Consider the following 113,413-nt stretch of genomic DNA (forward strand, 5'->3'; position numbering starts at 1 on the left):
GGTTCAAGAGCTGGCTCCATGCCCACGTCACCCAGCCTCCACGGCGCGACATCCCCTTCACTGAACCCGACCCTCTCCGCATCCCAGCAGGCTATGGAACGTGCTAAGGAGCAGAGAGTGACTCTCGTTCACGAGTTGGCTGTGAAAGATCGGTCGACTGAATACTTGAAGAAGAAGTGGGAAGGCAAGGAGCATGAATTTCGACCGACCCTAGAAAAAATTGCCGAACACAACGCCGACTCAGATACCTGGACCATGGGCAAGACGTACTGGAAAGAGCTTGATGTGTGGAATTACGACTATTCCTCCCAGGACGAGAGACAAACTGTCATTGACAATACGATCCGACAATACGACAAGCAGAGGCTTTCGGCTTCCGAGGCTGTGTGGCAGAAGCTGCTTCCAAAGGAGGAACGCGGAAAGGGCATATGCTTGAGCCGGCTCCAGGCCAACTTGGCAAAAGGCCCTCCCCCTCCTCCTGCACCTAAGATCAAAGTTCAGAAAGCAGAGGACGGTTCTACATCTGGTGATGGTCTGGAAAGCGATAAGAAGGCCGGCGGAGAGAAGATGTCGCGATCCGCATCCAATCCTCTCCCTGCCAAAGCCAAGAAGCTGAGCAATCAAGACGCACAGGCTAAACGGCTGCTTGGCCCTTCCAAGGCTGGCGTTTCCAAGCCCAAGGCGAAGCCCGCGGCCCCAAAGGCGTCCCCAACCAAGAGCAGAGGGGCTGGTTCCAAGAACAACGACAAACGTATCCTGTCACAGGAGATCATTGTCAACTCAGATACCTCTGGCGATGAAGCACCAGCGCCTCCTCCCGCTTTCAAACCGAAACCCAAACCTGCCGCTTCTTCCAAGGTCAAGGATACCGTCATCGTTGCTGGCCGCCCACCAATCAAAGCCCCAACCCGACCAGCACCTCCCAAGAGACCTCGCGAAGACGACGACTCTAGCTCTAGCTCTGGCACACCGCTATCGAAGCGCATCAAGCAACGGCAATCGTTGCCGGCGGCCCGGCTGAAACACCGCCCTTCGGATGCCAGCGTCAACTCACGTGGCACTGCTGCTTCGTCATCCTTTAAGAGCAAGAATACCTCGCCGACCAAGTCATCTCCCCTGGCTTCCTCGCCGCCCACGAATGCTTCTGACCTCGAGAACGATGCGCCGCCACCACCACCACCACCCAAGATGAGGCGAAAGGAAATGGAATCCAAGCCACTGGCAGCGAAGCGACGAGCGGCAGAGAGCGTCTCAATGGAAATTGTCCGCAAGGCCAACACATTCAAAGCCTACTACCAGCAATATGAAGCATTGCATTACGAGATTTCAGCACTGGACAACCCCCCTCACGAGAAGCTGGCCGATTTGCTGGATATGAGGGGTCGACTCGAGAGCATGAAGAAAGAAATCTACAGAGAGTGTTCGCCAGCAAGAGACTAGGCGGCGCAAGCGCACTCGATATCAACAGTTCTACAACAATCCAATACAGAAAGGGGCGGCGGTTAATGATTTACAAGTTGAAATGATGATTCGATTATAGCAACAAAAAGGGATTGGCTACTTTTTCTTTTTCTTTCCACACTGCGTTCTTTTTTTTTTTTTTTAAACCCAAGGAGTTCCGGCTTTTTTCCACCTCTTTCGCATTTACACGAGGAATTTTGGGCAACGGATTTTGCATCTGACAGCGACGCCCATAGGATAGGCACGCTCTGGCGCAGGATATGGCTGATACCATTCGAATTTAGAATCTCGAGCAGAAGAGACCAGCAGAAGAAACATCTGTCTGAAGTTCTTGAGTTGATTTGATATTTGGTTTTGAAACGAACGCAGGGCCCTGCTACAATGAGTACAAAATTAGTGATTTAGTGAATTAGGAGGTAGCTTATATTAGGCTTCTAGTATTAAGAAGTAGACTCAAATAAAAAGTTTTGAACAAAAAAAAAAACAGACAACAATGTGCTGATGCATCGAAAGCAAGAGAATACTAGTCTGGCAATAGAGCGACGAAGCTGTGCCTGATGTCACCTTGTTGCACTGAGCTGCGTAGAAGGATCAGCGGCAGCATGAAGATCTTTGGTGATCACCCATACCTTGCCTAGATGCCGTATTCTAGCAAATGCTACTGCAGTGTTACCGGTTCTACGGAGCCGTGGGCCCGAAATGCTACGGGGCAAGGCTAGCATCTCGCAGCTGAAGTTGAAACAACCACGGGATCTAGCCCAGTGATCACTCTTGGCCTATGACATGTTTTATTTTCTTATTCTGTTTCATGCTCAGGGGCTTCGTTTTATTTTGGCGTTTTACGGCAATTGGCTCCCGCGTTACCGTGTTAAATGTCCTTTTATTTCTCGCAATAAGCCGCGGTAAATGAGCTGGGGCGGCGAGCTATTTGGGCTTAGCCAGTCATGTACGTACAGTAATCCGCGCTCCTCTCCCGCGTTTTGCCTTCCAAGGTTGCTTCCCTACCTACGCTTTCGCTGACTTTGTAGCCAATTTCTCTCTCTATTCGCTTTGGGGAGGGGTCCCCACGTGGGGTGTGGCAGGGACCCAATTTTAGAAACTTTTTTCCGTATCGGAGTCACCTATCATAAAATCTATACCGCCTTTTTTTTTTCTGCCGCTTGTCTTAGTCAGGGGTCCCAGCTCTTTTTTCGTGTGAGCGGTGACATGCTGGGGTTATTTAGACTTCCTCAATAAAGAACCTTGTATCGCTGTTCTGTATAATTCCCTGGATTTTTTCAAAAGACTGTATTTCATCATGATAGCCAACTAGATCCTCACTCTCTGTTGAGAGGGCATTTTCTTTTTCTTTTTCTTGTTTCTTCCTTTTCACATTGACCCGGCGATTTAACGGCGTTTGTACTAAAACTTTTTGCTGCATTTATGACGTTTGGGGAGTTTGGCGGATTTTCGGATACAAGGTTTGCGAACATGGCTCTCGCACCGGAGGATTTCCCGCAGATGTGGCAGCGGCCAAGCTATGAAGAGCTCACTGGCATTCTGGAGAGCCTAGAGCTGAGCCCTCCCGTTTGGAACCATAGACAGCAGCGGTCAGACATTGTTGCGCAGCAAGAATCGCTCGCCACTCAGCGCAAGGCAGAAGTGACTCGCTACCTTTCATCCATCATAAAGAGCCCTCTGGCTTGGATCGACGATTATGACAAGCAAGAGGCCTTGTGGGAGCTGGCGAGTAAACGCATGTCTGAGCGATGTGGCCGCACTGCCATGGGCGAAGTGACGAGACGGTGGCCGTTTGAAGGCGATGGCGCCGCGTGCGAGCCGTTCGAGCTGATCATCAAAGAGCCTGCTCTGACGGGGGACTCGCTTGGATTCAAGACCTGGGGCTCATCGTACGTGCTGTCACGCTTTTTGCCTCGACTTGCTGCGACTTCGCTGTTCAAGATCTTTGACGAGACGCTTGGCCAGCCTCCTCCTACGGTTTTGGAGCTCGGATCAGGAACCGGGTTGCTGGGTGTAGCGGCAGCGGCTTTTTGGCAGACGCATGTGATTCTGAGTGATTTGCCGAACATCGTGCCTAATCTCAAGGATAACATGGAGAAGAACAAAGATCTGGTGGAGTCTCGAGGAGGGTCAATGTCTGTCGGTCCACTTACATGGGGTGGAGAAGAAGACGAGATTGACCAGGAACTCTTTGGCGAATGCTTCCAGTTCAAGGTAAGTTGTTTGATCACCCACCGCATACTGGCGGTTTGTAAATATTATTCCCAACGCTGACTGGTGAAATAACACAGGTCGTTCTCGTTGCTGATCCTTTGTATGATGACGACCACCCTGCGCTTCTCGCTTCGGCAATCTGCCAGAATCTTACTCTTGGCTCCGAATCCAGGGCAGTGGTCATGGTGCCTATGCGAGACGATACAACGCGTGGGCTGTTGGAGTCCTTCAAGCAGGCCATGTTGGATCTCGAGACGCCGCTGTTTCTCGAGGAAGAGAAGAAGTTGGATGGTGAAGATGACTGGGGCGAGGATGAGGACGAGGGCCAGGTTGAATGCTGGCTGGGTGTCTTTTCTCGTGGCGGATCTCCTTTGACGGCGTAGTAAAATAGGATGAAGAATTTCAAAGCTTCTAGAGGATGCACGTGTGATATATGGACGAATTTGGGAGAAGTACTGGACTATGATAGACTAGACTAAACGCAGAGATGGGGTATAGAAAATAGATCTCGATATAGACCCGCATATATAGCGTTTCCGCAGAATCTTGACCACTTATATGTTGAATTTCAGCATCAAGACAAACGCAGGCCCAGAACAAAGGAAATAGGATAGTAGTAATAAATCTGCACCAGCTCTATAAAGGCAGAGATATCAGAATCAATTATCTCACGTCTTCTCTTCTTTATGCAGCACTTCCACGTGCAGCCAATCTTGGGTCCTGCAAAATGGCACGATGATTCACTACACTTGATGAACAAAAAGTATGATATTTTGCCCAAGAGCTCTTCCAAAAACGGCTTATCACTGGCAACCTATTGTTCCCCAGGCTATACTCCAGCACAATAGATAAGCTAAATCAAGTGCGTGCATGGGCGGTCTGTATCTGATTCAGAAACGCCAGGGCCTCTCCTGAACATAGTGTGAAGAGAGAGGATATGTTCGCCATTCTCTTGTGTTTCTTCTGCCTTCGATTTTCTTCTCTCTTTTACCATCTGTATGCTTCTTCTACGACTGCAGCTTTCCTATCAAACTTGTTCTGCATTCCTCTCCATTGCGTGTTCTTCACAAACAACCTACGCTATTCTTTTCTCCTATACGCAAACAGACAAATTCACTTGCGGTAGGAAAGAAACAAAAAGAAAACCCCACCCTCTACTTGCAGGTACTTTGAGCCACGCGTGTGTGGAAAAGCCCGTGACCGGGTGCCGGAAGATTTGCTGAGTCCCTACCCGTCCGCACTGGCACAAGCTTCTTCCCCCCTAAACTTTACCCTCTACCCTTTACGCTCTACCCTCTACCAACTAATTTTCCTCTTTTACTCTTCTTGTTTCTTCGATTTTCCCCTACACGCAATATCGGCTTGACTTTATCTTCTTTTACCTTTGATTTTTGCTCTCGTTTTGTCTTTTCCTTGGTCGTCTACATATCGGATATTTCTCCTCCTTGCCCTTTATTTTTTTTTTCCTGTGTGACAAAGGAAACCCACTGCAGGTATTGGTTGGGGCCGCTATCGCTTCCTATCTCCAGCTTGTACCCGAAAGGAAGCGTTTGATTCAAGCAAATGAGCACACATCGAGGAATCTAGTTGATATTTACTCCTCTGTTTCCGTTTGAGGAACACACGCAGGCTCTGTAGAAGGCGTCGAATGGACGAGGCGTTGCTACCCATTGCGGTTCACAGCACAGCGTCGGCACTAGGCAGAAAGGTAACTTGCACTGGAGCCTCTGTAAAGGAAACCTGATTTCCGAATTCACTGTGATGGTCTTGTTTACGAGTAGCAAAAATCAAACAGGGGACCAAGCGGACGCGTCATAGAAATCAAAGATACCTCTTCATCATGGTCGGCTCAGCGCAGTACCAGGACAACGAGATTGAATGGGTTCTCTCCGCTGTTGTCAAAAAGAAGAAGCAGTTGTATATTCAGACTCAGTTCAGAGAGAAGTTTGGACGCGCTTTGAACCACAACCAGATTCGTTACATCAAGAACAAGTATGGCAAAGACCCCAGGTTCAAGTATGTTTACCCTCCTTTCTCGATCCTCAACTCTTAACTACTTCGATGACCCCTGTTACTCTCTATGTTGACAGTTAGGAGAGAAAGAAACTATAATTCATCAAGTGACGACAGAGTTTGCGCAGGCAATACTAATATGCTATCGTTTCTATAGTAGCCCGCTAGTGAACATTCATGCTCCTCCGAGAGTAACAACTCCTGAGCCAGAGGGCTCGAGTGAGCATGAAGACGTAAATACGCAGAATAATAATGATGCTGCCTTCGAAAATCAAAACCAAGCTGGGCCTTCCATGGCCACAGGAGAGGCGCAAAACGGACTAGGGAATGATGGTACGAAAGCAACACAGCCGAAACGTAAGAGAAGCCGGCATGAGCAAGGGGATGCTCTTGAAAGGTAAGCCGTTTACAAATAGTCCATATATTACAGTTTGAAGCATAGTTTATAACATTGATTTGATCGTGTTCAAGATTGACAACGCAGACCAACAAATCTCAACGATTGAATTTGAATTTCAGTCCTCAACAAGGTGCTATCCTTCGAACCTATCAGGCAGAGACATTTTCGCAACCGCAAAATACGCTCGGTGCTCGATTACCTGTTTCCAACTCCCATACGCACCCGCCATCAATGCCACAAGCCTCCCTGGGAAACAGCGGCCATGCTCCCCGATACGCAGGAATGATTCAAGGCTTCCAGCATCCACATATCTTTCCGTTCCTGCACAGCACAAACACCAATGTTACTTGGGCTCCATCCATGTTCATGACCAGTCATAGTTGGGAAGTGGCTGGGAATATTCCAGTATTCACAAGTACCAGCGGTAGCGGGGATGCTTCAGCCTTGCTGCAAGCATCCCCATCTCCGAGGATGAAACAACGCCACTCGATGGGATACACGACGTTTCAGTCGCCAACTGCAGACCAGTACCAGCTTCGACAGCCCTCTTCTCAGCTGGGCGACCAACAAGTCTCGCAGTTTTCGCCCGCTACACCCAACCTCAGTTCACCTCCACATGCAGCATATCAAGAACAGCATCAACAACTGTTGCAACAAGAGCAGCAGCTCTATTCTCATACTGATGACACCATCCCAACTTTGCCTGGTTCCGAAATATCAAACTCGGAGAACGCAGCATATGTACAAAATCTGTCAGGGGTAGCTCCTCAACTAATCCCCAGCTTTCAGGAGGTTCCTATTGAGTCGACATGTCCCCGACATGGTACAAAGCTCTCGAATCCAAGTGGGATCGGGGGTGGCATAAACTGGGCTCGCACTACTACTCCCCTCAACTCCTCTCCCCAAGATCTCTCCCTATTCAACTTCACAACACCTCCCATGAGCTCTCCATTCGAAATTGTTAGACAAAGGGGCCTTACGGCTGCCACTTCGCAAGCTATCGGCCAAACACTCCACTACAATGCCAACATGTTCAATTCGAGCCTGTCTACTCAGGGACAGCATTATCACTCGCCGCCGCAGTCTGGTCAACAGCATCTCAACTTTGATGGTAGCACGTTTGAACTCCTTAGCATGGCCCAGACCCCTATTCCAAACACCACAACCGCTATGCCTTATGCGCAATTATCATACCCAATGAATAATTCGACCATGGAGTTTTCGCCCTCGATGGTGCAAGCTGGAAACCGGCCTCATTTATGCCAGTGTCGATCAACCCCTGGATCACATGTTTGTTCTGTGCACGGCACAGTTCATGATCTGTCTGGCACGATTGATCCAAGACTGCTGGCTACGAACTCGGCTTCCCCCAACCCTCGCACATCCGGGTCATCACCCTTCGGTGAAACTAAGCATGAACAGGGAACGCCCACAAAGAGTTCATCATCTTAAGACTGTTTGATATATGCCATTTCAAGGGAGGCTATTATTGTTTACACTTTTTCTATTTCTGGTAACGGTGCAAATCGGCTGTATAAATAATGTTGGAGTACAAAAAGTTTGGGATTTAAAAACCAAGACATTTCGCATAAAGAAGCGAATAGGAGCTCTATTTGAACAAAAGCATCAAGAATGGGTATATCCGAAGAAAAGGTCCTAGAAAGGTACTATGGAGGATAATCCAGTATACAAGCACGTTCGGCGAACGGGGTTTATTTGCTTGTTCTTTATTTCGGCTTTTTTTTCCTAAGTAGTATTGCAAAACTAATCTGAAGTCTCAACTCACAATAACCTCCCCAAGTTAATAACTATAAAGGTGACCTATACAGCTAGTGATTGAAAATCTGTGAATTGCTAACTCACAATGCCTTCCACTTAAAAGGTGCTTCCCAAAACTAGTATATGAAAATCTGAAATGCTAAATGACAATTACCCCCCCAAAGTGAAATAAAAAAAGCAAAAGTTCCTCCCAAAACAAGCTTCTAAACTCCTTTTTGCCTTGCGGCAACGTATCGAAATCAAACTCATTATCCAAGAAGCGAATGATTATACAGCTCTACCTCTCCCTTTCCCTTGTTGTGTTGTTTCTTTTTTTTTTTTTTTTTTTGCTAAATCACTGCTTCCTGCCAGATACATAATAAACTTTAACAGACTGACTATTCCTCCTTTGCATCACCTCCCCTAGCCCAGCGCCGTGATCAACTCCATAAAGTGTAGTGCAAAGGGGTATCTAGAGCGTATGGAAACAGGAATAAAGATGGTCGCTAAAACTCGTGTCACATTGTCCCAATTTCCTTCTCTTTTTCTCTCTTCTACTCTCTTCTCTATTCGCCTTTTATCATTCATGGTAACTCTTCTCCAGGTAAACGTATAGAAAGACCATATGCAAGGGTCTCATGTTTTCTTCTTCTTTTTTTTTTTTAAATCGCAATGCTGGTGTGTCGTCGAGCTTCAACTTCCTCAACAGGGAAATTGAACACAAATCTAAACAGCTCTTTGAGATAGGCATAGCGAGGTGAGTTGTTGCCCAACGTTTGGACGCTCTTAGCCATATCTACGGCTGAGACGCGCTTGCCCCGCGAGGGCATTGAATGATTGCGAGGAATAAATGCGTCCATGAGGACAGAGTTCTTGAACTGTTGAAGGAGCGCAGTATCTCTTGGTAGAGGGCCGAAGGAATCTGCTGGTAGGGTTTGTACAAAGCTTTGTAGTAGCGCAGGCGCTGTCTTTGGATCGGCAATGGTTTCACGGTCGAATCCAAGATTCATCGCGGCTCGGAGAACTAGAATCTTGGCCCGTGTAACGTTGGGGTCTTCAGCTGCATTGGTCGTGGTCGCGGTGCTCGAGGTCCTATTGCTGCTGTGGGAGAAGCTTGATAGATTTGATGCACTGCTGGACCACCTTCCACCGCGGCCATTATCACTGGAAGGGCCAAGTACTAGAAGATTGGGCATTTGGGGGGAGCGGCTTTCTGGAGAGATCGGGGTGTCTTCGAATTCTGTGACTGGGGTTTCAGGGACTGGCGGGGGTTTCCGCGGCCGCTCTTCTTGATGGACGCTCTTAATGCTTACTTGCTTTGAGTGACGCGACGAGCGATTCGACTGACGGCTTTCACGTCCGGTTTGGTCCGAAGGCTGAGAGAAGAAGCTTGCATGAGAGGGCCGAGGGGTATTTCTATCCGTGGTCACCTTTGTCCAGCTGTCTTTGAATAGGTCGCCCAAGCCCCAGCATGCTTGAACCGTAGAAAGGAGTAGTTCGCTGTCCGGAGGCCTACCCTCTAGTCTATTCTGACGTAGACTGAATAGCATTTCTGCAAGCGTCCAGCAAGCCCCGAGGAGTTGATCAGTTTTGCCAACAAGGTCAACTCGTTGCTTCATTAGACGATGGCATAGTGTGATGTAAAAATCGAGAGTGCGTTCTCTGAATTCCTCTGGTAGGGTTCGGTTGTCTTGAGCACTATATAAACTGTCGCGGGGTATTAGATTATGCAGGGAAAAGAAGTAAGAAGTCAGGGGGGTAAGCACTTACTGGTTATTCAACTCGAAACTAACCCTCAGGACAGAGTCTGCCAACTCGTCCTTTTTCTCACGAACGTCGAACAAGGCCTGGCAGAAATCACGGCACAGGTCTAAATTGAACTTGACGCTTAGATATGCCGGGTCTTCATCCTGGTTGTCGTAGAGCTTATGGCAGAGCTTCCAACAGGCTCTCCACGCTCTTTCGACGGCGTCAGGAGTTCCCGAATCTCTGAAAGCTCTCGGTCTATGCATTGAACTTAGATTGGCTAGAGTATTGCACAAAGTCCAAGACTCATGAAGGAGGGTTCGCAGGTCGCCAATCTCATCAGCCACCTGGGGTACATGGGGAAAGGGCTCTTCATCGTCATCATCGCCCTCGGCCTCCGTCTGTTCATCGATTTCTGTAGCTAGTTAGCAATGGTGTGGCGGCGTAGAAGAATATGTGAGGCACCAACTTTCAAGGCTGCTGGTACTGCTAGAGCGCAGCCGGCTACCATCAACAAGCATATCTTGCAAGTCTTGTGCCCTTGGAGTGGCGCTATCTAGACTATATCGCACTGGCTTGACATCGGTGGAGATAGGAGGCCGAGTAGGATGGCTAGGTGGCTTTATTACGAGAATTTCGTCAGCTTCTGCAATTTATTTTTTGTGTATTGTTGATAGAGGTTGCACTAACGCTATTGAAGGTAGACGAAGGTTGGCTGGCGCCATCTCCTTTGGGTGATGATCTTTCAGTTGAGGTAATTGACTTGGCAGAAGGCTCGCTGGATGCCTATGTATACATTTAGCCATGTTGTATATCCGGTAAGTTTTCTACGCGTAATGCTTACCCAACTAGCAAAGCTTTCCGGAGCATGGATGACCGAGACAGCTTCTTCAGGGTTGCCTTGGCGAACAATATCCGGTAGATTGGTTGTTAGCATAAACACCTATACTAGTATTAGCAATTTGACGTCCAACATGGCATCCAGGGCACTTACATCTGAATGCTGACGATAGTGATCTCCCCTCGCTACATGGTCTAGCTCGACATCGTCGGCAACGTCATCTTCAATCTCTGTAGTCTCAGTGCCGTTGGACGTTACAGGAGATGGTCCGACAATGTCACTGGGGCTCAATACGTGCATCGATTGGGACGATAAGCGATGGTGAATAGAGTCAGGCCGAAGAGAGGAAGAGTCAGTGGCGGGCGGGGGAGAAGACCTAGAATGAAGATGTTAGCGATGGTAACAGAACAATAGGTGAAAAAGCGTCTCGAGCATACATAATTCTGTATGGGGATCTGACTCCATCGGACTCGGACGTCGCAGACATGTTGTCGTGGTGGCTGAATTTGAACTGTAAGCTCCCGGCGGATGATCGCAGCGGCGCTTCGAGGGCCATGATAGTCGATCAATGCAGCGCACGAGAGAAGAATAGCGCCCAAAGACTGCAACGTCGAGCTGTCTTATACAGACACTTTCTTCTCGTCTCCTTCTGAAAACAATGATCTGCGCAGAAGCTAGGAAGCCCAGGAAGCCCTGCTTCCAAGCTGACAGCGCAGACGGCCTCTAATTACCCCACGAAAAAAGCCTTGGGTCGCAGCCGCAGTCGTGGCGATGTGAGGCGCTCGAGATGCGGCGGGAATGGTGTTTCGAAGAGCTAGCAGAGGCGGTCGCAATCGCGGGCCTCGATTGACGGTCGTGCTTCCAGAATAGAAGCAAAGCTGCACTTCGAAACGTCCCAGTCGTAGATCAGGCAAGGCAGTCCAGGCACGCTGGACGGCGGGCTGGCTGGTTTAAGAGACGCCGCGGCCAGGCAGAGGGGCCAGGGGTCAGCACACCCCTGCTCAAAACATGCAGCGACGCCGGGCTGCACAGACACCAGCTAGTCCTCGTTACGGGCCTCTTTGATGGAGGAATGGCGTTTGTTGCGAGTATGGAGTCGCAGCCAGCAGAAGTAGACTCCGCGCTCTGGAGCTCGCGCTTAATGGGCGGCTTAATGGGCGCCGCTTGCCGGATACCGCTACTGCAGGTAGGCTGGGCGAAGCGGAGAAGAGAACAGCAGAGAGCTCGGCAAATCGACGTCTCTGATATCAAGTCGAAGCTTTGTGGGTGGGTGAGCGATGTAAAGGACTTCGTCAGCAGACAGCTGTGAAGGAGGGAGGCCAGAAGACAAGAGAGGCCCAAGCTAGGCCGGTCACAATAGAGGAAAGCAATCAAAGTGTCCACAATGCGGCGAATGGCGAATCGCACTGAGAGCCTTGGATGGAAGAGCGATGGATCGGTAAGACGGCCTCAAAGCTTAGCCCTGGTGTGAGAGGAAAGACGAGCTGGAGGATGGATGAGCTTGGCCAGCGGGTGGTCGAGGCACAGAGCCTTGAGTGCTATTGCCGGAGCTGCTACGGCGCCTATAGCTATGGGCCACAGCTTGCATGCAGGATCCATCCGCCAGCTAATGTACGTGTAGCTCGAGCCCGCGGTTAAAGAAGAACGCCTACTACACTTGTACATATCCAGGCCTCTTGTGGGTAAGAACAGACGCAAGCCGCCAGCCCGTCGCTTAATATGCCGTGCTCTTGATCCTGCTAGTACGCTGATACTTGTCAACTGATAATTGACGGCTAGGCATCATGAATCCCTGGCAAATGCGCCTTCGTGGGGGAATCAGCTCACAGAGCGCGCTCCCAGCCGAGAGTGGAGGGCTGGCAACGATGCCCGTCGCTCAAAGAAGAAATGACAAGCCAGCCGTCTCGCGAATAGCCGCGGCTTGCGCAAAGCGTGCAGACGGGTCAGCTACGCGATAGAAGGCTGTCGAGACGGCAAAGCGTTGCTTGGGTGAGTGGCGACAATTATACGAGCATTGCAGACGTTGCGCAAAGACAGAATCTACCTTTATATCTCATACCTCTTGCAAGATATCACAGAATACGCAGTGATGGGTTTCTGTTGCTGTTTTTCCTCAACTGTTCATGCTGCTACCACCAGCACGCACACAAAAGAGGACCTAATGCCCACAAACAAGATAATCACTCTTCTCTCGCTTCCTCGTTGTCTGTTGGACACTGCAACCTTGAAAGCCTTGCCTGACAATGCGACGCGACCGGGGCGGGGGAACTGCTGCGCTGCATCTAGTTCTTGAAGAGGACCTTCAGAAAACAGCAACTGGCCACTCACAGACACGATCGGTCACAGAGTGGATGCAGCATGCATAGAGTCGACAGGCGTCGGCGCTTAATTCAGGTGGATGACATGCTAGTCACGATTTGTCGACGAACCAAGACCCCTGGTCGAGCGTGCATGGAGAATATGCGAGGTCGAGCGAGAAGAAAAAATAAGAGAGCACCCAAAAATCTGAGAGCTGATGGCTTTGGAGGATTCTCTTCGAAGTCACCCATATGTGCAAGCCGAAACAATTGCTTGAGGACTTCACGACCATCAACGCGGAAATGTGCTGCTCCTACTTGGAGGCAAGGCTGGGCTGCTGACTCGCGATTGATTGATTGACTGACCACCCAGTCCAACGACTGCGTGCTGCTTGCTATTTACGGAACTGCCCTCCGTGTCCATAATATGAATATGCTGTTGGTCGCAGCAACTGCTTCCAACATGCTGCCACGTCTAACCCAGCAAGCTCCATCTCCGAGCACCAGCCCAACCTCGGCGAAGCTGCGCGACCCAGAGGTGAAGACTCCAGCCCTCCCACCACCATCGTTTCTTGTCACAGCGCCAATCTGCTCGGTTCATGGTCCGCGATGCCCCTCGACCCCTGTGCTCAGTCCGCAGGCAGAGTTTCTCAACCCGCTGATTGGCAGCGCTCGACCCGACGATCTGGTCCCGGCGCTACTGCTGCTACAAAGCTGGTTAGGCTCGGCCAAAGGCCCACCAGCTCTTTCAAACCACCCGCCAGTGGGTCGCCGATTTTCTGCTTCCCCGAGCCTGAGCGGAGTCACCAGATGCTTGTTTAGATGCCAGTCTATGTATGGTGTGAGAACATGCAGATAAGGCACATGGAGAGCTTCCGGCCGGGCGTAGAGCAGCGCTCGAGGCCAGGCAGAAAGGGAAATAAGTCGGGCATGGAAGTTGTCACAGGCTGCTAAGCTTTATAGGCTCTTCGCGTCGCATCCACAGCTTGCGTACTGGGCTTGGCGTGGGATTCTGCTGAACTGGCACTGCATGTGGCATCTTCTGTGTTCTACTGTGATGCACATCGTGATGGCCTATTGCGGTAAGTGGTCGAAGTCAACTCATATATCATATACTTGTGCTATATGCGTGGGAATGGTCCACTCTCGCGCCGCAGTTGCCCTGAGTCTGAAACCTCACAGCTTCGTGCAGGTTTACTCCCACTGGCAAATTACTTTGCACAGCGAAATGCCATGGTAGGTCTTGGCGATACTGTGGTTACTTGTTATCTCAAAGTGCATTCCCGTGGATACCTATATAAACGCTTTTCCCACGGTAACCGCAGCATAAACCAGCCTCGTTTTATTAGCTACTTGATAACATGAAACGCATTTACACGAATCAACATGAAGCAGGCTGCATGGAAGCATGACCGCTTCGAACCAACACACCAATAGAGATGGAGTGAGCTAGCACTAGTGAATGCCAGCTGTCGTACTAAAGGATGGAGGTTTGCACCCAACAGCTGAAAAGACGTCTATGCAATGCACTCGATGGGTGCATGCATAGCGGCATGCCCAAGGATTTAGTCTTCAACCTACCGGCAAGTAGTTGAGGCTCTTGGGAAAACAATACAGCTAAAGGCCTCCTTAGCTCGTGACAATAACCACCTAAAAGATATCCGCCCAATCCTTCGCGTTGGTATCCTTGTACTCAATACTCACCCTACTACGTACTGCATTGATGGATTGCAGTTGATGCGTAACTTGCTGTCTTGCCTTATGACGCTGGAGTCAGGATGGGCTCTCTGATTCGATAGCTCTGATTCATCTACGCTGAACTATGGATATATGCTGCAGATTGATGGGACTAGACGACTGGGAGCTAGCCAATGCGCATTTTAGGAATCACTACTCTGTGGCGTACGCACATGACGACAGGAAGCGGTGAATAGCTAGGTTTGCAACTATCCCCTTGGATCTTGCGATTCCAAATACCATGTATGGGGTATTGGACAGGGCCCTTGCCTCAGAGAATAGTAGAATAATAGTTCTTCTACAAAATCCAATCCCCAGCTAGATCTGAGCCTTGGCGGAATATCCAGAACCCTCACATACCGTCTCACGATTCATCTTTGCCCCGTCTTGGAGAGAAGATATCAACAGTGTATGCCATGGTTGCTGTCAGGTGCTGCAATATTGCGAGTAACATAGACTTCTTCGTTCGATTATTACGGCGTGTTTACGGCCTCGCCGCCATCGTTGCAATCTGATTTTTATTCGTCCTTGCGCCAAGCCAGAAAATACGTATTAACAAGATCCAAAAACGCCAAACTGTGCATCACATCTTTCTATTTGCTCAAAACTTTATGCCGACTCGTTCAATCTCTGCTTCTTTTCGTTGCGTCCATCGGGGGTGTACCTAAGAGATTGATTAGCAATCAGGGGGTCATCTTCGAATCTCGATTGTAGTGCCGTACTTTAGAAGCTTTTCGATAAGGTCGACGTGTGTCATGATCATACGTCGGCAGCAGTAGCGCTTCAGGCCTAACTCGTCCATGGCATCACTTTCTTCAAGTCAGTCCTGAGGCGTTTCTCAAGAGTTTAACGGATTTCCTACCCATCGGTCTTGCGCGGGTCTGCGATCAGCTGGAGATAGCGCTCCCAAAGGTCGCCAGTGACCTATTGTAGTCAGTAACCGTCGTCCTTGTTACTTTAAAAAGGTATTTCGGCGCCTACCTTTCCACAGGAGAAGCAGCGGATGGGAATAATCATTTTGGCGATGTGATGATGAGTATAGCTTTGCAGTAGAGAATCTGGTAGCGGGAAGAGTTGCTTGAAGCGACGCGGTAGCTGAAAATATTATTGCCGCCGACGTTCTGCCGTGCGGTGCTTATCTTATCGCTGATAGCTGGAAAAAGTTCACGGCGGCACCAAAATTTCTGCGGCGCATTGCTTCTAGTACTTTGAACCAGTAACTTGCTGCTATAGCCTGCCAATTGACTTCCAAATTTCTTCAATTTGGCAATTTTTGAACTCTTGTCAAAATGGCGGGCAGCAAGATCTCCAAGCCCAAGGACGATCCGACCAAAAAGAGAAAGAGAGACCTGAACGAAACCGACGCGCGATCAAAGAGATCAAGACAGCCGCAAGCAGATTCTACGACCAACGGAGACGTTGAATCTGAAAAACATCAGAATGGGGAGGATATTGTTAGCCGGTCTCACGACGGAGAAACTGGCTGGCGGCTCTCTAAGCCCATGGGTGGTAGAATGCTTGACATTGATCCGATCCTAACTCAGGATGACCAGTAAGAAGCCAGTTCAGTTCTTAGTTTCTACGGGCCATTCTGACGTCCTTCAGATACCTAATTTTGACCTACAACACCTCCGTTCAAGTATACACAGCTAGCGACTCGCTTCTCCTGAGACGAATTCCGATAGGCGCTGTCGATTCCTCCGCGCAAACAGACAACTCTCCTGCAAGCATTGTTGCGACTCGGCTGTCTCTCCAGAACCCTGAATACCTCTGGGTAGCTTGCTCAGATGGTCACATTTACTATGTGAAATGGAAAGAGACAAACGAGTCGCATCAGTCTTTCCAGACTGTAACGGGAACTGCCAAAGCCATCACCGTGACAACAACAAATGGTGCGGGCGCAAAGGCTGATATCGTCGTGGTGGCGGAATCGAATAGCGCAAATCGGATGGAATTGACTGCATACGGAGGCGATATTCTGTCTTCCCCTCTATCAAAGAACATATTGTCCGTCAAGAAGCCAGGCAATGGACTGCACCTGATTGAGTCCAGCCAAGACGGCCTGGTTTTGGTTGGCGCCTTCAACGATACTCTATTCCTTGGGGTGGCATCACAGGAGCAGCCCGCTAGCTTCGAACAACTTCAGTACGACTTCTTTTCTTTCGACGTCCCCGATCTCATCACCACCCTCGACTTTAGAGTGTACTCAGCCTCAGCCCTCTCTGGCAACAAGAGCAAAGGACAGCGGGATTCAGACAGAGTGGTGGATGTTATTGTCGGTGGAGCACGAGGAGCCATCTATCTGTACCACGATGCCTTGTCTAGGAGTCAAGCCCTTGGTAAATCCAACTCAGCTAAAGATGGAATTCAAGCGCAAAAGTTTCACTGGCACCGAAAGGCAGTCCATGCCGTCAAATGGTCTCGAGATGGTATGTTTTATAGATGTATCATTTATCTAATGCGATTTTCTAACATCTGGCATAGGTAACTATATGATCTCGGGAGGCTCTGAAAATGTCCTTGTTATGTGGCAGATGGATACCAGCAGAAGAAATCACCTCCCCCATTTATCTGGCAGCATAGAGAACATTGTTGTATCTTCCAGCGGGTCATCCTATGTCGTACACTTGGACGATAACTCAACAATGGTTCTATCAACTGCTGAACTGAAGCCGACGACATATGTATCTGGAATCCAGTCCGCCGCTGTTGAGGCTACGACGCCCAAAGACTTGCTCGTACAGCGTGTCTGGTCAGTAGCGAACCAAGTACGACGGCCTATACCTGCTGCAATCAAGGCAACCGAGCCCTCCAAATTCCACGTTTGCGTTGGCAATGGCCGTCAGGCTACAATGACGGGAGAATTCTCAGCGCCGCTGTTGCAGACTTTTGATCTTGAAACCTTTATGAGTGTTTCTAAGCAGGCATTGGCCCGCACGCAGCCCACCGATGTGAACCTGACAAACAAGGGTTACGCCATTGAAGAACCAGTCGTCACACATATCGCCTTTTCTGCGGACGGAAAATGGTTGGCTAGTGTTGACGATTGGGTTCCTTCAAGCAGGGATGCTGGAACTGTCAGTGGCGACGCGGGAGACCAATTCCTCAAAGAGAGACACGAATCATATCTCAAGTTCTGGCAAGTTAATGACGAGGACAGCTCGATTGCTCTTGTATCGAGAGTTAATGCGCCACACGCAACAAGCCACCCAGAGACGGTTCTCGACCTTGCGTCAAACAATGCCTCAGCGTGCTTTGCCACCATTGCCGGAGATGGTATTGTTCGCCTATGGCGGCCAAAGGCCCGCCCGCAACAAGGGCGAAGATCAGAAGGCTCTACAGAATTCACCTGGGTTTGCTCCCAAGTGGTTCCTATTGGAGATGGACTTGGTCGCAATGCCATTGCCGATATCCCTAATGACGCCTCGGTTGCCAAGGCTCAAGGCCGCCTTGCTTTCTCAGAAGACGGTTCCACGCTGTTCGCAGCATTCGGCGCACTTGACACGGGAGCCGTGTATGTGATCAACGCATCCTCTGGCGAAGTCGTCAAGGTTCTGGAAGGACTTTGGAAGAGGCAGTTGCATTCCCTGCGAGTTCTATCACAGTATCTAATCGTGCTTTCCGCGGAGCTGCATGTCTACGACGTTGTGGGCGATGACTTACGGTATGGAATCGTCATGCCCAAGGGCTCCAGATCTGATGAGCTGTTACAGCTGGCCGTTGACTCAGTGTCCGGTAACTTTGCCGTCACTCTCCCTGTCGGCGAAACTTCTAGCATAGGAGTCTTCCACCCCAGCAACCCAGAGCCGCTCATTGTTCGAAACACTCCTCACCGGGTAGTTAGCCTCGTTTCAGTGCCCGGCACCAGCGGATTCGTCGCTCTAGACGACGTGGCTCAAGTCTGGACCATCACCGAGGGTTCCAACGCCTCGACTATTCTCGCCGCTCAGCCACTTCAAGATTTGCGACTCGACGGTGTTTCTGAAGAAGCTGAAAATGGCAAGCTCGATATCATTCTTGGCGGAGATGCTGAGAGCGACGATGAGATGGAAGAGGCTCAGAACGCAGACGAGGATGTGGAGATGGACGATGACGATGTCCAAGCCGACATTATCCCGCAGCAATATCTGGCAGACATTTTCGATGCTGCGCCAGCCTTTGCGGGAGCTTCTATTGAAGACATGTTTTACAAGGTGACTAGCCTTCTCGCTACTAAGCCGCTGTCAGCTGGTACTGTATGAATTTGAAGATAATGCTCTGTCATTTTTGGGAGAATTAATGCTACAGATGGACTGGAATATATAAAAGAGAAAGATGTGTGTTTTTGGTGTAGCCAAAAGAAGGCTAGCAGGCCATTTGGAACGATGAAGCTGAGATATCATCAGATATCACGATGCAGGAACAAACCCGCTATTACATGTACATAAACCCTATTCCGGGTGTCGGCGAAAAGGATGTGGTATTCCGATTTATGCAAAACTGCTTTTGTTTTTGTTTAGTCACCTACAAATTATTGATATACAGCATGAGGAGTATTACAGTATGTAATAGATTCGTTTTATCGAAGACGAGGTTCACATCTTTTTGCCTCTTTTGCAATCGTTTACCGGGATCGGCCGGCACTACGGTGCGGGGGAGTGGAGAGATGGGGAGATATGGCTTCCAAGGGCGTATGGCGCCATTGGCACCACCATTGACGTCGCTATAAAGGCTGGATATTTGAACCTGTAAGCTCGAATAAACCATAGCAGGTCCCCCTGGAAGCAGGCAGGTTGGAGTCTAAGTATTTAAGCTTGTGTGTGTGTGGCACTACTGCTTCAAGGATCCGTCAGCTCTCTTATACAAATCGAACTCAGCCTCGTCATCAACCACGGAGCGTCATGTCGTTCACATCCATCCCCGTTCTCGACCTGGACTTGTCCAGGAATCCGGCCACCAAGCCGGAGTTCCTCGACCAGCTTCGCAATGCGCTCATGGAGGTGGGCTTCTTATATCTCAAGAATGTAGGCATTTCAGATGAGCTATGGGACGAAGTCATCAAGGAGGGTAAAAGCTTCTTTGACATTCCCCGAGAAGAAAAGTATGATTGAAGCATCCTCAGATATAAATTCCTATACATACATACATATGTATAATCCTTACTAAATCTTTCGCTTCACATGACTTCTCTTTGCTAACGCAAATATAGGCTCAAGATTGAAATGAAGAATGCGCCATCCTTTCTAGGCTACTCCCAGCTCTCTGCAGAAATCACCGCCGGGGCCATTGACAACAGAGAGCAGATTGATCTCTCAACCGAGCACGTCCTCCCAGGCCCAGACGCGCCGTCATACTTCAACCTCCTCGGCCCCAACCAGTGGCCTTCCGAGGAGAGCGCGCCCAAGTTCCGCAGCACCTACACCGAGTATATGCGCCAGATGGGCGAAATCACAATGTACTTCACCTCGCTGATCGCCGAGGCCATCAAGCTGCCGCGGGACGCCTTTGAGAAGTACGTCGAAGACGATCCGCAGCACAAGCTCAAGATCATCAAGTACCCGGACCTGGCAGAGCTGGGGCTGCCCGCGGGCGTGCAGGGCCAGGGCGTAGGCCCTCACAAAGACAGCATGCTGACAAGCTACTTGCTCCAAGCGACGAACCACCGCGGTCTGCAGGTCCAGAACGTCCAGGGCGAATGGATTGACGCCGCGCCTATCGACAAGACGCTCGTCGTGGCCATTGGCCAGGGCATGGAGGCGCTGACTCAGGGCGTCTGCGTGTCGACGACCCATCGCGTGCTATCGCCCGAGTCCGGCACCGGCGCGCGCTTCAGCATCCCGTTCTTCCAGGGCGTCAAGCTGGACGCCACCTTTGAGGAGCTCGAGCAGGTCGGCGTCGGCAGGGTGCCTGAGGACATTCGGCGGCAGAGGCAGGCGATTGTGGAGAAGAACGGCGGGCGCGTTGATGATGTTGAGTTTACGTTTCGCAGCGGCGCCGTGGCGAGCACACTTGGCGAGGCGACGCTGCGGAACAGGGTCAAGAGCCACCCAGATGTGGGGGAGCGGTGGTATCCGGAGATTTTGAAGTCGATTCGCGAGGAGCAGGCGGTGGCAGCGCAGAGGCAGAAGGAGGCGCTTCGTGATGCGCCGAGGCTGGGGGCTAGTAATGCGGCCGCTGCGGTTGAGGCGCATTAGATGGTTGGTAGATGGATTGAGTCATCTTGGTAGAGCAAGCTTGTCCAACCAAAGGTCGATTTTCATGGAAAGAAAGTAAATGTAAAAAATAAATAAAATAAAGCGCCCTAGACAAGCAGTGTATGGCTTGTAAAAAGGAGATTGGCTATTTGACTCCCCTACTGGTATAATCGCCTATCACAATACGAAATGTCACTGGATAGCAGCCCTTGGTGAACCATACGGGCCTTTGGGGTCCATGTCGGACAATGTTTGCTCTTCATCAAGTACACTCTATCCCGTTTGTTCACTTTGCTTCTATTGTCTCACCATGGCTGTGGCGGTGATTATCGACAGGCCCACCACTTTTGGCATGTCTCTCCTCCACACCGTGAGCATCCACCGAGGGAGAGAAGCGCGATGCGTGCGGGAAACGTTTGGACAATTGCCATCATAATGCACAGATTGCCGACCCAACACTGTGCATATACAAAATATCAAGTACGGCAGTGAGGCAGCCGGGCAGATCAAACTGGCCCAGGCGGGAGGGATGTGCAATCAAGGAGTTCCGTTTCGTCTCGGTGAAACACGCTCGCAACACAATCTGCCGCAGAATGCCAAGGCACAGCCACGCCGTTACGTGCATCGTTCATGAATGCTATTTATGTAACTCCGTTCATTTATTTGATTAGATAAAGCAGTGAAATGATGATGGGCATTTTAATAAATACAAGGGCCATCTGCTAGTTCCAAGACATTTTTTTTTTTGGTCCTACCGTAGCAACAAATGCCGGGCATTTCTTGTTCACTGCTGTATTCCCTTCTTTCCTTCTCCCTTTTTTGAGGTTTGCTCTTTCTGCTTGATAGCCTGGTGCTTGACCGCTCTGTTGACCTCATCGTTTATCCTACTTTATTTTAACTTCTTTTTCCTCTACTCTTTTTTCCTCTTTCTCTTACACTTACTGCTTCCATCAGTTTGGCCCCCACAACAACAACTCTTCTGATTCAAACGATACCATCTGTCAAGATGCCTAGTATTGGGTTCATGGCGCTGAAGGCGCGAGACGACGATGTGCCTTTTGGCTTCGTGAGGGAGGATAACGAGATTATTCCGTGGCGATACAGCAAAGTAAGCAGTCCAGCTTCCCATAGACTGGACAAGCCATTAACAAACGCAACAGCAAGCATTCATCGTGAAGTGGTCCATCATGGGGGGCGTCATAGGCTTGATCTTGTTATTCCTCTTGACAAGCTGGCTCCATCTGCGATCAAGAGCCAAAAAGGGTCTGCCACCGCTGAGATATCACAGAGTGAGTTTTGCATCGCCGTGTGCCATCGCCTGCACACATATACTAATGGATCTTGAATAGTTCTTGGTCAGAACTCCCAGACAGCCAGCTACAGGTCAACAGACAAACGGATGGGTACCGCAGACGAACAATCCAATGGGTGGCTACTACATGGGCACCACGGCCCCCCCACCGGTATACGACCCAGCTAAATTTCCTATGTATTCGGGCCATACAGACGTAGAAAAGGTCGACTACGCTCGAGAACCTACCAGACGACCGGCCGAAGCAAACCCTGCGCCAGACTATTATGACATTCCCCTGGGACCGCCTCCTGCTGCTGCGACGAGATGAATGCGGTGGCGAAATCAAAGAATACTTGGTTTCATGGAAGAGAACGCCCACGGTATCACTGTTGAAGATGGCATGTTACTCGCGAGGCGTTTGTAATGGGAAATGAGTTATATTTGCTTGAGACCATGCTCAAAGTATAGGTGGTAGACAATTTAATGTACAGGACGATAACTGCAGTGTCGGTCTTGATGCATGAGCACCTAGAAAGAGTAAGTTGGCAGTGACGGAACGATAAGCAAAGCAGATAATCCTATAAAAGAGCAGTAGAAAAAAGAACAAAAAAAAGAAATAAAAGGACACCAAAACTCCCAAACTCTATGTATACTCCGGGTATATTGCACGTAGCGCTGTCCTGTACTTTTAGCTGTAAAACGGTCACTTGAACACATCAATCAATATCCATGCCATCGCACATGTCGTTAATAGGGAAAACATTGGTCGGCGCAGGGCCGACGTGCGGCATCGTCTCAGTGGTGGTCTCTGATGCCATGCTGTTGATATGCGTCTCGTTGGGATCTGGGTTCTTTTGTCTTTCTCTTGCTCGCTGGCGGGCTTCGATGATGGCCCTCCGCACGCCGTCTTGCGATTCCGGTACGGATATGGACTTGGGGTCGCTATAGAGGACCAGCTGCATGCCGGCCAGCTCGCCCTCGTCGTTTGCAAGAATCTGCTTCGGAATACGGCTCTCTTGGAGGTGCTTCTGGATATCCGGCAAGAAGATTAGCTTGCCCTCGTCGTTGTCGCTGTCGGAGGAGAGCTCGTCGTCCAGGTTGTAGATGTACACCTTGTGCTTGGAGTCGTCCAATTGCATCGCCTCATCGTCGCTCTGTGGTTTTGGTGCCGCTGATCGCCTTATCGATGAAGATGCAGCTGCATTGCCGTTGGCAGTTGGTGTCTCGACGGGGACGTAGAGCTTGGAGCCGCCTTGTTCTGCGAGGTCGGGACGTGCGGTTAGCTAATCATGCCTCGGCGGTTGATGTGTGGTGGGTGACATGCGCGCTGAATTGATTGATTGCACCGCATTGAATGACGGGGTCGGACATGAGAAGCAAAGAAAAAAAGAAATGGAAAACAGCAATTAACAAGTCAGTAAATCGCACTCACCAATGTTCAGCAGGCTGAGTCGCTTGGAGAGCCGCTCGTTGTCCTGCGACTCGGCCTTCCTCTTGCGCCGCGGGTGCTGCCTCGCTTGGTCGAAACCCTCCATAAGAATGCCTGGCGCGGGCGAAGACGGGCTCTGCGTCCCCAGCATGTTCTTCTTCCGCTTTCTGCTTCTGCCGTTTGCTTCTGCTCCCGCCTTTTTGCTGAGAGACTCGCGTCGCCGGCTTCGCCTTCGGAATCACCAGCCCCCTGCCGGATCGGGAAATTGAGTCGAGTTGAGTTGAGAATTGCGAGAAACAGGTGATGCAGCTTTGTCTGTTAGCTGTTGCTTGCCGCTGATGTGGTCGCTGGCCAGGCCGCAGTCACAGTGCACCAGCTGCTGCGCGGCGGCCAGAAGCGGGCGACGGCCCTCGCTTTTTGTAGGCTTGAGTCCCTCTTGTAGAAGTTTCTACAAACCCCACCCGCCACGGCTGCAGCCCCTCCGCCGATTGCCCGCCGAAGCATCGCTGCACTCGCATTCGACCCTGCATCGACCTCGCCTTTCCGCATCGCCACCGAGTTCGAATCACAACACGCTTTTTCTGCTGCAGCGCAGGCTACTCCAGACATTCGCAAGCATGACGGGCAACTGGCCCGAGGCGCAGGTGCGCAAGACCTTCTTTGACTTCTTTGAGCAGAGGGGTCACACGCTGGGTAAGTCGAGTGGGAAAAGAAAATAACTTTTTCTTGTTTGCATCGCCAACTTCCCCTCCAAGTGGCGGGGTCGTGTAGATGATTGCCGAGTCTTTTGCGGAGTCGCGCAGCACCAGACATGACATCTTCTGTTGCTGTCTGCAATGCTCAATGGATTGTGCAGCTACAATGCTGTATTCCGATTTATTCTTCTTCTTCATGTTCCTTTCCTCTTATGCAGCTACTCGCGTTCTGACTCTTTCCAAGTGCCCTCTGGTTCCGTCGTCCCTCACAATGACCCGACCCTGCTCTTCACCAATGCGGGCATGAACCAGTTCAAGCCCATCTTCTTGGGCACCGTCAACAAGTCCGACCCCATGTCCAGCCTGAAGCGCGCCGTCGACACCCAAAAGGTCATCCGCGCCGGTGGCAAGCACAACGATCTCGACGATGTCGGCAAGGACAGCTACCACCACACCTTTTTCGAGATGCTGGGCAACTGGTCATTCGGCGACTACTTCAAGAAGGATGCCATCGAGATGGCCTGGGAGCTGCTGACCAAGGTGTATGGCCTGGATCCTTCACGACTCTATGTTACATACTTTGAGGGCAACTCCGCCCTCGGCCTCGAACCCGACCTCGAAGCCAAAGAGTTGTGGCAGAAGACTGGCGTGCCCGAGGATCACATTATTCCCGGAAACATGAAGGATAACTTTTGGGAGATGGGTGACCAGGGTCCTTGCGGTCCTTGCAGTGAGGTTCATTACGACAAGATCGGAGGACGCAACGCCGCCAGCCTTGTCAACATGGATGACCCCATGGTTGTCGAGATCTGGAACCTCGTTTTCATGCAATTCGACCGACAAAAGGATGGAAGCCTGAAGCCTCTCCCCGCGAAGCACATTGATACCGGTATGGGCTTTGAGCGTCTGGTGTCTGCGCTCCAGGACACCGCCTCCAACTATGCCACTGATGTTTTCACCCCTCTATTCAAGAAGATCGAGGAAGTCACTGGCGCGAGACCATATACCGACAAGTACGGCGCAGATGATACCGATGGCATTGATACTGCTTACCGAGTTGTCGCCGATCATATCCGAACCATGTCATTTGCCATTACTGATGGCGCCGTGCCTAACAACGACGGCCGTGGCTATGTCATTCGACGAATTCTCCGCCGTGGAGTTCGATATGCTCGCAAGTACCTCAATGCAGAGATTGGCTCATTCTTCTCTAAAATCCTTCCTGCTTTGATTGCGCAGATGGGCGAGCAATTCCCCGATCTTGCCAAGAAGCAGCTGGATATCCAGGAGATCCTCGATGAGGAAGAAGAGGCCTTTTCTCGAACCCTGGATCGTGGCGAGGCCCAATTCGAGAGATATGCCGCCAAGGCCGCTAAAGATAACGTCAAGAAGCTGGAGGGAGATGTTGTGTGGAGACTCTACGATACATTTGGTTTCCCTGTCGACTTGACCAAATTGATGGCTGAAGAGCGAGGCTTGGATATTGATGAGGCTGAAGTTGCGGTTGCCCGTGAAAAGGCCAGGGAGGCTAGCAAGGCTGTCAAGGACTCAGTACAGACATTTGCAAAGCTTGACGTCCACCAGATTGCCGAGCTCGACACACAGCTCAAGGTCCCACGAACAAACGACGACGCAAAGTACCTCAAGGGCGACAGCAAGAGCAAAGTGCAGTACATCTTCGACGGAAAGACTTTCACCAAGTCGACCAAGGATATTGCTCCCAACACCGCCATTGGTGTTTTGCTGGACAAGACCAACTTTTACGCCGAGTCTGGTGGTCAGATTGCTGATACTGGCCGCATTGTCATTGACGATGTTGTCGAGTTCAAGGTCATGGACGTGCAAGACTTTGGTGGCTACGTTCTCCACAGCGGTTACATTGAATACGGAGAGCTCAACTCTGACGACGAGGTCATTTGCGAATATGATGAGCTCCGCCGTTCTCCCATCCGTAACAACCACTCTGGCACACACATTCTCAACCACTCCCTGCGGGAAGTGCTCGGCGAGGATGTCAACCAAAAGGGCTCACTGGTCGACAATGACAAGCTGCGTTTCGATTTCTCACACAAGACCCAGGTTAAGCTTGACGAGTTAAGAAAGATTGAAGAGCTTTCAAATAAGGACATTCGTGCCAACCATAAGATCTACGCCAAGGAGGTGGAGCTGGACCTTGCGCTCAAGATTGAGGGTCTTCGTGCCGTCTTTGGCGAGACCTATCCTAACCCCGTGCGAGTGGTGTCAATCGGCATGGACGTTGACACCATGATTGCCGACCCCAAAAAGGCTGATTGGCGACAGTACAGCGTTGAGCTTTGCGGTGGAACCCACGTAGAGCAGACCGGTTTACTCAAGGATCTCATCATCGTTGAGGAAAGCGGTATTGCCAAGGGTATCCGTCGTATTATCGCTTACACCGGTGAGGCTGCTCACAAGGTCCAGCGCGAAGCCAAGCTGTTCGAGCAGAAGCTGCTAGATCTCGATAACCTTCCCTTTGGCCCTGAGAAGGAGGCTGCAGTCAAGACCGTCTCACAGGAGCTCAGCCAGTTGGTCATCTCAACGCTGACCAAGGACGAGTTCAACCAGCGTTTCCAGAAGATTGCCAACGCCGTTGTTGCCGAGCAGAAGAAGAAGCAAAAGGCGGAATCCAAGACTGCTATTGACACTGTTACCAAGCACTTTGAGGCGAACAAGGAGAGCCAGTGGTTCGTTGGCCGACTGCCCATCAGCGCCAACGCCAAGGCCGTGGGCGAGGTCATCAAGCACTACCAGTCCAAGGACAAGGCAAAGTCTGTTTATCTATTTGTCGGTAGTCAGGAGGAAGGCGCTGTTGCGCACGGAGTTTATGTTGGAACAGTAAGCACCCTGCCCTTTGATCATATCAAATCAAAGAACCCTTTCCACTAACATGTCATGATTCTAGCACTTGGCTTCACAGGGAGTTACTGCTGAGAAGTGGGCTGCCTCTGTATCCGACGTCATCGGTGGCCGCTCCGGTGGTAAGGAGCCGTCTCGCCAAGGCCAGGGAACTCAGCCGGAGAAGATTGAGGACGCTGTTGAGACTGCACGAAAATGGCTTGACGAGAAGTTGAAGCTTTAAATAGGAGGAGTTTGTGTATTATAGTAGCTGGACGGTGTTTGGCCAAATTGAAGGGGTTCATATGCATGGATGAAAACGGAACTGCGATAAATAGGTAGCCATACGAAACAAAAACTCTTAAAAAATAAAGAAATATATAGATACTCTAAACTTCACCAGGGGGACATGTAGAGAGATTATATATACAAAAGCAAAGGTCATACGATACTTCATTGCTCATCATTGTATTTATACAATTCGTGGTAAGGGGGGTCTAAAGTTAGATACATATATACATATTTATACAGTAACCATGACACTGGCATTTCTATAATGTGACAGGAGAGGATTCTCCCCGCTTCGCGTCTCCGTATCCTCAACATAGGCCCATCGACGCATAAAGTCCCCATGGGTCATGACGCGGGTGAGCTTCCCGGTGATGGCGCGGTAAATGGCTTCAGTGATGTTGAAGTCTGTGGGGAAGAGAATATCAAAGTAGCCTTGGTGGACCTGCATTGTATAACATTGTTTAGTTCTGAATTTTCTTTCTTGAAAAAGGGCATTCGCAACTTACAAGGGGAGTCGTGACGGGCACCATCTTTCGCTGGAACCGAGTCTGCACGACGGGGGCATTGAGACCCTTGATGGCTTGAGGGAGAGAGTCGAAATCAGAGGTGATGAGGCGGTGGGCGGGAAAGTACTTTTCCAGGACGTCGAAGAATTGCATCAGTCTTGTGGGGATGAACTCGGCCTGGGACAGGTTGGCGGCAAAGGGCAACTTGTTGGACATGTACCGAAGAACAGGGTTGGAAGGGTACGGCTTGGGATAGTTGCCCCCCGTGGCGGCATGGCGGACGCGGAAGAATCTTGCGGCGAGAGGGTCTAGCTCATGGACGTAGAATTCGTAAAAGTCGCCGTCGCCGTCAATGAGCACGTGGCCCTGGAGAGGCTCCTCGGTGGTGACGTCGTAGCGGATGCCGTCGTGGGAGAAGTTGTCAAAGACCTCCATGGCGAGGAAGAAGCACGGTGAGGGGACGTACTGGTCCCATTCGAAGATGGACTTGTTGATGATTTCGACCTTGTCTGCGTGGCCGCGCGATTCTGCGGTGGAGAGGAGGTGGCGGTTCTGGAGGGCCGCGAGCGAAGAGGAGATTTCGATGATGTTGAATTTGGTGCGGGCGTAGACTTGCGGGTCGGCGGCGCGGATGTAGTCGAGGATGTTGAGCATGAGGGTGCCCCGTCCGGCGCCCATTTCGAAGATGAGCAGGTCGTCGTAGGGATACGTCGTGAGGCGGTAGTTGGAGACGAGGTAGCGGGCAATGGCCTCGCCGTAGAAAGGTCGGAAGAGCTCTGTCGGGGTGTGCCAGAGCTGTCGCGTCGCGCTTTCGCCTTCTTTCTCGTCGAGGAGGTCTTCGAATTCGGTGTATCGCCTGCCGAGGTCGGCTTGGAACTCGAGCTCGTCGCGCATGGAATTGAAGTCGAAGGGCTCGCCTGGGCTGAAGATGACGGCTTCTTTGGAGAAGTAGCCGTATGAGGGGTTGTAGAGACTATCTGTGAGATTCCAACGTCAGTCCAATTACACGCCGTCTATAATCACCGAACCACATACCGTCTATGAAGTCCCGAAGTAGCATCTTTACTTTCCGAGGCCGCTCACTTCTCATCTTCAGCTCCGGCAGCGAGATGTAAGGATACTCTGCAAACTCCTCTCTGCGGTCCTCCGGCAAGATGTGCGTCCGTTGCTGCCAGCGACTCTCGTTTGTCTTCATGCCCCGATCTATCGAGGCCTTGTTCACGAGCCCGCGAACTGGCTGTCTGTGAGGCCTGCTGGCGAGGCCATTGCGCAAACCTTGACATCCGCGCGGACGATGTCGAAACAATTGGCGAAAGAGGTGAGCTACAATGGGGGAGTCCATGATATGCTACCCTCTCTCTGTTTGCAGCTGTGGTTTTGAATGGATCACGACAACCTCATAAAAAAGATCGAATGTTTTCTCTTAGCTATCAATTGGGGTAGATCCCGCAGCTATGGCCCGGAAAGTGGTTTGTTCCGGGAAGTAGGGCTGCCCCGCGAACTGGTTCCTGGGTACGTACCCGTTTTGGCGCTGATTTTCCGCAGGGATCTAGATGACATCAGAAGAGTTTTGAATTTGAAAGTTTCCCATCTCGCGTGATTCATGCTCTACTTCTGACAAGCTCAACAAACTTTTCAGAAATGAGGGCTTCATTGTTATGATTATGGTGAGATGTACTCGGCATAAGAAAGCAGCATGTCATTGAGCGACCATCCCAAAGCATATGGCACGGCAGCCATTGCCGTTGCCTTCACGGCCGGCATTGTCGCTACCCTGGGCTTCAAAGAGCTGTATCCCGAGCTGGAGTCTCGATATCAGCATAAAACATTCCACCGTAGGCGCAGCAATGTGCGGTCAACGGATCCGCGACGAAGCAGTTTCTTCTGGATGGCGCCGGTGGAACTGGAAGACCATGAGCCGGCACCATCATCATCTCGTGCCCCGGAGATTGTAACCAACGGCATCGAAGGTTGTATCGGCAACACGCCCCTCATAGAAATTCCTTCTCTCTCTCAAGCCACTGGCCGCACCATCCTCGCCAAGGCCGAGTTTCTCAACGGCGCAGGGAACAGCCCCAAGGATCGAGTAGCGCTCAATATGATTTTGGAGGCTGAGAAACAGGGACTCTTGACACCTCATCAGGGCGATACCATCTATGAGGGAACAGTAGGCAGCACGGGCATTTCTCTTGCGACTCTGGCCCGCGCAAAGGGATATAAAGCCCATATTTGCATGCCTGATGACCAGGCCTTTGAAAAGTCAGACCTTTTGATTCACTTGGGCGCGACTGTTGAGAGAGTTGCCGTTGCCCCCATTACCAGCCCCGATCACTTTGTGAACCTGGCCCGAAGGCGCGCCATCGAGCATACGCAGTCATCCACAGACGGCAGCAAAGGCTTCTTTGCGAATCAGTTCGAAACCGAGTCCAACTGGCAAGCCCATGCCGTCAGCACAGGCCCGGAGATCTTTCAGCAGACAGATGGTAATCTTGACGCATTCGTTGCTGGTGCCGGAACAGGTGGCACTATTTCGGGAGTGGCGAGGTACTTGAAGCTGGATGCGAAGATGAGCAACCTCAAGGTCGTTCTGGCAGATCCTCAGGGAAGCGGGCTGTACAACAAGATTAAGCACGGCGTCATGTATTCGTCTACCGAGAAGGAAGGTACCCGGCGGAGACAACAAGTCGACACAATGGTGGAAGGAATCGGCATTAACCGGGTGACGAACAATTTCGAAATCGGCAGAGATTTACTCGACGATGCTGTCAAAGTGACGGATGATCAAGCTTGTCGCATGGCTAGGTGGCTTGTTGAAAATGACGGCATCTTTGTCGGGAGCAGTAGCTCTGTCAACTGTGTTGCCGCTGTTGTCACCGCCATGAGACTTCCTCCTGGAAGTAGGGTCGTTACTTTGCTGTGCGATTCGGGAACTCGGCATTTGAGCAAGTTTTGGAAGAATATCAAGGAGATGGGCCTAGAGGACGAGGAGGCCACGGATCTCTTCACTGAGCTGGGGATATCAGAATGATGAACCAAATAACCAAAAGCTTATGATCCAGTACACAAGAATAGCCTTTATAGGCAGCAGTACATATGTATGATATGGGGATAGATATAATGGAACAAGATCAAAGATCTATTAGCGATCTAAGTTAAAGAAAATAGAAAATAGAGTACATGGCTTCACAGCACCACCATGTTCATGATGTGCACGCATCGCCAAAAAAGACACACCGATGAGGGATTGAGATATAGAGGGTAAAAAGAAGAAATCAAAAGTTAAAAAAAAAAAAAACACATCATGGCGCCTGAAGTTCTTGAGACCTTCATTACAATTCCTGAAAAAGCAAGATTGAATTTTCCATAACTCCCATCCTAAGAAATATCCACCCCAAGCACTCCGTAGAAAAGAAGAATAAAAAAGCTCATTGAAAGTGTCTTTCAACCCCTTGGTGCAGACGTGGCGCTATCGATCATAAATTTCCTCTCTCTCGTTACCTCTTTACGAGAACTGTAGAATCGCTCGTGTTAATACACATTTGTAACGCACTGAGCGCACACCAAAAATGATACGCAGGGGGAGAGAGAAAAAAACAAACCTTCCAACGATTGCCGCAGTTCATACACTCGCAGAATGTCGTCATCGGTTCATCGGCACTTCGTGTCTGCGCCTGGGTGTAGCTGACGCGCTTCTTCTTACACTTGCCGCATTCCAGGCTGTCACTGATGCTCTTCTCGGCCATCGGTACCTGTGCCTTCTTCATGTTCTCCTTCTCCAACTCGATCTCCATCTTGCGTTGATCCTCGCTCTTGAGTTCCTCGTCCGACATGTTGACAAACTTTTCCGGCGAGATATCTCCTGCCATGACTCGCTTGCCCAAGTCCCGGTTCGACTTATTCTTGAGATTTGTGAATAACGACCGGATTTTCTTTTTGTAGTCGGGGGTCTCGCCCTTGAGGAGCGTGAATGCGGCGTGCTCGACGGCGACGGCCCTGGCGATGACGTCGGTCTCGGACTCGATCGATCGGTAGGCTAGGCCGTTGTAGATGAGGCCGATGCACTGGTTACGGACATTGGACTCGGTTCGCTTGATGCTCACGCCGTCGGTGTCGAACTTGCGCTTCTCAGGATCGCCCTTGAATGCCTTCTTGGCGCCGCCGGTGGAGGATGCGTTGCTGGATGGGTTGGGCGGCGATGCGGCCGCGGGAGCTGATGGTGAGCCCATTTTCGCCTTTTGCAGCTTGGAGTTCTTCTCTTGCTCGACAAGCTTCTTCCACTTGATCACCAGTTCGGAGGCGGCTCGAGCAATCTCTTTGTTGGGATTTGACCGCAACTTGCCGACGAAAACACCTGCGCGCGTGGCCTAATAGATTTGCGACAATTGATGTCAGACAGAAGGGTTTCAAATGTAGCTGCAAACAAATAGGAAGAAAGAAATAAGAACCAAGGGGAGGCATTATATAGGGATACAAGCAAGCTGCGATTGAAGGCAATGATGGACAGTGACTGGGGGTCAGTTGGCTGACGTTTTCCCAAACTTGACAGCAAATCAGTCTGAATGGAGCACATCCCATCCATCGCATTGCAATGCCCATTCAAGACAAGAAAGCGTGCAGAGAATGGAACCCAATCCTCCTCCCTTCTCTCGGAATCACCCTCCCAGGAAATAAGCGATGCGCCTAAAAGAAAAGGACACCTACCCGCAGCATCTCTTCTGTCGGTGACGCATCCTTCTTCAGCGTCTCCAGCAGCTTCAGCGCATTCTCCGGAGGCTCGTTGGCGGCCACCACCTTGGTCAGCGCCTTTACGCGCGACTCGAGCTCACGCTGATCCATGCCCGGCATCTTTTTCTTCTTTATATGTGCCCTTGGCGAAATAATCTTGCAAAAGCTGAGAGAAGCTGAGGAAGCGACGAATGAAATCCCAGGGTGAGGCAGGAGAAGTACTGGCCGAAGATGAGAAGACAAAAGACTGTTCAGAAGCAATTTACTACAAGGGAAAAAAAAAGATGCAAGGTCTCTCTCTCTTGCTTTCTGCCCACGCGGCGCGCGGCGAATCAATTCGTCGCATTACGGAGCTGCTGGCGCTGTAAATGGCGTGGGCGGGACGGAGGATTCCGGGATTTAGCCGCGGGGTTGTGAAGCATCTAGAAGATTGATGCTTGTAGGGTCACGTGCCGAGGTATATGCTTTATCTCGAGACGATGAGACTTCGCGTTGTGTTCTATCATGCAAAGAGGCATGGATCACATATATGTTTTTACTATCTTTATAAGCGAATATGCAATCAATATACTAAATGCGTAATGAAATGAAGATATCATGCCTTGTGACTTGACTATATCTGAACCAGCACGTGCTCAATATACTGTATGCATATCATAAGCTCTATAAGACATTGCACTCTATCAACTTGACCATCATATTGCATGTCTGCTACTCTAAAGACCAAGAGATCGTTTCCACTTATATCAGGATTCTCTTCTGCACATCCTGTAGCACCATCTTTTGTCATCACTTCTTTCTGGTTGTTTTCCTTCGCTTATTGGGAACTGAGCTCTCATCAACCTCCGGAGCCGGCCCCTCGCCAGCAATATTCGCCCTCAGTCTATCCACCGCAGCCGCCATCCGCTTGCTTCCTTGAACTTTCTGTCTGGGTGCAAACGTCTCTCTGGCGCCAGCACCAACACTCCCACCAAAGAATCTCGTAATGTTGCTCTGCGTTCCTTCAATCTCTCGCTTATTCATATCCCGAATGACCGGCACCAGCACTTCGTCTGTGCGCTCTTTGCTCCAACCAATCGTGGCCATGAGGTATTCTCTCAATCCCGCTACATCAGGCACGCCCCATTGAAACTGTTCCGTGCTGCTATCGACCACAGGATGAAGATAGGCTTCGTAGACGGCTGGACTGGGAAAGGCAACCGGCAAGAAGAGCTTGGTTGCTTGTGACTTGCGAAACTTGCGTCGGAACGAAGAAGAAGCATCGGCCTCCTTGGGTCGCACTTGAGATTGAACGTCACGCCACCACTCGCGGAATTTTTCGAGCCCATCCTTGCCAGGGAACTCGGATAGGATTTCCACAGCCGTGACTGGACCGACCCCTGGTAGTCCTTCTGTATAATCCGACCCCAAAAGCTGAGCGAGAGAGATGAGCTGTTCTCGAGATAAGGACAGTTCCTTGTCGAGATCTGCACCGACATAGCATTCGACAAATTTGTTGCTGTTGAACATGTTTTTGTAAACTCGCGTTCCTCCAAAAAGGAAGGTATCTGAGTCATCTGTGACGATGCCGTCTACCATGTTCAATCGGACTAGCTCTGCACACTGCGCTTCTGCTTCCATTGGCGCAGTGATGTAAGGGATACCGAAGAGGCGAAGCAAAGCTTGACACTCTGTAATCATGGTCTGCGTTACTTCGTCTGCGTCACGACGATCTTTTTTCTGTTGACTTCGAAGAGCTCTCAATTCTCTTTCGTAATCCTCCCTGTTCTGTTCAGTAGATTTGTTGTTGAGTTCGCTGGCGAAACGAGCGTGTTCATCTGCTTCTTCAGCCATTTGTGCCAATAGCTCCTCGTCTTCAGGGTCACTGAATTCGTCGAATTCTTCGTCGCCAAAGAGCTCTTCGTCTGTAATTGTGGTGTTCCCAGGGATAACCTCCACTGGGGGTCGATCCAGAGGAATATCCTCAAATAAAACTGACTCATCTAGTAGATTTCCTTGAATCAAAGTTCTGTCCGATGGCTCAACATCTTCAAATTCAGGCTCTGGAGACTCATGGTCGTTTTGTGCTTCTGTTTCCATAACAGGTACGACTGGAACACTAGGAGCCTCAATGATAGGTATCTCTTCAAACTCCGGCTCTGGTGATTCACCGTCTTCTTCATTCCCTTTACTTCCAGTGGGGATCGATTCGGTAACTGGCGCTTCCATTATTGCATCATCTTCGTTGTTTTCTTCAATCTTTGCGGGACTGGGAACTCGTTCCTGTTCAGGTGAAGGGGGTAATTCGACGATTTTAACATCATCACTACCATCTTCTTCGTCTGAAGATTCAATCTCAATCAGCTGATCTCTCAGCTCTCGTTTCCGAAGCCTCTCTTCTTCTTCCATTTCCGCTCTATCTTGGGCATTTATCTCTCTTTCGACATCTTTCTGTTGCTTAATGGCCTCTCGGATATCTGTGTCGTTATCCACTAGCCAAGGAGGGAGCGGTTTAGGACCATCTTCTCTTTGTCCTTCAACCTCAAAGCCACTCCCTGTTTCGTCTTCCTCTTCCTCTTCCTCTGGTACAGCATCTCCACCGGCCGTCACTACAATCGGCTTCTCCTCTGACGCCTTTGCCTTTTTCTTCGCAAACAGAGAAGATCCCCAATCTAATTTGGGAAATGGAAGAGGTCCATCAAATGGATTCTTCTTGTTTTCGAATACTGGCTTTGGCTGAGCTTTTTTCATTTTTCGCGATTTGGCCAAAACTGCTTGCATATCATCTTCGCTATCGCTGTCTTTCTCTTTGTCCGCTGTGATTGGGGCTTCTTGCCGTTTTGGAACGGCAGCATTGGCTCTATTGTTTACAATATGCGCAATCATTGAGCCCCCGCCGCGGCCAATAATAGGCTTGGGTGCTTCCACCGCAACTTGAGTCCACTTTGGCTTCTCTCGAGATTCATCTTCGACATCCGATCCCTCGTCGGGTTCCTGGCCAATACCGTGTTGGTTTTGTAACGATAGAGCAATAGCGAGATTGAGATCATGTTCTTCTTCAGGATGCATAAGTTCCGTAGGCTGCTCGTCGAGCGGATTCACCGTTGGCTCTACTTGTCCATCAACAAATAGCGAGCCCTCGCCGGCAGCTTCATTGACAGCTCCCTGCCTATTAGATGCGTAGAATTGCTGTCGTCGGTTGTTGATATCTTGAGCAGCGTCAAGACCTGCCGCAGCAAATTGTGATGGTTTGGGCAATCGGTTAATACCCACAATCGGCACATCTTCGAAGTCGTCTTCCTCTTCGCTCTCCTCTTCTTTTGTCTGGTATTGAAATTGGATGGCATCCACGTCGATTGGCTTGTGAGCTTCTCCAACGTCCTTCTCCTTGCTGACTACTCCGAGCGCCCAGCCTCCCTCAACGCCTTCATTCTTGACTAGGATATACTCTCGATCCTTTTCTCCAGCGATTCGAGCATTGACATTGAGCGTCAAGTCAGTACCTAACATTCCGACTTCATACATGAGCCGCTGTGTGAGATGATTCCTCTCCTTAACTCTCTCAATCTGAAATCTTGAGAATGCCATGCGATCGGGGAACATGTCGTCAAGCTGTTCCTTGCTCAAGCCCATTCTCAGACGACTCCTTAATCTAGCCGCATTGAGGATATTGTATCTATCCGGTGGCGGAAGGCTTTTGAAGAAGTCGCCGTCAAAATCAATCTTACTAAAGTCGTACAGATTGATATCCTCTCCGTTATTGAATTGGCGCGCATACTCTTCCAGCTCTTCCACGCTCATGATTCGCGGATCATCTGGTTTTCCCATTGATGCTATGCCGTTTTCAAGCTCGGGCAAATGATACGCGTCCTGCTTATAGAACTTGCGGTTCCGCATCCTCTCCTGCTGGGACATTCCGATCTCATCAACATAGACCAATTTGCTAGCATCGGGAATGACTTCCTCTTCCTCTTCCACCGCCCTCGATGCTCGTGGTCTTTCATTTTCTTTCCTGCGTTTTTCTTCCTCCTCTTCGACAAGGCGCTGCATCTGAACGGCAAGGAGCTTTCCTGCCGTCCTGATAGCATCTTCTCGTCTTCCTTCACGTCTCTGCTTGCGCTTCTGGATGGTTGCTCTCTTCAGTGCTGGGGCACCGCCATCGAATACAAAGATCGGTAGAATGCCGTACCAGAGGAGCTTGCAAATGCGCCGGAAGAATCCCACAATGTGCGAGTTGCGAAGCGCATTGCCTTCTTTGTCGCGAACAGCTTTGAGAAACTGATAGATCCAGATTGACGCATCCACGGCAAGACGCTTCCGATTGAGCGTTGCGAGATTGGTAGGCCGTGCACACGGCTGGATCACGGTCCAGAGACCGTTAACGCCCATGGTGACGGCACGGGCTTAGCGACGGCCCGCGACAGAATGTGTTGGCTATTGAAGAAAAGAGAGCATTGCGATGATGATTATGCGAGCTCAACTCGCTTCAACAGCAATTTTCAGATATGAAAAGATAGAAAAAGATCGTTTTCACAGAATGCAATGAAGAGGTTCAAGATTCACGATGCGTTGATCGATTCCACAGTGACGCTATTAGCAGAGGCAAGTGGGGCCTGCAGGCCTGCGAAATCTTATCCATTGGCCCACTGAGCTTATCGCTCCAGAGATGCGTTGACAAGGAACGTGCATGGAGATCCGCTACACCTTTTCCTCCGAGCTTCGATTCCTCTTGCACCTCCATCATATAGCCTCTCCAGGCCAAGGCTAGTCCTCGCAATGGACAAAGATGAAGCTCACGATTATCTTTCGTCTTTACTGAACCAGAACCTGCGCATCCACACCACCGATGGCCGCATGTTCCGGGGAGCCTTTAAATGCACAGACCCGGTTTGTATCCCCGCAGCCATCGCCATCAGTATCATATTATTTCCTGCACTGGAATGCTAACATATGGCCATCGATCGCATAGGACATGAACCTCGTCTTGGGCAATACACATGAATACCGACAACCTTCGACAAAGGAAGTCGGCGCCGCTGCGGCAAACACCTCTGGCGACTCGGTTTCCCTGGACATGACGTCTCGATACCTCGGCCTGATCGTCGTTCCCGGGCAGCACATTGTGAAGATGGAAGTGGAGCAATTTTTGAGCCAAATCAAATCCTGATTGGCACTATTTTACGAGAAGGGAATATTGTATCAATATGTTTCACACTAGTTATGGGGCGGCGGCTTTAGTTTTCACTGCACTTACGGTACGGCGTTTCAACGGTTGAACATTACTTAAGATGAGGATATAAGGACCATCCAATGCTGGGTACATAGACGTGTATATTACTTCGAAGAGCTATTCTCATCCAGACAAACATTTTACAACTCACAACAAGGTATTAGTGAATAGCCACACGCCCAAAGAGCTATCCGATAGAGAATTAAAGCAAATTTACCCAGCCAAGCAGTCAACCCAGCCTTGTCCAAAAACTCCGCCGCCAGGTTAGCGGCATCCAAATCGTCGACATTATTGGTATCAGCCCCTGCTCTCCAAGCCCGAGGATCTCATTCACCTGCCCCTAGCTTTTGTTTTTCTTTAGTTTTTCTTCTCTTTGTCGCATAATATGTTGCCGGGCGTCTTAAGCCGCGAGAACTTCTTGGGATCGGCCTCGTGTCTCACCATTCATACCAACGTCACTGCCTAAAACAGAGTGGTGAGGCTCCTCCAACTCCTCCTCCTCCTCCTCTGCTTCACTCTCGGCTTCAACACCTCGCGCTTCCCATGATTGGTTGTCGTGCAGCGGTACATCCTGGTGAGATAAGTCGTGGCCCTCTTCCCTGGCTTGGATAGTATTACGGCGTCGCTGGGAGAGAGTTCGCGATCGGGTAGAGAGCTTGGAGCTCACGGCGGCGTTGGCGGTGACCCAGTTGGTGAGGGAATCTTCGCAATCCTGGATGATGGCCTTGCTAGCTTCATAGCCGTCATACGCGGCTCGGGTTTCGCCAGGGGTCACGGGAGTGTCGTCGATCAGCTCGAGGAGATGTTTGCCGTAGCCAGCAATAATGGCAACCTTCTCGCAGTGTTCGCGGAGGGCATCGAACTGGTAAGAATAAGCAGCTTTGACCTTTTCGCGAGTGATATTGGAGAGCTGGGCCTCTGCCACGAGCGATTCGGCCTCGGCACGGACTAGCTCCTGTTCCAGTACCACAATCTTGGGAGAGTTAGGCTCCTTGTACTTTAGCTGGGCGATCTGGTCGGTAATTTTTTGTTTGCCTGGCTGCAGTCAGCATTGAATGTTGAATATATATGACATGCACGGTGTGTCTCACGGTCTCGGCTAGGCTGGACAGATGCTTCGATGTTGCGAATGCTCTTCATGGTAATGCGATATTGGTCGTATCGGTCGACGTATTGATCTTCCAGTTCGCCGATTTCGTAGAGGAGAACGCCGATCTTGTCGGTGACGTCAGAGACATCTTCATCGGTAGCCTCACCCCAAAGGGACAATTGTTGCTATTAAAGTGTGAGCCAGCAGAATTCTTGATGAGAATGATGAGACAGCAATAGTGAAAAGGAAATCACATACGGCCACATCCATGCGCTCCCTAGCGACGAGCTCTAGGCTTCGCATGACATTCTTTTCCATCTTCACGAGCTGGGATAACTTCTTAGCCAGATCTGGCCCGAAGGCGCCACCGGCTCGGCCGCGGAGAGCATGGCCTACCTCATCAGTTAGTTTGGGCCCTAGAGGCAGATATGATCATAGGAGTCAGGATTGACGTGAGAGCCATCTCAGCCAATCCTATCGTGGGAAACCGGTGCGTAAAAGGCCCGCCATTGCAACACTCACCCAGGCTTCCTTTGCCGAAGAAACGGCCGGACTTGGTGGACGAAGGGGGTGGTGGCGGACTCTATCCATTGACTGCGTCAGCGAACACACGAGGCAGTGGTACACGATGAAAGTAGCTCCGGAACCTCCATACCTGAAGCTGCGATGCCGTGGGCGCGCGGGACTGGCGCATAGAGTATGTTCGGTGCATTATGGCGGTGTGGCTGAGCGCTAACAGAGGTTGCGGTTGCGATTAAGAAGCCTATATAGCTGGAGAAAAGAGCGATGGTGGTGCGATAGGGATTGAGCGATTGGGCACACAGGAAAGGGACAGCAGCGGAGTCTGCAGCAATGAGACGAGGGGAGAAAAAAAGATGATCTGACGCGGGAGGGGATGGATGGGGAGAGTCTAGGTGATTATAAGACTGTCTGGACAATGGCTGGGCAGGATTTACGCGGAGCTGGCGGATCGTCATCGGCTTGCACAGCTGTTGCGCTGGAGCTACGTCATGTCAGTGACGCCCCAGTAGCCTGAGCTCAGCAGCCTGTTTGAGCCTCGATAGAGGGGAGCTCGAAGCTTAACGGCAGGCCTAGCAGCCCTTCAGTACTAGCGGGGGTCTGTTCAGTGGCCTTCTTGGGCAACAGCGCCTACGTCAGATTAGAGTCCGGGACCTACGGGACTATCGTGACTTAGTAAGGCTCACCTGTAATCTGCAATGCGTGTCTCAAGCCTTGCGTAGGATTGGAACGTGCTTGTCAACGCCAAGCCCCGCGGGCTGAGACACTGCGCCGTGAATTGGTTTGCTCGTGGTGGTGGATCATGCCGCATTTGGCTTGAGATGTTGGAGAAGCTGGGCGATGAGCGATGCTAGCGGCAACCTAGGAGTAGCGAATGACGGCGTTGACACTGAAAAGCAACTTGCTTTTTGCCAATTTTCTTGTTTTCTTATCTTTTTGTACTGTTGCTGTTGCTGTTGCTGTTGCTGCCAAGGAGGAACGATGTCTCAATTGCCAAAAATGCATGATGAGTGGTACCAACTGAGACACTGCAGGTAGATGCAAGAGTAGCGACTCATGCTCATCAGTGATTGATTGATGCCGTCATACCATCCAGAGCAGCTGCTGACCTCGGCAGCACAGCGCTTGCGGTTGACTGAAATTGCCTGGATCGTGATCCTGCTTATCCTCGATTGATTAATGGTCTTGCGCTGCATACTTTGGTGGAAGCTGAAGCGGCTAGTCAATGGTCATCTTAAAAACGAAGCTCCTCTAGGCCAAAACTCAAAAGATGTGCGGGATGAGCACACAGCATCAACTCACTTGATGTCGATTGGCTCATTGCCAAGTAGGGGTTTGATTGCAGTAAAGGCTCCCGCAGTGGGGTGTTCACCATCAAAGATGGGGGGTGCGTGTGCAGGCCAGCTCTACCTCCTTGTATACTAGATTTCGGCTGTAGCACCAAGTACAGAGGATTGCCATCTGCTGTTGGCATGGTGTAGGCAGATCAGATGCGGAATTTACAAACGTGGCAGTTGATCTCTGATACTCGGAGCCTCGCCTAGTCCTTTTTCTCATTCGGAATGTCTGTGCTGGCTGTCAAACCCATTTCGAGACGAGCTGCATTGAGACGCTCATGCAGGTACAGATTGTGGTGCTCCACATTCGTGATGCTGGGACAGGCCCTGTTGGGCTGACGATCGTGGAGCTTTAATCAAGAGGCTACATGTCAAATGTCAAAAATGAATGATAGACCATTGAAATATACCGAGCGAACAGCTTCTCGCCATTAAATCTCCGGATCTCACAGAGCAATCTACACAGGCAGAAAGACCGCGTTATAAAGCCCAAGAAGTGGTCTCTGAAGGAGATTTTTCGACCTATGGGTTTGTAACCGCCTGAGTATCATGGTGAGCGGCTGTAAAAGGCAATAGAGATGTGAGATCTGATGGCTTCAAATTTAGTCTAATAGAAGCTTATTTTCTTTACAACAAAGAATTTTTATGGCACAGAATTAAATGAAGGACACGGCTCAAACTTTCTTTCAGCGGCTTCTCGCATGAAAGAACTGTGGCCAACGCGCTCTCCAGAATGGGGCTAGCTCTGCAGCTTTTCTTTGTGGACTCGGACAGAAACCCTGACTAATCAACATTGCAGCCAACCAGGGCTCGCGTGTCCAAGGCAAGACGCGGTTTCAAAGCATTTCGAATTCGCGGTTCTCATAATCTCGTGCGCTGGGATTCACAGTTATTGGCGGGACGACAAACAACTGCCATGCGCTGCATGGAGATGCTCTTCTGAAGTTCCCTCTCCGCTGTAGCGGTCATCGCGGATAGCTGCCGCCTGGCCCGGGTTTTGTGGCTTGCACGACGCAGGAATACAGACATGTACTACGGCAACCAACACATTTCGCCAAAATCCCCATCAAAGCCCATTGTCAGCCTCGCATGAGTTAACGCCGAGCGCTTGCCCGACCTGATGAATGAGACTCTCATGGTCAATGCCATTTTGATTGTGTGCTTTGATTTACACTGTTGATTTGCGACTTCATTCCCAGCGTTCTTGTTCCCAGGCTTCTCATGCGGACTCTCCTGCATTTCCTGGCCGTTCACTCATAGGCAGTTCTACCGTCAGCTCTCACAGTCCCTGGCTGCCGTACGCCGCTGCAGAAGAGGAAACTCACATCTCCAGTGATACAAGACCGCATCAAAGCTGTTTGCAGCGCAGAGGGTGTTTTAATATCGAGGAGACAAGGATGATGCCCCACGGAGCCATAAACCGCGACTCAGCACTCACGAAATCGGGAGATGGCGAACCAAGCCACTTGTCCCGTCCAGACTTAATTAGCCGCAAGCTGCCGCCGCCATTTGGCGTCGCTTCGTCCTTCGGCCCCATCAGTCCTCCTCCTTTGAAGAGAAATTCTCTGTCTGCTCCCCCTGCGCCGCTGGATCCCTGCACAAGTGAGGTCAATAGTGAGACCACCGGCGAGTGGGCTCCTCAAACGCTCCCTGATCGCGCGTCCTGGCCCTTGGCAGACCGCGTTGCTGAACATGCGCCAGCGGTGCCAAAACAATCTGGTGACGCATCAAACACCAGATCGGTGGGCAATATGACGCCCCCTTCAGCAACGACCCCGTCGCGAGAGCGTCAGCAGCAGCCAGAAGTAGTCCAGACTCCCACGGCTCGAACTGTGCCTATAACAGAGTGGACTGTCCAGAAACTCGCCAATCGACTCAGAACGTTCAATCAAGAGGTTCGAAGTGACCATTCTCAGCTTGTCGCGCACGCCATTGAGTCGGCAAAGTGTAGAGAATGGCGCACGCATCACGGGTTGGACCTCTTTCGGAACCTTCATCCTCACCCGAATCCAGAAATCAAGGACAAACAAGTCAAAATCAGATTCAAGGTCAGTTACTCGGCATTGTTCTATCCAGTCTTGGAAATTTGCGTTCATTAACTCTCTACGCCCAACAGCACAGCAAAAACAAGAAGGATTATCGGGATTTCCGTTACAATGTGGTCTGCATTAAAACTAACAAGGACGCTGTTCCATCTTATCGGTTCCATCATGTGGAAATCAAGAAGAATGTCTTGATGCCCAACACCATGTTGACGTTTGTTCCCCATTTACGAGATCTTGAGGGGTCTGAAGAGGCCAAGTACAACCTCTGGCTTAAAGAGCTGGAGGATATTGATCTCAAATCGGGGTTCAAGCCCATGAATCGTGACGAGAAACATGTGGCAATCATCCAAGCCGAGCGCGCTGCAGCTCTATCTCTATACTTGGACATGTGGCTCAAAGAGCTCAATATATCATTCTGCAACAAGTCCACTCTCGTCAAATATATGAAAACCCAATCTGAGGACTCCATGACTCCTCGACAAAAAGCGGATCTTTTCAAATCCAATAGCGACGACAATGCCTTAACGCCAGAAGCGCATTTGGCCGCCGACATGTTTCATGATGCATTCCAACTGGTCTTTAAGGAAAATCAAGTGGACTATAAGCAGGTTGAACTACGAAAAGTCTTGTTTATTGATGGATCTATTGATGGCGCCATGGACAACAAAACTGCAGCCAAAGAAGTCACCGCTACTCAGCAAGATAACGAAGACGAAATTGCCGAATCCAATTTGGCCACGTATTGTATTCTGGGTTGTCTCATTTGCTTTAGCCATTCTTGCGATCATGGCGAGTATGACATCAAAAACTGGAAGCGCACGTTTTCCTTGTCATCCAACGCACCTTTGTCGGACATTCTGCAGAGGAAACGGATAGCAGCGGCTGGAGCAAATAGTATTGCAAATGACCCTTGCGAACGGAGATGCTATCGCCTGAAACTCCCTCCCGACCCGACTGCATTAACGAAACCGTGGTCTGAAGATGAACGCATTCTTTTGCGCTCTTTGTACGTCACGACGGATTTCAGCAAAACTAAATTAGACCCTATCTGCCTGGCCACCGAATTTTTAAATCGAAACTGCGATGAAGTGTACGCAGAATTTCAGTCATTACACATCAGCGTACCTGAACTGGAACCCATGGAACCTCCTCGGCCGCGGAACATTTCATGGTATGATCGCAAGCGGAAGATGCTCCTGGGAGATTGGCAAGATCATACAATCACTCACGAACATCAGCGGCGAGAGTTGCTGGAACCCTGCTCCCATGACGGCCCATGTGCTCCAAAAATATGTCCCTGTGTAGATGCGGGGGTTTTGTGCGAGAGATTCTGCGGCTGTACCGAGGCGAATTGTTCTTATAAATTCACGGGCTGCGCCTGTCATTCTCAAGGCAAATCATGTCTCACCAAGCCCTGCATATGCGTTCAACTCAACCGCGAATGTGATCCGCAATTGTGTGGTTCATGCGGCGCTTTCGAACGCGCTGATCCTGCAAACGCGGACGATTATTACCTGCACTCTACAGGATGTCAGAACTGCGATTTACAGCGTGGTCGACACAAGACTGTTCTTCTCGGGCAAAGTCAGCTCGAAGGAGTTGGCTATGGACTCTTCACTGCCGAGGATATTCTCCAAGACGAATTTATTGTTGAGTACGTGGGGGAGCTGATCACCCACGATGAGGGTGTCCGCCGAGAGGCAAGACGGGGCGACGTATTTGACGAAGATTCCAACATATCATACGTTTTTACCCTACTTGAAAACGAGGGCATATGGGTTGATGCTGCTATTTATGGCAATCTGAGCCGATATATCAACCATGCTTCAGAACATGACAGACAAGGGTGCAACATTACTCCGCGAATTCTCTATGTCAACGGCGAATATCGAATTAAATTTACGGCTTTGAGAGATATCAAGGCCGGGGAGGAGCTCTTTTTCAATTATGGAGAAAATTTTCCGAATCTTACCAAGAAACTTCTTGATCACAAATCCGGAGAAAAACCAAAGGTGCCCAGAAAGGCTGGTCGGCCGAAACGTGCCGAAACAAGTGATCGAGTGGCGCGGAAAGTGCCCAAAATAGAACACAAAACAGCGGGAAGGCCACCAAAATCGAAAAAGAACAAGCAAACCACATCAAGGCCGGTGGGAAGACCAGCAACAAAAAAGCCAGCAGTAAAGGCAAGAGAGATTTCGGCAATCTCGGATGATGATTCCGCAGCTGTCAGGCGAATGATTGAAGAATCTCATTCCCGCAAGCGAAAGCGCCACCATATAACTGACTCTGAGGAGGAGGAATATCAGCCAACAGGTACAGAGGTGGCATCACTTGCTGAATCTGGTCTTGACTCCGAGGCTCTTGACTCAAAGCGGCTTCGGAAAACAACAAGATCGCAGAGAGTCAAGGAGCAGGTCACGCCTACAAAGCCACCGGTAGCAGCAGACGAACCAAAGCCGCGTAGCAAGCGAGGAGGAGCTCGACCTGGCAGCGGGCGGCCTAGGAAGCATCCTCGAATCGTCCCAAAGCCAAATAGGGCGTCTGTTGAGTCTTCTCAGCCTCCCCAACTTAGCCAAGCCGCGTCTCAGGAGTCTCGATCCGAACCAGAATCGTTTATTCACGCTTCTACCATCACACCTACGCCTATGTCTACTCCATCAGCAACACCCAAATACACCAGGGCAAGCCGAGGGCATGAACCTGAAGACGCGATTGAAATTGAGGATAGCGAAGACCAAGATGTAGTATTGAGGAGCAGGACGTCTCGGAACAGACGTCTACCTGCTAAATTCAGAGACGATGAATCATTTTAATGATGTTAAAGAGATACGGGCTATACAACTCATATGTAGCTAGCTTGCCTAAAGACCAATCACGGAGTCCTGGCCGGAGTCACGAGATGAGTTAAAGGGTGTAACTGTAAAGGAGATGGCATTGCTTTGTGTGATTTAGAAACTAATATTGATATTAAAAAAGTAAGAAGCAAATATGAAATCTGTCCTTATAAGTAAACGAAATTGCATGTGATGGCGATACGTATGAAAAAAAGGGATGTCCAGGAAAGGAATGTGGCGCAGTCGCAGAGCTTGTTCTGCCTTGGTCAGAGCCCTGCTGCACACTAGCTATATGACAACAAGTAAGGGTTGTAATATCACAGACTTTGCTCAATTGGAGGGTTGAAGATGTAAGTGAGAAGGAAATCATACATAATGGTAAGATATAGAGGCTGCCAAATATATAGGCAGCCTTGTAGCTACAACATAGGCACTTTCCCAGCAGTTGCTGTAATAGCAATCCACTGAAAGCCGGATTGAAACAAGCCACATCTCTGTAGCGGGGGCGGGGGCCGGGTAGCCACAAACGAGAAACGATGACGTGGGCGATTGAACGAAAGAGCTGGAGGTACCTGAGCCCACATGCTCAAAACAAATAGCTGAACATTTTGCCAAGAACCTCAATCTCTCTCTTTCTTCATTCCTTCTCCATTTTCCCAACCCCATCAATCTGCAAACAAGGCTTCCTAGTCTGGCAGATTTATTGCTTTGACCTCCGTCAAAACAGACTCACCATCAGCTGCGCTCCATCGAAACGAGGCTACTGCTGCCGAGCTCTCAATCGAGCCTCTCCCGCTACCCCCGCCGAAAACAAAACAGCGAATTTGTAGCTCACATTTAGAGGCCATTGCCCCGACATCGCCATGACGCTCTACTACAGTCTTGTACGTTTGCTTTGGCAGCTGCGAGAATGAATGGGGTGATTGTGCTAACTAGCTACAAGGTATTTGCGCTCTTAATGGCCGAGATGGGCTTGTTTATGCTGCTACTCGTGCCGCTGCCATTCAAGATCAAGCGAAAGATCTTTACGTGAGTTTGCTTAATAGAGCATCTTGTAGGTGATTGGGTCCGTTTACTAACCTAGTGATTTGACAGCTTCATCTCTGAGAGCCCGCTCGTGGCCAAAATGCAGTATTGGATGAAAATCACCTTTGTCTTCATCCTGATATTGTTCGTCGACAGCGTCAACCGAGTGTACAAGGTCCAGGTCGAGCTTATGGCTGCCCATGAACAGACCGCCAAGGGAAAGTATGTGCTTTGATTGGCTACCTCGACGGTGGAAAAAAAAATATATAAAGTCAATTTGCTAATGACTGTCCGAACAGTGCCGCCGTTATCATGGGATCCGAACGTCTCGAAGTCCAGGCCCGCAAATTTTACTCCCAGCGCAACATGTACCTTTGCGGCTTTACGCTATTCCTGTCATTGATTCTCAACCGCACCTATGTCATGATTCTTGAGGTGATGCGCCTGGAGGATAAGGTGAAGATGTACGAGGGAACCAACAAGAACACCAAGGAGAGCGAGAAGTTGGCTGTTGCCGGAAAGCCTGGCGAGCTGGCTGCTCTCAGGGAGAAGCTTGAGAAGAAGGACCAGGACCTCCAGAACTTGAAGAAGCAGGCTGAGCAGCTTAACAAGGCGTACAGTGATCTCAGTGATAAGTACGCCGCCACTCAGATTGACGGCGAGAGCCAAAAGTCGAAATAAGCAACAAAACATTGCTCCTACAGAATATGTAGGTCACGACAAGCGCCGGGTGATGCAGCGAGAAAGAAGAGACTCATGGTCTTAAGGGCCTATTAGGGATATTATATCACGCTCGGCCAATTCGTCGGTTCTTCCTTGTCTAGTATACTAGACGTATTACTGTGATGGATAGCTAAAGAATGACAAAAGCAACCTGGATGAGTGGTGTAGGAAGGCCTGTGGGACGCGCATGGTTATATGATTTTAGTCGCATGACTACTCTGTAAATAAGTCGAGCCAAATTCATAGCTTTTATTCTGACTCATTTCAACCGATTGTATTGAGTACATGCCGTCTTTTGGTGCTTCATCCATGTTTTTTATGACCACTACTCTCCTATTTTGGATATACAAAGAATTACTGACTATTATCCAATAGGAACACGGCATGCCCCGCGATCACCGGTATTATTTCCTAAGCCTCTTCGACCGTCTCACAGATGAATTTTCCTCTGTCAGCGCTTTTTCCTCTACCTTACCCTTCGCCTTTGTCTCTGTTTTCACACTTTCATTAGAAGCTGTCTTTCGCTTTTTAGGCTCCGATGCGGCTGGATTTTTGGCTTTGGCTGGCGCATTGGCCTTTGCTGTATCTGCTTTCGAATCATTGACCAAGTTGGACCGTTTCATCAAAACATACGCCACCTTTTCAATGTCCGTCGCCGACACATCAAGCCTCTTGACCAAAGCTTGCGCCTCATCGTTCAGGGCTGCATACTCGTCGATGTTATACTTGATGCTTGCCTTCTTGCCGCCACAGCACAGCCAGTAAAAGGCCTCGTCGGAGAAGAAGATGGCGTTTTGGGCGTCGTGCACGGAGAGCAGGAGGGAGGCGGTGGCGGGGCCGATACCTTTGAGCTTGGCGAGGGCTCGGACTGTGCCTCTGGCGTCGTTTGAGTTGGTGTAGAAGTTGCGGGCGAAGTCGAGGGTTTGGGAGACTGTGGTTGGGGGGTTGGAGGAGACGAGGGAGAGGAGCTTTGGGCGGAATTTGCCGTGTCGTCTTTGAATTATGCGATTGCGTCAGTGTTTGTCATGTATATAGTAATTATTGATTCGAGATGGGCGATGAGATGAGGCGTGAGTATTTATGAGTGAAGATGAACCGCGGTGGCAGTAAGTGAATATTAGGATGGCAACTTACAGCTTCCACTCTACCAGCGTCTTGATATCTTCAAGATCCATTTCTCGTTTTGGATTCTTCAGGTCGAAAGTCGCTACGGCGTCTACGTAGCGGAAGTGGTCCAGCTCAGAGAGCATCCTTTGACCATCTTTGGCTGTACTCACGTGTCGCGTGTTCCTTTCATGTTAGCTGAAAGAACTTTTTTTCTCTTAATTTTTTTTTTCTTATTTAAACGACTAACGTGACTGAAAACTAGTTAAAGATACGCAAAGATTATCTGACGTACCGCCTTTGGACTCTGATATTTCCTCGAGGAGGGCTGGGTATTGGCTTAGATGAGACGCGAACTGCTCTTTAGTGATTTCATTGTGGGGCACAGCGGCTGAAGAGGCCATTGCTCCTCTGGTTGACGCGGAATAAGCAGTGTTGATATTTCTGAAGAAGATGCCACTGATGACTCTTACGAGCATGAGCAGTGTTACGGGATATATTTGGATAGTGGGAGAGCGGCTTGTTGGTGGTTTTTTACTGACGTTGGATGAATCTAGAGCTTTGGCACGCGTCTAAGACCAGGCAAAAACAGGTACCTACTGGCGCGCGGTTATAGCTAGTTTGGGTACTAGCAACTTATTGGCAGAGCTTGATACAGTACTGTATTTTATTTTGCGCAAACTCGCTGCTTTCGCTTACTCATTCAATAAGGTTGACGTTATCTATGACTTCTTATTTATTTAATCTTCTATTCTACCCAATGTTGTAATTACATTCAAGTGCTTTGTTTATTTCATATGGAGTATCCCATGAAATCTTTTCTGTTGCCTCTCGAAACAACAACCATGGCTGTACACAAAGGTGTGCACTCTGATCATCACGATGCAGCATTAATTTGAAAACGCTTCGCATACCATCAGCAGAGAGAAGGCGGTCCTTTTGACGTATTGGAGGGTGAACGGCTTTGGCTTGAGTATTCGATAACAAGACCCGCAACAACAGCCATAATCGCTGTTGCCATGGAGGTTCCACTTTGCCTCTTTTCGTGATTGCCTTGGTTCAGCTTCGTGGGGAATGCAGCGTTGAGGTGCTCGCCAAGGACACTGTAGTCGAATTCTCGATCCCTCGGAGAAGGGCTGAATTTTGACTTTTCTCCTTGCGGGGTAGCCGAATTCACACACAGAACTTGCTTATACCGTGCTGGGTATCCAATCGGAAATTGCTCGATGTAGCTGAAGTTTGAAGCCGCGGCCAGAAATAACACCTGATGCTCTCCCTTTAATGCATTTTCAATTGCATTTTTAATTAGGGTCTGTTCTTCATTAAAAGAAAATGACGTTGAAACAATGTCTACTTTCCATTTTTCGACAGCATGATTGATAGCCTTTTGAGATAATAGTTCAATACCTGTATGCTTTAAATTGTTATGCGACCTTGGACTAAGTGGCTTACCTTTGCTATACAGTTTGCTGTCTTTTGGGCGGGTGTTGCCTTTTTGAATACTTTTGCAACATAAATTTCTGCTGTATTGCAAGTTTTCAGGATCAAATGTGTATAGAATATCCCGTGCCCAACGTCATCGGTCGCTTTTTGTTGTCGGGTTTGGTGAAATCAATATAATATTTCTTATTGATCTGCCCATTGTCTTGATACTCTCGCAGAAGCAAATGGTTTATATCTAGCCCGGTATCGAGAACGGCAATTTTGACTTTTTCATCAGGTCTTCCGCTTCGATGTATGTCAAAGTATTTGTTGATTTTTTGATGTGTTTGGAAAACCATTCGTCTGCATGGGGAATTCTGTTCCAGTGGTTAGCAGTGGATCATTATTAGAGGCGAAGTTCTCACTCTGCAAATACGACTAAGGGTATCCGGTTTTGTTCCCTTGAACAGGCCAGTTCGAAACAATGCAGATTCAGGATCCAGAGGATCAGTCAGAATCTGACCAGCTTGAAATATCCCACTAACATTTAATGACCTTCGAGAAATCTCGAACCAGATGTTTTTTGGGTCAGCCATACCGCCACGTCGTTGGATATCTGTAATTTCTTACAGGCGCTTCTGGTGAACTTTATCATACTTATACTTAGCGATGTAGAATAGGTTTTTCTCTTCTTGTAGGTAATACGAGTCTAGCTATAAACAGAGAGAACGAAAGGGGAGAAATCCTAGTGATATTGAGATACATCTAAGGGGAAATCTCCCGACTTAAGTGATACATGAGCCGAAAAAAGAACATTTCTGTGACACTGAGAGCTGTATGCAGATAGCTTTGCGACATTGGACAATTTACTGGCCGAAGTAATTCCAAACATTAAGATGTATCCCCTCATTCCTTCATGTTTCACGAGACTACCAGCTCATAAAGAAGGGTTACACCACTTACACATTGTTAAAAGATAAGAGTAACTATCAAGTCATTATCTATGTAAACGATAGTCACGCCACGAAATAAATTGCCGCAGTTTGGAAACTGACGAATCAAGATCATCATGAACACTTCTCGTTTATACACGAATCAGTATTGCAGCCTGGTGGATGGCTGCAGGCTGAACGGTGATTGCAGCCTAAAAGGTGGCGCGACCTGAGTGGTGAACACAATCTGAGTGATAAGCATGGAGTCGAGTGCTGAACACAAGCTGAACAGACCCATCTTTTGGACCAGCGGTTGGAATTTAAACCCCTTTTTTAGCACTATATATGCAGTGGAGGTCTACATAAACTTCGACCCAGCATTTAAGAATCTCGCAATTACTATGTCCATTGAAACCTTTATTCACGCAACTAAAGCATATCAGCAAAGTTAGCACCTTTGAAGCGATACGAATAGCCGCTCCTTTTTTGCACGATGTCTCAAACCAAGCAGAAGAAACCTTGGATTCTTACTCCAAACCAAGACTACACAGCAGCTGGTATTCTCCAGCTTGGCCAGATATTAACGGACTATACCAATCCCAATAGTGGAATTCGAGGGGCAGGGATCGCTCCTATCCCAAAGAACATGATAAAGGACGAGTTTAGCCATCGAAATGTCAATTTCGAGTCATCTGAGTCAGGTCAAACTGCTTTTCAGGCGTTGTTAAAAGCCACATTACATGTAACAGCGAGGTTTGCGATTAGTAGCGAATTGCAGAACGCATATCAAGCAAACTTTGAAGGTCAAACTATGAGTGTGATCACATTTCATCCTACCAAACGTTACGTCGAAGCGGCATTATCTCAAGAAGACGCATCTGATCTCACTTCCATACCCTGGTACGCAATACATAAGCGGATCTGGCTTGTAACCGGGCTACGAATCCTTGGAGGTGGGACGAAAGTAAGCGAAAGCTTCGTTAATCAAGCTACCGGCAGCGCTGAAGTGAAAGGAGATGGCAGTGCAGCCCGAGTACCGATTAATGCAGGATTGGATACTGGCTATCAGCAAGCACATTCCGAAAACATACGATCCAAGATTCCGACCCATTTATATATTGTTATCGCCTCCACGAGATCATCATCAAACGGAAGCTGAAAACAACGGTGAGAGTTTTTAGCAGTGGACATATCCAAGGTATCGAACGAAACGGCGATAGCATTGATGATGAAGACTATGATTCCGATGAAGAGCCAGTTATAGATGGATACGAAGTTGTTGGTGTGGAGAATGAGGAATTCGATGGTGATGGTAATGAGACTAGGTCATTATTTGTAGAATGAGTGTAATTTTTTTTTGCTCTTTTTTTTCCCCCAATACGAACCAAATTCGCATTTATGATCAGGATACGGTGTAATTTTTCTAGTATGGTAGATAGCTACTTTCTTTTGATGTTAATCTGCTGCAATAAAACTCCATACTCTACAGCTCTACTATTATAGGAAGTTACATGTATTCATATACTTGAAGCTACAGATACATACATTTACCAATTTCACTAAACAATAAAATCACATGAACTTTACAGGTAAATTAGACTAGACTATTCCATTTTACCATGTAGCTAATAGAAAGAAGTTGATTTTGCATTGTTAGCGGATTTGTAATGGGCGACTTTTAATAGAAAACGCCAGGGATAGGGACAGCGGATAAATCAAAGTTGCCGCCGGGGACCACATGCCCTTTTCGTCGCACTATCCTAGATACTCTAAAAAAGAAAGATAATTACCAAAGATACTTATGAAATGGATAATAGTCGGCTGGTGTAGGTATGTAGGAAGGCATGCTGAGTACTTGTAGATACACTTTATATCTGATGATGATCGATCAATATATAAACATGTACCTACGTACCTATCTATATACGGTACCTTATATGCATGTGCCTCAAGGAATACTCATGTAGAGAGACCAAGGGGAGAAAGCCAAGGTATATCCGGCAATTAACAGGTGTTTTGCCTTTTGTTTTCTCCATGTTACGATTTCGCCATTTTCGATCTCGAGCAATTTCCTATCTTGACTATTGTGGATAGATAGGCCCCTCACGCCTCGCGTTTATCAATTAGCCCGCTACGCCCGACTCCTATTCCTTTTGCTACTATATTTCAGCTGACAAATACTGTTCTATTATCGAACCACCACATGCATGGCAGAATCTAATGACATCTTCTCTGCTTAATAAAGGACTCTCTCTGTATACACTATGTATCATGCACTGTGAAAACGTCCGCCTCACCTTTGGTAGTTCGCGTCTTTTTTCTCCGCTCAGTATGGTTGCAGTATGGGGGTATAAAAGACTATTTCCGAAGCTAGTCTGTTTCTTATAGCAATGGGTATAGACATGACCAATTGCGAAAACTGGCATCCCAGTGTTGCTGGACTTGGCAGGCCGTGATTACGGCTTAAGTCCGAGAACGAGATATCTCTGACGCTAGCAAGCCTGAGTTTCAGTTTACAGGGGGGGGGGGTTTCTTGTTTGTATCTGCGCGAGTCGTTAGCTTGTTGACGGATAAATAGGAAAAGAGGAAAACATATAAAGACAGAAACAAAGTCCACTTACAATTAGTAATTGACAGACAATAGAGAACAATCAGATTTCGAGACAACTACCATATCCAAAACTCAAAACTTTGAAACAGCATGTCTCCAAGCGTTGTACTTGTCACCGGTGCGTAAGCACTCAATCGGGACGATCCGACAAGCTAAAACAAAGCTAACTTGTGTCATTCAAGGCGCCAACCGTGGCATCGGCTACGAGATTGTCAAGGCTCTCGTTGAGTCGTCAACTCCCTATCACGTCTTCCTCGCTGCTCGTGATGCTGCAAAGGGCAAGGCCGCCGCAGCCACGATAACTCCTCGTGCGGGCAGCTCCATCTCCGTTCTCGAGCTAGATGTCTCCTCGCCCGAGTCCATCGCCAAAGCCGTGGAAACCGTCAAGGCAGAGGCCGGTCGAGTGGATTTCCTCGTCAACAATGCCGGCGTGGTTGACGAAAGCGCTGATGCACTGACACGGCTTCGCAATACGCTCGAGATCAACACCATTGCACCGTTCGCCGTTACCCAGGCATTCAAGCCTTTGCTAATTACCCAACCTGAGAATGAGACCAAGGAGAAGCGAGTCATCTATGTGTCGAGCGGACTGGGCTCAATCGCTGCAAAGTTGGACCCCAACTCCAAGTACTATCCCGTCCAAGCTACTGAGTACCGCATGAGCAAGTCTGCGCTCAACATGCTGGCTGTCTGCGATGGTTATGAGCTGAAGGATCACGGCATCAAGGTCTTTGCATATGATCCCGAGTTTGTGGCCACATCACTGTCGCTCTCGCCTGAGGAGCGCCGGAAAATGGGTGCGCTTGAGCCCAGTGTAAGTGGCGAGAGCTGCCGCGATATTATTGAGGGCAAGCGAGATGCCGATACAGCGAAGCTGGTCAGCATCAATGGGGGGGAGTGGCCGTGGTAAACAAGATGATCAAAAGAGAGCTGAGTATGGTGATTAGATAGAAGCATTAGTGAGCGTAAATGAATCAATTGGCTTTTTATATTAGATATTAGCCGTCTATCGTGAATATTACTTCTGTAGTCCAGAGACAAGAAAAAAACACACATTTTCTAGGCCAGTAAATCAACCACCAGTCTTCCTCCGCTAATCTCGCCAGATCTCATTCTATCCAAACCTTTGTTGACGCCGTCAAAGCCACTCTCCACCCCTATGATGGGTGGCGGCTTGATCAGGCCCTGCTCTAATAGTCGTTCCAGCCACAGCACAAGCGCTTCACCCACGGCAGGAACAGTGTGAAATATTTTGATGGGAACAGTGTGATAAGCGATGCCCTCTGGAGCCGTTTCCTTGGGTAATCCTGTCAGTCCCACGAGATGGGATGTCTGTGTCTTCAACTCGCGTGGAGTTTGGGGAGGTGAAGGCGGCGCATCGTTGAGTCTCTTTTGGCGAGTGAGCGCCTCGAGTAAAATTGTAGCCGAGTCTCGCCCACGAGTATCAAGCGCGAAGCGAAGTTGGCTGCCAACACTTTTGTTGATGATGTCAACGGCACGGTCCGTATCATGGCTGTCGATGAGAAGATCCGGCCTCTGGGCGGAACAGCCGGATATACGAAGACCATGTTTGGCTATGTCAACTATCGTAATAACTTTAAGGCCTGCCAGTCGCGCGAGCTGCACGGTTATGTTGGCCGATGTTGATGATCCTGCAAAAGCGATGTTCTTGTTAGCTTACCACGGTTACTTCACATGCTAGTCAGGACTTCACATACCTCCCCATACCGCTACCCAGTCCCCTGGAACAGCTCTCTCAGCGTCTGTTATGCCGTGGAGGCATTCTGTCCTCACATCTTCCGGTATACTCTCTGGCTCAACAGAGCGCACGAGCTGTAACAGGTCTGGTCCATCGAGGATAGAAGAAAAGTCGATTCCCATGCATATCCCCAGTGTGATAGCTGCTGCGGAGAATGCAACTCCTAGGCCGGCAGCTTGCTGAAATGAGATGGAGGGAGGTATTCTTGCAACGTTGAAGTCGGACGAGACGACGTATTCTTGGTAGGCGGCTTTTCTAAGATCGCGATAGTCTGTTGAAATTACTAAAACCTGCGTCGACTCTTTGTTAAAGTATGTTCATTTCCCAGGATATCTAACCCAACATTTTCCTCGAACTTGGGGGGTATCGTACTCGGTCTCCTTCTTTTAAGCGAGAGTTTCTCTTAGGAGTGATAGCTACTCGTCCTGCTAGCTCGCGACCGGCTATATATGGCAGAGTTGCGATACCGAAGTTGTAGTCTCTGTATAATACCCAGGTGTGTCAGCTTTGTAACTTTCTAAATATGCGCTTGTAGGAAATTGAAAAATCCTTACGGCGCTTTCCAGTCTATCGGATTCAGTCCTATCGTGTACGTCTGTATAAGTGTCTCATCGTCCTCAACCAACAGCGGCACATCATAGCCATTTGTAATCTGATATGCCTGTCGTGGTCCGTGGAGAAGCAGGACAGTCTGTGCTTTCACCGAGCTTCCCGCCATGGTAGCTTCGAGAATATGGCGACGATAAAAGAATAGAAATAAAGCTTCAAGAGAGAAAAGAAAAAGGATTTAGGAAAATGAAAATAAAAAGTAGATAAAAGTGTCAGAATAACAAAGACCATGTAGATGTAGCATCGTGCCGCCTTGCGCCTCCATCTCTTTCAGCCGGCCCCAATCTGCAAAACTTCACTAAAGATGGCTAAGCAACCGATATTATTACAATTAGATGCGTTAGTAACCACCACAGTCCCGGTAATGCCGTTTTCGGAGGCATCTGATCTGGCCGCATCGCGCTGACGTCGTCGCTAATGCTGCGAGGGTATCACTGGCGAGGGGCTGGTTTACGGGGAGGATTGCGTGATTGCTCACAAACATGGCTCATCTCCAACGGCGGCGTTTCAGAGCCCACTCAACTGCAGGTCGCAGCATCGACCTCTGCGATTAGCACAATTGCAAATAATTGAAGATGTATGCGAAATAGGTAGTTTTATGAGAGAAAAGTAGCCACCATGCATGGTTTATTAGCTGCTAGATCTGCTTTTCTTCTTCGATGGATATCTAGCCCTTGACTTACACGCACGTCTGAAGCTGGGACGGACCTTGAACCAATAACTCAGCGGCGCCCGCGGGATATTTTCTTTTCCGCCTTGATCGGCTATTTCCCCTTCCTAAACGCTTAATATCAAAAGCTTAAACGAGACGAGATAAGAGCCGGCTCGTGATGGCTACCGTTGCTGACCTGCCTACTCCTCCGGCCACTGTGCAAGGCTCTCCAAAGCCTGGCCCGACAGTGACCGAGACCGCCATCCCATCTACTGTTCCGAAGCCGTATGAAGTTCCCAAGATTAATCTTGTGAATCGCTTCATAGACCAGCCCAGAGAGTTGAATGTCGTCGTTATTGGAGCCGGTATTGCAGGTGTACTGGCTGGTATCTTGCTACCAGCAAAGGTCCCAGGCATCAAACTCACAATATATGAGAAGAATGCGGAAGTCGTAAGTGATGACGGTGAAGCTTAATCCAACAGATTCTAAATATTAACTTGTTCTTCAGGGTGGTACTTGGTTTGAAAACATATATCCCGGAGTTCGATGTGATGTACCTGCTCATGCATACCAATCAACATTTGACCCAAACACACAGTGGACCGAAGAGTTCGCCCAAGGCCCTGAGATCCTGGAGTATTGGAAAGGATTGTCCAGAAAGCATGATGTGTACAAGTATCTGAAGTTGTCTCAGAGGGTCGATGGCTTGGATTGGGATCCGACTACATCACAGTGGCTGATCAATGTCCATGATCTGAAATCAGACACTTCACGAGTTGAAAAGGCAGATTTTGTGCTCACCGCAATCGGGAGATTTAATGCCTGGAAACTCCCAAACTATCCTGGCATCAACGATTACAAGGGCCTCTTGCGGCACACTTCAAATTGGGACCCGACATTTGATGTCACTGGCAAAAAGGTCGCCGTCATTGGCAATGGCGCCAGTGGTCTTCAGCTCGTTGCTAATATTCAGAAGCGCGTCGAACGCTTGGATCACTACGCCAGAAACAACACTTGGGTGGCAGCGTCCTTTGCTGGACACGAGACATCTATTGAGCCCAAGACCATCCCTCAAGAGCTCCGCGACTCGTTCAAGGACCCGGAGACTTATTTGAAGTACCGCAAGGAGATAGAGTCACAATATTTCAGAGGGTTCAAGGGTTGGCTGAAAGGCTCGGAAGTCAATGACCAGGCAAAAGAAGTATTCACACAGCTGGCCAAGACGCGACTGGCTGATAAGCCAGAGCTGTTTGACAGAATCATTCCCGACTTTTCTCCCCACTGCCGTCGACTCACCCCTGGGCCGGGATATTTTGAAGCCCTCTCGCAGCCTCATGTCGAGTACATCCAGACACATATCAAGAGATTCACTGAGACGGGTATCGAGACAGTAGATGGCAAGACTCGAGATGTCGATGCCATCTTTTGCGCTACAGGAGCCAATTCTGACATGGCGCCTCCTTTTCCCATTCGTGCAGGAGGTGCCAATCTGAGCTACGACTGGAGCCATTCGGGCACCTATGGTTTCCCCTATACATATCTGGGAGTCGCTTCACCAGGCTTCAAAAACCTTCTCTTTATCCACGGTCCGAGTGCCTCAGGGAGATCAGGTACCGTGCCGCACAACTTGGAGAACCAAATCACCTTCTTCGCCAAGATCCTCCGCAAGATCAGCCGCGAAGGCATCAAAACTATTTCTCCTTCCAGAAAAGCTGCCGACGACTTTACGGCCTACAATGACGCATTCTTTGAGACGACTGTACTCTCCGAGAACTGCAGTTCATGGTACAATGGCGGCGTTCCAGGCGGCCGAATTCACGGCCTCTGGCCCGGCAGCGCTTCACACTTGACGGTCGTCCAGAAGGACCCACGGTGGGAAGACTGGGAATACGAATATCTCTCGGAATCGGGGAATCGTTTTGCGTGGTATTTTGGCAATGGCAGCACCTACGTCGAGACCGATCCAAAACTAGATGTGACTCCGTATCTCAGCGCCGAAGAGGCTGACTTGCGAAGCGTTCACGAGAACTGGTGGGTCATACCGTAGGCTACGAACCTCAGATTGGGAAAAGAAGCCTCCACAAGCGAGAGATTATAGGAAGCTTTAGTCAAAGTTTCGTTTAACGAAGCCTAGATCTTTGTGGCTTTTAGCCGATGCTTACATTTGGGGAGAAAGGGTATCCTCTCCTCCTACCCCTGCGGTGGCGCCTATCTCGGTATGTGGAATGTGTGGATAATAGATCCCCTTCTCAGCTTCGCATTTGTATATCTGTCAAAGATCTACTACACATGGAATTGATGTATGTGACTCATCAGCTTCGCAGTCCTCTTACGTATATACATAGTGAATTGAATAGACGAAGCTACAAGCTACAAAGTGCTCAGGCGGTGATATTAGTATATCTCGATAGAATGTCTGTAGCTTAACCTCTAATTCTTTACGCGTACCTCTATTTATCACGATTTATACGTAAACCTGAACGGTCTTTTTACCACTCGTTATCTACATTTTTAGTCCAAATCAATCTTCTTCGCCAGAAACCCCTCCGCGATGACGTGCTGGCAAGCATGCGTTTCGCAAGAAGCGCCTTAGACCCAGTCTATCGGTAGCCATAGACCCGATGTCGCAATCAGTCCGCGGATTGAACAAGAGAGATGCGGGAGTTCAAGTACCGGCGGATTAAACCCTTTTGGAATAGTGAGAAGCTGGCGTTGACGATATGTGCTGATTGGGGAATTGATTGATATTGAGGAAGATGCCCGAGATTGAAGACTTCTTTTCAAGAGTGCAGCGTCCCAGTTTTGGTGCTTCTCAGTATCCCTCATTCAATTTGTTAAAGAAAAAAATAATTCGCAATGTCGGATAAGGAAGACCATTTTGCCTCTTCTGATGTGGCACCGCTGCCCAAAGAGCAGCGGCATCCAGGTAAAACCCATTATGAGAGCTTCAATGGCAATATTGAAAGCTAACTGCATCTTCTTTCAATATAGTAAAATGGTATCGATCAACATTTTACAACATGACCATCCTCGGTTTCTGTAATTTGGCAGCACCAGGCATTTGGGGAGCCATGAATTCTCTAGGAGCCGGTGGAAGTCAGTCACCGCAGCTCGTGAACGCGGCTAATGCATTGACATTCTGTCTCATGGTCGTGTCCTGTTACTTCTCAAGCATCATAATTCGCTATATCGGAGTCAAAGGTGCTCTAGTTTTTGGAACGTGAGTTTGTTTTCCACCTTTAGTAGCTGTCTATATGCTGAGAGATTGTGCAGAATGGGCTACGCCCCATATGCGGCTGGTCTTTATACAAACAACAGATATGGTACCACCTGGCTCGTTATCCTGGGTGCCGCCTTGTGTGGCATATCTGCAGGAACCTTTTGGGCTGTAGAGGCTGCCATTGCCATTGCCTACCCAGAACCTTGGAACCGTGGAAAGTCTCTGGGCTGGTGGTTGACTTTCCGTGTCATGGGGCAAATCATCGGCGGCGCCATCAATCTCAGCTTGGATATCGACAGGAACAAGGCAGGCAAAGTGTCTTATACCGTCTATATTGTTTTCATCACGATTCAAGCCGCTGGAGCTCTGATTGCTCTTTTGCTCAACAGACCCCAGCATGTACAGCGTCAAGATGGCAAAAAGGTCCAGTTGGCTATTGTCGAAAACCCCTGGTACGAGATCAAGGCAACAGCGAGGGCATTCATAAAGCCTCATTTTCTCTTGATCGTCCTCTGGATTGGACAGGCTGTGTTTTCGGAAGCCGTCTATTTCACCTATCTTTCTTGTAAGGCTCTCCTGCTGACGTTGCCATCTGCTCGTTTACTGACCCTATTATTCTAGTATGGTTCTCCGTCAGAGCCCGAGCACTCGGCTCATTCTTGGGTGGCATCGTTGCTGTCATTATTGGAAATCTGACTGGCGTATGTAAAACTCTTGTCGCAATAAGAGCCCAGCTAACATATCTCGATATAGTGGTTTCTCGATCGTACAAAGGTTCCCTTGAAGATTCGCGCCAGATACACTTTCTGGTTCATTGTTGTAACCCAGGGCGCATGGTGGCTTTGGGCCACAGTGATTTCCACACGATACAGACGTACTCTGCCCACGTATGACTGGGAAGATTCTGGCTTTGGATCAGGCTTCGGTGTCTACATCTTCCTGACCTTTGGATTTCAGATCAATTACCTCTTTCTGTAAGATACATTCTACGATATTTTTGTTTCCTAACTCATAACTAACACTCATTTAGCTATTTCATTGTCACCCACTTAGCCAAGGACCAAGGCGAAGTTATTCGATATGCAGCCCTGCTACGAGGTACCGAGTCTGCTTGGCAGGCTGTCAGTTATGGCTTGACCTCCCTGACGGTATTTGCGCAAGTCGGTGGAATCTACATGAACTTTATCCTGTGGGCTATTGCCATTCTCCCCGCATGGCTGGTAGTGCGACACATTGGCAGCAAGGACGGACAGTGGGATCGAGAGTCGAGAGGGTCAGACGAGTCACCAGAGGTTCTGGTTACCGAGGAGACCGTTACCGCATCAAAGGCTCATGAGGAATAAGGTTGAATCGATATATATCCATCTATAATATATAATGTCTCTTACTATTCTCTATCTGCCGCTACTCTATACTATCTTACGACATTACTTTAGCCATATAATTGATATGAGCAGATTCAAGTAATGAAGACAACCATAGACAAAAGTACTATTAGCTATGTACAATTGGCTACAATAGACGTAAAAAGACAAAATTTCTTTGAGACCATTAAGATAAGTATAGCTTATTCTATTGCGTAATATTAACAAAAACCGTCTAGACAATATTCACAAGCTGGTTCACTTATAGTTTGTCATATATATAACGTAGTATCAGCCATATGTATGTCTATCTCGAAACATTGCCTAATACGGAAATATCCTTCTCCTCTTCGATTGCGTTAAACTAGACCCATTTCCACCTCAGTCGACTGCATCAGCCCATCTCATCAAGCCAAGACGAGAGTTGGCCGAGATAGGGATGTAAAAGCCTCTGCAGTTCGGCATATTGATTGGGCTGATGCTTTCTCAGGTATTGGTCATGCAGCGCATGAACTACGAGATGTATAATGCCCGCATGTGGACTCCCCGCGGCTATCTAGCCTTGCGCCTCCGTATTATTCCCAGTTCAGCAAAATATACGCAGTTTTACAGAAGCAGTGCTCGTAATAATTATGGGTTTTGCTTCGTTAATCAAGCTTACTCTACATTAGCATCGCTGCCTATCTTTAGCGCGTTCTATTCCCAAGTTGTGGCCGTTATAAAGGTTTGTCGCTCAATGGCGGTATCCCCACCCACACTGACGTGATTTCAAGAAGCTCAGAGCTCGTCTCCACGGGCACGCATCGTCAGAAAGGGTAATCTGGGGGAGGTTGTTTGGAGAGCTGTAGTTTAATAGGCGCATCTGGTCAATCTCGCCGTATTTACCCAGAACCGCAATCATGCGAGATCAGCGCTTGGGGTGAGAGGGGCCGTGTTGCGTGATTGCATCGCGCGAATTGCATCATCATACCCACGGCTTAACTCTGACACGGTCGTGGCCGCCGCATACGAAGAGACCGAATATCGGACATGTGATTTGGAGGGCTGTTTACAATGTGTATGATACCGCGGTAATATAACTAAGCAGGTAGATTATATGCGTGTAAAATGCTTCAGTACATGTCTTTGCTCGAATAGCAACCAAGAACAATTAAGCACACCATCAGTTTGACGGTATACACCATTCTGCAGTCATGAGTTCACAACCCGGAAAAAAGAAGAGCTTGGTGCTCAATGCCTTTGTAGAGATGTGTGCGTTCAATGATATCTTTTCACCCCTTGCTGATATTGCAGAGCACTGACTGCCGTAATTGGTGGGCTGCAGGCAGTGGTCATCAGTCTCCCGGGATCTGGCGCCATCCTGACGACCAGTCTTCACGCTTCAATCAAATAGACCATTGGACAGAGTTGGCCAAACTTCTAGAAGAGGCCAAGTTCCACGGGATCTTCATCGCCGATGTGTTGGGTAAGGCTTACCAGCTGAATCGAGGCCAATCTCATGCCGGGAGATCGGAAGTATATCGTAGATATTCTAACCAGATACCGTTATGTAGGTGGTTATGATGTCTATTCCGGCTCGCTAGATCCGGCTATCATCTCCGGTGCCCAATGGCCTGTACATGAGCCCCTTGCTATCATCTCTGCCATGGCCGCAGTGACAAAGAGCATCGGTTTCGGTGTCACTGTCTCAACGACCTATGAGCAACCCTACCACCTGGCTCGAAGACTTTCCACCCTTGACCACCTCAGCAATGGACGGTAAGACTCTCTTTCGAAGTGACATAAGCCATCGAATATGCAGCTGACAGAATTGACAGAATTGGATGGAACGTAAGTTTAGGAGATCTGACTTGACGCCATGCAGCCTGCAAGGGGCATGCTAACGGTAACTGTAGATCGTCACCAGCTACCTGGACTCTGCAGCAAAGAACATGGGCCTAGCCCAACAACCCCAGGTCAGTGATGTCGCAATAACTAATGCAAGGCTGCAGTATCGATGTATGCTGACTCAGTCATAGCACGATGACCGATACGCCCAAGCGGAAGAATACATCAAAGTGATGTACAAGCTGTTTGAGTCATCATGGAGAGATGATGCTATTGAACTCAACAAAGAGACTGGCGTTTATACTAATCCTGACCGCGTTCGTAAGATCAATCACAACGGCAAGTTCTTCACTGTCCCTGGCCCTCACATCTGCTCGCCTAGCCCCCAGAGAACACCCCTGTTGATCCAGGCTGGCACTTCTCGGGCTGGCAAGGTGTTCGCTGCTCAGCATGCCGAGGTCATCTTTGTCTCCGCCCACGCGCCGCAGGTGTGCGCCAAGAGTATCGCAGATATCAGAGAGCTGGCCAAGACACAGTTTGGCCGTGATCCCAGCAACATCAAGGTCCTGGCACTTGTTTGCCCTATCCTCGGTAAGACTGAGGAAGAGGCCCAGGCCAAGCTGGCAGACTATAAGCAGTATGCCTCACACGAAGGAGCACTTGCTCTCTTTGGAGGCTGGACCGGCATGGATCTTAGCAAGTATGGCGATGACGAAGAGCTGCGAGAGGTTGAGAGCAATGCGGTGAAGTGAGTTACCCTGCTTCTTTTGCATCCATCCTCTTCTTGTTTGGAGTTCAGATACTAAGACTCCAACAGATCCACCGTGGAAGGTTACGCCAGATTCTCTCCGGGAACCTCCAAATGGACCAAGCATACCATTGCTGAGCACGTCAGCATAGGCGGCAACGGCCCTGCTCTAGTCGGCACGCCTTCACAGGTTGCCGATAGCCTCGAGACTTGGGTCAACGAGGCCGATATTGACGGCTTCAACTTTGTCAGTGCATCATAACAGCTAAATAGCGGCACTGCAATATCTTACTGACTCGTGACCGTGCAGGCTTACACCCTCTTCCCTCAGTCTTTCAAGGACATTGTCGAGCTTTTGCTGCCCGAGCTCAAGAAGCGCGGGCTCTTCTGGGACGACTACGCCGTTCCTGCTGGCACTTATCGCGAGAACTTTTACCGCAAGCCTGGCCAGTCTGGGCCTCCTTCTGAGCACGTTGCCTCTACGTTCAGATGGAAGGCTGGAGTGTCTGCAGAGGAGGCTGTGATTCCCGAGATTTAGAAGCTCCAGCGATGGTATACGTGTGGCTCCATACAGTGCAGATAACAGACTACGGCCGATATGAGCATTTATCCGCCGAGCACCTTGAAAAAAAGAACTTAGATATAAAGATCTGAAATGAAAGAATATTAAACCGTAATCTTGACTATATTATTCCTTGTTTATATTAGATTACTCGCTGTTGACGAGTGTTTGCGCATATGAGTAGGCACAACATGGCTTAGTGGGGTTATCTCACCGTTTTCATCACAGTGCGCTTCGCCAAACCTTTGATGAGATTCTCTTCTTCACTCATAACAGCCCCATCCAAAGACCACACATACGGCGCCAATCAGCGTTTCAAAGAGCATAGTCGCAATATTTCTTGAAAACTTGATTGCCACACTGTGATCTGACTATCGATCTTGTTCCAACATCTACAATGCCGCCTACCCAATTGCCAGAGTCGGGCAACCCGCTGTACGTCCATTCATTCAGCCTTGCATTTCTCATGGAGCTTGCTGTATCAGGAGCTTAGAACGCGGCTTCTAGATCCAACGAGTGAAAAAACTTGAAAGCAAAATGCTAATGGAGATATTATCAGCGTCTTCTTTGACATGACGCTGGGAGGTATGTCAAATTGCTGATGGCGACAATCGACTGAGCGTGAAGCGCTGGAGCATCATGAGAATTGCATGCAGCTGCTAACGGACTGCTTCACGCATACAGGCGAACCCCTCGGCCGCATCACCTTTGAGCTCTTCAAAGACGTCGTTCCCAAAACCGCAGAGAATTTTCGCCAATTCTGCACCGGCGAATCTAAAGACTCTGGAGGCCGTCCCCAGGGGTACAAGGGATCCAAATTCCACAGAATCGTAAGTCGTCTCACTTCTTTACGAGTCTTCCTAGCCGTGACGCCCGAATTCTGACTCTCATCCGATCTTCAGATTCCCAACTTCATGTGCCAAGGCGGAGATTTCTTGAAAGGCGATGGAACTGGATCTACCTGTATCTGGGGCTACAAGTCGTTCGATGACGAGAACTTCAACCTGAAGCACGAACAGCCCGGCCTCCTGTCAATGGCGGTAAGTCTAAAACCCCCTCCAGATTCGTGTTTGGCGTTCTCGCTGATAGTATACCCAGAATGCTGGTCCCAACTCCAACGGCTCCCAATTCTTCATCACCACAGTTCCTACACCCTTCCTAGACGGCAAGCACGTCGTCTTCGGAAAGGTTGTTGACGGCATGGATGTTGTGAAGAAGATGGAGGCTACGAAGACGGGTTACCGAGGAAAGGATGTGCCAAATATGGATGTTACCATCGCTCAGTGTGGTGAGATGTAGATCATTTTTCTACTGCAGATAAGAAGCAACTAAATTTCTTTGAGAAGCTTGAGCTCCACACTGATCCCACGACCCGTGCCGTTTTATGGGCATATACTTGATAAATATTGATATCTACACTAAATTGTTATGTACAAGGCGGAGAGCCTTTTTCTTACTTTTACCTAGTTACATTGTCCGATGTATTCAAAATTAGGGAGTGTAGCGACCAACATCACCACCATTTCCACCCCAAGAACCCGTGAAGCCGTTTTGGGTGTTGATCAACTGGCCGTTTCCTGCCCTCAAGGTGTTGGTAGCGCCTCTGGAACACAGTCCAAAGGCCTGGAGGTTAGAGGGAGTGTTAGCAACCCAATGTACGGATTCTGTGCCACTCTGTTAGTGATGACAGTTCAAGTAATTGGGAAAATATAGATGTAGCATAACTTACCTTGACATGAGAAGTCATCACATGAGATGCCAGGGCCGCTGAAGAAGGTCCATGAGGCAGAGGCATACGTATAAATGTTGGATCCTCCGTTAATGAAGTTGGCATAGCCCATTCTGCAGACCTTCTTGTTTCCATCGCACCACGAGAAGTCTGGGTCTCCAAAAGTGTTGACGTTGGCCACCCAGGGCGCAGGAGGAATCTGCGGTGTGTTGGCACCTTGGTCGTAGTTGGTCTCGGACTGGAGCAAGGAAACAACAACGTTGTTGGCATTGTGCAAGTTGAGCTGGTACAGCCACCAATGCTCACTTCCCAAGGCGTACAGCCAGGTTGCCTTGGTGCTTTCCACCAAAACACCTCCCTTTCCTGCAATAGAAGTACCACCGCCAAAGTCTTCGGCAATGTGGTCCGCAACCCAGTTCCAGACGTTCTGGACGTAGGCAGACGAGTTCTTGGTGAAATGTATACCCAAGTAGGCACCCTTGCACTGGTTTGATGTGCTCTGACAGGCGCTGGCCAAAGCAGAAGCGCCTCTGGTTCCACCTACTGTGACCAAACTGTTCCACAGGGCCACGTCTCCAGGCTTGTTGCCAGCCATGTTGAACTGAACGACGATGGCTCCTGGGAGGACATCGTTGACTGTGAATCGCATGTCTTGAATCTGAGCAACGCCAACATCTCCAGAACGACCAACTGAAACGACCGGCTGAGGGCTGTTCTCATTCTTGAAGAAGTTGCCGTTACCGGTAATGGTAGCCCAACCCTCGCCGACGATGCGCGAATTAGGGGGGATAAAGAGCGTTGAGTCGACGCGGTACTTGCCAAAGGGGAAGTAGGCAATCTTGTTTTGGTCGGCGGCAAGTTGCAAGATGGCATTGAGAGTGGCAGATTCATCAATGGTGTTGTCACCAAGAACTTTGCGGCCACCGTTCTGGTTGGGATCCTTGACGTTGATGAAATCCGAAACAGTGTTGCTGGCAAAGTTGGGAGGAGCAACATATGGATAGCTACCGCCGGGGGCGAGAGCAGAAGGACGCTGGTTGGTGGACTGAACAGGGCCATAAACGGGGTTTCCACCGACAGTATTGGCGTAAGAGTAGGTATTTACATGGCCGGTAGCAGCCAAGGCAGTAGTACCCCGAAGAACGACAATGGGAGAGCTAGTATCCTTGGTCAAGTTCTCGATGACAAACGAAGGGAAGACAGTAGTCGAGAAAGTCACGCCAGAGTTGACAGACTTGCCATCAATAAGAGCAACCCAAGGAGAGCCGCCAGTGACGCTGATACCAGTTCCACAGGTGTCAAAGGTAGGGGAGAAGAAGCTGAAGGTGCTACCACCGCTGATGAGCACGGCAACGGTGTTCTGGAAGAAGTAGATGTTGTGGAAGGCAGCCTGCTGGTGGGCAGGGATCCAGATTCCGTTCTGACCGCGCTCGATGCGAACATCGGCAACACCAAGAGTTGAGCCTCTGCCCATGACAATACCAGAATGTCCGTTACCATTTTGAGAAGACGCCATGGTAATCTTGACATTCTGGAGCTGAGCAGCTTGAGCAACACCCCACCAGAGGGCAGTGAATGTGTTGCCACCGGGAATAGCTGTTGTATCAAGAACCAAGTTCTTGAGACTCACTGAAAAGGAAAGCTCTCCGTTGATGCCTGTGCCAGGATCTTGGCCACTAATGAGGGTTTGATCACCAGAGAAGCCAGCAGCGGCCTTGATGATGGGAGGGTTTGTAGGATCGCCCATCAACACTGTATCGGTGTTGAGGTATATCGTCTTGGAAAGAGTGTATGTTCCAGGAGGGATATACACCACCTAATTGCCGATTTAGTTAGTCATCCAATGTACTCTAAGTTTTCAACATTATAGGGAAGAACCATACTCTAGGCTGCGATGCGAACCATTTCTGGTGGCGAGAGCCACTGCCATCGCTGGTGATGGCACGCTGAAGAGAACCTCCATCACCTGGGTTGACTGTCTGGTACACTTGATAGTTGAAGTTACCGTCAAGATCAGGAGCGAAGCCACGAGGCGTGCCAGTATGGTCCATGTTAGGATAATAAAAGCTGGTAGCGCGCTTGGAAAGGCCCTCATCTTCAGCAGGCGGGCTAGGGGTTGGCGTTGCAGACGCCGCGCCCAGCAGGAGCGCAACAAGCGCTGTGAGCTTCAACATATTGCCGATCGATGATCTACAGCGTCGAGATTAGAGGCTCGCCGCTTTAGGATAGAAAAGAGACGGTCAACAAGGGAGCCGTAGATCAGATAATAGCGAGGCACGCGGGCTTTTATAGCTCCTGGAGCATGTCCCCCTTGTCGGCGGAAAGCTCCGAAATATCTGTCACTAGAGTATCTCGTTTTCTGTTTTAGTCGGCTGGTCAGCCCACAGCTTCGAGATACAGGTCCCCAGGCCTACTCTCCATTCGGCCCGGATCTACATTGATATTCCTACCTTACTGTTCAAAGAGGCAGTGAAGCATACGGCTAGAATTTCTCCAGAAGGAATAGTGAAAGCTTAGGATATCAGGGGTCAAGCAAGCCACCGTCCGAGCATCCAATTGCAATCAGCAGAGCGCTACTAGTCGTTAATGCATTCACTCCGCCAAGGCCAGCAACAGGAAGGTTAAATATGCTTCTAGCAGCAGTGAGATCGTAATGGGGTGAGATTTCTAACCCATGCTAGAGATTTTACGGAAGTCGGATAGCTGTACATCCCACACAACGGATGCTGGGCGTCAAATATCAGAAGCTGCTCCAAGTGCCTATGACAGCCCATTCAGCTCTAAAGGTGTTTCTCCTAAAAGAGCTGACTTGATGTTTCCATTTTAAGACCCTTGAAAAAGGTCTCCAATCCCTGCCAAGTAAACCTCTCCACATATAGCAATGCAGCACTCCATATATGTTGAGGCAGGCGTCATGAGCACGCGATGATATACCGCCCTATGTCGTCTACTACAAGCATACCTTATGGTACACAAAGTAAAGTGCTGATATTGCAAGCGTCTGCATAATCCAAGTCACACAGGCTATGCATCTAGGCCCAGCAGACAAACCGGTGTGTTGTCGACCGCCCGTTTGGTGGTAAGATGCGTTCATGATGGGCTTCTGCCAAGCCATGATTGGCCGCCAGTGGATCACAGGACTCGTACGGGGAACAGCGGACATTACTGATACTTATACAAGCGTGCGAGGCTAAGAGACAACTAGGCAAAATTCCTAATCAAGCAACCTAGGGACAGGGCCCCTCCATTGGTGGAAAACCACGGTGTAGCTTAGGATGTAAGCATCAGAATAAAGTTATATTACTACATGTACCTATTTACAGTAGCATTCGGCACGAGCCAGCACAGGTACGTGGCTAGTCTCTAATGCAGCACCAGCGCCCTCGGGGTACCCATCGCTAGATCGCGTACAAGTAAGTGTAGCCCATATTACAAGTAGGTAGCAGAGCAACACGGCTTGTCACGGAACCCTGACCTGTGGGTTGCAAAGCTTCCGGTCCTTTTCAGCTCAACTTCCTTTCTCGGCCTGGATATAGTAAACAGCAATAGCCAACTCAGAGCTATTTATGCTTACAAGTAAAGACAGACTCCTAACTTAATACCGTTTAGTAGATACGCAGGGAACTAGGTATCTGTCCCAGGGCTGCTAGGAACACCCGCTATGATTCTGTGGAATGGCTCGGTTACCTCTCGGGATCCATCCGGACTGATGGCAACAAATTGGCGGAGAGACAGACACTTCCAATGAGTTTCAGCCTACTCTTTTTCTTTCTGCTTTTTCTGTTGTTTTATTTTACCTACACTATTTTATAGACAGAACACCCTTTCGACGTGAGTTTGTGCAATTACTGTCATCTTATGGTGCTATACGAGTGCGTAGCAGAAAGAATAACCACATCTGGAAGCCAAGCTATTAGCGACGGTGTTGCTCAATTAGGTAGGTGCTTGTAATTATTGAATAATCACCAGCATCCTCGGCACGCGCCATCGGGAAATCAACCTGGTTGATTCTAGATTCTTGCCATATTCCACTGGAATACGAGTTTACCGACGATAATTTGCCTTTGAAGTTTTTAGATCGGAGAAGTAGTAAGCTGCGCCGTACTTGTATGTAATCAAGTTCAACTTTCACCTCTTGCAACGGCGGCGCTCTTTAGTGTCATCCGCCCCTACAATTGAGTCCTCCACTTGCACCTGCTAAGCATGAAACCAAGTCAGATAGTTGTGCCCAGATTTTGCTTCCACCTTGTATAAACCCAGATTTTACATCCCGTTAGGGAAATTCGCAACGATAGTTCTAGCGCAATGATTGTTGAAATGCTACTCCAACAGGGATAAACTGTAAGTCTTTCTCGTAAAGTTGCGGATGTGGTATAGGACGACAACATCGTCTTCTTTCTAGGTAAGATATTATTGTACATACTGAGGACTGGCTAGTATTTTTGCCTTCCCTAGTTGAAGATCAACATTCATATTTTACCCTATTGGTAAATGCTAGGTAGTTGATAGCATAGGAACCAGCTGGGCTTGTATGCCTTCCATGTGAACCTGGATTGTCTTCAGTTTACTGGTTTCGAAGATTTGTACTATGATCAAAAGCTACAAAGAGGGGGGGGGGGGAGACCCTTGATACATCACAGAGGAATGTGCAAGTGTCTCGCCCTCTAACAACGTATCCTTGTGAAAAATGTCGCCGCACTTAATTCTTAGAAAAGAAAGCCTGCAGACTTTATGCTCTTCTCCAGTCCATGTAAGGATGGAAAGTAATGGAAGCTCGTAGAGCATTTATGCAGGTAGCCTCGCTGCGCCGGCGTCCAATAATGACAATACTTCAGAAGATAACGATGTGTCATTAGATCGCACGTCTCTTGCGTCACAATGCTCGTGCTCGCTTTCCCTATACCTGATTCTTGAGCCGTCTCATTTTTTCCCCCCTTTTGATCTGTTTTCTTCCTCTTTTTTCTTTCATGTCATCCAATCCGAGGCCTTAATTGCCATGCACTCCTGGGCGTGGCCTCCAGGCCCCTGAACAGTATTACTGCGTTACTTGATCCTAGTTACGGAAATCAACTCTAAGGCACAATCAACTACAACATACGACAAGCTAAATGGCGGCTTGACAGATACCTTATCCTCTTGCATGAGCCATTTAATAGGGGTCTCCTTCTATTAATGATGGATGACACACATAACAAGGTTCGCTAGAAGAAACCCCCCCCTACCCAAATATGCTTCATAGATATTGATCATTTTGGGTAGCCATAATGTTTGAGATTGTAGTCGGTCAAAACAACTTATATATGACCGAGAAGAACTCGAAAGCCTTGTCATTGCTTGATGCGCAAACCACCACTTATCGTTACAAATACAATATAAATCTTCTCCTTCTGCGATAGACGACGGCATAGAAATGCGGACTCCCGGCAGTCGAAACTTTTGACAGGTCGCATTATCAGAAGCCAAGCGAATCCTGGATAGCATAGACAAAAATCTGCATATAGAAACGAAATCCTAGCCAAGATGATAAACCAAGTCGTCGTTGCTCTTCCACCGTTCCACGCATGCACATGGATACTACTTTATGTTTGGACAGGTGCATGGCTATTTTCTTCTCCTAAATATTGTTTACTTACTTACGTATCTAGGGCTACTCATACTTTGCACAATTGAACAACTGAGTTTAAGATTTGTTAGAGAACGAGGGTATACGGGCGGAGACAATTATAGATTACCACTACATCTTATATCTCACATATACTAGCTCAGGATTCAATGTGGCTTTTCAAGTATTGAAGTTCAATTTAACGGTCAGCACAAAGTAAGACGAGCAAGTCCGCGAAAGGAAACCAGAAGCTGGGTAGACTTGAAAAGTAGAAAAAAATAAATGGAAAAGTGGGAAAACAAATTTACAACAAGGATCAAAACTCCCGAGCTCAACTCCAATGCACTTCCAAGTTGGCGTCAGTAAATACCACTACCCTGCAACATTCCGCAGCTTACAAACAATAAGAGCAAGTGGAACAATGCTTGTGTTTTTACATGTTGAATTTATCATACCAAAACGTGTAAATGATCATTGAAGCCTTACAACATGCCAGCTTCACATCTTCATTCAACATGGACACATGTAGTCAGTGAATCACATTACAGCCTATCAAAGCTACACGCACCCATCTACTCGTCCTGCAGCTCGGACTTATACCCGCTCACCTGACTGCGCGCGCCATTATGCCGAAGCGCCTCTGCAAATTTTCCTCTTAAGCGCTTATCGCTATCACTATCTATGGCTCCATTCGGCATCGCCTCAACTTTCGTAACACCGCTTAAGGAGATTATTTTGCCTCTCTTTGTAAAAGTTGCTGCACAGAAAACACACTTTGACTGCTGTATTCGAGCAATCCTCTTTTCCACAAAGGACATTTTTCCTCTATTCTCCGACTCTTTTTTCCACATTAAATCCATCACAATGGGCAACGTAAGACATTGGTTCCCGCCAACTCCCATGCGCTCCATTGTTTCTCGCCGATCATCGCTAACGTTGTCTTATCCAGGGCGCCAAAGCTCAGCAGAAGCGTGAACGCAACGCAAAGGACAAAGGAGTTGCCAAGTCTCAGCTCAAAGTCGTACGTTTCTATACTTTGCCATGATTCAGCCTGTTTCTTCGCCGTCCAACCTCGACTGACCGAACCAACTTCGTACAGAACCAGCAGGCCATGGACATCCAGTGCCAGATCTGCAAGTCGACATTCCTGAAAACCACAAAGGCCCCTGCGTACGATAACCTCCTCCTCCTCTCTTCTCGAATCCATTATATACTCATTTGAGCAATTGACTAACTGTTACTGCCTTCAATTAGTCTTCTGGAGCACGCCCAAAACAAGCACAGCAAGGGCCTGACCGACTGCTTCCCCACGTTCGCCGCAGCTTCATAATCGAGCAATAGTTGATTTAGAAATTGGGAAAATAGAAGTTGTTGGAGCCGCTGACATGGCGAAGGGAGTTTGGTCTGGGAGTAGAGCATTATAGCACGGGTATTGATTTCACAAAAGAAAAAAAGAAGCACAATGAGACACCATAGTACAGGCTGATAAGCATGTGGCATCACTTGTTTATGAAGCGCTTTCTTCCTTTCTGCGTATGTATCGGGCTGCACATTCTTACACTGGCCACCACCTTTCTCAGTCCATTTCAAGGTCTTAAAAACACGAGTCACGAATTACGAGTCACGAGTCACGGATCAGCCAAAATCTGTATTAAGCGAGAGTAGTTCTTCTTGCATTTGCAGGCTCTATATATCAGGCGTCGATAGCCTCAAAGGAGTATGTGTCAAGCAACATTCATGATATTCCATCTTCACATGGAATTCTCCGATGTATTCATCCTTGCGAACATAAAACAAGAAAACTCTGTAAAGAAAAGAGAAGAGAAAACTTGAGAAAAGAAAAGAAGGAAATATGACAGGCAGTTTTGTTCCGAGTTGGAGAAAGGAGATAGAGAAAGGAGAAAGAAGGGGAAGATCAAAGGCGAATTCCAAATGCTTGAACTTCCTCGGCACACTGTTCGTGGGCCTCTTTTTTTGTTTCTTTGCAAATGTTCAGATAAAGATGTTGGAACCGCGCGTGGTGTTTTGGGTAATAATAGATATGGTCGTTTCCCACACCGGCTTTTTTTTAAGACCCCCCACATCATCCATTGAGCTTTCCGGTGGTATCATACAAAATTTGCAAGAAATAAATCGAGTGATGAAGAGAGAAAGAATCGACTAGTATTAAAAATGAAACGCTGCGCATAGCATCGTGCCTCTGATTATAACGGCGAGTGGTATCAAATTGCGGCAGACTGTAGGTTCGAGAGTTATTGACATTAGGTAGGAGATGTTATAGATATGTTAGATTTGCTTGAGCTTGGCCACTCAGTTATGGGTTGCGGAGAGGCACCGATGTGCCTTCCATGTTGTTAGTTAGCTCTGCAACCCGAGCCTTGATACGTGCGACACGAGACTCGATTGCTACAAAAAGCACAGTTAGAATGTATTGTGAATAAGGGGTGCAGCTATTAGTACTCACTCTCTTCTCCGCTGGTTTCATCGCCATCAGCAGGCCTCGTAGGTTTCGCGTAGGGAACTTCCACTTGGCGAGGAGGAGGTCGCTCGCTCGCTTTGCGAAGTTGGGCCCATCTCTCCTGAATGCCACCGCCCTGGCCCGCCACGGCGCCCTCTTTGACAGGTAGCCTTGAGATGTTCTTGGGAGTTTGGCGAGGAGGCTCTGGGGCTTCGTGGCTAGGAGGCTCTGGGGCCTCATGGTGAGGCAGCTCAGGACGGGTGGAATGAGCAACCGGTTGCGGGACGGCATCTTCAAATTCGTCTTCGTCATCTTCCTCCGGAATAAAAGCTGGTACGTCATCCAGAGGGCCTTGATCAAATCTTGAGTAGTCGTGTGCACTTCCAGGATTCTCGTCTTGGGCATCAGCGTGAGCGTCAATATCCTCCGCCTGTTGGTCGTAAATTGGCTCATAAACCGGCTCTCCAGCAGGTGCTGCTTCGACAGGAGTTTCTGGCTCAACCGGTGAGACAACAGCAGGGCTGGCCATTGGCTGCTCGATAGACTTCTTAGCATTTTGCTCAAGCATCTTGTTCAGATCGGTAGTAACATTATCAAGATTCTTCGAGTTGCGCTTCTTGCGGCCAAACAGCTTCCGGAAACCGCTGGTCTTTTGCTGCTTCGCCGGCTCGGGACTCCGTGGGGTATCTAATGAGGCTTTCCCATCAAAAGTAGGCGACATCACTCGAGCAGCAGGCTCATCTTTGGGTGGTGTTGGCAGGCTAGGCTCATGAGCGGGAGGCACAGGAGTTTCAGCATTGTTTGGGAGAGGAGACCGCGATCGCGCCTCTTCCAAGGCATTTTCTGGTACCAAGGATAAGGCGGAGTGCCCATGAGGCAAAGGTGAGGCAGCTGGCGTCAAGTGATTGTCCTTTGGAGGAACCAAGGGAGAAGGAAGATTAGCATCAACGGGCTCCTGGTTCACGATAAGCTCAGGTTGCGAAGGGCTAAAAGCTGTTCCTCGACCCGCTTCGTCATGGGCCATATAGATATCCTTGATGGTGCCCTTGTCGTAACTCTTGACCCATTTCATTGCCGAAGAAGCTTCACCCACAATCAAAGGCTGGAGGGTGAAAACACTGTTAGTTTTTTCAGCCAATAGCTCAGCATCGGTACGACCGCGACGAGGAGTAGCCTGTATGCGCTGCTCTTCTTCTCGGTCTTTTTGAGCCCTCAGCTGGGCGGCCTTTGCTTGAATCTTCGCATGCGCATCGGGCCCGATACTGGCCTTGCTATCGTTCTTGTTCGCCGTCGCACTCTTGTCGTTCTTGTCAAGAGACTTTTTGCGCTTGGAAATGGTCTTGGAGCGTTTACCCCAGGAGAACAAACCCTTCTTTTCGGCAATATACGCTCCTTCTTGGGCACCGGGGGCCGCACCTGCGATGAGCTCTTCCATGACAAGCCATCGGCTGCTATGAATTTGCGTTTCAATTACAGCACATCGGCCAAAAGCTGACTTTCTTTCGGGAGTCTCCTCAGGCGCAAGACTGGCCATCCATACCCACCAGAAAGCATCATCCAAGTCAACCACCCTGATACTTGCAAGCTCTCCCGGCTCGACATCCTGTTCGCTCTCAAGTCTTGGATAGTGGGACTGGGAACTATGGCGACCATCCGGTGACAGAGGTGGAAGAATTTTATCAGGCGGCAGAAGATAGTTGGGCCTGGACTGGTTATCATCAACAAAGCCGGCAGACAGGAAATCCGCCCACGAAGGTGTTGTCGGGCGTGCAACGCCGTTACCACCAGATAATGGGCTGCCGCGGAGACCTTGAAACTGCCTAAGTTGTTGGACTCTTTTGTTTGGTATAGCACTTCCCTCGCCGTCGTCTTCCTCTTCTAGAGAGCTAGCAAATCCAATATCTTCGAATCTGGACCAGCTAGCATCTCGTAGGCCGGTAGAGTGCTTTATACTAGACACTTGCGATTGATTAGTTGACGAAATTGCTTTGAGCACTCGCTGGCATTCGTCCGTAAGCGCCTCCACGGGGTCTTCGTAGCTGGAGAATTCCTGGAGTTCTCTGTCGGAGTCGCGATATTGAAAGTGGTTTGCTCTGCGCAACAAAGCAAATGGCGTTGGCGAAACATTTTCAACAATCATGGCCACCTTTTTGGTCTTGACCATGAGCAGCTCCGGCCTCTGGGGAGGGTATTCGGTCTCTTGGAGAAGCTTTTGGAGCGACCTTGGCAGCATGGTGATTCCTGTAGGGTTTTGTTCGGGGGAAAGCGATCGCAGATAAGCGAAAAACAGATGGCTAGTAGCATCGGCAGCACTAGAAGCACGGTTAGCATGATTCTGTACCTATACTTCATACTCAGCCTGGAGAGCTTGTCGTACCTTAGCCAAGACCCATAGCCACCATCGAAGCCGTTGCCAGTATCGTTGTGCTCAAAGGCCCACCATGAAGCCATACGAGACAGCTTGCGCCCACCAAAGCCGTTGTTCTTGCCATGCGCCGCCACTGCCGCTATCAAGCTGAAGAAATCGAAGATGATCTGTTGGCGCGCAGCATTTTCAACGCTGAGAGGAATAAAGGTTTTGAACGAATCGCGGGCCATGTTCGAGTCTAGGTCGATTCCCAAATCAGTACGTGAACACAGAGGTCTTGGAAGCCGCCATTGATTGGCTGTATAATATCACATACCTCGTTCACCAACCTTGAACAACTCATACGCATCCCAGCCAACTAGGCCTCCTTGGAGACGACTCCAGCACCACTTTGCTACTCCCGAGATAACCTATGCCAGGTGTAAGTATTTTGTCCCAACCGTAAACACTGGGAAAACACACCATGGGATCCGTCATGCGCAGCTCTTGGAGCAGCAGCTCGCCGCTAATCGGGGGATCTTGGCTGAAGAAATTTCGAATAAAGGTCCGCACAGCACTCGGGTTCGACGTCGGTCGGAATGGGAGTAGAAAGAACGGGTGGTCGAGGCCTATAGCGATAATGTTAGTCCACAATTATGCGTATACGAGGCTCCCAAGCCATGGAAGACTATATGACGATGATTGGGTAATAGCTGATATCCTACCTCGATTCTTGAGCTCTTCAGTGCAGCCGTACAGCAGCTCTCGAACTTCCTCGGGCTCAACCGTCTTGCGGGTCCAAGCATCGTCCCATTTCTGCTTCTGCAGGACCAAATCCGTAGAGTCGTCGAGCCCATTCTTCTTGGACTTGCCGTCCTTTTTGCGGCGTGAGAAGATGCCAGGCATTTTCAGCGATGTGATCAACGATCAGAAATTGAGTAGAAGTGTTCGATTTCAGGCCGTCAAGAAGCGGTGGATATTTTAAAGGCACCGCGAACAAAAATAAAAGAAGAAGAAGAAAAGAGCAATACCGAATCTCAGGCGAGGGTCCAGGCGTAGCGCAACTGAACCTGCCGAGATACCAAATCACTCCACTCGCTTAAACAATGAGATAAAGAATAAATGGATCAATTCGCGCAGCGAATGTTTTCGTGGAAAGTTCCGTAACTCGGCCGTGACGGCAAAGGGGAGTTTTCGAAGAAGTAAAATAGAGGCGATAGGAAAGAGAAGAAGGTAAGGAGGGGCACTTGTTGAAGACGAAGGTGAAGCTCAACGAGGGGAAGCAACCAGCGCGCGCACACAAAATAGGCTCACGATGCTCGAGAAGAGACACGCCGTCCCGCACGCTGAGGAAGAAGTTGATTTCGCTTGCTGGAGATGGCAAAGAAAGCGGTGGTAGGAATCTTTTTGCTCGTCGCCTTCAGGGGCGCGACACGTCCAAGCCAGGGGCCGGTCTACTACGGGTCTTTATGCGACTAAGATTAGATGCTAAAGTGTCTGGTGGTGCGCCAGCTGGGGGGCGCGCAGGTACTGCTGCGGCGAACACAGCGCTGCGAGGTACTTGGGCGAAGGACCAGACGCTTTTGGGCCAAGGTGTCTATCACACCAATTGCAATGCCTGGGGGTTGATTCTCTGGTCGTTGGTGCAGCCATTGAACGCTTGATGTCACCGGCCCAATTGGGCGCTGGCTCACAGCGTTCAATGTTCTCGACGCAGGCGCTCGAGTCTGGTGGAACGATTGGGCATGGCGCTCCGAGCCGGTCCCTCGCACATGTACGAGGCCTCTTGGCTGCAACCTTGATGAACTGGGCCTGTTCGAGGCGAGCACGCGGTGGAGCGGCATCGCAAGAAAGATTGAGCACCGATCAATTGATGCTTGTGCCTGGAGGCGGCGGCAGTGGCTACAGCGTTCAGCAACAAGTGGTGGGGGGCCGCTGGTGTGATAGCGCGATAGCGGGTGTGTGTCCCGTAACGGCAAGACGCTAAGTGCGCTAAACCCACCACGAGCTGCCACTACAGAGCTCGCAGCAGTGGCGCTCTTGCTGCCTCTCAGCGCCAATAGCTGGCCCCAGACATGGGCGCCCCGGGAGCTAACCCTGAAATTTAAATGAGCACGGACAAATCATCAATCGGGCGTCGCAGCAGTGAATGCTCGCTACAAATAAGCAGATCTCACTCAACTTTGCTAGTACTCAAGATCCAAACTCGTACGGATATGTGGCCTGGTGTTTGGCACTTGCAAATCGCACGCAGATTACCGCACGTATCAGATACACTAATGCCCATACGCAACAATATGCCAGGGCTATATGCACACCAAGTCTGTTTCGTCCGCGGCTGCTTCCTTGTCTTACAGATCACAGAGCCGTTGCGGATGTTGCCCCAATATTATGCCGCCTGAGTCGGGTATCTGATCTGCATGTAATCCGTTCGCAGCCCAAAGGAAGCTTTCTCCAGGCGGAGCACATGCACCGAGAGCGCTTGACTTGGGCTCCCTCGAGAGAGCTCGTGGCCCATGAAATCATACGAAGCAGGGGTTGGGCAAGCTTGGGCCACTACAGACGATATTGTTTAATTGCTTGCGCTAGGATCTTGTGAAACGAGTCCTCAGCCTATCATCAATTGCTAGTAGGGCTGTCAGAGGCCAGCTTCCATCTTCGTACAATAGTTGCGAGTAGCCCGCCCTATCAAGACGCAAGGTTTCATGTTTATTGGCCAAGCAGCTTTCATATACTGCTGTATAATTCTTAAGGCGTAGAAGATTCTATCTTATCTTGTGAATTTACCCATTCCAGCCGCAGCCTGTCTTGCAGTGGTAATAGTTGGCAATGCTGGTAACAGTACCACATAACAACGTACTAATTAATATCTGCAAAGAGACAGTGAGCACTCTATGCTAATTGCAACCGGTATTACCAATGGTTGATTATGCCAGGGCTGCCAGCTTGCCGACATCCCAGCCATGGCACACGCAGTTCAGCCGCATATTATAGAGCGCTAAACGTACAGCTGAGCTTTCCCACCAGCTCAACCCCTGCATTCTTGCCCAACCAAGGCCTAATAAGCGATAGACGCATTGATGCGAAATAGTCAAATGGTCCTAGCTAGTACGGGCATACCGGCAGCGAGCCACCATTGATACCAAGAGCGAAATTGTCCATGGATACCGCGGAAGCGATTAGTTTTTAGCTATGCGGCAGCAAGCATCTATGCTCTTCAGGTAGAAATACATCGTGGGCAGCTACAGCGTAGTACTATGCAGTGGTCCACCAAGAGCTTCATAACCGTAAAATCCATGATGTATTGCGAAATTCCCTATGTTTCAATCTGATGTGCCCTGAACCTGCGTCTGCCGACGCTTCCAAAGTAGTATACCCAAGTTGCTATCATTTGTAGCTTAAACGTATTTAAAACATACCATCATATCCAATCGTTGCTTTTCTTTCCGATCGTAACCATTTCCCTCCACTCTCCTATGGTATTATGCTTAATTCTTGGTTTGCTCTTCTGCAAGTTTAAGGGCTTCTTCCAACGCAGCCTCGTCATCGGAATCGATGTCGTCTTCTTCGCTCTTCGCTTTGAGCGCTCCATTGGCCTTTGCACTCTCTTTTGGTTTCTCTGGTGAGTCATCTGGTGTATCTGCGCCCTTTGCATTTCCATTTGCTACTAGTTCCGCATCTTCTTTGTCGTCTTCTTTGGTATCCTCTTTGGCATCCTCCTTGACAAGCTTCTTGGTTGTATTTCCGGGCTTCAGGGCCCAATCGATCTCCCCATCATCGCCATATCTAGTAATGAGCCATTCGTTTGCAGCTTTGAAATGACCACAATCAAAAAATCCCCTGGATGCGCTGAGTGGGCTAGGGTGAACGCTGAGGAGCACCAGGTGGCGTTGTTTATCCACTCGCTGCACTCGCTTGCTGGCTGGTGTTCCCCATGCCATGAAGACCACGCCTCGCGTCCGCTTTTGAGCAACGAGGTCAATTACTTTTTGCGTGAACCGCTCCCAGCCGCGATTGGCATGTGAATTGGCCTCATGTGCACGAACAGTAAGACATGTATTGAGCATCAGCACGCCCCGGTCTGCCCATGGTGTTAACAAACCACCTCGGTTCGCCGGCTCAACGAAGCTAGGATAGTCCTTCTTCAAAGCAATATACATATTTCGGAGCGATGGCGGCGCCGGGGTGGGCGGTCGAACGGAAAAGGCCATGCCGTGGGCTTGGTTCACGTTGTGGTAGGGATCTTGGCCGACGATGACGACTTTGACTTCGTTGAATGGCGTATGACGAGACCTGAAGTTGTTAGACGACCTGATACAGGAGGTAATTGGGTAATCCGGGATAGCCTACCAAGAGTACACGTCTTCCTTTGGCGGAAACCATTTCTTGCCAGCAGCCGTCTCACGATTCAAGAATTTCTTCAATTCGAGAAACTCCTTTGTAGTCACGTCATCCTTGAGCAATGCCAGCCAGCTGTCGTGAAGAGTATCAATTTCGAGCTTGAGCAGCTCTTTCTGCTCGGCAGTCAAGCCTTCAACCCATTTTGCCTTGTCAAACTTGGTCGCTGGAGAGGGGGCGGCACCAGCACCAGCAGGCTTTGGGGCAGCACCAAAGAAGGAAGAAATGCTACCGTTGGCCCTTGTTTTCTTTGCCTCAGTCTCGTTGCCTGTTGCCGCCGCTTTTCTCTTGAGACTTGACATTGTGCAGAATTGAGAGTTGTGGAGAAGTGGAGTTCGTCGGGTGAGCAGTCGAGAGAGCGAATAGACAGTAATAGCAGACCGTAAGCCAACAGTGGCAGCCACTCTGTGTAGATGAGTGGTCAATATCCAATTGACCAAGCGTAGTTGTACAAGTGTATATGCAAGAGGTAGCGAGAATAAGGAGCTAGAAAATATAAGCAGAATGGGATTGAAATGCTGTGTGCAAAGATCTTCGTGATACAAGCAAGATGGCTGGGCTAGCTGATGGCAGGGTGGTGGAAGTTGCGAGGTAGCGCGTGTTGCAAGACGCGGGCCAGCCATTAACGCGCTGCAGCGCTGTAGCCCTGGCACTTCAACGCGTAAAGGCTGGAAAGTGGCGGCGTTAGCGCTGTAAGCTACAGGCAGCAATTGTCGCTAGTACCTGTCGGGTGCTGCCACTTACAGGCTTCAGCGCTCAAGTCAGCACCTAAGTCGAAGACTCTGGGGAGACATTGGCTACACCAGCCCCACACCGCTGGACCTTGTTGTTTGATCCTGCGTTTCTCTGTGCATGTAAGTTTGGTGACGAGCGCGAGAGCTCATGGCTTGGTGGGATACTGAATTGAAATAAATGCGAATATCTTGGAGAGGAGCATGATATCCAGTATTCCTGTCTATATAGCTGCAGAGAATCCCAGCTGTTAGTTTCGCTGAACACGTGCCAGGTTTTGGCGATGACGCCAGTTCCTGACAAAGAGCTTTGCTTAGTCATCCATTAACAGGTAGCGGAAGCTGACTATTGCGAGTAGTGGACAGCTTGTACGATCGCAAAGGGACCTGGCTCTGACGCAGTATCGTGCGACACATACATGTTCGCTGCTTAAACTTCAGTCTTTATGCGATAGCCATGCTGTGGGCTGTCCCTTCGAATATAGGCACATAGCAATTGCCCAAAATGAGAGGCTGGATAGCCTGTGTCTTCCGTGAGTGCCCTCTGCCGCATCATCAGTTGCACCATGTAAAGCTCACATGGTGGTCTCAGTGCTTGCGCAGGCCACAGCGGTGGTATGTTCACACGACCAAAAGCCTCTTGGCAGCCAAAACGACAAATCAGCGCAAACTGCCGCCGATAAACATGCCGTCGAATCGTTTCTAGATGTTGGAGCAGAGCAGGATGGTGCTGCCTTTGTACAGCCTGGTACGCTGTCACTTGTCAGTATAGAAGCGTAACAGATGGGCTAACTTGGCAGCAGGAAGCGACCTTGTCGACGCTGCGCTCGCCGAGCTTCGAAAGATACCTGTACCACCGCGAAGGAAGCGAGAGTCATCGGGCATATTCAGCTCAGCTCTACGTCTGCTCCTCAGAACTATCCCGACCGGCCCAGTCATCGCACCATCGCAACCCAAGGCCACGGCGACTAGCGGTCCTCTTGTCAATGCAGTAGAGCTACTTGAACAAGCAGCTCAACAGAACAATTCCGATGCATTATACATGCTTGCCGACTTCAACTTTTTTGGCAACTATAGCCACCCCAGGGACCTCAGTGCTGCCTTTAAGCACTACCAACAACTGGCATTCAGCCATGGAAATACTACGGCACAGTACATGCTTGGAGTATACTATTCAACTGGCATTGGTGGTGTTGTTCCCCAAGATCAAGCCAAGGCGCTTCTCTATTACACCTTTGCCGCCGTTCGAGGAGATACAAGAGCTGAAATGGCTGCTGGTTTCCGGCATCTAGCAGGAATCGGAACTACTAAGAGTTGTGAAACTGCCGTCAAGTACTACAAGCGCGTGGCGGATAAAGCTATAGACTGGTACCGTTCTGGTCCACCAGGCGGGATGGCATGGATTGCTCAGTCATGGCGCATCGCAGACGACTTTGGAGGTTTGTATGGAGAAGGCGCGAGCGCTTCTAGTGCCGGCATGAACGCGTTCAAGCCTAGAGTCAACTCAGACGCCAACGCTGCTATTGGCGATATCATTGAATATCTAGATCTCATGTCCCAACAAAGTGACTCGAAAGCTACACTCAACCTGGGACAGATTTATTATGAGGGCCAAAGAGGACTAGACAACGACTTTGACCTAGCCAGGAAGTACTTTCTTCTGGTTGCCTCAAGATATTGGAAGAAAGATGGACGCCCCGTAGAAAATGCCAAGGCTGGTATTGACAAGCTAGCTGGCAAGGCAGCTGGCTATCTTGGCAAGATGTATCTGAGGGGAGATGGAGTCCCTCAGAATTTCGACAGAGCAAAGGTTTGGTTTGATCGTGGCTCCTCACAAGCTGATGCGCTGTCGCGATACGGACTAGGACTGATGTACCTGCACGGCTATGGCGTCAAAGAGAATATTGCGAAAGCTGTGGAGCTGTTCAGAGTGTCTGCTGATCATGATTATGCTCCTGCGCAGGTCCAAATGGGCCAACTCTATCTCGACCAAGGCGGCCAGGAGGATGTTCGGATCGCGAACAACTACTTTGAGCTGGCCGCTCGTTATGGCAACATTGAGGCAAATTACTACCTGGCAGAACTGGTTTTTCATGGCGTGGGCCGCGAAAAGCTTTGCAGCATGGCGCTGAGCTACTACAAGAGCGTAGCTGAAAAAGCAGAGCCTCTTGTATCGTCGTGGGCAGATGCGAACGATGCATACGAAGTCAAAGCCTATGATCTGGCGTTCCTGGAGTATCTCTTAGCTGCCGAGCAGGGATACGAGAGGGCGCAAACTAACGTTGCATGGATCCTCGATACTGTCCGATCCAAGTTGCCGATATCTGAGTTGTTGCGTAAGCGGAACGACAAGTCTGGTCTCTTGGATAACCCTGCCTTGGCGCTCATTTACTGGACACGAGCATCAAGACAATCCAACATTGATGCACTCGTAAAAATGGGCGATTACTACTTTTATGGCATTGGCACTGACCAAGATATCGGTAAAGCGGTACAGTGCTATACCGGTGCTTCTGATTATTCGCAGAGCGCCCAGGCACTTTTCAACCTAGGATGGATGCATGAGAATGGCATTGGGCTGACACAAGATTTCCATCTCGCCAAGCGGTTCTACGATCACGCGTTGGCTGTCAACGATGAAGCGTATCTCCCCGTCACTCTTGGTCTGTTAAAACTTCGGATACGAAGCGCTTGGAATACTCTGACGAATGGCCCTGTCCATTCTATCCAAGACGAGCCGAGTAAGTCTATCAGAAAAAATGGCTGAAGATTAGAGAGCTGATGCTAACAACTTCTACAGAGAAGAAGAAAGACTGGTCGCTCTCCGAGTGGATAACCAACTTCTTGGAGGACGAGGGACTTCCTTACGAGGATGACTATCTTGATGATATGTACGACGGGACTCTCGGGGATGACGATGAAGATATCTTGGATGGCGTCGTTGAGAGCACTCTCATCATAGGCATCACGCTAGCTCTTGTCCTCCTACTGTGGTGGAGACAGAGGATGCAGCAACAGCATGCCCAGAACGTCGAAGGAGAACGCCAGAACCAGAGACAGCAGCAAGGCAATCCTATAAATCCCGAAGATGCCTTTCCGGCATGGGCAGGTGGAGGGATGGGTTTATAAGGTAGATATTAGTCTGTGTATATAGTACCTACTATGGGTGGCGTTAAAGGATACAAAAGTATTTGTAGCGGCGGTGTCCTCTTGTTTGATAACTAGCATGCAAAAACTTGAGCAAAGCCTATTCAATGGATAATGACTGTGTACTATGCCCTTCTGCGGGTGTCTTGAAAGAAAGTGAAGGACTCATGTTTGGGTCCTCTTCCAGCAGGTTAACTTTCTAGTAGTCGAGTTCTTCTAAATACCTGCCTAGCTTTTGCACATGTGCCTTTGCAAAGTCTACATAAGATGAATTCGAGACTATCTATGAGTTGGTAAATTTATATCAGTCATCATCACCGTCCCTGTCCACCATCATAATAGACCCGTGGCGTTCATCATCGGAGTCGTACTGCGGAGTCAGTGGTGTTTTTGGGCTGGCCGGCTCCTCAGTCTTGGTCGGAACTGGGCGTCGAGGGATTCGAACCTCTTGTAAGGGAACTGTCTGGCGCCTGGGTAGAGGTGGAGGAATCTCATCTTCGTCATGCATCTCAATAGGAGGTACAGATTCCGCCGTTCGAGGAGGAGGGCGCGAAGGTTCTGGTCCAGACCCACCGACAGGTCGTCTGGAGATTGTAGGCTTGTTGGCGGCTTCGTAGCTTGGCAAAAGAGCCGGAGGCGTAATTGTCAGGCCTTGAAGAGACTCGGCAGACTTATCTACGGCCTTGGAGTGGTCATCATATCCTTCGTTGAAGTCGAGAAGGTCAGCTTCCTTGTCATTCATCTGGATTACGTCCTCCTCCGTTTCGATTTCCGTTCCGGCTTTGACGTTTACGAAGCCACATTTGTGCAAGATCTCGCCCGTGAGGGAGGGATATCGGAGATGTCCGCTGACGCTATCGCTCAAATTCACGTTCACGATCCCGTTGACGTCTTTGATGGGCTGCAGGCCGGCGACTCCGAGAGCGAGGCTGTGCATTCGGTAGACGAAGCCCAGGACCATGTCGTTCTCAGAGTAGACGTTGAAGATCTTTCCTGAGACAACAGGCCGGATTGTGCGCCAGTGAGCTGAGTCAGAAGGGGCTGGAGTGCCGATGAGGACAACCGTATCGACCAGACCAAAGGCATGACGTTCGGTCAGAGACTGTAAACAAGCATGGATGGTGGCAGCACCGAGAGAATAGCCGATGAGAGTGACGGGCCGTTCGCCTTGGACTTTGTTGATGAGTGCATCGGCCAGCAGCTGCCCAGCCTTTCGAGATCTGTTGTGAGCACGGTTGAACGGATTGTCAACGTTGGAAGCAACAGCCAAGACTTGAATCGGCCAGAGGGCAGCCCAGAGAGTCGCCAGCAAGGTCCGCTTGATAATTTCTGCTTTGAAAGCCTTCCAGGCAACGGAACGGACAAGGTCGGTTAGTGCGGTGCCCAGTTTAAGAAGAACGTTCATCTCGTAGCGTAGAGCAAAGACTTCGGTGTCGGTGCTCAGAGTGCGCCAGGGTTTCTTGATATCATCCTCTGTGTTAAGCCAACCATTGATCCCAATAGTAACGCGGAGACGACGCTGTTCTTTTTGCTCTTTTGTAATTTCCTCCGGGTCACCTGTTGTAGACTCTTCTCTGAGAGGAAGAAATTTGAAATCTTCGACCTCCTTCGCGTAGTTATCCATCATTTCGCCCTGAAAAAGAAGAACCAGGTCAGTATATCATGATCCTCCGATCGAAAAAAAAACACCCCTTAAACTTACAGTCATCTTGGCGCCATAAGCTCCAAAAAGAGTTCCGACCAAAGCCCCGTTCATCCAAAAGATACCGAGAAAGCTTGCAACGCCTCCTAGACCAACGCCTCCAAGGACACCCCCAATCGCTCCGGCAACAAGAGGAGCGGCCAAGCCTCCGGTAATTCCAATAACTGCAGCGCCAGCTACAGATGCCAGCCCGACTTTCCAGAAACGACTGGCCTTGTTCTGTTGTTTGCGCTTAGCAGCCTCAGCGTCTGCAGACATGGCTTCCTTTGTGTCGTTGTTAGCTGTAGAGGACTCCATGAGCGACATGGCGATTTCTGCTTCCTCCTTGTTAAGGAACGTTGAAGAAATCCCCAGCGATGATGCTAGATAAAGCACCAAGGCACGAGAGTGAGCTGAGTATTTCCCTGTAGAGAGAAGCAACAGCAGCACGCAGCTAAGGGCTTCTTCTCGATCCTCAATGGGGATGGTTGTCAACTTGGTGGGTATCGGCTTATACGCCGACTGCAGCATGGAAACATCCTCTGTTTCATCAACAGGCATGCCATCCACATCAACGAGAAAGCGATCGTTACTGGGCATATCCAACTTCTTCTTGTCCAAAGCCTCACGCCGAGTCTTCCTCTCGGCTGTGATCTTGTTGGTCTCTTCCACGTTCACAATCTCTTCAAGCTTGGACACGACTTCATCTCGCCACGCCAGCGTGTACGCCAATGCCGCCCCTAGAACCTTCTCTGCTTCTTTGGTAGTCTTTACCTTCTGCAGTGACAAGCTCTGAGTCCTGCCGCCTTGAGATGGAGAGCGCCCAGCTTTTTCAGACAGATCTGGAGAGGCCGATTCATCGTCTCTATTGCCTTCGTCCTCTGGTGCGATGGACCCCAATTCGTCGGGATGAGTCTCCAGCTCAAAGATCATGCGCGAAATGATTTCCTGAACAAGAGATAGCAGCGCTTTTCGCCTGGCGGGATTCAGGGCAATCACGATCTGGCGCGGATCTGCGCATAGAGGCGCCATCGTGAAGAACAGTGAGATAACTATCCTTTGCAATGGTTCTTTGGGTGCTTCAACAGATGAGGCTGGTTTTGTTTGGATAGATTTTATTTTAAATCCCAGACTTTCTTCGCTGCCGCAAGATGGCGAGTTGCATGTAATGCTCGAGTTTAAGTACAAATGCCTGCCTGGTAGCGTAGGTATGTTACACGTCACCGAGCTTGATTGGATGTTGTCGGGTCATCGAATCCTTCAGCCAAGACGGTACAAATGACATGCAGAGGTAACGAGCGGCTATGGAAAAGGACAACAATAATGACAAAGAACTGAATCAAAGCGATCCAACAGGCTAGAAAATGATTTTGAGTACGGATGTTACGGCGAAGTATGTCAAAGCGAAAGTGAGATTGCTGACCGCATTGCAGTCGAGTTGCACATCGGGACCATATTTAGTGAGCCAGAGCAGTATATTTGCCACTAACCAGACGCCCACATAAACCTGCTATGTATTGGTATAGATCCCGCAGTTTGTTGTTCGCTGGGCATAGAGATGTACCAGAGTATACCTTTGGGCGGGTAGATGCACTGTTTCAAATCTGTCTCACCACGGTTCAGACTCATTCAAGAAGAAGAAGAGAAAAAAAATTAAAAATTAAAAAACTTGTCGCTACCCTTGGCATGCAAAAATCTCAAATAAAAAAAATGTAACTCTTCTCCGTAGAGATATCTCTCCGGGGACGGAGTCGAACCGCCGACATTCTGATGAGATGTTATCCATTACAGTCAGACGCCATGAACCAACTAGACCACCCAGAGGTAGAAGAGTTAACACGAGATATAATAATTAGGCTTATGAACCCTCCCAGCGTCCCACTGTCAGCTAAAAGTCCTGCTTGTCTAGGCTAGCGTATCCGATAAACGCTGATAAGCATTGGCCCCGCTAGAAAATTCGCCATTTTCTCTTACGCAGCCAACCATGAGCGCTGTCTGAAGTGTAACAACTCTCGCTCCCAATTGTCGAAGATCATGTCGCGCTATCGCCAGCGGTAGAACCACCCTTATTCTCTCCTCTCCTCTTCTCCTGGTGCAGAAGTTGTGCCACATAATACTCTGATACGATGGATGCGCACGCGCTCCTTTCCGCCCAAGGGTGGCGAGGAACCGGCCATTCTCTACACAAGACAGACGACTCAATTGGCCTCGCAAAGCCTCTTTTACTAAATCGCAAGACCAACACCAAGGGTCTTGGCAACACAAAACATTTTACAAGCGACATGTGGTGGATGAACGCCTTTGATGAGCAGCTGAAAGGCCTCGATACCTCCAAAAAAGGACAAGTCGTGCAAACCGTCAAGACCGGCAAGCTCAACGCGCTAGATCGCGGGAACGTGTCAAAATACTCCGTCTACGCTTCTTTTGTACGAGGCGGGTTTCTCGAAGGAACACTCAGTGTAGAGTCGACAGACGACTCGACAAGCAGCGATTCGGAGAACAGCGACAATAAGAAAGCTGAAACGAAGTCTACAAAGGTCAAGAAGGAAACCAAAGAGGAGAAGAGGATCCGAAAAGAAGAGAAAAAGAAGCGAAAAGAGGCCCGGGCTCTGAGAAGAGCGGCCAAGGCTGAGAGAAGATTGAGGAGAGTCGAGGCGAAGAAAGATACGTCTGATTCTAGTAGTAGTGGAAAAGAAGAGAAACTCCTTAGACGTGTGCGGAAGGAAGAAAAGCGCAAGCGAAAAGGATCAAAGGAGAAAAATTAATAAATATACTAGAGTGGGGGATTCATATTAGGCGCATTAGCAGGGAGTTTGGCTTCTTTTTTTCTTCTCCTTAAACGCAAGGGATACCCAAATAGAGAGCGTTTCAAGTTTGTATTTCTTTGGATGGATTGGCCGGTCGGCCAGGCTTGCCAGATAGGATCCAAGGCCGCTTGTCCCAGAATTCGTCCCTGATGATGTCCAAGTGTTCCACGACCACTTTTGCCTTGGCTCTGCGCTTTTTATCCTTTTCCGCTTGTGATTTTGACTGCACTGCTGGCTCCGCAAGGGCATCGGCAGCAGCAGCTTCATTATGACTGCCAGGCTCGACCAGTTCATACTACAATTGTCAGTTCTAGGTGGAACCAATCTTAATGTGGCTTGAAACTCACATCTCTGAATATTATGCTTCCCTTTTTGAACATCTCTGGTTCATTGTTGTAGTTGATCTTGAAGCGTGAAAACAGTATTTCATTCTTATCAGCAGCCAGTGTCCCCTGATACCATGTTAGTATATATCTTGGCAATCAAAGGGAGCGCGTACAGCAAGTGTTTTCTCTGCCTCTTTGTTATCAAGCCCTCCCAGCTGTATTAGCTTCCAGAAGGCCGTATTGTATAAATTGTTGATATGGCCTACTTGATTAGCACAAACTTCATTCCATCTTGTCATTGTCAACGTACAATCAGCCTGTCTCCAACTCATGTAGTCACGGAGATTCTGCACCGTAGGATAGCAGACAGCTCGACCATCAAATGTCGGGAGAGGAAACGAGAGAGGAGTGTCCGTAAAGTATGTCGACCAAAGATAAACATAGTTTGCCGTAAACGTAGAAACAACTGTGCTAACAAGTTTGCTGCAAATTCTTAGTTGGTGCAGAATGCAGGGTAGGTCAGGTCTTTGTCTCGCACCTTGCTCTCCTCTCAAAGAGGTTGCATGTCTTATGAAAGACGAAGCTATGATATATCAGGCTGGAGGATCTTGTGAGTTTCAAGTAAAAAGAGGATAGTACCTGTACTCATCGCTAACTCCGTAGGAAATGGCGATTTGTGGTAAATCAGTCACAACTGCCTTGGCCGCTGCATTCATAAGATCCAGCGCTCTCTTGTCATTTGGCTTCTCGAATTCATATTTGGCGCACATTCTTGAGTAAAAACTGTTAGAAACCACCACGGACATCATTCTCTTTCATTTTGCGCCTTTACTTGGTAAATCCTCTCCCATCGATGCGCACTACGATCCAAGTATTGGGCATGAGGGAGTCTGGCTGCTCAAAATTTCGAACATATTCAAATCTAGAATAGCCCCTAGTTAGTTCACCAACCATGAGCCATGGAATTGAAGCAACGTACTTTGAGTTTGCCATCTTGTGAATCGAGCGTTTGTAATGCGTTTCAGCTTTTGTCAAAGAAAAGCTTTGTACTTGTTTGACCGTTGCAGCGAGATATCGAACCTACTGTACGATTTACTTGTGCGTCATGCTAGCGTATCCCCGCAGTGGAGCATCAGCTTCTCAATTGCACGTTAGGCTCACGCCTCGAGATGGAGCATTAGATGCACCCCTCGTGTGGCGCATAGGCTGCAATCTGGGCAACTTTTCGTCAGCCTTGCAGGAGAGACGCTTCTTTGCTCTGCCGTCTGGAGCTCCTCGCAGCCTTGTCGCGTTTGCCCGTCTACCATGCCGTTCTGCCACTCTCGAGAGGCCCCAGCCCGGTTACCGCGACGATGAATCTCCTTCTTTCAGACGACTACCTCCTCCAGGATTATCCTGAGAGCATGACCAGCACGATCCGGTCTGGCCATGCAACGATGCTGAGGTTTAACCGCAAGGGCGACTACCTGGCCTCCGGACGAGTGGACGGAACCGTCGTTGTCTGGGATCTGGAGACAATGGGCGTCGCGCGAAAGATGAGAGGGCATAATAAGAGCATTACGTTCCTTAGCTGGTCGAAATGCGGACGGTATCTGCTCTCAACATGCCAAGGCTGGAAAGCCATACTTTGGGATCTGGAGACTGGGCACCGACACCGAGAGGTGCGCTTTCGTGCCCCTGCCTACATGGCTGAGCTCCATCCCTGGAACCAGTATGTCCATTCCTCTTTCCACTTGACAAATCTGCTGCCGTGTGCCATTGACTTACGCGCTCAACTAGTAACATCTTTGTCGCGTCTCTATTCGAAGAACAGCCGCTACTCGTCGATATCTCGGAGCCGGTCGATGTCAAGCGCGTTCTGCCATCTGCACCAAAACGATCAAACACCGAGAATGATGCTGCTCTTAAAGAGAAACAGGCAAAGGAGGATGCAAAGCAGATGACCACGTCTGCTATTTGGACCGCGACGGGCGATCACATCATCGCGGGGACAAGTAAAGGCAAATTGAATATCATCGATGCCAAGACGCTCGAAATCATATACTCGGAAAAGATATGCACAGGAGTCATCACGACGATGCGAATAACGGGGTCGGGGCGAGATCTACTTGTGAATTCACAGGATCGCATCATCCGTACTTTTCGAATACCCAATCTTTCAGTGGAGGACCTCGATCCCGATACAATACAACTACCCCTCGAACACAAATTTCAAGACGTTGTTAACAAGCTGTCTTGGAACCATGTCACGTTTAGCGCTACGGGCGAGTACGTGGCTGCATCGACCTACAATAATCACGAGCTCTACGTTTGGGAGAGAAACCACGGCAGCTTAGTCTGCATGCTCAAAGACCCGAAAGAGGAGCAAGGCGTTATCGAGTGGCATCCTTCTCGGCCCCTCTTGGCTGCCTGTGGCTTGGAAACGGGTCGCATATATATTTGGTCTGTCATTAGTCCCCAGAAGTGGTCGGCACTGGCACCTGATTTTGCCGAGGTCGAAGAGAATGTAGAATACATGGAGCGGGAGGACGAATTCGACATATATGCGCAAGAAGAGATTCATCGAAGGCGACTTGATGCTGAGGACGAGGATGTGGATGTTCTCGCGACTGATCCCACGAAAGAGGGAGATGGCCTGGATAATTTTCGCATGCCTATTCTATTCAACTTGGGCGAGAGCGATAGCGAGGACGAGTTTGTTGCGGTTTCGACTGGGACTATGCGGCGGAGGAGCCCTGGAGAAAGTCAAGCCGATTTGAGCGCTGGAGCAGAGTCGACTGCTCCTGTGCGTAAGAAGGGAGGTGCTAGGGGAGGAAGAAGTAGAAAGAAGTAGTAATAGATGCAAAAGATGAATGGAATAGCATCAATTCTTTATGCACTGTATCGGAACAGTGACATGGATGATCAAAGCATGTGTGGCAGTAGTAATCATAGCGCGAGGGATGGAGAAAACATACGAGGCGCGGAGCCCCAAATACGCAGTATTGGATGTGAGGCTAACGCGAAACCTGGATCAATTGAGTCACGCCGGTGCTTCGTAAACTGAAGTCGGGGCTGACAAAATTACGGTGAACTTGCTCGACCAAAAGCTGCGCAGATTGCTCGCGATTTTATGACCCCAACATTTCTGGTGTGGCGTAAAGTCTTTATTAATAAGCTTTGGCCTGAGGCACCAAATACTGCGGGTGCAAGGAGGTGGTGGTCCGTAAAGGCTTAGCGGCATCGAAGCACCAGCGCCTCACGTCCAGAACTTTCAGGCTTCCTCCTCCTACTGTTTTGCCTCGATCACGACAAAACTCTGCCCACGGCCCAAAGTCATCACCAAGCGTGTCGGGCATCGAGTCTGGCACCTGGAATCCCGTCGAAAACTACGATCCGAGACCCCGACCTGCGATTTACGTGTTTATACGGCCCCAGAGCTGGTGGCGACGGGGGAGATCTGCCGTGAGGTTCTCCTGGGCCTGCTGGCCAGGACTGGCGATCGAGAGAGCGTCATCTCTTGCCGACTGACAACCGCTTTTGTCATCGATTTTTCGACTTGTTGCGACTGGAAATTGTCACTTCCTGCGATTTCTCCGTGATTTTCCTCGACGCATTGCTCTTTGACCGCGATTACGAGGCGCGTGCTGCGTTTACCGCCCTCACCAATCCTTTCTAGTAGAATTACGGTTATCCGGTTGGAATTCCACAACACCTTCGAAAATGGCGAACCTTTACTTTACCCACTCGAGCGCTCCGCTCAAGACGGTGCAGGAGATCCAATTCGGACTCCTTTCTCCCGAAGAGATCAAGAGTATGAGCGTGGCACATATTCTGTACCCCGAAACGATGGAGGAAGGCGGCACGAAGCCACGCGACGGTGGTCTCAATGACCCGCTTCTCGGTTCGATCGATCGACAGTTCAAGTGCAAGACCTGTACACAAGCTATGGGCGAGTGTCCCGGTCATTTTGGACACATCGAACTGGCAAAGCCCGTGTACCACCCTGGCTTCATCAAGAAAGTCAAGAAGATCCTGGAGATTGTCTGCCACAACTGTAGTAAAGTGCTGGCTGATGAAGTTGGTCTTGTCTTTTCCATGAAGCCTTTGCCTCACTGGATGCTAACCTGAAATCTACCAGAGCGATCCTGAGTTTGTTGCGGCAATCAATACTCGAGATGCAAAGCTCCGTTTCAAGCGGGTATGGGCTGTCTGCAAGAAAAAGCGGAGATGTGAGAATGAGGATCGGACAGACAAGAACAAGGACGAAGAGTTTGCGCCTGGCATGAAGCCCGCGCTCGTTGAAAGCCATGGCGGCTGCGGCAATGTACAGCCTCAAGTACGACAGGTTGCCCTTCAACTGAAGGCGGCTTTCGAGGTAGCTCAAGAGGATGGACCCAAGAGGAAAGAGACAGCCCCCATCACCCCCGAGATGGCCCACAGCATCCTTCGCCGCATTTCTGAAAGGGACCTTGTCAACATGGGTCTTAATTCGGACTACGCCCGTCCGGAATGGATGATTCTTACCGTGCTCCCCGTCCCTCCGCCTCCAGTTCGCCCTTCTATTTCCATGGATGGTACTGGAACCGGAATGCGCAACGAAGATGACTTGACCTACAAGCTGGGAGACATCATTCGTGCTAACGGTAATGTCAAGCAAGCTATTCGTGAGGGCTCGCCGCAGCATATCGCGCGAGACTTCGAAGAATTGCTCCAATACCATGTTGCTACCTACATGGACAATGACATTGCCGGTCAGCCCCGCGCTCTTCAAAAGAGCGGCCGTCCTGTCAAGGCAATTCGTGCCCGCCTTAAGGGCAAGGAAGGTCGTCTGAGAGGCAACTTGATGGGAAAGCGTGTCGACTTTTCCGCCCGTACTGTCATTACGGGAGATGCCAATCTGTCTTTACACGAAGTCGGAGTTCCTCGCAGCATTGCCAGGACCCTGACTTATCCTGAGACGGTAACGCCATACAACATTGGCAAGCTCCATCAACTAGTCGAAAACGGTCCCAATGAGCATCCTGGTGCCAAGTACGTTATCAGATCTGACGGTACCCGTATCGATTTGCGCCACCACAGGCGTGCAGCTCAAATCTCATTGGAGTATGGTTGGAAGGTTGAGCGACATTTGATGGACGGTGACTACATCATCTTCAACCGTCAGCCTTCGCTGCACAAGGAGTCCATGATGGGACATCGTGTTCGAGTCATGCCTTACTCTACTTTCCGCCTTAATCTGTCTGTTACGTCCCCGTACAACGCCGATTTCGATGGTGATGAGATGAATCTTCACGTCCCCCAGAGTGAAGAAACTCGTGCCGAAGTCAAAGAACTGTGTCTGGTCCCCAACAACATTGTCTCACCTCAAAAGAATGGTCCTTTGATGGGTATTGTCCAGGACTCTCTTGCCGGTGCTTACAAGATGTGCCGACGTGATACTTTCCTTGACAAGAATCAGGTCATGAATCTCATGCTTTGGGTTCCCAACTGGGATGGTATTATTCCCCAGCCTGCTATTCTGAAGCCGAGGCCCCGTTGGACTGGCAAGCAGATCATCAGCATGGTCATTCCCAAGGAAATCAGCTTGAATGCCCCTGAAGACAAGGCTGATAATCCTCTCAACGATACAGGACTACTGATCCAAGCTGGCGAGCTGATCTATGGTCTCATGAAGAAGAAGAGCATTGGTTCTGCTTCGGGTGGTGTCATCCACCTTTGTTACAATGAATTGGGTCCAGAAGGCGCCATGGCGTTCCTTAATGGTGTTCAGCAAGTGGTTGCCTACTGGCTCTTACAGGACGGCCACAGTATTGGTATTGGTGATACCATTCCGGATAAGCAGACAATTGAAAAGGTCCAAGTGCATATTGATACACAAAAGGCCGAAGTCGCCAGACTTACGGCTCAGGCCACTGCCAACGAGCTGGAGGCTTTGCCTGGTATGAATGTTCGTGCTACGTTTGAGAACAAGGTGTCTATGGCTTTGAACATGGCCCGTGACCAGGCCGGTACAACAACACAGAAGAGTTTGAAGGATTCCAACAACGCTGTCACCATGGCCGAGTCCGGCTCCAAAGGTTCATCCATCAACATTTCTCAAATGACAGCGCTTGTCGGACAGCAGATTGTCGAAGGAAAGCGTATTCCATTCGGCTTCAAGTACCGAACGCTTCCCCATTTTACCAAGGACGATTACTCTCCAGAGGCCCGCGGCTTTGTAGAGAACTCGTATCTTCGTGGTCTTACTCCGTCAGAATTTTTCTTCCACGCCATGGCTGGTCGTGAAGGTCTTATTGATACCGCTGTCAAAACAGCCGAGACTGGTTACATTCAGAGACGTCTCGTCAAAGCTCTGGAAGATCTCAATGCTCAGTACGATGGAACCGTCCGCAACTCTTTGGGCGACATTATCCAATTCCTTTACGGTGAAGATGGTCTTGATGCAATGTGCATTGAAAAGCAGAAGCTTGGCATTTTGAAGATGTCGGATGAGGCCTTCGAGAAGAAGTATCGCCTTGATTTGGCCAACCCCCCTGAGTGGTTCAGGAAGGACTACGAGTATGGCAACGAGTTGACTGGTGACAAGGCTTCCATGGCTCTTCTCGATGAGGAGTGGGATGCCCTGGTCGCTGATCGTCGTGAGGTGCGATATATCAACCGCACAAAGATGGGTGAAGAGGCAATGCAGCTTCCACTGAATATTGGGCGAATGATTGAGACTGCCAAGCGTGTGTTCAACGTCAAGGCGAATGACCGGAGTAACTTGAGACCTTCTGATGTCATTCCTGTTGTGAGAGACGTCATTAGCAAACTGAAGATTGTTCGAGGCGAGGATCCAATTTCCAAGGAAGCAGATGCAAGTGCCACTATTCTCTTCAAATCTCTTCTTCGCTCTCGACTTGCCTTCAAAGAAGTGGTCAAGGAGCATCGTCTGAACAAGCTCGCGTTTGATCACGTACTCGGTGAACTCCAAAACAGATGGGATCGATCATTTGTTAACCCTGGTGAAATGGTTGGTGTTCTTGCGGCTCAGTCCATTGGTGAACCCGCCACCCAGATGACACTGAATACTTTCCATTTTGCTGGTGTGTCTTCCAAGAACGTCACACTTGGTGTGCCTCGTCTAAAGGAAATTCTCAACCTTGCCAAGAACATCAAAACTCCTAGCATGGCGGTTTACTTGGACACTCCCCTGGCTAAACAAGAGCAAGCGAAGAAGCTGCGAAGTTTGGTTGAGTACACCAACCTCCGATCAATCACGTCGGTCACAGAGATCTACTATGATCCGGATGTCCAATCTACAAACATCGCAGAGGATGTTGACATGGTTGAGTCCTACTTTTTGATTCCGGATGACACCCAAGACACCATTGATCAACAGTCCAGATGGCTTTTGCGTATTACACTTGACAGACAAAAATTGCTCGACAAGGAAATCAAGATTGACGACGTTGCTCAGCGAATCAAGGAAGAGTATCCTAACGATTTGGCCGTCATTTTCAGCGACAACAATGCTGATGAACAAGTAATTCGTATTCGCACTATTCGTGCTGGCGACCAAAAGGACGATGATGGCGAAAAGAAGATTGAGGATGATGTGATGCTCAAGCGTCTCGAGGCCCATCTGCTCGACACACTGACCCTGCGTGGTGTGCCTGGCGTTGAGAGGGCTTTCTTGACCAAGGGTACTCGGCTTGTCGAGGCGGCCGATGGCTCTGAGCTCGCGCTCAAGGACGATCCTCGATGCACGCAGTGGTACCTGGATACCAGTGGTTCAGCCCTCCGTGAGGTTTTGGCTGTGCCCGGAGTTGATCCTACACGAACCTACACCAACGACCTCTGGCAGGTTGTTGAAGTGTTCGGTATTGAAGGTACTCGAGCTGCCTTGGTGAAGGAGCTGACGGCCGTGTTGGCCTTTGACGGTTCTTATGTCAACCATCGACACATTGCTCTGCTGTGTGATGTTATGACTTACCGAGGAAGCATATCTGCTGTTACTCGACACGGTATCAACCGAGCAGATACGGGTGCGCTCATGCGTTGCTCATTCGAGGAGACGGTCGAAATTCTTCTGGAGGCGGCTGCTACTGGTGAGCTTGATGACTGCCGTGGCATTTCTGAAAACGTTATGCTCGGTCAGATGGCTCCTATGGGCACTGGCCACTTTGATGTCTTCCTGGACCCGAAGATGCTGGAAACAGTCATTTCGGACAACTCTCGCATGGGCCTCATGCCAGGCATGCCCGTCAAGGAGGGAGACGTCGAGGGTGCGGCTACGCCGTACGATACCGGATCTCCCATGGGCGATTCTGGCTACCTCAGCCTCAACTCTCCTGCTGCTGGAAACTTCTCTCCCATCCAAGGTGCAGGTTCGGAGACACCTCCTGGATTTGGAACCGAGTATGGTGGCGGTGGCTTTGGTGGTATTGGCTCGATGAGCCCTTATTCCATGCGTGGAGCGACGAGCCCTTTCAGTACTTCTCCCACATCGCCCTTCAGTTCAGGCATGGGTGGATACTCTCCTTCGTCACCCAATACTGGATACTCCCCCACCTCTCCTATGATCGATGGTGGAATGGGCCGATATGCGTCGTCTCCTTCGTTCAGTCCTTCTTCGCCATCCTTCTCGCCAACATCGCCGATGCTGCGACCGACAAGCCCTGCCAGCCCCAACTACAGCCCAACGTCGCCAAGCTACTCGCCTGCGTCTCCTTCGTCGCCGAGACACTACTCGCCCACGTCGCCGGCTCAGTTCAATTCTCCCACTTCGCCTAGCTACTCGCCTGCCAGTCCTAACTATAGCCCTGCCTCTCCTAATTTGCATGGTGCAGGCGCCACTTCCCCATCATATTCTCCTGCCTCTCCTTCGTGGTCTCCGACATCCCCAGAGGCTTACTCGCCTACGAGTCCAAGCTTCTCCAAGAGTCCTGGGTCGCAACAATCTCCAACTAGCCCCAGCTACTCACCCACTTCCCCATCCTTTTCTCCTCGGACACCTGGCCCGGGAGCTTCAGGCAACCAATAGTAAGTCATGCCCAGATTCATTTGATGCGAAGAGATATATTTGGTACAATAACATTTACTAACATTGTCCAGCTCACCTAATTCCCCAGCTAACGAATGATTTATCTCATAATGCATACAAGGCACATTTTCGCCTTTTGGTTTTATTGATTTACCCCTTGCTTTTGTTTCCGCGTGTTTCTCTCTCTCTCTTATTGTTCTCATGGTGGAAGGCTTGTGAGGACTTCAGCATGATAGACGTTTTATGCAGGCTGTAGCAAAAAGCCAACAATGGACTAAAAAAAAAAGAAGTATCTATACTGAAAATACAAATGGTTTTGTCAATATGCGATCCTCCCAGCAGAAATATTAGAAAAGGCTGATGGCGGATTTGCGGCTGACATGTATACTAGACGCAAAGATGAAAAGTTTTTCATAATTATCTAGGGGATTGATAATAGCCCAGATTGGAATCAGATTGCAAATAAATGGAATTCGCAGAAAGCAAGTTTGCCACTCGAACGTGAATTTAAAGGTGTTCTATCGTGAATGCCTTTGATGCCTTTTAGCCATGCATACTATATGATATATCGGATGGTGGCTAGTTCTGAGAGACTGGTGCTTTTCGATGGAACCTAAATTGAGATTCCGATACAAGTGGTGTGTTCTAATGGCACAAGCATGCCGTAAAATACATGACTGATAACCCTTTTCTCCCTTGATGAAATGTATCTGACACTAATTGTATATAAACTGTGGCTGAACACACGCTACCTATCCTGGTAAGCATGCATGTGCCCAAACTCCGGGAGTAACTCCAGCCTAATTAACGGGAAACCTCCACCCCGCCTTCCCCATCCTAGATGCAATTGATTGATGTAATCTCTTGCATGAGACTGAGAGCAACTCTGCAAAACTAGAATTGGGATTTGCCAAAGGTTAGTTTTCCTTTTTTGAACCCCAGCAATTTAAGCGGAGGCCTCTGTAGCAGCCTCAGGCGCCTTTAGGCCGACTATTGGGACTTCCTTAGGAGGCTGATACACTCACAGCCACCTGTGACAACTTAAGCGCCAACACATCTTGGCCCCTTTGCAAAACATCGCAAAATGCCTGAATCTCAACCTCTGCACTTATTTGACCTTCCAGTCGACCTCCTATCCCTGATTCTACAGCCACTGCTCACAGCCCCAAACGGAGGCATCATCTCTCTATGTCCTTGTACCGCCAGCCCGGTCAATCCCGTGCCCATCTTCCTAACGCATCCATCCCTGTACGCTATCGCTCATCCGATATTTTACGGACCAGCGAATACATTTGTGTTGGACCTCACCAAGGGCCATGCCTCCCATGTAAGGCGGTTCATAGAAAACACTGCAGAGGATCTGCCTGGCGATGTGGAATGGAGCGGCGGACAACAACAGACGCAGGACAATGTTCTGCTACGTCACACGGGTGGCCGGTCTCTCCTCTTGTCACAAGAGGCAAGGCGTAAGGTGCACCGGTTGGAGATGAGAATCGACAAACTTAGAGGGTGGCTGTGGGATGAACTCGGGTTGTTCTTGCGGGATATGGCTGTGAGAGGAGATCTGAGCGACTTGAGCTTGCTGGTGGACTATAGCACCGGAACTAAGGAGAGGGCAAAATCGATTTCTAGGGCTTTTCTGAGAGAGAAGAAGACGGTGTTTGAGAAGCCGCCGCTGGAAGGACTGGTGAGACTGTTGGCAGATCCGGGGATACGGACGGCGAGTTTGAGGGTGAAGGGGAGGCATGATCGGGCGTGGTGTGATTTTCACCAGGGGGGAGATTGCATTTTGAAGTCGTTTCTGAGGGCTAGAGAGGGTGGGAGTGATGTTATGAGGAAGGAACAGGATGAGGAGGTGGTGGAGATTGATTGGAGGGCGATTTTGAGAGTGGTTGATCCGGAGGCGAAGAGGACGGCGGTTGGATGGCATGCGGAAATGTAGAGGGTTTAGTGGGTGAGAATTGTGGTGTAGCTGTCTCTGTTGGATGAGCTGGGCTTTGGGATCTGGGCTTTATAACAAGCTCCCAAGTTATATTGTGTGGTGAGATCTTGATGATAGTGGTCGAAAAGAATGGACCATCAATTCAAGAAAGCATGCGTAATTAACAGCAGAGAGTGCGTATATTCATTCTCGGCACTCTATAGGCCTTAAATGAGCTGTCGTTACATTTCTCTTCTACCGTAGCGTCTGGCCGCATTCTTTCCCCAGTTGACTCGAACATAACTCGTAAATCTAAAGCTATGATTTGAAACTTGTTTCAACGACGGAGTGCTGACTTTGCTCTTACGAATCAGACGTTGGATATCCAAGATGGGCGCTAGCTCAATGATCAAAATGCCCTCAGCAGCACCACTTGCAATTCATAAACGCCTGAGTTGTTACCGAAGACGAAAGACCACGACAGCGAGGTTACAACTGGAAAATAGCTCTAATAAGTACGTCAATATAGTAGCCGGAGGAGTATTTTGTACATTAGCTTCCGGGAAGACGGATATAGACAATGAATGTAACTTATCGCGGAGTTGGAGAATCAACCCAACCAGACTGATATAACAGAAGATGATTAAGTTGAAGAGGATTGCCAGTGGAGACTATTCCGTATAATGGTTGATATCAATGTATATCTGCTGGAGAATATGGGTAGATATAGAGAAGCAGTTGTATACTAGGCATCTAGCAACGAAATGTGGAAACTGAGCCGAACAATGATGTTCCCTTGCACAGCGTCGCAGAAATACCATCTAAAATAGATAGCTGCCATGTAAAATGGGTCCCATACGGCAAATCTTGAATTTTTCTTGTCATTCGTAAAATCGCATGTGTATGTGAGTCAATGCTGTATTGACCCTCTTCCCACAGTCGCGACTCACAGTTCATCAAGATGGACGTAGCAGAGAACATGAATTGTCTTTATTAACGTTGCAATTTCTTCCTCTTCTTTTTCGTTCTTCATACAAGTTTTATTTGTTGTCATTAAGATTCGAGCCATCGCGACATTTTAACTTACAATAGGAGCCATTAAGACCGCCCTCAAGTGTCACGATACACAACAGTGACGGTAAACGAGCAAACCTCATGAATCTGAGCAATGAAGAAGTGTAGAAATATCAGCCATCAACCTGTTTCGCTTTCTCGCCAGCAAGTCCAAGAATTTTTTTAAGTGCTGCCGGCGTTCTAGCCATCATCTTCGTGTAAACCAACAACGACTGCAATATTCAAGCTCTCACAAGCAATAAGGATTTCCAAATTTGAATCTCCAGCTGGGCAACTCGTTGATCGAAAAGCCTCAAGAAATCTGAGGTTGCCACACTAATCGCCTTTTACAGAATATAGATCCATTTATCCAAGGGTCTCTCAAGAGCTAGCCTCCCCGGTGGTCGGAATGCCCCGTTCGATCGTCAAAATGCCCCGTTCTAGGAGAAGCAACTCAACCCGAAGCGGTTCCTCAGTAGAGTCTGATGATTCCCGTGAAAACAAACCAAATCCTACCTGTGAAGATTGCGGCGGCACTGGCGCGTATCGGATGGCCATAGAAGAGGAAACCGTTGTTTCTTGCAACGTTTGCCGGGGACGGGCCTGGGTCATGTGCTGCCAAGGTCCGTCTATTTGCTGCGTATATTGCCACGGTGGAAGACCACGCCGGGTAGCGTGTGGCCGCTGCGAGGGCTCAGGCAATATATCAGTGACCAAAACCAGGTACAGGGAGGTGGAGTGCCAGTGTGGGTACTGATAGCTGGATTGTCGTAGAGAGCTGAGCCGAGCTGAGCCTTTACTACATACTTTCCCTATAACTTCTTCCCTAGAACTTCCTACATCATTCTGCATTTCGATATCTGCGGCTGGCCCGCTGGATAAGATGTGCTATTGCCATTTCCAAAGGCGAATACCAGACGTATTGGAGGGGCAATAGTACTAGTAAAGGGGGAAGAATGGAGACAAGATGTCATCGGACATTATACGGAATTGAGTTGATGGTAGTTCCTATTTTTAGGGCTCCATAGATCTGCCACTTGCAAAGAGAGCAGGACAAAACGAATTAAGACGTTGTGTTAAATTTGAGCCAGCTACGTGTGAATATTTGATAAGGTTTAGCATACCGTGGTGTAATGGATAAACTTCCAGTGGCTGGTGACAGGTCTGATTCTTACTCAGCTGATATTGACTTCATTCACCGTTTAGTGCCGATACAATTGAACTTCTCAACATGTAGCTTTTTCATACTGTTGAAATGCTCTCATAGAAACGTATTTGGCATTTATAGCGAATCCACTATAGAGAAAAGAGCAGGCTGATGAGCAAGGTAGCGGACATATGCAAGGTAAGCGGTCAGCTGCGCTCGCATACATGCTGTAGGCATGTATACTTGCATAATAGGGCTCTAGCGATTGCTGGTGATGTCAGCACCTCAGAAAAGGTTCATTGCGTTCACTTCAGCCCATTTCCAGAGAAATAACGAATCCATTCCATGGAAACGCTTATCGTACTTTGAGACAACGAATCAGACAGCAACAAGAATACTCTGTACGACTGAATTACTGAAATCTCTGAACTAATAGCTAGGATAACCGGGAGATAGTCATCACGGCTTTTGTGCAACTAACCAGCGCGACTAGCAAGGATGATGGGCCGCCAAACCTCAAGGGCTAAGCTTGGTCAAAGCTTTCTGCTCTTTAGATCTCATGTGGGGGCCCTTGGTTGATCGGATCAGGGCCCTGTCCCAAGGCATCCGCTGAATGCGACGCAGTACTTGAGCAAACTGCCGGAGATGCGATTCGGCGATGGCAAAGACGAGGAGCCACAGCATCATGGGGCACTCGGCAATGCTCGGTATTGCACTGGTTGTGCCTTTGTATGCAATTCTTGCCTCTTTCGTCATCATGGCTATTGTATTGAATACTAGAGGCATACATCTACCTGGTGAAAGACAGTAAGTGAGATGGAATACTGGCTACGTGTGTATGAATCTACGTACCTACCGAAGAGGGAAGATGCCCAATTCTAGCATCTGTTTAGGGAGGTGCGGCTTGGGTCCAACTCCTGCCAATGCTTGCACAACGTGCCTGCTTCGTTGATCTCTGCTGGTCCGCCACCTTCCTCGGTTATAGCGACGCCCCTTTGTTCTTGGCAAGTGCGAGGCTGCACCATTGCCTGTGAGTGCAGTAGCACAGCTACATTTATGTTACATGTTAAGTTTTCTTCTATCCAAAATCAACATATACCGGTATTTAACAGCACTCAGCCCAGGTGCCCTCGCTCTCTGTGGGTGTAGAGACGCCACCATTCTACTGTAGGTAAGCTCCTCCAATGCTGAGATTTCTTCGCCGCAATCTCCATATCTTGGCAAGCACGGAGGTATCACTAACCCCCTTTGAATCCCAGTCCCATAATGCGCATCCAACAAGCGTTACTCGCCATCTACTTCCCCTCCTCCATCATTCACCGCAAGTTTGCAATGTAACCGCCGCGTACTCGCTAGCCGTTCAGCGAGACGGACGTTTCGGCCTCCTTGTACTCCATACCTACCTAGGTAACTACAGCTACCGCTGCTATTGGCTGCTTGCTCAGGAGCCAAAGTAGGTACCCAGCAATTTTACAAGGCAGGGAGTCGATGCCAAGCACAATGAGAAATGAACGAGGGAGGCAGAAAAGTACGAGAGCAGAGACAGGAGCAGCACAAGGCGTGGGGGTTTCTATCGGGTTTCCCCTCCCCGCGCTGGCGCTGCTGCTTTCTCACTGGCCACGAAGAGGAAGAGAACAGCCACTAAATAATTGCGGTTGGTAGCTCAGCTTTGGGCGTTTTTAGGTATTCGTATTACCATTCCGTCAGCACAACAAAAAAAAAAAAAAAAAAAAAAAAAAGAGAAGTGACAGCAGCGAGAGCTGCAACAGCTCGAAAAGAATCGCTGTTCGGACAGAGAGAGACTCCTATCTCCTTGTGGAATTAAGAAACGCTGAAACAGCTTCCCCTCGTCCGCTTCACCCAGCCCCTCGCCCCCTGCAGGCGGACAAGATGCCTTGCGTAGCATGTATTCATGCATAGATACATGCTCGCAAAGACTCCGAGCAGTTACACCAGGGTCCAGAGCTTTTTTTTTTTACTTTTCTCAATTCCCTGCATGTCGCACATCCCAAGGCCTCGGGAATCCAGGCCTGGCCTCGGCATACGGTAGCCTTTTCCAGCCGTGGCGCACCACCCCATCTCTCCAGATCATGCTATGCTTGCATGAAAAACAAACGACTTCTTCCACTATACCTTAGTAGAAAAGAAAAAGAAAAATTCTTTCGCTTATGGCTATTATTATGTAGTACAATTTATAGCACGCGAGACACTATTGGAATTTTTCTCTCTCTCTTCTTGCCTCTTTCGGCTATCCCCGGCGACGGTCGAGTGGAAGAGCCGGAACAGACTGCAATGGTTCTTATGGAGTAACACGAGTAATATGTGGTAAGTCCGTGGAGCTTGGTACAGTAAGGACTTTCTATCTCAGGCGTATTAGTGAGCAGCTGAGAACATGCGCATGCAACCCCTGGAATATGCATCTCTTTTCTTTCCCTCCTGTCCAACATATCCATCAATGGCACCTAGTAGAAGCACAAAGCGAATTTGTATTCATAATCAAGTCCCGCAGTCTGCTGCCAACGATGATTCCGCCAAGCTGCCTCGTCACCATGTCTCATTCTAAAGTGAGACCGCTAAAATCAAAGTTAGAGACAAGAGAAAGACTCCCTAGACGTGGCCTCAGACACTGCATTTCAAGCTTAAACTGACATTCACCTGCCTTTTCCCACCAACAGCATCGCTCCGGCAGAGACATGATCTCCCCCACGTAGAGCAGGATGTGTCGGCACCGCCACCACAAGAAAAGGATCAAGGCAGCAGGTCACAGGTTTGATAGCAGTAGCACGGAGTAGATGTGTGTTGGTAGAATTTCTTGTGTGTATTGTCACTGCATATCTTGCTAAGCCAATTTGCTCCAAGATCTGCCTCTTGTAGTACAATCTTTTCTAGACTAAGTGTGTTACCCAAAATAGGCCTTACATTGGCGCTTGTTCAAAACTGTTGCATTCTTTTTTCCCAGTCAATTGGGCCAAACTGCAAGAGAAAAAAAAAACAGAGAGAAAAAAACCCAAGTCGCTCCAATCGATCCATCCATCCATACCATTTATTCCAAAAGGGTGATGCCAAGCCAAGTGTATGAGGCGCTAAAGAAAAGGCGCCAAATGCCAAGAGAGCGAACATTCCCTCTCCCTCGACTCATTTCATGCAGCTTTTTGATAGCGGCTTTGGACTTGTTTTTGGTCTGTGCCTGTGTGTGTACGTTGCCGAAAACTTTTTTTTCAAAGTATAGTAATAACGGTAGCTTCGCTCGCTCCATTCCAAATAGATAGAGATGAAATAGAAAAAAAAAAACTGATCACGCTAAATTTCCAAATGTGTTCATGTTTGATTGCCCTTCCTTGGCTGTCTCAAGGAGAAGAGGGAACATCGTGAAAGTCATCCTTGTGGTCACCATCGTGCTCACCCCAGTAGACGGGTCCCAGCTTCAGCACCCTGAAGCCGGTTGTGGAGCTCAAGCTGGACGAGGAGCGTCGCCTCTCGGGGATTTCAGCAGAGCGGCTGGAGGGCATCTGAGGATAGGAGGAAGAGGTGGCCGGCGCGAGTGAGAGGAAGGATGAGGGAGCCATCTCTGGAGCGGCGGTGACGTCGTAGAAGTCGTCCTTGTTCTGGCCAATGTGCTCGCCGTAGTAGACGGGGCTGAGCTTCAGGACTCGGAGGCCGGTTGGGGAGCTGATGGAGGCCCGTCGGGGTCTGGGTTGGCTCTCGGTGACTGAAGGCCGTCTGTCGGGTTGTGGGTAGGAAGAAGAAGTAGTGGGTGCCAGCGAGAGGAAGAAGGAAGGTCGGCGCTCAGCCAGAGCGGCACGGGCAAAGTCCATGGACATCTTGTAGAGTTTTGGGCGTATGTAGGTATAAAGCGTTTGGTGATGGAGAGGTAGATTGAGTTATGGGAGAGTCGTTCTTTGTAGGCACGGAAGAGAGCTTTCACAAGATGTGTTTTGCAGCAAGAGGAGACAGGAAATTTTGAAGTATTTATTCGAGGATAGAGGAATAAAGCAAGAAAGAAACCAACATCGATAGAACCAGGAGCGGATGGCGTGCTCTTTATGCTCGCAGAGCTCGGCACTCGTGTCACAGCAACTCGCAGCTCAAGGAGGTACGTACGTAACTCTAGACAGCCGCTACTGGCGCTAGGCCGTCAATCCCTACAAGACGGGGGACCCGCGCAAGATCGGGAGCACGGATGTCGAGAGATTGTCATGGGGATGGTATAAGCACAAGGACGGAGCTGCCGTATGTCATTGGGACGGGCTGAGACGAGACGTGGCCGAGGATCTGACGACATGGCGATTACCAACTCACTTGATAGTATTCGCCTCCCAGCCCGTTTGCCTCAGAGCCCAACTACACACTCCATCATGTGAACCTGACGCGTTCCCACCCTCTCTGGCTTTGCTGAAGCGGTGGCCCTCGCTGCCTCGCCATTGGGCCCAGGACTGTGCCTTCGCGTTGCCCGCTGCATATCAGTGAACAATGGCAGGGAAGCGGTTGGGCCATTCGCGTTGCTCTTCATGCAACTACTGATATGGCCCCCTTCCTAGCAGCGCCAATGATAGAGATCGTTCCCCCCACGCCAGCTAGGTAGTAGGTCTCATTTTTTTTTCTCTCTCTCCCGGGATGCGTTCCTCTGGATTCTGGCCCGGTTCTTTCGGCCTGGCGGTCTTCGCGGCAAAGGCAACTGGAGATAAGAAGAGCCCACGTGCGAATTTCAAACAGCCCTAGCGCTGATTGGGTTTAAAGCAAGTTGCCGTATTCAGTTTGCACAAAAGGCATAAAAACGAAAGAAAAGAGCCAGAGATTTACCGAATGACAGGGGGGCGCACCATCTTCACCTTTGTGTGAGGCGGCCACCACCGGGGAAGGTTCAAGGCGGTGCCATTCAAATGTCAAAGGATGGAGGTGCAATATCACGGAAGCCGAGCTCCACTTGATGCTCGGACGGCAGTATTGCAGAATCGCAAATCGATCCGGGGTAGGCACCGTAGTCCCGGCTGATGCTGGAGGCTTATTGGATGCCCGTCCCGGCAGCCAAAGGGAATTTTCGGAACCGCACGTCGGGAAAAACATGCCAACCCCAGCACTGCCATGTGCCTGGCCTCGGGATCCTGTGGTGGGCCAGAACAGAATGCGGGGGAGACAAGATCTGGATTGTTTTGAGATCGAGGGCATTCAGGGATATAAAAATTTTCTTCAAGGTTTGGGGTCTTGTTTTTGACGTTATATCCGTACCGGGTCATGCCACTCATCCCGATATATCTTCGTGGGACTAAGGGCTTGTTTGCATTCCGAAGCTGGCCGAGTGTGGTATCGTCGCTGCGCCTAATTGACATGTGAAGTGTCAAGATGAGAGTCTTCCAATGACAATGAGATGAAGCAAGTGCGGGTAGCACCGGTAAACTTATAATGGATGCCTTGCGGCTAAAAGCTGCCGTCAATGTCAGTGATGATCATAGTGAAGCTCAGAGCAATAGTGTTCCTTGTACCCGGTTGAACGGAGCCTGGAAGCTAGGCTTAGCTAATTAAAAGTTATGATCAGTATCTACCGTGAAATCAAGTATTCATGATAATCATGAAGAAGCAATGGACGATGGGGGCAGAGAGAAAGCAGCACAAAAAGACATATCTCTGTGTCACAGCCCACTGGCAGACTATATGGCGGCGACGAAACGATTGACCTTGTCCATGACCATGTAAGCCTCAGCCAATGCCATATAGAGCTAATGAGAGACGATAGTATAGTTCCCAAAATTTTGTAGCGGCTCATGGATGGTAGCGAATACCTTTCTCGTAAAAACTGCACCTCTCTCAGCACTGATCTTAGCCAAGAGGTAAATAGACCTACTACTTTAGCCTTTTCTCTCCGATTGTATATGGAAGACTGAAGATATCTCCAAAACTTGTAAAGGCTCATAGATGAAGTGCGCTCTCTCACCAAATCTGCAAGTCTCTCAGTATTGATCCTAGGTCAGAAGATATACAGACTCACTCGAGCTACCCCTCTCCCATTGTATATGGACGGTTGAAGATGCCTTTGCACAACGTTGCCAGCACATTTTATTCATGGCTACATTTTCTTCACATATAGCGCGGACTGTATTCTCGCAAGAATTGAAGAGCGCATGTTGAGGTCGCGTAAGGATAGCGTGTCTCTCTCTTCGAGTCTGTAATTTTCTTAGCTTTGGTCGCGGATGAAGGAAGACGTACTTAGCTGAGCAATACTCCTTCAACTCTCTAGAGCTTGTAACTATCCTCATTGAGATTTCCCCAATACAGTGTTTGTGACGACGTATTGTCTTCTCAGCCACGAATCGCATCACCTATGGGAAGCAATGGCTAGTCCACGGATATTGTTTGAGACTCTAACGAGTGTAGAGAAAAGATTGAATGAGTCCTCGTATCGTATTGAGTATTCACGATTGAACCCTCATTTCCTTCGTATGTCCCTTGCGCTCCTCGAGCCTCCCAGGCAGCCAGCTGTCCATGCCCGTAGCTGACGTCGAGTTAGCTTCGACCAATGCCAAGTTTGCATTCCATCTACTTACTGCCATGAATAGTCACTCAGAGTAGATGTGCTCCAAGATGCATTCACGTCCAACACGCATATTCATCATCAAACAAAACATCCAGTGCTTCTATCTTAAACATTCAGTGTACACCAGCTGATTTAACCGTGGCTAAAAAGAAACAATCCTTTCATCACCAACCGATAAGACATTTGGCAGAATGCCTGATAATAAAGTGCTGCCGTTGGTTATATCGAGTTTGTCAAACTTGATTTGCAACAAGATATGAGCGCACAGCAATTGACGTTATAGACTGAGCTCCCCGATCCATCGGGGGCTATCGTCAAACTCCAGAACTGAGCGGAACTTCTGATCCTTCCGTCCGGCCTTCCGAAATACGAACAAGACTATATGTAATCTACATGCCTGCATGCATGACTAGCGAGCAGCAATAGACCTTGATCGGAAAGTTATGGGTTTCGGAGAAAGTCTGAACGTCTCCATGTCATCCATCGTTCGAGAGGGGGGTGTATAAGACACCCTTCCTTCGTGAAGATACAGGTTTATCGGTCGAACTTCTGTTCGAATCTAACCAAATGAATCATTCTGTTGGTGATGAACTCGTCTAGGATGCAGATTTCACCATGCACAAGGTCATGTTCTGCGCAATTAAGTCTCTATGGTGCTTTTTGCATCGGGCCGGTCTGCCGTTCTGTCATTACTTCCTGTCTGGACTAGCTCCACGGTGGAATAGGTCCGTTCATAACGTAAGGAATATTGGCTCATTAGACCAATCCATTTATTGGCTCTCGGCATGCTAGTTCCCCTAGAATATTGGCTAGTTTGTCGTATCAATATGCTGTACTTTGCTCGCGTCTATTGACATGAGGTTGTCCCCCTGAGCCGTTTATACATCTACTCAGCTCGAAAGCCCCATTTCGGTTTAAGCTCTTCGAGCCTCAGTGGGTCGAGTTTACCGCGAGCGGTAATCGCAAGCGCTTAAATCGGGCTCTGATTGGTTCCGCCACTCGGGGCTCTAATAGCGTCGCATCGAGATGCTCGGCATGGATGGCAACCTCAACGTAGCCGCCAAAGTGTTGCGCTCATGGATGGAAAAAAATGCTCATTCCATCTGTTGGATATCATGTAGACGGGCGCCCGCGCTTCTGTAGCTGGCAATACGCGCGGTAAGCCCAGGGCCTAATACTTTTTGATTGTTGGTCGTTGGCTTTTTCGGAAGGGCATTTCTGGTCTAGTCTTGCAGCTGCTCCGGCTGATGTGGAATGGAATGGACAGCATCTGCATCTGCTCAAGACCACGGAATCAATTCCTTCCTGAAGACGTTAGAAATTGAAGCAAGCAGGGCGTCGATCTAGACATGCACTGATGACATTTTCTCTGCAGCCAAGACTATCCACCCCCTCAATATTCGATTCCCTCGCAGAAGTTCCGAGGTTGGGCACTATGTCTCCTTGATCCAGCCGTGATAGAACGGTATATGGGGGTGTGGTGATCAACACCATGACAGGAAATAGACTTCATATCAACTTTTGATCTAGCGTTGTTAGATCCTTGGTCAGTTGATACCTGATTACAAAGATGGTCAATCAGCCAGCTGTATCTCAGCAATGCCAGGCGGCTTTAGCTTGAACTTGATAGTACGTCAAGCAAGAGTGATACCTGTGTAAGAGCCATGAGTAGCTGGGCAATTGCAAGTCAAGTCAGCCATATAGAGTGGTAGCATGAGCTTAGATAAGAAAGAATAAAGCAGTTGAATAGAGATCTGATAGAGCTGCTGCTTCAAGGTATCAATGTGTTGTTGGTTGGTCCAGGGCTGCTATTAAGCCGTGCAACACCGCCTTGGCCCACGCCTCATAGAAGAATATCAGCAGATTTCAACAGAGAAATAGTCACTTGACTGCTGTGACAGGTACCAGGCTCAGGCTGTTGGAAAATTGCGTGTAGATGTTGGATCATTGTGAGCCACAAGTGAAACTAGTTGTCATGGTGCAGTCCATGACTGGCGTCATTAGAGGAGCCATATGGCCATATGCCACTTAGACAAGTGTTGGCCCGAATGGTGAGGCAATTGAATCATGACTTGCAGGTCACATTGAGAAAAGCACAAGTATTGCTATGCCATTGCACAGCTAGTATCTCTTGTAAGTGTCTAAAAGGCTTGTCGGCTGATCTGGGCTGATGGAAGGATCATCTTGCTCGGAGACGGTCTTGAATTTGGCCGCGAGGCTTCAATTGCCGAGTGCGGCAATTCTAAAGGCCGCATGAAGGGCCGCATTGACCTTTGGACGGGAAGATCTCGAGAGCCGTAGGTGAGGGATCGGCCGCATCGTCGGCCGCGTCCTCGAGTCCTTCATGTGAACAATCAACCAGCCTCCTTGAGAATTTACAGGTCTGTAATAAATGAGAGTGGCAGACAATCGCGGCTAATAGCAATAAGTGCCTCAGTGAAACCAGTAACTAGTACCGATGAGAGAAACTAGCCATCACCTACATGACGCCACAAGCCTAGGTGGTCTTTGTTGGGAAGCTCGACAGTCTTGACCTTGCAGCGAGGCGGAGAACAAAGGCAGACATTGAGTTCAGGGGGCCATAAATGCGGCCGCGGCATGTGCTCGGAGGACTAGCAACATCGTTGTATAAACAATCGTCGGCAGTACCTCACCGGAGACTAGTCAATGGATGGGTTCATCACAACTCATTGCAGCTGCGGGCCACAACCAACAACCGCATCAGAGCGGGCTATCCCGTAGACACGCCACCACCTTCATCGTGATCCCAGTCCTTGCTTGATGATGGTACTTGTGTCCATGACAAGCAAGCACGTCGGGCCAGAGTGGAGAAAAGCTTGATATTGATGCAATTGAGAGATTGAGAGTCATGCCAAGTCCGTATATGATGCCCAAGGGGGGTGGAACAAGTCTGCAGGCATGCATTAGAGTCTCAGTCCGATGGTGCTGTTCCATCCTTCGCGGCACCGCCCGCGTGGATTGTAGACCAGACGAACCCAGCAAGCGCGAGGACCAACGCAAGAAGCAACGGATGCTTGCTTGTAGTACCAAGTACAAGCGGTGGCGGTGGTATTGGAATTATCAGAGACGATAGGACCATGACTGGAAAAGCGACGTAACGCGGACATCAATGAGCGCAATTCCCTCTAACACAGCAGCTCGAGCAACGGAAATGCAACCTCGAATCCTCTCAGCCACCCATCAGTGCCGTCGCTGGCAGTCCAGACTGGCCAGAACCATCGCCGGATGACGACATGAGGTTGAGATCAGAGGAGCGAGGCCAACGCGCTGCGCTTGTTGTATTCCGCTTTGAGCCTCCTTGGGCGGTTCGTTGGCGCGGCGCCTCGATCCCTGGTGGTCGCTTGTTGTCGAAGTGTGAATGGAGGAAAAGGCTCGAGCCGCCTGCCACAGCCGCGCGTGCGGAGGCTCTTTCTGTCCTCCCAGGCTGACCAGCGATCGGCTGGCCAATGGCCGCTCAGGCGCGAGGCCCCACCACAGCAACTGGAAGCGCCTCATCTCGAAAAGTATCGCTCGCATCTTCTTTTTTTACATGTTGGTACCTTCACGGTCGCTTGGGCGGCTGTGTCTTTTTCTCCTTTTTCTCCTTTTTGCCCTCGTTGGCGTCTACAAGCGCGGCGCAGGGCTTCTTTGCGCTGTTGGCGCGGCTCGACAACGAACAGAGCAACAGAGTTTCGGTGCAAGAAGTGACTTCGGAGCGCTCATTGGCAGGCTGGGGAAATTTGGGGAGGCTCAGCTCAGGAACCAGGCACGGGTACCTTTTCTGACATGGAAGCGCAAAGCCACATTTCAGCCTGCAAGGCACGAAGCAGCATCTGAGCCTCGGAGTCTATCTGGGCAAATTAGATGACTAATGAAGTTATCGTGTAGATGGATGTTCAAAGTTCTACCTGCTCGGTACATGTGCTAGCGATGGAGATTGGAGTCATATGCTGCACAACACCACCATTCGAACGGCAAGCTGCAATACTAATGGCCCAATCCGAAATGGAGAGGAGCACTGCACGGCATCAAGGGATTTCGACCCAACGATGGCAATCCTGCCGTGTCGGAGTAGGATGCGGCAGAGCTGCAACAACATTGGACGGACTTACGAATAAGAACTTGCCGCATGGTGTGGATACAAGCACCTTACACGACGTCGGATCTGGGCTGCAGCATGTTTGCGATGGCGTCGTTCCTCAGGTGCCCGTCGGACATATTCGGCCTCTCCATTGAGCACAAACGTTGCGGTATTACCCCATGGCAAATAAACAGCATTACCGCACTGCAGCAACAAAAGATCCTTGAGCCCTTCGCTTCGGCAGCCTTGACTGGGGGCACTTACAGCGGATGACGCTGCATATTGCTATGCTGCCATGTACATGTTCCTTGTATAACACAAGGCGGCATCATCTATACAGCAGATGCCGCTGATCGCCAGCCAACCCTAGACGTCGTATTTCTGCTTGGCCAGAGCAGCTTACAGTACTTGAAGTTGCT

General features: G+C 49.4%; 37 protein-coding genes across 37 annotated transcripts in view; 22 read left to right on the forward strand and 15 right to left on the reverse strand.

The window, feature by feature from the left end:
* TGAM01_v200039 (hypothetical protein) overlaps window positions 1–1,440 on the forward strand; it is a gene marked incomplete at both ends in the record, with an annotated part of 2,082 nt that extends 642 nt beyond the window's left edge. Inside the window, one exon of the mRNA XM_018804687.1 lies at window positions 1–1,440. This exon is cut by the window's left edge and continues 70 nt beyond it. Coding sequence (XP_018662227.1) covers window positions 1–1,440 — 1,440 coding nt within the window.
* Window positions 1,441–2,883: 1,443 nt separating this feature from the next.
* Window positions 2,884–4,058, forward strand: TGAM01_v200040 (hypothetical protein; the record flags this gene model as incomplete). The annotated part of the gene is made up of 2 exons (XM_018804686.2): window positions 2,884–3,675; window positions 3,753–4,058. The coding sequence occupies 2 exons, from the start codon at window positions 2,884–2,886 to the stop codon at window positions 4,056–4,058; spliced, it is 1,098 nt and encodes a 365-aa protein (XP_018662226.2).
* Window positions 4,059–5,515: 1,457 nt separating this feature from the next.
* TGAM01_v200041 (hypothetical protein) lies at window positions 5,516–7,540 on the forward strand (the record flags this gene model as incomplete). Its single annotated transcript, XM_018804685.1, has 3 exons — window positions 5,516–5,691; window positions 5,846–6,085; window positions 6,160–7,540. 3 exons carry the CDS (start codon window positions 5,516–5,518, stop codon window positions 7,538–7,540), a joined length of 1,797 nt encoding a protein of 598 aa, XP_018662225.1.
* Window positions 7,541–8,508: 968 nt separating this feature from the next.
* On the reverse strand, window positions 8,509–10,989 carry TGAM01_v200042 (hypothetical protein; the record flags this gene model as incomplete). Its single annotated transcript, XM_018804684.1, has 7 exons — window positions 8,509–9,553; window positions 9,617–10,007; window positions 10,062–10,212; window positions 10,283–10,378; window positions 10,437–10,535; window positions 10,587–10,809; window positions 10,871–10,989. The coding sequence occupies 7 exons, from the start codon at window positions 10,987–10,989 to the stop codon at window positions 8,509–8,511; spliced, it is 2,124 nt and encodes a 707-aa protein (XP_018662224.1).
* Window positions 10,990–12,298: 1,309 nt separating this feature from the next.
* On the forward strand, window positions 12,299–13,552 carry TGAM01_v200043 (hypothetical protein; the record flags this gene model as incomplete). The annotated part of the gene is made up of 2 exons (XM_018804683.1): window positions 12,299–12,375; window positions 13,180–13,552. The coding sequence occupies 2 exons, from the start codon at window positions 12,299–12,301 to the stop codon at window positions 13,550–13,552; spliced, it is 450 nt and encodes a 149-aa protein (XP_018662223.1).
* A 1,524-nt stretch (window positions 13,553–15,076) lies between these two features.
* TGAM01_v200044 (DNA-directed RNA polymerase I, II, and III subunit RPABC5) lies at window positions 15,077–15,484 on the reverse strand (the record flags this gene model as incomplete). The annotated part of the gene is made up of 4 exons (XM_018804682.1): window positions 15,077–15,131; window positions 15,190–15,276; window positions 15,330–15,391; window positions 15,449–15,484. The coding sequence occupies 4 exons, from the start codon at window positions 15,482–15,484 to the stop codon at window positions 15,077–15,079; spliced, it is 240 nt and encodes a 79-aa protein (XP_018662222.1).
* A 272-nt stretch (window positions 15,485–15,756) lies between these two features.
* TGAM01_v200045 (hypothetical protein) lies at window positions 15,757–20,640 on the forward strand (the record flags this gene model as incomplete). Its single annotated transcript, XM_024548467.1, has 6 exons — window positions 15,757–16,019; window positions 16,073–16,896; window positions 16,952–18,702; window positions 19,019–19,194; window positions 19,290–19,547; window positions 19,656–20,640. The coding sequence occupies 6 exons, from the start codon at window positions 15,757–15,759 to the stop codon at window positions 20,638–20,640; spliced, it is 4,257 nt and encodes a 1,418-aa protein (XP_024406682.1).
* A 1,006-nt stretch (window positions 20,641–21,646) lies between these two features.
* On the forward strand, window positions 21,647–22,262 carry TGAM01_v200046 (hypothetical protein; the record flags this gene model as incomplete). Its single annotated transcript, XM_018804680.1, has 3 exons — window positions 21,647–21,748; window positions 21,801–21,929; window positions 21,990–22,262. The coding sequence occupies 3 exons, from the start codon at window positions 21,647–21,649 to the stop codon at window positions 22,260–22,262; spliced, it is 504 nt and encodes a 167-aa protein (XP_018662220.1).
* A 388-nt stretch (window positions 22,263–22,650) lies between these two features.
* On the reverse strand, window positions 22,651–23,514 carry TGAM01_v200047 (hypothetical protein; the record flags this gene model as incomplete). The annotated part of the gene is made up of 2 exons (XM_018804679.1): window positions 22,651–23,192; window positions 23,367–23,514. The coding sequence occupies 2 exons, from the start codon at window positions 23,512–23,514 to the stop codon at window positions 22,651–22,653; spliced, it is 690 nt and encodes a 229-aa protein (XP_018662219.1).
* Window positions 23,515–23,980: 466 nt separating this feature from the next.
* Window positions 23,981–27,158, forward strand: TGAM01_v200048 (alanyl-tRNA synthetase; the record flags this gene model as incomplete). Its single annotated transcript, XM_018804678.1, has 3 exons — window positions 23,981–24,056; window positions 24,303–26,914; window positions 26,982–27,158. 3 exons carry the CDS (start codon window positions 23,981–23,983, stop codon window positions 27,156–27,158), a joined length of 2,865 nt encoding a protein of 954 aa, XP_018662218.1.
* Window positions 27,159–27,437: 279 nt separating this feature from the next.
* On the reverse strand, window positions 27,438–29,053 carry TGAM01_v200049 (hypothetical protein; the record flags this gene model as incomplete). Its single annotated transcript, XM_018804677.1, has 3 exons — window positions 27,438–27,647; window positions 27,712–28,688; window positions 28,747–29,053. The coding sequence occupies 3 exons, from the start codon at window positions 29,051–29,053 to the stop codon at window positions 27,438–27,440; spliced, it is 1,494 nt and encodes a 497-aa protein (XP_018662217.1).
* A 354-nt stretch (window positions 29,054–29,407) lies between these two features.
* TGAM01_v200051 (cysteine synthase 2) lies at window positions 29,408–30,739 on the forward strand (the record flags this gene model as incomplete). The annotated part of the gene is made up of 1 exon (XM_018804676.1): window positions 29,408–30,739. The coding sequence occupies one exon, from the start codon at window positions 29,408–29,410 to the stop codon at window positions 30,737–30,739; it is 1,332 nt and encodes a 443-aa protein (XP_018662216.1).
* A 474-nt stretch (window positions 30,740–31,213) lies between these two features.
* Window positions 31,214–32,556, reverse strand: TGAM01_v200050 (transcription elongation factor S-II; the record flags this gene model as incomplete). The annotated part of the gene is made up of 3 exons (XM_018804675.1): window positions 31,214–31,222; window positions 31,311–32,075; window positions 32,413–32,556. 3 exons carry the CDS (start codon window positions 32,554–32,556, stop codon window positions 31,214–31,216), a joined length of 918 nt encoding a protein of 305 aa, XP_018662215.1.
* A 669-nt stretch (window positions 32,557–33,225) lies between these two features.
* Window positions 33,226–36,804, reverse strand: TGAM01_v200052 (DNA excision repair protein ERCC-5; the record flags this gene model as incomplete). Its single annotated transcript, XM_018804674.1, has 1 exon — window positions 33,226–36,804. The coding sequence occupies one exon, from the start codon at window positions 36,802–36,804 to the stop codon at window positions 33,226–33,228; it is 3,579 nt and encodes a 1,192-aa protein (XP_018662214.1).
* A 387-nt stretch (window positions 36,805–37,191) lies between these two features.
* TGAM01_v200053 (hypothetical protein) lies at window positions 37,192–37,582 on the forward strand (the record flags this gene model as incomplete). The annotated part of the gene is made up of 2 exons (XM_018804673.1): window positions 37,192–37,302; window positions 37,385–37,582. 2 exons carry the CDS (start codon window positions 37,192–37,194, stop codon window positions 37,580–37,582), a joined length of 309 nt encoding a protein of 102 aa, XP_018662213.1.
* A 463-nt stretch (window positions 37,583–38,045) lies between these two features.
* TGAM01_v200054 (sphingolipid long chain base-responsive protein LSP1) lies at window positions 38,046–39,447 on the reverse strand (the record flags this gene model as incomplete). Its single annotated transcript, XM_018804672.1, has 5 exons — window positions 38,046–38,680; window positions 38,737–38,920; window positions 38,994–39,127; window positions 39,258–39,318; window positions 39,391–39,447. The coding sequence occupies 5 exons, from the start codon at window positions 39,445–39,447 to the stop codon at window positions 38,046–38,048; spliced, it is 1,071 nt and encodes a 356-aa protein (XP_018662212.1).
* Window positions 39,448–41,988: 2,541 nt separating this feature from the next.
* Window positions 41,989–45,449, forward strand: TGAM01_v200055 (hypothetical protein; the record flags this gene model as incomplete). The annotated part of the gene is made up of 2 exons (XM_024548468.1): window positions 41,989–42,639; window positions 42,708–45,449. 2 exons carry the CDS (start codon window positions 41,989–41,991, stop codon window positions 45,447–45,449), a joined length of 3,393 nt encoding a protein of 1,130 aa, XP_024406683.1.
* An 884-nt stretch (window positions 45,450–46,333) lies between these two features.
* TGAM01_v200056 (hypothetical protein) lies at window positions 46,334–47,177 on the forward strand (the record flags this gene model as incomplete). Its single annotated transcript, XM_018804670.1, has 4 exons — window positions 46,334–46,354; window positions 46,414–46,499; window positions 46,566–46,718; window positions 46,796–47,177. 4 exons carry the CDS (start codon window positions 46,334–46,336, stop codon window positions 47,175–47,177), a joined length of 642 nt encoding a protein of 213 aa, XP_018662210.1.
* Window positions 47,178–47,623: 446 nt separating this feature from the next.
* On the reverse strand, window positions 47,624–48,802 carry TGAM01_v200057 (hypothetical protein; the record flags this gene model as incomplete). Its single annotated transcript, XM_018804669.2, has 3 exons — window positions 47,624–48,212; window positions 48,354–48,486; window positions 48,619–48,802. The coding sequence occupies 3 exons, from the start codon at window positions 48,800–48,802 to the stop codon at window positions 47,624–47,626; spliced, it is 906 nt and encodes a 301-aa protein (XP_018662209.2).
* Window positions 48,803–53,378: 4,576 nt separating this feature from the next.
* TGAM01_v200059 (hypothetical protein) lies at window positions 53,379–54,198 on the forward strand (the record flags this gene model as incomplete). The annotated part of the gene is made up of 2 exons (XM_018804668.1): window positions 53,379–53,406; window positions 53,471–54,198. The coding sequence occupies 2 exons, from the start codon at window positions 53,379–53,381 to the stop codon at window positions 54,196–54,198; spliced, it is 756 nt and encodes a 251-aa protein (XP_018662208.1).
* Window positions 54,199–54,347: 149 nt separating this feature from the next.
* Window positions 54,348–55,765, reverse strand: TGAM01_v200058 (quinone oxidoreductase; the record flags this gene model as incomplete). The annotated part of the gene is made up of 4 exons (XM_024548469.1): window positions 54,348–54,940; window positions 55,007–55,318; window positions 55,386–55,528; window positions 55,602–55,765. 4 exons carry the CDS (start codon window positions 55,763–55,765, stop codon window positions 54,348–54,350), a joined length of 1,212 nt encoding a protein of 403 aa, XP_024406684.1.
* A 721-nt stretch (window positions 55,766–56,486) lies between these two features.
* Window positions 56,487–58,356, forward strand: TGAM01_v200060 (4-hydroxyacetophenone monooxygenase; the record flags this gene model as incomplete). Its single annotated transcript, XM_018804666.1, has 2 exons — window positions 56,487–56,759; window positions 56,818–58,356. 2 exons carry the CDS (start codon window positions 56,487–56,489, stop codon window positions 58,354–58,356), a joined length of 1,812 nt encoding a protein of 603 aa, XP_018662206.1.
* A 973-nt stretch (window positions 58,357–59,329) lies between these two features.
* Window positions 59,330–60,872, forward strand: TGAM01_v200061 (major facilitator superfamily transporter; the record flags this gene model as incomplete). Its single annotated transcript, XM_018804665.2, has 5 exons — window positions 59,330–59,529; window positions 59,583–60,094; window positions 60,151–60,230; window positions 60,283–60,503; window positions 60,560–60,872. The coding sequence occupies 5 exons, from the start codon at window positions 59,330–59,332 to the stop codon at window positions 60,870–60,872; spliced, it is 1,326 nt and encodes a 441-aa protein (XP_018662205.2).
* A 1,214-nt stretch (window positions 60,873–62,086) lies between these two features.
* Window positions 62,087–64,006, forward strand: TGAM01_v200062 (dibenzothiophene desulfurization enzyme A; the record flags this gene model as incomplete). The annotated part of the gene is made up of 8 exons (XM_024548470.1): window positions 62,087–62,134; window positions 62,187–62,358; window positions 62,447–62,651; window positions 62,711–62,723; window positions 62,789–62,848; window positions 62,912–63,468; window positions 63,538–63,715; window positions 63,779–64,006. 8 exons carry the CDS (start codon window positions 62,087–62,089, stop codon window positions 64,004–64,006), a joined length of 1,461 nt encoding a protein of 486 aa, XP_024406685.1.
* A 421-nt stretch (window positions 64,007–64,427) lies between these two features.
* TGAM01_v200063 (peptidyl-prolyl cis-trans isomerase H) lies at window positions 64,428–65,329 on the forward strand (the record flags this gene model as incomplete). The annotated part of the gene is made up of 5 exons (XM_018804663.1): window positions 64,428–64,465; window positions 64,590–64,615; window positions 64,715–64,860; window positions 64,933–65,070; window positions 65,129–65,329. 5 exons carry the CDS (start codon window positions 64,428–64,430, stop codon window positions 65,327–65,329), a joined length of 549 nt encoding a protein of 182 aa, XP_018662203.1.
* Window positions 65,330–65,521: 192 nt separating this feature from the next.
* On the reverse strand, window positions 65,522–67,933 carry TGAM01_v200064 (glucan endo-1,3-beta-glucosidase; the record flags this gene model as incomplete). The annotated part of the gene is made up of 3 exons (XM_018804662.1): window positions 65,522–65,694; window positions 65,760–67,575; window positions 67,643–67,933. 3 exons carry the CDS (start codon window positions 67,931–67,933, stop codon window positions 65,522–65,524), a joined length of 2,280 nt encoding a protein of 759 aa, XP_018662202.1.
* Window positions 67,934–72,225: 4,292 nt separating this feature from the next.
* TGAM01_v200065 (hypothetical protein) lies at window positions 72,226–72,691 on the forward strand (the record flags this gene model as incomplete). Its single annotated transcript, XM_018804661.1, has 4 exons — window positions 72,226–72,234; window positions 72,311–72,382; window positions 72,461–72,531; window positions 72,616–72,691. 4 exons carry the CDS (start codon window positions 72,226–72,228, stop codon window positions 72,689–72,691), a joined length of 228 nt encoding a protein of 75 aa, XP_018662201.1.
* Window positions 72,692–73,675: 984 nt separating this feature from the next.
* Window positions 73,676–77,072, reverse strand: TGAM01_v200066 (hypothetical protein; the record flags this gene model as incomplete). The annotated part of the gene is made up of 6 exons (XM_018804660.1): window positions 73,676–73,767; window positions 73,826–76,131; window positions 76,197–76,425; window positions 76,504–76,597; window positions 76,650–76,795; window positions 76,892–77,072. The coding sequence occupies 6 exons, from the start codon at window positions 77,070–77,072 to the stop codon at window positions 73,676–73,678; spliced, it is 3,048 nt and encodes a 1,015-aa protein (XP_018662200.1).
* Window positions 77,073–79,654: 2,582 nt separating this feature from the next.
* On the reverse strand, window positions 79,655–81,187 carry TGAM01_v200067 (uracil-DNA glycosylase; the record flags this gene model as incomplete). The annotated part of the gene is made up of 2 exons (XM_018804659.2): window positions 79,655–80,459; window positions 80,517–81,187. The coding sequence occupies 2 exons, from the start codon at window positions 81,185–81,187 to the stop codon at window positions 79,655–79,657; spliced, it is 1,476 nt and encodes a 491-aa protein (XP_018662199.2).
* A 613-nt stretch (window positions 81,188–81,800) lies between these two features.
* Window positions 81,801–84,424, forward strand: TGAM01_v200068 (hypothetical protein; the record flags this gene model as incomplete). The annotated part of the gene is made up of 4 exons (XM_018804658.1): window positions 81,801–81,828; window positions 81,888–82,043; window positions 82,099–84,036; window positions 84,096–84,424. The coding sequence occupies 4 exons, from the start codon at window positions 81,801–81,803 to the stop codon at window positions 84,422–84,424; spliced, it is 2,451 nt and encodes an 816-aa protein (XP_018662198.1).
* A 322-nt stretch (window positions 84,425–84,746) lies between these two features.
* TGAM01_v200069 (hypothetical protein) lies at window positions 84,747–87,155 on the reverse strand (the record flags this gene model as incomplete). Its single annotated transcript, XM_018804657.1, has 2 exons — window positions 84,747–86,075; window positions 86,145–87,155. The coding sequence occupies 2 exons, from the start codon at window positions 87,153–87,155 to the stop codon at window positions 84,747–84,749; spliced, it is 2,340 nt and encodes a 779-aa protein (XP_018662197.1).
* A 1,094-nt stretch (window positions 87,156–88,249) lies between these two features.
* Window positions 88,250–88,888, forward strand: TGAM01_v200071 (hypothetical protein; the record flags this gene model as incomplete). Its single annotated transcript, XM_018804656.1, has 1 exon — window positions 88,250–88,888. The coding sequence occupies one exon, from the start codon at window positions 88,250–88,252 to the stop codon at window positions 88,886–88,888; it is 639 nt and encodes a 212-aa protein (XP_018662196.1).
* A 103-nt stretch (window positions 88,889–88,991) lies between these two features.
* Window positions 88,992–90,249, reverse strand: TGAM01_v200070 (tRNA(His) guanylyltransferase; the record flags this gene model as incomplete). The annotated part of the gene is made up of 8 exons (XM_024548471.1): window positions 88,992–89,225; window positions 89,278–89,382; window positions 89,430–89,518; window positions 89,567–89,739; window positions 89,795–89,839; window positions 89,896–90,039; window positions 90,089–90,178; window positions 90,236–90,249. 8 exons carry the CDS (start codon window positions 90,247–90,249, stop codon window positions 88,992–88,994), a joined length of 894 nt encoding a protein of 297 aa, XP_024406686.1.
* Window positions 90,250–90,608: 359 nt separating this feature from the next.
* On the forward strand, window positions 90,609–92,089 carry TGAM01_v200072 (hypothetical protein; the record flags this gene model as incomplete). The annotated part of the gene is made up of 2 exons (XM_018804654.1): window positions 90,609–90,967; window positions 91,036–92,089. The coding sequence occupies 2 exons, from the start codon at window positions 90,609–90,611 to the stop codon at window positions 92,087–92,089; spliced, it is 1,413 nt and encodes a 470-aa protein (XP_018662194.1).
* An 869-nt stretch (window positions 92,090–92,958) lies between these two features.
* TGAM01_v200073 (DNA-directed RNA polymerase II subunit RPB1) lies at window positions 92,959–98,362 on the forward strand (the record flags this gene model as incomplete). The annotated part of the gene is made up of 3 exons (XM_018804653.1): window positions 92,959–93,315; window positions 93,377–98,262; window positions 98,335–98,362. 3 exons carry the CDS (start codon window positions 92,959–92,961, stop codon window positions 98,360–98,362), a joined length of 5,271 nt encoding a protein of 1,756 aa, XP_018662193.1.
* Window positions 98,363–99,347: 985 nt separating this feature from the next.
* On the forward strand, window positions 99,348–100,205 carry TGAM01_v200074 (hypothetical protein; the record flags this gene model as incomplete). The annotated part of the gene is made up of 1 exon (XM_024548472.1): window positions 99,348–100,205. The coding sequence occupies one exon, from the start codon at window positions 99,348–99,350 to the stop codon at window positions 100,203–100,205; it is 858 nt and encodes a 285-aa protein (XP_024406687.1).
* Window positions 100,206–105,731: 5,526 nt separating this feature from the next.
* On the reverse strand, window positions 105,732–106,205 carry TGAM01_v200075 (hypothetical protein; the record flags this gene model as incomplete). Its single annotated transcript, XM_018804652.1, has 1 exon — window positions 105,732–106,205. The coding sequence occupies one exon, from the start codon at window positions 106,203–106,205 to the stop codon at window positions 105,732–105,734; it is 474 nt and encodes a 157-aa protein (XP_018662192.1).
* Window positions 106,206–113,413: the final 7,208 nt, after the last annotated feature.

The sequence above is a fragment of the Trichoderma gamsii genome (assembly GCF_001481775.2).
Source record: "Trichoderma gamsii strain T6085 chromosome Unknown Scaffold_1.2, whole genome shotgun sequence".
Lineage (NCBI taxonomy): Eukaryota > Fungi > Ascomycota > Sordariomycetes > Hypocreales > Hypocreaceae > Trichoderma > Trichoderma gamsii.